The sequence below is a fragment of the Glycine soja genome, chromosome 14 (genome assembly GCF_004193775.1).
Source record: "Glycine soja cultivar W05 chromosome 14, ASM419377v2, whole genome shotgun sequence".
Lineage (NCBI taxonomy): Eukaryota > Viridiplantae > Streptophyta > Magnoliopsida > Fabales > Fabaceae > Glycine > Glycine soja.
The window spans coordinates 47,960,369-48,104,547 of NC_041015.1; the positions used below are offsets into that span (position 1 = coordinate 47,960,369).

General features: G+C 32.6%; 13 protein-coding genes and 1 long non-coding RNA gene across 30 annotated transcripts in view; 5 read left to right on the plus strand and 9 right to left on the minus strand.

The window, feature by feature from the left end:
- The first annotated feature begins 291 nt into the window (after nucleotides 1-291).
- Nucleotides 292-12,208, plus strand: LOC114383588 (GBF-interacting protein 1-like). Its single transcript, XM_028343283.1, has 11 exons — nucleotides 292-745; nucleotides 3,332-3,375; nucleotides 4,683-4,788; nucleotides 5,141-5,267; nucleotides 5,401-5,783; nucleotides 5,878-6,060; nucleotides 7,368-7,752; nucleotides 8,018-8,315; nucleotides 8,407-8,568; nucleotides 10,546-11,034; nucleotides 11,299-12,208. The coding sequence occupies exons 1-11, from the start codon at nucleotides 583-585 to the stop codon at nucleotides 11,593-11,595; spliced, it is 2,637 nt and encodes an 878-aa protein (XP_028199084.1). The 5' UTR covers nucleotides 292-582; the 3' UTR covers nucleotides 11,596-12,208.
- Nucleotides 12,209-21,382: 9,174 nt separating this feature from the next.
- On the plus strand, nucleotides 21,383-27,227 carry LOC114384898 (U-box domain-containing protein 15-like). Its single transcript, XM_028344727.1, has 2 exons — nucleotides 21,383-21,781; nucleotides 26,168-27,227. The coding sequence occupies exons 1-2, from the start codon at nucleotides 21,465-21,467 to the stop codon at nucleotides 26,988-26,990; spliced, it is 1,140 nt and encodes a 379-aa protein (XP_028200528.1). The 5' UTR covers nucleotides 21,383-21,464; the 3' UTR covers nucleotides 26,991-27,227.
- Nucleotides 27,228-31,081: 3,854 nt separating this feature from the next.
- LOC114384862 lies at nucleotides 31,082-33,427 on the plus strand. 2 transcript variants are annotated; one of them, XM_028344678.1, is made up of 2 exons: nucleotides 31,082-31,272; nucleotides 31,474-33,427. In XM_028344678.1, the coding sequence occupies exon 2, from the start codon at nucleotides 31,511-31,513 to the stop codon at nucleotides 33,218-33,220; it is 1,710 nt and encodes a 569-aa protein (XP_028200479.1). In that variant the 5' UTR covers nucleotides 31,082-31,272; nucleotides 31,474-31,510; the 3' UTR covers nucleotides 33,221-33,427. The 2 variants fall into 2 exon arrangements, with proteins under 2 accessions (XP_028200479.1, XP_028200480.1); XM_028344679.1 differs by lacking the exon at nucleotides 31,082-31,272 and adding an exon at nucleotides 31,300-31,318.
- A 1,911-nt stretch (nucleotides 33,428-35,338) lies between these two features.
- Nucleotides 35,339-54,206, minus strand: LOC114384737 (ribonuclease E/G-like protein, chloroplastic). Of its 6 annotated transcripts, XM_028344493.1 has the most exons (15): nucleotides 53,904-54,206; nucleotides 53,647-53,694; nucleotides 52,846-52,955; nucleotides 50,551-50,732; nucleotides 49,772-50,024; nucleotides 48,626-49,683; nucleotides 48,196-48,513; nucleotides 48,020-48,061; nucleotides 47,462-47,586; nucleotides 46,443-46,590; nucleotides 45,083-45,155; nucleotides 42,110-42,222; nucleotides 41,614-41,733; nucleotides 36,565-36,720; nucleotides 35,339-36,064 (listed from the first exon to the last, which is right to left on the minus strand). In XM_028344493.1, exons 1-15 carry the CDS (start codon nucleotides 53,975-53,977, stop codon nucleotides 35,885-35,887), a joined length of 3,000 nt encoding a protein of 999 aa, XP_028200294.1. In that variant the 5' UTR covers nucleotides 53,978-54,206; the 3' UTR covers nucleotides 35,339-35,884. The 6 variants fall into 6 exon arrangements, with proteins under 6 accessions (XP_028200294.1, XP_028200295.1, XP_028200297.1 ...); XM_028344494.1 differs by lacking the exon at nucleotides 53,647-53,694; XM_028344496.1 differs by lacking the exons at nucleotides 53,647-53,694; nucleotides 53,904-54,206 and having other exon boundaries at nucleotides 50,551-50,745; nucleotides 52,846-52,949.
- A 6,367-nt stretch (nucleotides 54,207-60,573) lies between these two features.
- On the minus strand, nucleotides 60,574-62,519 carry LOC114382943 (probable E3 ubiquitin-protein ligase XERICO). Of its 2 annotated transcripts, XM_028342490.1 has the most exons (3): nucleotides 62,398-62,412; nucleotides 61,933-61,970; nucleotides 60,574-61,697 (listed from the first exon to the last, which is right to left on the minus strand). In XM_028342490.1, exon 3 carries the CDS (start codon nucleotides 61,444-61,446, stop codon nucleotides 60,982-60,984), a length of 465 nt encoding a protein of 154 aa, XP_028198291.1. In that variant the 5' UTR covers nucleotides 61,447-61,697; nucleotides 61,933-61,970; nucleotides 62,398-62,412; the 3' UTR covers nucleotides 60,574-60,981. The 2 variants fall into 2 exon arrangements, with proteins under 2 accessions (XP_028198291.1, XP_028198290.1); XM_028342489.1 differs by lacking the exon at nucleotides 61,933-61,970 and having other exon boundaries at nucleotides 62,398-62,519.
- Nucleotides 62,520-65,259: 2,740 nt separating this feature from the next.
- LOC114384976 (zinc finger protein CONSTANS-LIKE 9-like) lies at nucleotides 65,260-72,694 on the minus strand. Of its 8 annotated transcripts, none has more exons than XM_028344856.1 (7): nucleotides 72,339-72,693; nucleotides 71,364-71,419; nucleotides 70,656-71,256; nucleotides 68,955-69,188; nucleotides 67,716-68,017; nucleotides 66,050-66,181; nucleotides 65,260-65,909 (listed from the first exon to the last, which is right to left on the minus strand). In XM_028344856.1, the coding sequence occupies exons 3-6, from the start codon at nucleotides 71,223-71,225 to the stop codon at nucleotides 66,052-66,054; spliced, it is 1,236 nt and encodes a 411-aa protein (XP_028200657.1). In that variant the 5' UTR covers nucleotides 71,226-71,256; nucleotides 71,364-71,419; nucleotides 72,339-72,693; the 3' UTR covers nucleotides 65,260-65,909; nucleotides 66,050-66,051. The 8 variants fall into 8 exon arrangements, with proteins under 8 accessions (XP_028200657.1, XP_028200655.1, XP_028200658.1 ...); XM_028344854.1 differs by having other exon boundaries at nucleotides 66,021-66,181; XM_028344857.1 differs by having other exon boundaries at nucleotides 65,260-66,181; nucleotides 70,656-71,250; nucleotides 71,364-71,416; nucleotides 72,339-72,694.
- Nucleotides 72,695-79,854: 7,160 nt separating this feature from the next.
- Nucleotides 79,855-84,988, minus strand: LOC114384264. 2 transcript variants are annotated; one of them, XR_003660642.1, is made up of 3 exons: nucleotides 82,449-84,988; nucleotides 81,156-81,387; nucleotides 79,855-80,142 (listed from the first exon to the last, which is right to left on the minus strand). It is a non-coding gene; the product is annotated as an uncharacterized LOC114384264 (long non-coding RNA). The 2 variants fall into 2 exon arrangements; XR_003660641.1 differs by lacking the exon at nucleotides 79,855-80,142 and having other exon boundaries at nucleotides 81,001-81,387; nucleotides 82,449-84,987.
- Nucleotides 84,989-86,278: 1,290 nt separating this feature from the next.
- LOC114384717 lies at nucleotides 86,279-88,012 on the plus strand. The gene has a single exon (XM_028344459.1). The coding sequence runs from the start codon at nucleotides 86,715-86,717 to the stop codon at nucleotides 87,630-87,632; it is 918 nt and encodes a 305-aa protein (XP_028200260.1). The 5' UTR covers nucleotides 86,279-86,714; the 3' UTR covers nucleotides 87,633-88,012.
- Nucleotides 88,013-89,180: 1,168 nt separating this feature from the next.
- LOC114383495 (calmodulin-binding receptor-like cytoplasmic kinase 2) lies at nucleotides 89,181-92,960 on the minus strand. The gene is made up of 6 exons (XM_028343174.1): nucleotides 92,533-92,960; nucleotides 92,065-92,309; nucleotides 91,690-91,855; nucleotides 91,025-91,114; nucleotides 90,592-90,887; nucleotides 89,181-89,666 (listed from the first exon to the last, which is right to left on the minus strand). Exons 1-6 carry the CDS (start codon nucleotides 92,780-92,782, stop codon nucleotides 89,337-89,339), a joined length of 1,377 nt encoding a protein of 458 aa, XP_028198975.1. The 5' UTR covers nucleotides 92,783-92,960; the 3' UTR covers nucleotides 89,181-89,336.
- A 3,118-nt stretch (nucleotides 92,961-96,078) lies between these two features.
- On the minus strand, nucleotides 96,079-96,778 carry LOC114383094 (histone H4). Its single transcript, XM_028342689.1, has one exon. It carries the CDS (start codon nucleotides 96,690-96,692, stop codon nucleotides 96,381-96,383), a length of 312 nt encoding a protein of 103 aa, XP_028198490.1. The 5' UTR covers nucleotides 96,693-96,778; the 3' UTR covers nucleotides 96,079-96,380.
- A 1,340-nt stretch (nucleotides 96,779-98,118) lies between these two features.
- Nucleotides 98,119-103,604, minus strand: LOC114385392 (probable anion transporter 4, chloroplastic). The gene is made up of 9 exons (XM_028345448.1): nucleotides 103,063-103,604; nucleotides 102,459-102,685; nucleotides 101,606-101,975; nucleotides 101,268-101,312; nucleotides 101,026-101,172; nucleotides 99,800-99,937; nucleotides 99,674-99,707; nucleotides 99,000-99,179; nucleotides 98,119-98,505 (listed from the first exon to the last, which is right to left on the minus strand). The coding sequence occupies exons 1-9, from the start codon at nucleotides 103,459-103,461 to the stop codon at nucleotides 98,498-98,500; spliced, it is 1,548 nt and encodes a 515-aa protein (XP_028201249.1). The 5' UTR covers nucleotides 103,462-103,604; the 3' UTR covers nucleotides 98,119-98,497.
- Nucleotides 103,605-126,087: 22,483 nt separating this feature from the next.
- On the plus strand, nucleotides 126,088-127,971 carry LOC114383018 (protein OCTOPUS-like). The gene has a single exon (XM_028342593.1). It carries the CDS (start codon nucleotides 126,226-126,228, stop codon nucleotides 127,744-127,746), a length of 1,521 nt encoding a protein of 506 aa, XP_028198394.1. The 5' UTR covers nucleotides 126,088-126,225; the 3' UTR covers nucleotides 127,747-127,971.
- Nucleotides 127,972-130,625: 2,654 nt separating this feature from the next.
- LOC114383439 lies at nucleotides 130,626-131,637 on the minus strand. Its single transcript, XM_028343117.1, has 2 exons — nucleotides 131,486-131,637; nucleotides 130,626-131,284 (listed from the first exon to the last, which is right to left on the minus strand). The coding sequence occupies exons 1-2, from the start codon at nucleotides 131,598-131,600 to the stop codon at nucleotides 130,845-130,847; spliced, it is 555 nt and encodes a 184-aa protein (XP_028198918.1). The 5' UTR covers nucleotides 131,601-131,637; the 3' UTR covers nucleotides 130,626-130,844.
- An 8,145-nt stretch (nucleotides 131,638-139,782) lies between these two features.
- LOC114385515 (protein NRT1/ PTR FAMILY 8.1-like) overlaps nucleotides 139,783-144,179 on the minus strand; it is a 5,053-nt gene continuing 656 nt past the window's right edge. Inside the window, exons 2-6 of one of the 2 annotated variants that reach the window (XM_028345631.1) lie at nucleotides 143,134-143,208; nucleotides 142,693-142,836; nucleotides 142,395-142,612; nucleotides 141,573-142,129; nucleotides 139,783-140,856 (exon numbers count right to left, since the gene is read on the minus strand). In XM_028345631.1, coding sequence (XP_028201432.1) covers nucleotides 140,022-140,856; nucleotides 141,573-142,129; nucleotides 142,395-142,612; nucleotides 142,693-142,798 — 1,716 coding nt within the window. In that variant the 5' untranslated portion in view covers nucleotides 142,799-142,836; nucleotides 143,134-143,208 and the 3' untranslated portion in view covers nucleotides 139,783-140,021. The remainder of the gene's footprint in view (nucleotides 140,857-141,572; nucleotides 142,130-142,394; nucleotides 142,613-142,692; nucleotides 142,837-143,133; nucleotides 143,209-144,179) is intronic. The other variant, XM_028345630.1, reaches the window with a different exon arrangement.

Sequence of the window (144,179 nt, forward strand, 5' to 3'; positions counted from 1 at the left end):
GCAATTGTGGTGTAGGGGACCAACATTGCAAGGATTTTACAAAATAGAAAGATCAAATTCATGAATTAAAAAATTGGAGGACCAAATCTAAAATTAAAGATAAAGTGGAGGACTAATTTTACAATTTTGGCTTCTAGTAATAATTAAGTAAAAGAGGAAAACTCATAGGAAAATAGTAGGAAAAGAGAAGGCAAGTAAGAAGGAAAAGAAAAGGCAAATAAGAAGGAAAAGATAGAGAAGCAGGGGAACCAAAAAGTCTTTCACTCTGTAAAAATAATTATAAGAAAAAAAATATATAAACAAAGACACATACACACTTGGTTTTGCTCCCTCTTTCCCCCATATTCCTAGTTCCAGAATTCAGATTGATCAATTCAAACCCCATAGATCATACATACCCTCTCCCAATCCTCATTGAACTCTCTCTCTCTCTCTCTCTCTCTCTCTCTCTCTCTCTCTATGTTTATTTAGTGCTCCTTTTTGTTCTGCATAACCCAATTAATCACTGACCCCTCTTTGCTCCCTTGTCTTCATTGCCCACATATATTTTTTTCGCAAAGTTTGTGACTTTGTGTTGCGAAGATGAGCGGTGCGGGGTTTAGGGCTTCAATTCCGAGCAGTGTCAGGAGGACGATCCAAAACATCAAGGAGATCACGGGCAATCACAGTGAAGAAGACATCTATGCAATGCTCAAGGAATGTTCCATGGATCCCAACGAGACCACTCAGAAGCTTCTCCTTCAGGGTATTCGATCTTGATCTTATTAATATCTCTGTTCTTGTTGTGATCCGTGTTTGGACTTTGTGTTTTCTCATCTGGGGTTCCTTTGTTTTGTTTTGATTTTGATTTTTTTACCCCCCCTTTTTTTTGTAGTGACCTTGAATGAATGATTGTGTGTTGCTATGATGGGGTTTCACTGTTGAGACACTTTTGTTAGGTTGAGAAGGGGATTTTTTTAGTTTTTTTTTTATTACCCCTTTTGGTTTCTGAGGGGCTTTGTGTAGCTTGACTTAGTAGTTGGTTAATTTGTTTAGATTATTATGGACTTTGCTCTTGGAGTCAGAAACTCAGAATAATTTATGGTATCATTTATTCGTGTTCAACCTCCACTGTCTATTTGTTTGTTTGTTGATGCGTTGAGCTGGTTTTGTGTTTAAGCTTGCACTGTCACTGAATCTGAGTTCAATTGATATTTTATTTTGTTTGACGATTGGTTTGGTGGAGTTTAGAATGCGAGATATTTAAGCAAGGAACTTGTGTTTGATGTGTTGAGAGTGGTTGCTTTGGCTTATTGGGTTTCTAATTCTAAATGAGTATTAATGATGCTGTTATGGGGTTTCATGTAATCTTTTCAATCTCTTCCTCAGTTTTTCATTTTCCAAATACATGCCTGGCACTTCATAACTATCTTTTTAGCTGCTAATAGTTTATTGAGTTGAATGTAGACCAGAACTGGATTCTTATGAAAGGATATTTATGCGTTGGTAAGGCATTGTCTTCTAACTTGATGAATATAGTACTTCCCCCCGAATTTTTTACTCCAAAATCTTTCCTTTATACTTTAATGTATGTCCTATTTCTAGTTTCTTACTCATTCTCATGATAAAGAGAGTTTCCTTCTTGGCTTGCTGATTTGGAAATCTAAACCCCTTTCGTTGGATGATTAATGCCATTGGCTTGTTGCAAATTCACAGCCTTTGCATTGCTTTTCCATGTTTTGTGCTGTGTGTAAGGCTAATTTGGAAAATAAGACTTCATTTATTTTACATTGTTGCTACATGTTTATGAGAAGATTTTCTTGCAGTTCTTGTAAAATTTTGGCTGCATTCTTCTACGTTGGAGCAGTTTCTCATGATATGTTTAGGATTTGGAACCAAATCCAAAGTTATAGCAGTATAGCAGATCACAGTGCGATGACATAACAAAAAAAGTTGACTGAATGGAAACACTTAAAAAAATTGTAAATAGCACTATTGATAATCATAGTTCTAAAACTTTAATAAATCATCTGGTACTGGAATAGGAAAAATAGTACAGGAGTAGACAAAAAATACTACAGGTATCAGTTTAAAAAAGGTCAAGATTAACTAATTTTTCATGATTCATGAGCATAGCAGTTAAAACTAAAATCATATTTAGCATAGTTATTACAACCACGGATGACTGCGAACAACCTACAAATAGGAAGAGAGATATAAGAGAACAAAAGAAGAGGAACAAATACTGAGACAACTGCATTACAAAGGTGCAGCTAGTCTTACATTCTATGTTGAAGGAGATGACTATGTGAAACAAGGGTACTGAGCTGGGTGCAATACCGAATGAAGCGTTGAAGGCCCGAGCAAGGTTGGAAGAGGGTGACAAATAGTTACTGGAGCCTCTCCTACATTTGGACTCAACAGAGCAAGATGCTATGTGTGACACTCTGTAAACATGATTTGTGATCCTTACATTTGTATGTTGGTGTCAGTGGATCTCGATTCCCTAATATGGTGTAGCCAGTAGCCCATTGGTGTAGATGGGTTACAATTAAGTTAGAGCAGCAAATTTGGCTCCTTGTAGAATAGCAACCACTACAGTCCATGTTGAACCACACTATAGGTCACTATTGTGGCGCTCCATGACACAAAAGTGAAGTGCATTGCAACAAGGATTCAGAATTGACCAAGAGCCATTCTGATATGCTATTGTATGTTGTAATGTCCATGGGATTGTCTGAACTTAAAGGCATGTCATTTCTGTGGAGTAATCTATTGACGTGTGAAGTTTGAAGTTCTTATTTGCTTGTTTTACTTGTCTACTTATTTATAAGACTTTGTTGTTGTTGTTGTAGTTGTCTACTTAATGGGTAAATCCTAAGCAATGAATCTTTGTTTCAGACTATTAATTATCAGTTTTAATTTTTATGCGCAGTTGATTTTTCATGTATTTGATTGGCTGTAGATGTGTGTTCAGTTGCCCTTTGGTAATACATTACTGTCTTCATAATAGTTTTCATGCTCTTTTAATTGTTTCCCCTTCTGGGTTCTTGGTTGGAGTGTGAAGTTTCATGTTGTCATCATTTTGCATATAATGTTCCAATTCCATTCAAGTATTGTTCTTTATAATGTCGTGCTGAAGTAGCTTGGGCAGGGCTTTTCCTTCTTTGGGGTTATTGATTCAATCTTTCATCCCTTTCTTTTTGAATGCCTTTCATTCATCCCTGATTTCTATGGGCTCATTGGTTCTTAACTTTTGATGTAAATTGTAAATGAGTTTATACATTAATTTGTGTTACATATTTATTGTTCTTGTGACGTCAATATCTTAACATAAATATATTTTTTGCAGACACATTTCATGAGGTCAAGAGAAAGAAGGATAGAAGAAAGGAGGTGAGATATTTAAGTCAGTAATGGCCTTCAATAATGTATTACTAACTGGCTCTCATGGTTGATTATCTATTGTTTCTTTTGTTCCTATTGTTGAATAGATTATAGTAATTGAAAACTGAGGCTTACTGGAAATTTGTGTCTAATCATACCACATTGGAATATTATAATTGTACAACTTTAATTATAGCATGGTAGTTAATCCTAAATAGTGGTGAGGGGCAGCTGACCCCAAAAATGCTATCGGTGGTAATGGGATGACCACTATTTTGAAGTTTTAAGATACACCTAAATTATAACTAGCAGTTGAAGCTGTCTTCTTTGGTCTTATTTGCCATATAGTGTATGTGAAAGACTCACTAGCCCTGGTTGCATCAGCAACGGCTCCCCAAGTCAAGGGATCATCATCGAAAACCAATTCATCTTCAGCAGCCTTGTCATCTAAACCCATTTCTCCTAAGAACTGCTTATTACGATCATCAATACTAATTAGGAGAATGAGATCCATCACATAACAACACTCAAAATGTTCTTCAAGAGCTTTCTCGTACTTAATCAAAACCAAGTCTTTCAACCTTCGATGCTCACGCCTCCTTCGATGCTCACGCCTTCTTCTTTGGTTTTGCTTTTTCCTCTAGCTTTTTTAGTTAACTTGGACTGATAGAGTATTCGTGTTAGTTGTGACAGTTGTCATAGACTCAGTCTGTTATGACAGCTGTAGGTTAGTTGAGTTAGTCCTGTTGGCTTCCTGGAGAAGTCTGACTGATGTATAAATAATCATCTCTATCAAAGAGAGTGTGGCTGCAATTTGTGGTGCCACAGGCGAGAGTTGTCTCACAACAGACTATGAGAAGAGTGGCAGGGTGCTGCAACATGCCATGACAGTGCTATAGCACTGCTATTGTGCACTATTTAAGACTATTAGCAATTAGTTTTCTTATTACTAGAGAAACCAACTCCTTAATTAGAGCACTAATTGACTTTACTCATTACTAATATCATAGATATTTTTGAAACACTCCTGCTCAAGCTAGAGTGTATATAGCATATGCACCAATCTAGTAGGACATTTTTCTTCTCAGCCAGTAGCCTAGTACTTCATTTCTGATTGGTAGATAGACTTCTATTCCTCATTTGCAGGAGAGAGATGATACTTTTAGGAGTTTTAGAAGTTGTGTCTCTTGTTTGCTTATGCGATGTGGCTCTTTTCATTTACTTATGCTCTAATTATTTTCAAATTTTATTGATCATTCAATGTAGTTTGCTAATTCTCTTCTTGTTTCTCCTTTCTTTTGTTTATGATTTTGCAGAATCTTAACAACAGAGAATCTGTGGAGCCACGCTGGAGGCATGGTACCCAAGGGCGGGGAGCTAGGGGTGGTCGGGGAAATTTTTCACCTCATAATGTATCTCATGGTGAATAACCATTCACAACTATTACATATTTGAGGGTTTATTCTTGTCAGTTGAAATAGTTTTTGGCTTTGACTACTTTAGGTTTTGTATGTCTAGCAGTATTAGAAATGGATAGATGAGTCTGAACATGGTGTAACATCATCTGACTGTTTTCTGTCACATTATTTCAAATCAATGGTCATGCTGCATATCTTGGAAGTTGTTACCTGGCCATTTATGTGTATACCTTGTAGCTTAGATGAAAAATACTGGCTAAATCTGATTCTAGTCTCAATTATTACACAAATTTAGATATTATGTTGGCCATTCAGTGCACCTAAATCAATGTTATGTTTTATGGATCTTCTCTCAGATGCTGCTGGTAGCAAGAATTCTGGTACAGGAAAAGATAGTGGAACTCATCAAGCCACTGAGAAAGTTGTGCCACCTTTGTCAGCTTCTCAAGAGACAATATCTAAAGAAAAAAGTTCTGGAACAAGGTGGCTATATCAAATAATTTGTTCCGTGTTGCTAACTGTTATTACTATCCTCTGTCAATTATTTTACTGCTATTTGAATTTAAATTCTGGTACATTTGGTTCAAACTACATATAACTATACATGTTTTTTCAGCTCTGTACCCATTAATGCCAATGGTCAGACAAGCGTAACTTCCGGAACTACTAGTGGTGCAAGTCCTTCCCCTTTATCTGCTGGAACTGGAGACAGATTGGGTTCATCTTCTTGTGATGTTAATAATTTGAATAGTGCTTTGCCTTCTGATAGTTCAAATAAAGTTGCAGCAGTTGCTTCAGGAAGTGGATCAATGCTTTCCTCCAGTAATCACCCAGCATCTTCATCAGCTGCCCATTTCTCTTCTTCAGACCCAGTACTTGTTCCATCTGATGATTTATGGTTTCCTGGTGCTGTTGGTGCAATTAGACGTGAAGTGGGAAACCTACACCCTCCTGGGGAATTAAGTGCTGTTAACTCGGCCGAGAACAAATTAACTGCTGGTTAGAATATTTGATATTTTCTTCCATAATTTGTTGGTTTTAAAGTTTTCCAGTGTAATTAACGAAGAATTTTCCTTCCATTAACTCATGCCAGCTTCTGAGATTGGTAGCTCTCCTGCGCAAGGAAAGATTCAAGGCAAATCCCAAGGAGCAGCAAAGAATCATGTTACTGAGATGTCATCCACTTCATCAGCAGTAACTCATAGTAGCCCTTCAACCAGTAGACCTTCCTCTATTTACACTAGTCGATCACAACAATTAATTGGCCCTCAAAAAGGTAAAGTTTATATCCCTGCTGTTCAAAAGGTACATTTTTGTATCCTGCATAGTCCCTAGATTTAGACGCATCATGCATGAATATGTTTTATGTGTGAGCTTTGTGTTCATTCTTCTGTTGCTATTGTGTCCCCTGGCCCCCACAACCCTCTCCAGCAAAATAGGCCATCTCTGGAGGCTGAATAATTTGGTTCTCTTTTTTAACCTCTCTGTTCCGAAGTCTCTGTTCTTTATTTCCATCTCTTTGATTATTCATCTTTGTTTCTTTCTTTGTTCTCTCTATTCCTCTATATTCTGATATTTGAGTCTCTCTTTCTGTGTTTTGAGCCTATTATTCCTGTTTTTTGAGTCTGTATGTTCTCCAAGTCTGTGTTTTTTTCTTTTACCTCTGTTAAGTGGTTCATTTATGTTCGTTCTGCAGTTTTCTTAGTATAGTTTTTGTATGTATTATTCTTTATTACAGTTTCCATTGTCATGTTTCTGCCATAGTCCTCAACACTATCTGCTATTTTGTTATGGCATAATTTTGGCTTTCTGCCATCCACCATTAATAACATTGATTAGAATATTATTATTTATGTTAGAATGTTTATAAACTATTGTAAGTCAAAGTCAATAAGTACCACAACATGTGTGTACAGTGTGTCCTAACACAATTTACCTATAATTCTCTTTAGTATTGAAATTTTGGAGGTTTATATTTTTGTCATTACCAAGTTATGTTTCCTTTTGTTGAGTTAGTAGTTTCATACTCATTAAAAATATCATTATCTGGTTCCCCCCCCCCCAAAAAAAAAGGGTTTATGATAGAGCAACGCTGTTTGATCCACACAGCTATCCTCATATTGTGGAATGAGGCTTTGTTGCTTCATATTGTAGAAATTTTATCATGATATTATCATAGCAGGATTACATTTATGTAGAAAAACCTCCCATGCCTTGTAGGTATTTGTGATGCATACTGTTTTGTGTATCTTGTTATGCAAGTTGTTATGTGATTGTAAAGATTCTGTCATTATTCATTACCCAGTTAATATCCATATTCTGGTGTCTTTAACTGTTGAATGTATGGTTTTAATTTTAAGATATTGGTAGATGCATATTTGTATAGATTTGCATGGATATGCTGGTAATGGTGTGTGCGCTTACGAATTTTTCCTAGGTGTAGCCATTTATGATGATTGACTTTTTCTTCCACTGCTGCCAATTACTCCTAGTAGTTGATCCCAGTTGGTGGGGATTTCTTATTTGTTAGATGCTGTTAGGATGACTTGCGCTAGATTTATAATTAATTTCTGTTTCCAACAGCTGGTTCTAATAAGGAGTGGAAACCAAAGCCAACAAATACGATTAATCAGGGTTCTGGACCAGCTAGTGCATCTGAGGCTCTTGTTTCAGTTGACCCAACTGGTCAGTTACAATCTGCATCTAGTGCGCTTAACTCTGAAGAAGCTACTTCAAAACTGCAGAGGAAGCTGGAGGATTTGCATCTTCCACAGCGTCAACATGTTATACTTCCAAACCATATCATTGTGCCTGATTCTGAAAAGAACAAGTTTAGCTTTGGAAGTTTGGGAGTTGCTTTGGGAGTTAATACAAGCTATGTAAGTGGCCCAGAGAGTGAAAAGAGTTCTACACCTGTTTCTGAAACATCTCAGACTATTGAAGAAACTGTGGAGGAGCAGGATTCAAGGTACCTACTAGTGACCTGCCTAAATAATTTTATTTTTCTTCCATCCACTTCTGGTATTATAATGCTATTTATAAGATCCTAGTATTACTTTAACCCTTTTTGCAGTTTTTTTTTTTTTGCTGGAACAAGTATCTTGAATTTCTATTGTCATTTCAACCACATATCCCTATTGTTTTCTATACCAATATTTTTGAGGAAAACATTTTAACTTAATTTTCAATAGTTTTCCATTTTGTTTTCTGACAACTTTTCTTTAAATCAACAGTCAAAATGCTGCAGTTACTTCTGAGGTTGGAGATTATCCTGACCATCCACAATCACCCACTAATGGAGCTGAGAATTTGTCATCCAGTGAGGTTGATGGCTCATCCAGTGCTATTCAAGAGTATAACGAGTCCAAGCAAGACACTGCTTTGCCATCTGGAGGTCATCAGTACTCAGGGGTACATACTTCTCCAAACTACAGTTTTGGATTCATGCCCCCAATGTTGGGTACTCAGCTTACACAGTTTGACAATTCTGAGTCTCAAACACGTGATGCTTCTCGGCTTCCAAGTTTTATTGTGAGCCTGCTACCTATATTTTTTTATATTTCATTGTTTAATTCATTATGTCTTTTTGTTGCTTAAAAGGCTGGTTGTTATCTTACTATAGGTTCATCAACAATTGGATCCGGCTAGTTACTATGCCCAGTTTTATCGCACAGGTGGTGATAGTGACGGTCGCCTTTCACCTTTTTCTTCTGCTGGGACTAACACCAAGTACAATGGCAATGTTACAGTGCTTCCTGCTCCAACTTCTCAATCTCCTCAAGAGGTTTGCACTGATTATATTGCTATTCAAATTCATTTCTGAACCATCCATATAATTTGTTTCTCAATCTCCTTCATACTGTTTTTCTGCATGCTTCTTGTATTGTAAAACTGGATTTCATTTCTAATTGCATATCTATTTTATGCATATTTGGCAGCATAGTTTTGATTACGTAGAATATCTACAAACAATGTTATTTCCTGAAAGGATATTATGTCTAGTATGAGCTTAATAGTTGATCCATTTCTGAAATGATATTTTAGTACATATTTGATCCATTTATTTAATGGTTTTTAGGTTTGGTGACAGTTAAACTTGAAAGTATATTTGTGCCTCTATATTTGTCACAGCTGAATTTTCTTGCATATACTTCTTAAGCTAAGCTTTTTATGTCCTGTTAATTTTCTAGCCTTTTTGAAGAAGGTTCTGTTACTAACATGTTTACTTCCATTGTTGGTAATGTGTTTGGGTTCAAGGCCCTGCACGCTCTACATCTTAAGGATTTGCAAATGAATCCCTACTGCTTATATTAAAACTTTCCAAGGTCCGCCTCATGGCATCCAAGTTGAGAGAGATAAATTGAACAAGTATGGTCGTCCGCTATTAGGATGTACTATTAAACCTAAATTGGGGTTATCCGCTAAGAATTATGGTAGAGCTGTTTATGAATGTCTTCATGGGGGACTTGATTTTACCAAAGATGATGAAAATGTGAATTCCCAACCATTTATGCGTTGGAGAGACCGTTTCTTATTTTGTGCCGAAACCATTTTTAAATCACGGGCTGATCATCAGCATAGGAGGGAAGTTGGGAAAATTGTGAATAGAGGAACAATAATTGGCGAAGTTGAACCTGTTTATTTCTAGAGTTTCTTTCAAATACTGTTAGGGATGCAAAGTCATTCACAAACCTCCACATGATAGCTTAAACTTTTGGGAAAATTGGTGCTAGACATGGTATTAGAGTGGTTCCATCTTATATAACCTCATCCTGGTACTATTCCACTGCTAAGTCCCCTTAAAATCTTGAACTCCTCTCACATTGTATCACAACCACAACCTATATAATCATGTGGTGTTTTGGAGTTTGATTATTGCCACCCACATTCTCCTAAATAAAGCTGAACTTCAGCACTAGACTGTCATCCATGCTTCAAGCCTAAATGACTCTTATGCGATGGTGAATCCCCACCTAACAACTTCAACTTTTGGAGAGTTAGTTCTTGACAAGATGCTTTACTAAATTAGAGAGATAATCAGTTATCGTGGGCTGCCAAAAAATTATGCTTCCATTTGTTAGATGATTTTATTAGAAGTGAATTGGACTTAACTAAACCCCAAAAACTAGCTTAAGGTAGAACGATTGCAAGTATTGTAAGCAGTATTTTCTCTATATTCTTAGTTGCTATGGACATCTTAACACCCCTCTCACACTTAGGACTGAACCTCTGTGGGTAACCTAACATCAATACTAGATAGGCTTTGATAGTTGATACCATGTTAGAAATGAATAAGGCCCAACACAACCCCAAAATCTAACTCAAGGAGGGCCCAACTACCCGAGTTGCCTTATGAGGAGCATTTTGGCCATAGCTGATGTAGAACATCTTAACCAATTTAATAGGCATACCAAATTATTGTGCTTTCATTCAACTCTGTACTTTTTATAAATGTAGTCTATCAGTGAACATGTGCTCTTCTTTCTGTGTTGGCCATGTAGTTTTTCTTCACACATTAAATTGGTTTGAGTTTTTTTCCCTGTTGTATTGATGCTGCTGGCTAGAACTGACTTCATAATCATAATAATACTATTAAAATAGTGTTTTCAACAATGATTTTCTTGAAATAGAATTTTATCGTTTTGGGAAATCATGGGAAGAGACCCAATCATTAAATTCTAAAGCATTTTATGTAATTTTGACCATTTGATTGGTGCACAAAGTTTTTGATGAATTTAAGCCATTTTATGTTTATTTGTAGGGAGGTGTCTTGTCCACCGCAGGTCCAACACCACTTGTGACTCAAGCTGCTGGGCTGATGCAAAGCTCAATAGCTGTTACTCAACAGCCTGTCCCTGTCTTCCGACCTAGTGGGGTGCATATATCCCATTACCCTCCTAACTACATTCCTTATAGTCCCTATTTTTCACCATTTTATGTCTCACCTCCAGCAATCCATCAATTTATGGGTAATGGTGCATTTCCTCAACAACCACAGGCCAGCACTGTATATCCCCCACCCCCAGCTGTTGCTCCCACCGGAATGAAATATCCTCTTCCACAATTCAAACCTGGTGCAAATGCAGCAAACCCAACTCACCTTGTAATGCCAAGTGCCTATGGTGTATATGGCTCCTCTGCAGCTGGTTACAATCATAATTCTGCAGCAGCTGCAGGGAATTCAACCTCCAATGAGGATCTTGGTTCCTCTCAGTTCAAGGAAAGCAATGTGTACATCGGTGGACAGCAGGTTAGTTCCTTTTCACTTTTGCATCTTCAAGTTTGTTAATTTGGTTAAGAACATTAATGGCCTCTTATTTGAATGGTCAGACAAATACTACATTTGCATATAGAAGTTCAATTAAGTTTAGTTTAGCAGGTTTAACCCCAGCTCCTACAAGACAGTTATGAAAAGCATATGCCATGAAATTTACTACTGTACTCGACATATTTTTATTTTTGGTACCAGAAGACCTACTTATGATGATAATTATGTTCTGAATTTCCACCGCAGAGCGAAGGTTCAGCAGTGTGGGTGGCTGCACCTGGCCGAGACATTACCAGTTTGCCCACTAGCACATTCTACAACCTCCCTCCTCAGGGTCAGCATGTGACTTTTGCCCCAACTCAGGCTGGCCATGGCAACTTTGCGGGCATGTATCACCCTGCACAAGCAGTGACGGCAGCAACGGTTCATCCACTGCTTCAACAATCCCAGACAATGGCTGGAGCAGTTGATATGGTAGGACCTGGAGGCAACGTTTATCAGCAGCCTCAGCATTCACAAATCAATTGGCCGAGCAACTACTGAGGCCAGGAGTCTTTCTGACAGCTAAAATTAGATAATTGAGTCCTATCTGGGGAAGTTTTTTGAGAAATGCCAAAATATGGTTGGATTTCTGAGGGCAAACAACATGGCAATTGGCTACCTTTGAGGGTAAGAAGCTGGAAAATTTGCCAATATGATCTTCAGATTGCTTGGATTTAGGACATATGAAGGGTAGGACACCTGTAACCGATATTGACCATTAATGTTAGATGAGGTAGAAACATATGCAGGCCTTCTCTTTTTTACTCCTGCTATTTTGTGTTACCATTAATACCTTTCCATAGCTCCAAGCTTTTCCTTCCCTATCTTTTGTTGGGTCCTTGAACTCTATTAAGAGAATTGTTGAGTGATGAGAAATGTCCATTCTTTGTTTTTAGTTTGGGTTTATAGGGTTTGGAAGGTTTAGGTTGGTGGGGAAAGCTTTTCCGGTGCCCCTTGTCTTACCTGTAAAGTGAATTTTGATAGCAAGAAAAATCATTTACTTAAGCTGTTGTATTGTTATGGGCAAAGTAAACTGTCAATTGTTTTCAGCTAACTAATATTGTTTGTCATGGTTTACAGAAGAAAAAAAAAGTTGGGATAAGACTTAGGAACACTTGTGCAATTTATTCTAACAGTAGTTACGTGGAATTTTCTTTATTTCTTGGTATTGTTTTGATTCCCTATTTCATTTTTTTTAACTTAGTACAAAATTGGATTGTATGTTGTACTCTAAATTTGAAGTTATATTTCGTCCCTTAATGTGTAGGATGGTGTGCACTGCGTAATTAATGTGCCCATAATGATGAATTCGGGGTGAGAGAAAACAATGTCACTTTTTATCATTGTATAAGAAAATGTTGACGTAAAAATATTTGATTTTTAATGGAGTATAATATGCTAAAATAGGAAAATAAGAAATATTGAGAAAAATTGAAGTTCCATATTGATTAAGGATAAAGTCAAGATAGAATATATAAGTGAGATGTAACTTTTATCTTTTGAGTTAATTTTTAAGGTTGAATTAGACTTAAACTCATATTTTAAGATGATATCGGAGTTTATTTTAAATTTATTTAAAAGATTGTATATCATGTAATTCATATACTAAATTTAAAAGTACTTAGGTCTCAACCCATATTTTAATGATATTTTTGTGAAGAGAAATTTACACCCTAAACACAGATAATACATTAGTTTCATAACTTTTTGTGAATTATCTAAAGTATTATGTACTTCATGATTTATGGATGTTTATTTATTTAGAAAGTGAATGCATGAATAAAATTTGAATATACTGTAGAAAATTTATATGATCATCAATTAACATATTACTGCGTTGGCTGTTAAAAAAAAAATGCTAGTGTTATTTATTGAATTTTCAACATCTTACATGCTTTCAAAGCTATTGAAATGGGTTTGATTTGAGGGGAATTAATAGGTAGGAAGGAAGGAGAGAAGGAAAGGAAAGAAGAAACTTTTTTTAGAATGGAAAATGGGGACGAGGTTAAATTCCTCTCCTTCCTTTTTGTTCTCCTTTTTAAAAATTGATTGATATGGAGAAGATAAATACTTGAAATTTTTAGAACGTATGGACTAAATTATCCATAATTTGTGCGCTTGAATTTAATAGAAAGGATATAATTATAAATTACAATGTGTTTTCTTCCATTACTTCTCTTCGCTTGATAAGGTGTTTCTTCTTTCTTCTCTTTCTTTCATTAAAATTCTTTCTCTTCCTCTTTTTTGAATCAAACACACCAGTACATACATTTCAATACATTAATGAATGATATTAATAGTATAAGTCCTTTTAACATGGTGTATGAAAATTAAACTCTTAATAAATTGGCTATGTATTTAATATATTTTTAGTGTTTTTTTAACAATATTTTCTCATTTTGTATTGATACATCATTTAAATAGTTGAAGTTAGAAAATAATGGTTAAATTTATATATCATTTATTCTAATTGTCACACATTTCAAATGATTTGATAAAGAATAATATTATCCACACGTATGTCATTTCATAATGATAGAGATTTTATCATTTGATTATGTTTTATTCTTTTTGTTGTATACACATTTAAAATAATTTAATACAGAATATTATTTTTATCATATAAGAGGTAATGTGTCTTCAAAATGTATCAAATATTATTTGATTAGTTAACCAAAATACATATCATGCCTAGGGTTTGAGCATTTATGAACTCACTTCTAAATTTCTTTTGTAACTTCACCTCCTAATTTGGTTGGCATTGAATTGTGACTTTTTTTTTTTTAAACAACTAGCTGATGACCCGTGCTTTGTATTAAAAGTGTTCTCTGTACTCAGCATCTACTTTAATGCTATGGAGTTTGTACTAATCCCGATCCTTAATAAGTTGCATTTTATGAACAAGCCTAAAACACGTAACAATAAGCTAAAAACCCCGATCCTTCACATGTCTCATAAAAGGGCAAAATGATCTGCAAGTAAGTCAACCATGCATCCTTAAAACTGTAACAATTTTGTTCAATAAAAGGTCTCCTCAATAGAACTGTTAAGGGAAAATAAGTGATGAAATCATAGCTAATAAGAAATGAGGAAGTAGTAAAATGTGATTTAAAATGATGAAATCATAGAAAATAAGAGAAAATCAAAGAAAATGTATTGAGGAAGTTGCAACATACCCAATTATAGTGACAGATTCCTGTAGCAGCAGTATGTTGGCCTCTAATGACTTTACAAAACCGGTCATTGGGGTTTAGCAAAGACAAGATCTGATATGCTTGAAGTGCTTATAGTTTGTAAAAAGATATAGCCACTGCAAATGTAATGTCACGGCAAAAAACATTGAACAAATAATAATTAAACAATTGAGAGAGGAAATAAAGAAAAAGTAAAATACCCAATTTTTGTTAGAAAAACAATTTTTAGAGAGAAAATAAAAAAGAAAAACCATTCTCACTGTGCCATGAGTATGAACTCCTTTACTTGTAGAATTCCTGAGGATGAATGTGGTGACTAACACACAAACTGAATGAAAATCATTTAATCCATAGGAATATGAATTATACGGGAACTTGTGGAAAAGTGGCTATCCCAAGGCAAACTCTTTTGAAAATCGTACTTGAGCAGTTGAGCTATGATTCTAAAGATTGCAGGTCCTTTTTCCCTATGTTTGCTTCCTTCATATCCTCAGTTTCCCCCATTGCTGAACATGATAAAACCATGAAGCTTCTTTCTCATATTTATTTGATTCTGCAGCCCATTCAAGTTTCAACATCCTTAGTTATGAGTTATGACAGCAAGAAATGCAAACACTATTTCAAGGCTTAATTCTACATTGACCGATTGCATGTAGCAGGGTATGTTAGCCACTCCTAATGACTTAGCCAAATTCCCTTTGGTGCTGGAAGTGGAGATGGACATGAGCAGAATTGGATCAATCTGAGTAATATACAGCAGAGAAACAGAAACTTTAATAAATCAAGCACCAAAAACCAAATATCATCATATCAGTCTTAGTTACCTGCCAAAGTAATGGTGGTACTAGCAAATGTCTAACAAGCACCCACATTGTTATTGATGTGATCCACATGGTAGGCTTCAATCTAGGAGAGACTTGAGTTGAACTTGAAACTGTTGAGCAATCAGCAGATCTGATAGCGAAGTGTGTAAGATGGATTGGATTAGATTGATTCCATTCTAATTCGTGAGCAATGAGTTTGTCACGCTGACTAATCTCAAATCACTTGCCCAATCTTCATATGGCTGAATTTCTGGACATCTCCTCAAGCTTGACATTGGCATGTTCAGATCCATTTTTTGTGGCCGCAATCAATACTCAACAATTTAAGCTTTGGGACAGTGGAAAGAATGTGAAAGTTTGGGAAACATCCAATGGCAAAACTTTGAGTGAGTCACAACCATTATTGTTTGGGGGTGTAAACTGTCCAATGTATATTTTCTCATGCTGAGAATTATCAGTATCACCATTTTCACCCCAATCCAAAATTAACTTCTCATGAAATTCCTTTTCCTCCAACTTGGCATTTTCAGAATCCCTTGGCTGACATGGCTTATGTGATGAACGAACAAGGATCCATGTAAATCAGATATTTCTCCCAGTTATCCAATTGAAGATCCACATTCTTTTTTTTTGTTTTTGAGAAAAAGTTGTAAAAATTATGATAGTAAAAGTTTTATAGATGAAATGCTACCAACTTCAGACAGGAATCAAAGAAGGCAATAATAGGCAGAGAAAATAATAAGCTTTATTCATAGCAGAAAGCTAAAAGCATAGAACGAAAGAGCGGCAAACTAAAACTTTGTATTTCTAATACATCAAAGCAGAACTAAGGAACAGCATGCTGGAAAAAAATAAAAAAAAAAAGAAGCTAAAAATCAAGGTTCCTAATATGCATTGTAGGCGTAGGTACTAATTCTTTAGACCAAAGCTCAAGTGCAAGTAGTACCTTGAGAGCATTGCTGAGGGCATGAGTGACAGTGAGCCATTGATCGGTTTGCTTCATGAACATTGTAATGTGATGGTGGCAGCCAGAAAGATCAGCAAGCTCAGTTCACTTCTGATTGATAAAGGAATTTTGGACTCAACAGAACAGCAATGTGCTCGCTCGGCTTTGGAATACCATCAATAGTACTAGCTAGCCATTGGATTTCAACTTCGTTAGCAACATTGAATTGATGGCATTTCAGAGGCTTGATTTTACAAGTAGTGACATTTTATCATGCATCAAGGAAACATACATGATTGGCATGGGAGCAACTGGGGTTGTTTACAATACAAGGCTGAGATACCACAATCAAGTACTGTTGTGGCAGTAAAAAAGTTGTGGAGATCAGGATCTGATATTGAAATAGGAAGCATTGATGACCATGTTGGAGAGGTGAATCTTTAAGGAAGGCTAAGTCATAGGAACATTGTTAGACTTTAGGATTTCTTTATAATGACTTTGATGTGATGATAGTTTATGAATTTGCTGCACAATAGAAACCTCCATGAGGCTTTTAGTCCTCAGAATAGCACTTCTTTGCACTGCCAAGCTCCCCAAAAACAGACCCCTCCATGAGGGATGTTATAATGATGCTTGGAGAGGCAAAGCCTTGGAGAAATAGTGGTACAAAACATTTGCAGCTAACAGTGAGAAGCCAGTTATTAGCACATCACTAGTTAATGGCCTTTTGTATGAATCAAAATTGAAATTTTCCCAGGCCAGCAACCAGATTTTTCATCGTACCTAGAGCTTTAATTTGGTTCACAATTGTTCTTAAAATATGCATATCAAGATGGATTAACTTTTGCGAGGGATTTTATTATGTAATATGTATTGTGGTTTTGGTGATAAAGCATGTATTCCAGTCAGAAATAGGGATATGTAACTGTATGATGAAAAAAAAATATAATTTTTTTATATTTTACAAGAAAAAAAACTCAAGAATTAAAATTTCATTCACTAAAAGGTAATTATATTTTCTAGAATTAAAATTTAAATTGAGTAAATTATAGTCACATTCCTAAATTTGTTCAAGATTATTTATGATTTCTATTTTTTTTTTTAGGAATGTTATTTGATTTGAATCAATCCAATGAATCCAACAATCTAAATCAAACCAATTTAATTGGTTCATTTTTTTATTTTAGGTCTAGCTCGAACCAAAGCGATTAGAATCCGATGACAATTGATTCAAGTAGCGTTGATCCTTTTTTTTTTTGTTATCCACAAGTTTTTTTTTTCCTTCGGAAACAATCCTAATCGAGACATGAGACATAATCGGATATTAATTGGCCGAGCAACTACTGAGGCCAGGAGTCTTCCTGACAGCTAAAATTAGATAATTGAATCCTATCTGGGGAATTTTTTTGAGAAATGCCAAAATATGGTTGGATTTCTGAGGACAAACAACATGGAAATTGGTTACATTTGAGTGTAAGAAGCTGGAAAATTTGCCATTATGATCTTCTCATTGCTTGGATTGAGGACATATGAAGGGTAGGACACCTGTAACCGATATTGACCATAAAAGTTGGACGAGATAGAAACATATGCAGGCCTTCTCTTTTTTACTCCTGCTATTTTGTGTTACCTTTAATACCTTTTCATAGCTCCAAGCTTTTCCTTCCCTATCTTTTGTTGAGGTCCTTGAACTTTAGTAAGAGTATTGTTGAGTGATGAGAAAATGTCCATTCTTTCTTTTTTAGTTTGGGTTTATAGGGTTTGGAAGGTTTGGGTTGGTGAGGAAAGCTTTTCTGGTGCTCCTTTGACTTACCTATAAAGTGAATTTTGATAGCAAGAAAAATCATTTACTTAAGCTGTTGTATTGCTATGGGCAAAGTAAACTGTCAATTCTTTTAAGCTAACCAATATTGTTTGTCATGGTTTACACTTTACAGAAAAAAAAAGTTAGGTTAAGACGAAATTAGCTTCTCTGCTGTCCTTTTTTCAACTGTCTCTGTGCTGTTTATGTAGTTGTGTTAATATTTAATTTTATGATTCAATTTGAAAACTGTGTGGTTTTCAAGGGACAACACAGAGACAGTTAAAAAAGAGACAACAGTTAAGATTTAAGAACCCTTGTTCAATTTATTCTAATAGTACTTCCGTGAAATTTTCTTTATTTCTTGGTCTTGTTTTGATTCCCAATCTCATTTTTTAACTTGTTATGAAATTGGATTGTATGTTATACTCTAAATCTGATGAATCCCTTTAGAAGGTACATTTCATCCCTTAATGTGTAGGATGTTGTGCATTGCGTCATTAATAACAAATGTGCCATTTTTTTTATCATAGTATAAGAAAATATTGGCGTAAAAATATTTGAATTTTGAATGGAGTAAAATATGCTAAAAAATGAATGAGAAAAATGATATTTACGTGAAAAGAATTTTACTCACTAAACACGTACCTATAAGATGATACACCAATCTCATTATGACTTTTTGAGAATTATCTACTACATCACATACCTCATGATTTAACAAGTTTATTTATTTTAAAAGTCTATGCATTAATATACTGTAAAAGGTTTTATTTGATCATCCATTAACATGTTACATTGTTATTAATTGAATTTTCAATATCTTACAAGTTTTCAAAGCTATTAACATAGTTTTGGGTTAAGGGGAATTGATGTTTGAGAAGGGGAGAGAATATACCTTTTAATTTTTTTAAATGTCTTGTTTGATGGATTTGGAGATGAGGTTAAATTCTTTTCCTCCATTTTTACTCTCCTTTTTAATATTGATGGATTTGAAGAATAGACATTTTATAACATATGAACTAAATAATCTAAAATTTGAACACTTGAATTTAATAGTAAAGATATACGGTAATATGTAATTTGTTTTTCTTCATTATTTCTTCTGTAAATCAAATCAAACAAAGTGTTTTTTGTGTTCTCCTTTTTGTCTTAAAAGTTTTTCTCTCTTTTAAATTAAATAAATCATACATAACATGTCAACACGTAAATGATACTAATAGTATAAAATCTTTTAATAATATCAAAATTAAACTCGTAAAAAATAAACTATGTATTTAATATATTATTAATATTTTTTCACTATATTTTCTCATTGTGTATTGATAGATCACTAAAGTTGTTAAATTTATATGAAATAATTGTCAAATTTATATATGAGTGGCAATGATCGTCAAACATTATAAATAATTTGACAAAGAATAATATTATTCATACATATATCACTTCATGATTTTATCATTTGATTATATTTTATTCTTATTTGTTTTCTTACATTTAAAATTTGACCTTGTTATTTTTTTTAACTTGAGAGAGGTGATGTGTCTTATAAGTATATCAAATATTATTTTATTAATTAGCTAAAATACACATATATCTAAATGAAAAGTATTTGTGCGGTTGAACATCTATTGTTCCAAGTCATCATGGGTATAGCATTTATGTAGTGCTGGTCTAAATTAAAGCTTTATAACTTGCAGATGGTCAACACAAAAGGGTGCATCTTGGGGCTTAAAGTTATGGTAGTAGGAATGTTTGTTGAGACAGTATGAGTGAGACTTGTTGAGTTTTATTACTCTATTTTAAAGAAGAGAAGGAAAAAGAGTGTTATATGTATGTAATTGATTTAGGGAAAAAGATTTATCTTTGGACCCTTGTTACATTCTTAATTTCTACGTAGATCACCTCTGACCATACAACCATTAGTTCCTGAACTCTATAAAATATTTTTTTAAAGGCCAAAGAAAAGAAAATATTATTAATGATGATGGGAATTGAAGCAGAAGATGTGCAAGCAAAAACTCTATAAAATAATAGATTTACATTTCTCCTAAAACTCCCCAAGAGGCATTTAACAATTGCAAAACCGAACTTATAGATGCAACAAATATTTATTACTTAAGCGAAAGCTAAATGAAAAATAATAAAATAGATTTGAATAGCGTAGTTAATTAAAATAGATATGAATAACATTCTTCAACTTAAAAAAGAATACTCGACATATACTTAAAATGTAGGAAATACTAATAATACATTTGACATATTATTTTTTGTAATAATTGTAGTTAATTTTGTAGAATATTGCGAGAGTGATCCGGGTAGCAATTTGTTTCATGCTACCACTTACCACTTACATTGGAGTAATTTTGTCATTAATTCTTTTTAGTTTTTACTAGAGATTAGTTACAAATTAATTATTAATTTTGTAATTAATTTCAAAAATTCTTGTAGTGCTAGCTAATTCTTGTATCATACAAGCACACACTCACCATCATCTTCAATGACCTCTTAGAATGACCATTGTCTAACTATCAAATCTCTGTAATCACACAATTATTGTTTTCAATCAGGTAATCTCTAAAGACATAGATCCTATATACGAAAGACAATTGTCATAGTGCAACAATTTTTTCAGATAAAATGTGACAAACTCATTATATAAAATCATGCAATACTACATTTACATTCTCAGTAAAAAAAAAAAGCCTCATAACAACCTCAAGCAAATACGTATTATTCATTCATATAATATTATAGTTATTCGATCTGTTGAATTCTAATTTGAATGTGAGAGTGTTTGTAGACAAAATTTTTTTAAAAAAATCTGAATATCCATTGGGACATACACAAAAATAAAGCACTTAAAGCTTGAATTTTAGGCTTATCATAAAAAAGACATTTGCTGTTAATTTTTTTAAAAGTAAAAAAAAAAATCTTGCATGTTGACTAAAAGGTCCCATCTCACTGTTTTTTCTAAAATAAAAATAAAATTCTCTTAATTTTGATTTTAGATCTTACTTTCTGCTAAATTGACCATAATTTCCGTAATACAACTTAAGTAATTTTTTAAAAAGTTTCACATTGTGTCACTTTAATATCTTTCATTTTGGTGGATTTTTGTACCTGCATAAGGATAAAATGAAATGCGTAAGAATAAAGTTTATGAGAGACCTATAGAATTTGGTGGCATATTGATGGTTAGATGAATCCCTTCATAAGCGACACACATCTACGATACAACAACAACCTTAATTATGCCATATTCCATGAAGTTAATTATTACTCTCTCTTTCTCAATTGTAAGAAGAAAAAGAAAGAGACATATTTCACATTATTAAGTAATTAGTTATTTTAATTAAAAGTATCAGAATCCCAGTTAAAAAATGAACATTTTTTAAAATTATTTTTTTTTTATTGATTAATCAGCTAGATTTTCTCCGGATCGTAAATTTGATACATTAGTTTACACAAAATAAAATTCATTTTTATTTATTTATAATAAAGTCTGTATTTTCTGAAAAGGGGTTAGGAATCGAGAAGGAGAAGAAGAAGAAAGGGTTGGCTTCGGCCCCAAAACACACACACCCACTGCGAGAGAGAGAGAAATGGGAGAGGGAGAGAACACAGAAATAGAAACAGAAACAGAATCAGAAGCAACATCGACATGGAGCCTCGGAAAACACACTCAGATAATCGAACTTTCGGAGACGCTGACGAACGGGAACCTCAGCGCCAAGATTGAGGCCGCGAGGGAGATAAGGAAGATGGTTCGGAAATCGTCGTCGTCGTCGTCGAAGACGCGCGCGAAGCTCGCCGCAGCGGGTGTGATTGAACCGCTCGTGCTGATGCTCTCTTCTTCCAACGTCGACGCTCGCCAATCCTCGCTCCTCGCCCTCCTCAACCTCGCTGTTCGCAACGAACGGTACCCCCCTTCTTCTCTCCCAAGATGCATGCTTTTTTGTGAATTGTGAAACGGGTCTGCGAATTTGGCTTCTGGGTCTTTGTGTAAACCTTGTTTGGTTCTTCTGAATCTGATTTTTATGTGCTGTGGTGTGGATATTGAGTGTTATTGTCATAGTGTGATGCTTAATTTTATCCCAATAGAAAGAAGAAAATAGAGTATAAAGGCACTGTTTTTTTATTTATTTTTGATAAATCGTTCTGCAATATCTAGTTGATGGATGATTGGAGATTCTATTCATTTTTCATGATAGTGTTCAAAGAAAACTGGTTCTTTTGAATCCTGTTCTTGTGCTGTACATTTCGTTCAAAATCGCTTCTCTAAATGGTGCATGTTTTGTTGATCTGTTTTTGCATTTGCTTATTATGGGCCAGTTTGTTTAAACTTATTTGTTAGAAAAAGTGCTTATTATTTTAAAATAAGCAGTTTTAAATAAACTGACCCTATTTGGTGTTCAAGATGCTGCAGAAATAACCTTAGGCTAAAAATCTGCTTTTTGGCATAAAAAATAAGCAAAATGGAAGATGGACTAACTTAGAGTCTTAAATTCATGCTAGAGTGATACATGTTTGATCTTCCTTTATAAAACTTAACATCACAACAGACTACCCTTTATCGAGGATATGGCTTGTTATATATATGTTTCAATTTCCAAATTTATTTTTTTGATTTTCATCTTTTGGTTAATTTGATAGTCTTAATATTATTAGATATAGTTTCTGTTTTATCCTGAACAGTTCTCACAACATAACATGACAGTTGTGACTGAATTTCTATGATTTTATTACTGTAGTTAGTAGTAAGCTTAGACAGAAAAAAAAATACACTACTTGTTCCAGCCTAAAGTTTGGGAAATGATCTAGGGTGGTGGGAATAATGCTGGAATGCCTCGAGGTTGCTCCAGAGGTGGGGTACCTGCAGTGACATTTCTAACTCTCAAGTTTGTGTTTGGATGAGGGGGGTGGGTTTATACTTTAGTGTATCTAGGCTAGGAATGAACACATTTGAGGTATTTTTAGTAACCCCCGATTTAATATGCCTTTAAGTGGCATTTTTACCAGGAGTGCATGCTGCTCCTGCTCATGATTATTGTGATAAATTTGGAAGTTCTGTTAATTGTCTGCCAACTCCTTTTTGACATGTGTTTTTTTTTGGTGGGGGAGTATTTATTAGAATCAGGTACAGGATGGTCAAATTGGATCTTAGGATATATCCTATGTTTAATGCATTGCTGTATCAGTATTGTACGATTCACAATATGATACATATGATTTGATTCAATTCAAGGAGCTGGTGATACAAATTGTGCTGTGAATCGTTTTGGTGCTTCAATTGGGTGATGAATAGCAGGAACCACATATGAATTGCTTGTTGTTCGTGAATTGTGTGATTCTGGCACAAACGGGTTGTGCCCCAAACCAGGTCGGGTCTTGCGCGACCCAGTCCTAGAAACCCTACAAAAATGCTCCCCTAAAAAATATTACTTGAAAAGAGGGAATAGGCTGAATATGAGGACAATGATTTGGGTCTATGTGGTAGATGGATATGTGAGTTCTATCTGATTAAGTGGGTAAGAATTGGCATTGATATGAGGTTTGGCTCGTTGCTTTGACATGGTCCACTACCCAGTACCCAAACAATGGATAACAAAAAATATACTTTCATGTAAAGAAACATTTAAAACATTACAGATATATCAGCATTTTAAAGTCCAATAACTCATTGCATAACCAATAAACTGAAAAATATAAAGTTCAAAATAAAACAAGATTCAACTCATAAATCAAAATTACAGAAAAGAACAATTGCACAAGTTAAAGTGGTTCAACCCCTCAAAAGAAAATATCAATAAAGATGACACCTGTTACAGTACATAAGCTAATCTAATGATTGTCTCATTCATCATTCCCAAGATCAATGTCACTTAATTCATCCTTGTCCTCTGGTATCAAAAGCATTACCATAGATGCATTTTTGTAAATGCCTTGAATCACCAACTCTATCTTTCAATGTTCATTCTTCTTTCATAGATGTTCCTTCTTCTTAGTAGCAAATGACTCAGAAGTTCCCTTTTATGTATTAGCATCTTGGGTACGTAGTTACCTATTACAAAACATTGTTGACTATTTGCGTCTTACCATCTTCAGCTTTTTCTTTATTTTCCAGCAATTTCAGAAAGATCTATTTCTAACTTCGTCAGGAACAGATGTAATAGCACTTACATTCTCTTTTGTTCCAGCAAGGTGATGCTTCATCCTTGTAACAACACCCCAACAATTACGCGAACAACCCTTGCATTTGTCTGAAAGCCTATGTGTAAGAACAGAACACTTTTAGAGTGGTTCCAAATGACCTCAATGTCCTTTTTCTTTGTTTTTTCCCATTTTACCCCACAGAAAAAAAATCACATGACAGAGAGAAGGAACCTATTAAAAAAAGGGCAGAAAGGGACAAGGTGGGACCAACAACCTGTGCAGCACTGTGGGAGGAAAAACAGCATAAAAAGCAAGGGTTGGGGACCATCTTTTGGAATCATTGGAGGGAAAGATTCTTTAGTTTCCCTCCAATCTTATAAAATAATTATAAAAAAAACCCTAAAAATCAATTCTTTAGAAACAGGTCACAGTGGCCCGACCCATTTTTACATGTGACCTGGGCATGCACACATTGCACAATTTGACTCAGAAATGTGATTCTTGTGATTCAGAAGCTGTTTCTAACAATTCTAGGTGTGATTCTGAGTTGATTTCAATTCACCTTGCAATCTGTGTCAACCACCAAGGACATCATATCGAAATCACAATTTGTGTGATTCTGATAACCGTATACTAGAAGTTAGAAAATGTTTAGACACTTTTCATAGTTGCACCACATCTTTCTGCTCAGAAGTAATGTCCTTACTGAACCAGCAGCTGTGATTGTGATGCTACTAACCAGAGGAAGAGAAATTTGCTGTGTACATAGATTACCTACTATAAGTATTAAACATGCTTCTCAATTTGATGCTAGTGAATTTTTAGAGGATGTGGCATTAGCATTACCTGTGTATCTTCCTATTATGTAGCTTCCACATTTGAAACAGTTCCATAGGAAATTTGATGTTCTAATAGAAAGGATTTTTGTTTTTTGTCAATGGTGTTAGCCCAGAATCCTTTTTTTTTACTCTCTAACAGCAATTCCACTATTATTATAGTCTTTTTAGTGAAAAATACTAAAGAAAATAACAGAAGAAGACAACTGATGAGGGATTGTCATAATAAGGTTTACAAATCATTTTCTGATATAATTGAGGGAAAAGAGGAAGATTTCATCTTCATGAGACTCTACTTGGGAAATTGGTTGATTATTCGGATCATTCTGTCATTGTGAAACAGAAATTTTGCAGATTTTTTCAATGTTGAGCAACTTGATGGAGTTCAAGGAAAATAACCCCAAGAATGTAATATTTGTACCTAATGTATCCTGCAGTTGGGTGTGATAAACTAGCCAAAAAGTTTCATGAAGCCTTAAACAAATATATGGTTGTAATCTGGAATCCTGGAACCCCAGAAGCTAAAAGTACTTTATCTGTATGCATAGGAATTAGGAAAGAACTATTTATGCAGTCAGTTTTCCTTCTTTTTTTTTTTCGGGTTTCTCCATTTTCTTTTTCTACAAACAGTTGGTGAATAAAAAAATTTGACAATAAGTGCAGGATCCCACCTGTTGATCCTTATGTTTTGCATTTTCTTTTGATCTTTGGTTGAATGGATTTTTAACTCCCATCCTTTGTTAGTAACCAAAATCAGATCCATGGTGAAATTTGTCAATGCCAAATGTTAGGTTAGTTAATTGGTTTTGTTTGCAAGTCTCATTCTTGTGTAAGACTACTTTCTATATTGGGTTGTTAAAACCTAGATGCTAGCGATGTTAATATTTTTTGTGAAGGTTTATACTCTTTCTTAATATAAAGTGAATATTGATTTCACGTGATATGGTACTGATAATTGAGAGAACCAATTGTTACTTAGTTATAGATCCTATGTGATCATTAGTACGATTGCTTCTGCATATGTTTGACTACTAATTTGCCTGATTTGGTGATGACTCGGACATTTTTGGGTGTGGTATATTTTTAAGTATTATTTTATTTCAACTCTAAAAAATTCATGTTTACTGGATACATTGTGCCTGACAAGGTCGAAGCATTCTGCATTATCTTCAATGTATATTCTTTTACTACTCTTTTTGTTGTTATTCCTCTCTGATTTTATGCTTTGGGTCCTGCTCTTCATTCTTTTCTTTTAAGTTATGTTTCTCTTAGAAATTAGTTTTTTTGTATAACATTTTGGACTTCATATTTGTTAGAAACAAGGTCAAAATAGTGACAGATGGTGCCATGCCTCCACTGGTGGAGCTCCTCAAGATGCAAAATAGCAGTATACGAGAATTAGCTACAGCTGCAATCTTGACACTCTCAGCTGCTGCATCCAACAAGCCAATTATTGCCGCATCTGGAGCTGCACCTCTCCTTGTTCAGATTCTCAAATCTGGAAGTGTTCAAGGCAAAGTTGATGCTGTTACAGCCCTCCATAATCTTTCTACTAGCATTGCGAATTCCATTGAACTCCTTGATGCAAGTGCTGTTTTCCCTCTGCTCAACCTCCTTAAGGAGTGCAAGAAGTATTCCAAGTTTGCAGAAAAAGCCACAGCACTGCTTGAAATCCTTTCCAACTCCGAAGAAGGACGAACGGCAATTTCAATTGCAGATGGTGGAATCTTAACACTAGTAGAGACAGTTGAAGATGGATCACTTGTCAGCACAGAACATGCTGTTGGAACCCTGCTATCATTATGTCGAAGCTGCCGAGATAAATACCGGGAACTGATTCTCAAAGAAGGAGCAATTCCGGGTCTGTTACGTCTGACAGTGGAGGGCACAGCTGAAGCTCAAGATAGAGCGCGTGTGCTTCTGGATTTGCTCAGAGATTCTCCCCCTGAAAAAAGACTAACCTCATCAGTTTTGGAGAAAATTGTTTATGACATTGCTGAACGGGTAGATGGAGCAGATAAAGCTGCTGAAACTGCCAAACGGTTATTGCAAGATATGGTTCAAAGGAGTATGGAACACAGCATGAAATGCATCCAGCATAGGGCTGCATCTTGTACTCCTTCTATTCCATCCACTTGATGTGTACCTTTTTTTCCTCATCAAGCAACTGCACAATTGAGTTTTAACTTGTATATATGTGTTTTTATTGTATTTTTTTTTTCTCTGGGGGGAAAGTTAGTATGTTAACTAGATCACCATGCAAAGTGAGTCTAAGCTGCTCTACATGACTAGTGTAATGATTTTTACCAGACTAACTTGGGATTGATATGTTGACCTCATTACTCAATTAATTACATTTACACCTAATTACTTCGACCTGGATGGTGTCTGTGCTTTGCACATACATAAAGGAGTCTGTACTTGCATGTATTTCTTTTTCACCGAGTCATGAACTTGTGAAAGATTGCTAATTATAAGCTCTCTAGATCAATCAATGGATGTAATATGGGACATTACTTATTTTATATTAAGGATATGATCGTAAAAGTAGTTAAAAAGGCAATTGGAAATATAAAAGCTATCTGAAAAATTATTTAGTAGCTAAAACTTGATAGTTGAAGTGAATAAGTAAAATGTCTCGTTTTAATAACTTAATGAATTGTTTGGCTAATCAAAACTTAAAGGGGCCTTAATCATCATTTGCCCTAACAAGACACATGTCCAACATTAGTGTAGAAATATAATTCAATTTAAATAATCCGAGTTTGGTTGTTTGTTGGCTAGAATTGGATGTTTCTAAGACTTAATAGTTAGGCAAAATCCTAAGAGCTTAGGGTTGTCTATTGATAAGGAAATTAATAAACAAATTTCTCTTGATTATCGACAAAGTAAGAACTAAGGAGAGATTAATTATTAAAGTTTATAAATATCTAGAATCAATTTTTTTAGGGAAAAGACGCATCTTTGAACCAATAATCGATCCTAGCAACTAAAGATGAGATTATAGCTTGGGCTAGAGTTTTCCCACTATATAGTTTTAATTATTTAATTTCCCCATTTTTTTGTTACAATTTGCCCCATTTATTGTTTTGTTTATTATTTAATTTTGGTAAAAATATGTTTTCAATCTTTAATAAATATTTAAATTTTGTGTTTGTTTATTAATAAAAAATTTCTTTGTTTTTATTCTATAATAAAACAAAAAAAAAACTGTCCTTTACAGTTTTATTTTATCCCTAATAAATAATTTTTTTTTCATTTATTATTGAAGACTAATAACAAATAAAAAAAAAGAGAACAAATACAAAATTCATTAATTAATTAGGGAAAAAATATCAAAAACCCAAAATAAAATTATTATTTTATTAAGAACTCAATATAAAAAAAATATTAAAAAACAAACACAAAATTTGAATATTCTCTCATTTTAATTTCCTACTCAAAACTCTCTTTCTCCTTTGTTCCGCTAATCATACAAAAGAAATGAAGTTGATATGGATTTGACCTTACTCACTACTTCACTCAAAATATTTTTTTTAAAAAAATACGAATAAAACATGTTAAGTTGATATCTATTATAGATTTTGTAATTATAATAGTCAAATCCTATCCTAAGAAAAATTTGGTATCAAATTTTGTTTAATTTTCATCCCTAATTATGTTCCTCCCCACCAACAAACCAAAATCACGTGGATTTACACCTCTACCACGTCACATCCTTCATTAAAAAAGGGTGCCTTTGCTAATATTATCAAAGGAAGATGAAAACAGTTTATTGATGGGATAAGTGCATTACATATTTTGTAGTATGTACTTGGTTACTTTTTATGTTTTTGCAAAAGGAAGAGGCTAAACTGTTCAAAGACGATTTGGAGGGAGTTGTAGAAGATATGAAATCGACTGCTTAACAATCTTCTCAAATCTATATGCTTTGAATTCGTTTACTATGTTTCAAGTCACTGTTGAGTTAGAATTTACGAATTTTACGAGGAAAAATATTTCAAGATCCATGTTAAATTTCTTTAGTCAAGATTAAAACTCCATATAAAAGAAAAAAGATTAGGAGAGTTCATTCATTGAGGATGAAGAAATCTTTGAAAAATATACACGAGTATATACTTACACATTTCTTTTTCAATGCTTGCCAATTGTTCCCACATACTTGGCTACAATCATTAGTCTCCTTCCTATATAGATATCCTTAACAATGGTCCCTCATCAGCTGGGAACATCACAGTGTAGTCACATGGCGTAGAGACCTTCATTAGGAATTTAGGGAAGATTGTGAAGAAAACATAGTTATTAACTAAAAAAAGTTTAAAGGTTATGTACTCATAGGATAAAATAGGTTTATATTATCATTTAATTATATATTTTTATTTAAATTATTTTAAGATAATTATCTTAAATATCAATAAATTTTTCATACATAATAATGTGGTAATTTGATCATTATCTAAAATTTTTTACACACATAATCCTTTTTTCTCAAATAAAAAATGTTTTAACAATAATGCCATCTTGGGCGCATACCATGCCAGTATTGATTGTGACAAAGTTTAGCAGATCCAATGGAAGTTGGACCGTGGAAAATTAGAATACAAAAATAAATAAATAAGTTAGAAAACCAATTTTGAAAAATTAAATATAACTAGAGTATTAAATAATTAATTTTGTCAAAACAGAGCATTCAATTTCGAGAGCGAGGATCTCTGATGTTATTATGCTTTTCCCCCTTAAAAGGTTAAAAACACTTGACTTCATCATTCTTTGATTTTTTTTTTATATTTTAAAAACTCAAATTATTAATTACTTTCATTTTTTTCTCCTTATATTTCTCAGATAATTAACTTTTTCAAAATAATAAATTTTAGTTTTTAAAAATCATTTCCTTATATCAAATTTTAGTTGTTTATACTTTTGAACTTTCCCCCCCTAAGTTACATATTATTCCCATAAACTTAAATTGATTGTATTAATTATTTATTTAAATTAATTATATATCTTCTTTGTAATGTTAAATGTTTTTAAATTTAATTTAAATTAAAAATTTCTATATAATAAAGTATTTTAAAAATAATAGAGATGAAAACATATAATTCTAAAAGTCAGATGTTAAAAAAATTAACCATTTTTAGAGGCTAAAACACCGTTAACTTTTTTATATATATAAATGTTTCAAAAGTTTTTTTTTTTATTAGAAAGTCTTTCAAAAATACTTCTTGATATAAAAAAATAAATTAAAATATATTTTTAATTCTTGAAAATATAATTAAATTTAATTTTATTCCTCAATTTTTTTAAAATTCTAATAAATTGAAAAACATATATCTAACCATGACATGCTAAACTAAAAACCATAATAAAGTGACATATATATATCACATTATTAATAAAAAATAATTAGAATACTTCAAAAATAAATTTATACAAATTAAAATTAAAAAACTAAAATTAATTTAATAATATTTACTGAAATTAAAAATTATTTCATTTTAACTGTTGAAATTTAAAACAATTTCATCTCAAATGAGTGAAATTAAAACCCTAATTTAACTGTAGAAAAACAAAAGGCATCGTACCATGTGGCAGCATCGGCAGTGTAGAGTAGCATGTCATAATTCTTCACTTTTCAATTTACCTTTTTACCATTGTCGGTGACCAAGTACTCTGTGCTAAGCTACCATGTTCTTATGTCACCAACAAGCCAATCATAAATTCATATAAAAAAAAAACGTGTTCATCGGACAATCGCATTATAATTTATTGAGAAAGAGAAAATATATAAATAAAAAATATCTTACTAGGGCTTATTTTACTTTTAAAAAATTATTTATATAGATTAATTTATCAACAAATTCACCCTTTTACTAAAGCTGTGAATTAATTAACAATTTCATTTTTATATAACCAAGAGTTGTAATCTTCCCCATTGAATCGTCCACTTTTGAGATATTTTCAGTTGTTACTCTTTGTCCAAAGTGAAGATTAAATCCTAAACTTTAGTTAAAAGATCTAAATTTTGAACTATTTACGTCAATATCTTTTATTAACAGAAATTGAGACGAAACAAAAATACATACATAGTTTACTCTGATAATCATAATATATACTATATCACGTGATGCATGGGTGCGCATTACGTCAAGCTCTTCAATTTTCTCACGTCATTTTCTGCCATATTCTGGGTGCGCATTCCACTCACTGTTTACTCTATCACAATCTTATACTATACTATCATCTTCTTTCCCTTTGTTTTTTTCCTCTTTAATTATCAAAATTCGTTTTTTGTGTTGACAACTTGCATTATTGCATATACATAGGCAGCACAAAAACCTTTTGAGTCAGTGAGAGAAAGAGAGAGAGGGTGTCAGTGATGCCCTTTTGCTTGATCCGTCATTTGTCAAGATAAGATTAAGAGGTTAGTTATCACTTTGGCATTCAGATCTTGTAATTTGGATAAATGGGTATTCTGCTTCCATTCATTTTCAGATCTTCAAATTCCAATACTTGTTCGTTTCATCTTTTTTTCTCTCTAATAAAAATGCTAACTTTAAACCCCTTTTGTTGTCTTAATCCATTATAGTTTACTGGGTATCATTGTTTTTTCATGTTCATGTAGGGTACATATCTTGGTGGTGATTTGATACACAAGAAGAATGTTGGGTCGGGCTGCATTTTCCCGAACTGGGAGTTTCAGGCCTGAGAATTTAGGTCAGAATGCCATGGCCATGATTGGGAACGTTTGCTTCTCATTTTTTGTTATTGGGGTTTTGGTTTTCACCATTATGGCTGCCACTTATGAACCTGAGGATCCCTTATTTCACCCTTCAACCAAGATCACCACATTCCTCACTTCCAAATCCAATGCAACTTTCAAGTCTGATAACAGTGTTGTGAGAACTGGGGAGGATTTCATGGCTGCTAATGAAACTGCGTTTGGCTCCATTATCAACTCAACTGATGTTGACAACTTGGCTAGTGCGGAAATTATTGATGCCGGCGATGCAGCTGCGGCTACTCAGTGTGATGTGAGTGGCCCTATTGATTGTAAGGACCCTGAGGTATTTCATTTGATGATGAGGGCAACAATTGACAAGTTTCAGGACATCCATTTTTACCGATTTGGGAAGCCGGCTCCCGGTTCCAATGACAGCACTTGTGATATGGCGTGGCGGTTTAGGCCGAAGGAAGGAAAGGCTGCTGCATTTTATAAGGATTATAGGAGGTTTGTGATTGATAGGTCTGAGAATTGTACACTTAGTGTTGTTAGCATTGGGGAGTACCATACTGGTGTAAATGCAAGGAAGAGGAAGAAGCATCAGAAAGCTGGGCTAGAGAAGACGCCACTGAATCTGGACCAGGTGAATGCATTACCTGTTGTTGGAGAGATTGTTAATGACAGCCTCCCTGTGGTCGAGTCTGAGAGTTCGTTTATTCATGGTAAATACTTGATTTATGAGGGTGGTGGAGACAGGTGTAAGAGCATGAACCATTACTTGTGGAGTTTCTTGTGTGCTCTTGGGGAAGCTCAGTACCTGAACCGAACATTGATTATGGATTTGAGCATATGTCTGTCTTCAATTTACACATCATCGAAGCAGGATGAGGAGGGCAAAGATTTCAGGTTCTACTTTGATTTTGAGCATTTAAAGGAGGCAGCTTCTGTGTTGGACAAGGAGCAGTTTTGGGCAGATTGGAACAAGTGGCAACAAAAAGATGGGATGAGTCTTCATCTTGTGGAGGATTTCAGGGTCACGCCCATGAAGCTTATGGATGTGAAGGATGCCTTGATCATGAGGAAGTTTGGATCTGTTGAGCCGGATAACTACTGGTATAGAGTCTGTGAAGGAGAGACAGAATCCGTCGTGCAAAGGCCGTGGCATTTGTTATGGAAATCAAGGCGGTTGATGGATATAGTGTCTGCAATATCTTCAAAGTTGAACTGGGACTATGATTCTGTTCATGTTGTGAGAGGGGAAAAGGCAAGGAACAGGGAGCTTTGGCCTAATCTTGATGCACATACCTCCCCTTATGCGCTTCTCTCAACCTTGCATGACAAGATTGATGAAGGAAGGAACCTCTACATAGCAACAAATGAACCTGATACATCTTTCTTTGACCCTCTGAAAGATAAGTATACCACTCACTTTCTTGACGAGTATAAGGAGCTTTGGGATGAAAATAGTGAGTGGTACTCTGAGACAACAAAACTCAATAATGGCAATCCAGTTGAATTCGATGGTTACATGAGAGTGTCCATTGATACAGAAGTGTTCTTGAGAGGTAAAAAGCAGCTTGAAACTTTCAATGATTTGACCAGTGATTGCAAGGATGGTATTAATACCTGTAATGTTGCAGCAAACTAATGTGAGATTTGAAACTGCATTGTTTGATATATTGAAATATACTCCTCATAGTCTGATGTACTTTTAGCTGTTATATGTGTTGCATTTGAGAATTTGTATCCTTTAGCCTTAAAAGTGAGGAGTAAAATCGTTATAGTTTTGTATTGTAAGAGTAGTGACTACTTGGAAGTTTTGATGTTCTTAATTTATATTTGTTTCGCTCTTAAATCACTTATCCCTTGTGGACGACTGAAACAAAACTGCTTATTCTGATTTTTTATTTTGTGCTTGCCCTTTTTGCGTTGAGCTTAATTACTATGCACTAGTGTAAAAACTTCATACTGTGGACCAATTAGAAAATTATGATTGGCATGACTTTTAAGGTGACGATGGTAAAAATTAATAAACTTATTATACATAGTCAATTATGATTTGAAGATAATGTGCACGTACTATTTTTTTTTTCTTTTTGTATTTCCACACTAGTTTACTAGAAATTCAGATATAATCATAGTTATTTCAATTGTCAGTTGTTAGGGGTGTTGGCCATGTTATTTTTTGTACTTGATTTTGTTTCCTATATTGACGCATGCCACTGATGTAAACGGAGGAGAAATTTATTTCCCTAAAGAAAAAGACAAGGTGACTATTTTCCATAGATTGAAATAGTTTTTTCATTGCCATAAAGACAATATGAAAGGGTGTTAGGGAAGCTTTCAATGTGCATCTGAAGTTGTTAGGTGCAGGCTAACATTAAGTAGAAAACATAAAAGTGTTAGTTAAGCTTTCACTATACTAGAAAACACATAAAAGGACACAAATCACTCATGAGTAGGTGAATTCAATACGCGATAAATAAAATGCTTCACCATACTCCTTTCTGAGTTTTTAATGTGAACGTCATTTTCATTTATCTTTGCTAGGCAACTGCATTGACACTTATGAATTGTTATGTTACAGATTCTTTCATTTTCCTTAAAATTCATTGTGATGTTACAGATTCCTTAAAATTGGACCGGCATGTTTAAAAACCACATGAAATAAGAACTGATCAACTGAAGGATGACCAGTCTAGACAACTTACAAAATTCGATAAAACAAAAAATGAAGGTTTTTTCAAAGAAACAGCCGAATATAGTCAAAACTAGGTAAAAACTGATGTTAAAAAATTGGTTTAAATCGATATTTTCAAAATAAAAAAAGTTTTTTTGTAAATATTTTTCTAAAATGTTTTTAAAACAAATACTTGTATATGTAAATATGTAATATGATCTTTCATACTAATTTAAAATTTTTTTAATATCATATTATTAAAAAGTTTCGAGTTTATTACTTTTTTTATACTGGATTTATTATTTAATGTATAATATTATATTGTTTTAAATACAGATTATCAGTTCGATTCAACTCCGACTAATCTGTGAATCCTGAACCAATGATTTTATAAGTTCAATGATTTATCTTAATTTTAAAAACATTGCATTTGGCAAAATAAGGACATTTTCATATACTGTCCTTTTTTCATGGTGGCTACGGTTCAAAATTTATTTCTTGACAACACTTTTTTGGATGCTTTCAAAAGGGTCAATCTAATTCGTGTACTGATTATTTCTGAGAAATAATGTTATTTTTTCCCAAAATATCTTATGAAAATGATAAAATAAATGATTATTTTATTAAAATAAAATGAACCAAACACATTTTGGAATGAAATAATCAGTACACAACTAATTTAGACATCAATTCCGTTGGCTATCAGTAATACAGTTGTAATCCGAGCAAGATGTCGCATATAATTTGTTAGAATTTGAATAATGCAATTAGAATGCTAATCATAAGGAGGGGTGGAGTATAACTGTATAAGTATCCATAGGAAGGAAAACTGCCTGCCCAAGCCTACTGTCTAACTTATATCAAGCCTTTTTACTAATTTATAATCAATGTACATTTTTTTAAAATTCAAAACCTGTATACTAATTAAGTCAGGTCACGGTTTTTAAAAAATTAGTTAAAGGCTAGCTTATCTAAATAAAGTTATAACAACCGTAAAATATTCAAATTTTGACAAAATTGCAATTTTGGTATAATGTTTTTCAAACAATTAAAGATATTAATGTAGAGGTAAGAGAAGAAAAAAAGTATCAAAAGAAATTTGACAAAATCTAAAGGAGTCTCAATGTAATTTACTTTAAGAATAATATAAAAAATGATGTACAAAAAAAAAATCATAGGGGTAGCTCTATTGAAACATTCATAACTCTGCTCATGCTATTGTTTTTGTGATGACACTAGCATTACTCTTGAACTATTTTCTCCCTCTCGGACAGGAAGTCAATTTTTCCATCAATGTAGATTATTTCTGTAGATCAGGTTAAATGTCTGCTAGAGTACCCCAGTTTCTCTTATTCCTCCATGACAGTTGTTTCAAATGATGAAAACTGCTACTCGTAATCAATTGGAAAAAAGTGCTCTTTACAAACAAAATTGCGCATTGTGATCAGTTTCGGGGTGGTATATACCCGCCTGAAAGCTGAACCTATAGCAGCTTGTTTCTAACTTGCTCTCAAAAAGTGAACTCGGATTATTTTTGCCCTTCCACCCTGTGACCCTGGTTTTTCTCCCTAAGTATGGCACAGAAAAAATTCATGTGGAGCTAGATCAAATGCTATTTCAAGTAAGAACTGTTTATTTTCCCCTAGCCTTTGATTTTTTTACTTGAACAAGAGTCACATTTTGACCAGGCGTTTTGGTTCTGGCCTCTGAGGATCTTAACATTGAAATGGCAACTTTATGCTGATTTTTTTCCACCTTGTCATCTGTAAATGGTTTGACCTCGAACGATCCTCTAATGAACCCTCTGGCAACCTTAAAGATTACAAACAGAAAATCAGTGCTAAGCAATGCAGGACTTAAAAATTATAAGCCTAAGAGAATTAATTGAGACACAATTATTTTCATAGCATTGCTTTATCAAACCCAAAATCACATTTAATATATATAGGCTTTGACACCAAAAATCTTCTATGACAAAAAAATTACACCATTAAATAAAATTCCAACCTAGCTTCTAAAGAGTTTGACTGCACTTGCATGTCATTCACCCGACAGAAATGTAATATGCACCGAAAGACAGCATCTAGGAAGCATTCCTAAAATAGAGGATCCAAATCCAATTTATTATTATTATTATGATCATCATCACGGCACTGAAGGTTTTGCCCCCACACTTTGCAAAGTAAAACCAACCCTTCCAATACTTCCCGTAAGCAATAGCAGGTATATTATACTAAAAGTAACTTGAATTGATAAATATAAAGCATGGTAAAAGTGTACAAGCATAGCATCTATCCATTGATCAGTTATACCTTCAAGAGAATCCAAACTTTGAGAGAACTGCTCAATGTTGCAAGTCTTGTCTTTTTCCCTGAAGTCAGGTACTCACACATACGATGGTCAACCCTCAGAATAAATTTTGGCCACAACTTGGGTTTTTCAGGGTCTGCCTTATGGTCCATTGTTGCCTGGGATGTGAATGACAGCAAACAAGAAATCACACTTACTAGTCATTCCAATGAGTAGCAATTAATAGAGTTTGATAGAATCTGATTTCTCATTGATCAGAAATTGATTAGACAGTTACAAAAGGATAGTGTTATCTCTATATATAGAGTGACTAACTGTTAATTAACCCTATCAGTTACTAACTAACTATAGTTAGAACTGTAACTAGTAGACAGCTCACTGACAACAGATAACAATAGACACCAAGTAAAAAGACTTAGTGGAGTAAGTATGCTCTAATACTCACCCGCAAGCTCATGGTGAGGGATTCTTAGCAAAAACAGAAGAATCACACACTGTGAGCTTGGTTCTGTACAATTCAAAGTTGATAGGAGAGAGGGCCTTGGTGAGAATATCAGCATATTGGTCAAGAGCTGGGACATAGACCACTTTCAGCAGCTTACTAAGAACTTTTCCCCGAACAAAGAATAGATCAAGTTCCATGTGTTTGATTCTTGCATGAAGAACAGGGTTGTGAACAAGAGGCACAGTGCCCATGTTGTCACAATGAATAACAGGAACAGCATGTTTGACTGCAAGCTCAGAAAGAAGAGATTGAAGCCAGGATACTTCAGCAGTAACCAAGGCAAGACTCCTGTATTCAGCTTCAGTACTTGAACAAGCTACCACTGACTGCTTCTTGGACCACCAGGAGATCAGATTTGGTCCAAAGAAGACACAAGCACCTCATGTGGATCTTCTATCATCTGGGTCAGAGGCTCAGTCAGCATCACAAAAGGCTGTGATGGAGAAAGGAGCAAAAGCTGGTCTTAGATGCAAGCCCCAACTTGAGATACCTCAATTTATCCTTTTGACTGCTACCCAATGAGCTTCAAGAGTATGATGACTCATAAACTGGCAGACTTTGTTAACAGAGAAGCTTATCTCTGGTCTGGTAATTGTGGCATACTGCAGAGCACCCACTACTGATCTGTACATAGAGGGATCAGTGAGAGGGTCAGAGCCTTCTTTGATCAGCTTGCAGCCACTCAGATTGGTGAGGAGATAAGCTTAGCTTCAGACATATTTGTTTTGGTCAGAAGATCCCTAATGTATTTGGCCTGTGTGAGAATAAGAGACCCATCAGGTTGAGTTTAAACTTCTATTCCAAGAAAATAGTCCAGACAGCCAAGATCCTTGAGGGAGAACACATTATTAAGCTTGGAAATGAGCTGCTGCAGCAAAGTTGGATTGCTGCCTGTGATAATTATGTCATCAACATAGATCAGCATGCAAACAGTTGATGATCCTTTGGAATAGACAAAAAGAGAGGGATCACACTTGCTAGATTGAAAATCAAGCTTGAGAATCAGTTCTTTTAGTCTGCCAAACCAAGCTCTAGGAGCTTGCTTAAGGCCATAGATAGCCTTGTAAAGCTTGCAGACCAGAGATTTGTTGGAGGAATCAAATCCTGGAGGCTGCTGCATGTAGACTTCTTCTTGTAGAATGCCATGGAAAAGACATTGTTCACATCCAGCTGCTGTATGGGCCAGTGATAGGTGACAGCCAAAGTGAGAAGAAGTCTAACAGTAATAGGCTTAATAACTGGTGAAAAAGTTTCTTGAAATCTGTGTCATATTGCTTGAGGGCAAGGTTGATAGAGGCTGTGATTTAGATGAAGAGGAAGAGGGAAAGAGGTCATAGGGAAATCTGGACTCATTGAACACCACATTCTTAGATATGTAGATTCTGCCTTCAGAAGAAAGACATTAGTAGCCTTTGTGCGTAGGAGAATATCCCAGAAAATGCATTCTTGAGACTGAATTGGAGTTTATTCTTCTTGTAGGAGAGGAAAACAACTAGGAAGTCTATTAATTAAATAGACACTGGTCAGAAATGAGGGAGTGAAGCTTTAGCCAAAAGAGTCAACCCCAGCTCCACTATGTGCCTATGTTTTCTCTCCACAACACCATTTTGGTGATGTGTGTGAGGACAAATGACCCTATGAAGAATACCTAGCTGCTGAAAAGGTCTGAATTCCCCCCCCCCCCCCCCCCCCAACCCAATCAGACTGAACAGATTTGACAGGAAAGCCAAATTGTTTTTCTGCCATGACTCTGAATTGTTTGAAGACATTTAGAGTTTCAGACTTGTGTCTGAGAAGAAAAATCCAAGTATACCTGGTAAAAGCATCTACAAAAGTAACATAGTAGCTGTAACCAGTAGAGGAAACAAAGGGGGCAGGACCCCACCAGTCACTGAAAATCAGTTCAACAGGTTGAGAATAGGTAGTAGAAGATAAGGAGCATGCAATCTATGTGCTTTACCAAGACAGCAAGAACAACAAAAGTCAAGCTCATTTTTATTCATTAATAGAATTTTACGGAGTTGCATTACAAGATTTTGAGTAGCAGCACTTGGGTGCCCTAATCTAGAGTGCCAAGTGCTTGTTGTAATGAAATTAAGAGAAGCAGTATTTACAAGAGAGGAATGTAAAGCAGAATTGAAAGACACATTCCTAAATGAGCTTGAAGTGGGAGCACTTGAGGAATACAGCATGTGAGGGAATTTGTACAATCCATCAGACCCTAGATGTCCTTTGAGCAGAATCTCATTGGAGCCCTGAGATTTCACCAAACAAGTATTAGGATGAAATTCAAAATAAATTGAATTATCCTTTGCAAACTGACTGACACTTAATAGATTTTTGGAAATAGTAGGAACATGCAAAAGCATATTGAGCATGAGATTAGTATTTTTATTAAAGGGAGAAAGAAAGGATGTAGAGCCAATAGAATGAATATGAAAACCTTGACCATTGCCTATAATGACTTGGTCAGGACCCTCAAAGGGAGCACATTGCTGGATGTTTTCAACATTGGAGGTCACATGATGTGAAGCCCCTGAATCAGGATACCAGTTGCTGGATGAACTAGCAGTGGAACCAATTGTTAGGGCTTGTGGATTATGAGAGGACATAGGGTTCGAGGTAGGCATTTGTGGAGGTATAGAAGTTGAGGAAGGCATTTGCTGAGACATTGCATTTTGAGGAAGAGTACCCCAAAAAATTTGAGGTTGCTGCTGCATAGGTTGCATTGGAAGTTGCTGCTGCATATATTGCATTGGCTAAGGCATGGATTGCTGCACAAAGGTAGCAGAAGGTTGCATTTGCTGAGGCATAGGTGCCTGCACAATCTGATAGGATGAGGGGAATTGCTGAAGTGTAGAAAAAACAGTAGAATATGGAAACAGTTTGCAGCATAAGGAGATGAAGGCTTGTGCCAACAGTTTGCAGCATCATGACCAAACTTTTGGCAGATGTAGCACTGAATGTTGCTACGACCTCTGCCACCATGGCCTCCTCTACCTCCAAAGTGGCCACCACGACCGCCATGACCACCATTAAAATTTTGATACTGAGTTTGATCAGGTTGCGTTATTTTGATTCTGAAACTGACTTTGATTACCAGATTGTTGCTAAGTGTTGCTTTCTTGCATGAAATTAGCTTGAGGTGAGACGGAGCTGGACACAGAGTATGCAGTAGAAGTAGAAGCAACATTGACAGAGACTACAGGTTTCTTCATAAATTTATCAATGCGAGCCTCAAGACCAAGGAGAATAGTTTCAATTTCATCAATAGTTAGGGGTTCAGACCGATTATTGATGTGTGAAACAGAAGACTCATAATTTTCTGGTAAACCTTCAATAATAATGTCAACATGTTCTCTAATAGTAATAGGATCACCAATAGCAGAATCAACAAGATTCTGAATCTCCATCAGAAAATCAGAAATAGTACAACCTTCAAGAGTAAGTTGACGCAGTTCAATGCGAAGTTGCCGAGCCTTCACATTCGTGTGAGCATGGAAATAGTTGTGATTCTTATCCCAGACTAGCCACGAACTGGTGCAACCGATGAACTTTCGAAGCATCGGAGCAGAAATAGTGGATTGAAACCACAAAAGCAACATTTGATCTTGTTGCTCCCAGGCTCAATACGCAGTAGTGACGCGACCAGCATCAGGATCCACAAGTGTCGCAAACCACTCTGGAATCTGCAGGTTCTCAGTGAAGTGATGAAGACAATGTCCTCGAATCACAGGCTCAACTTGCGAATTCCAGAAGAGATAGTTCACCGAATTAAGCTTTTCAGTGATGGAGTGATGGAAGTTCATGTGCGCTGGAGAAGGTTGAATTGGCAGCACAGGATCTCCGTTTGGCGGAGGATCACCACCACAATCATCGGCAGTAACAGGAGTAGCCATCACAACAAAGATCGGCGGAGATCGGTGGTGGAGGAGGGTAAAGAGATTGAAGATCAAAAGCTTAAGGAAAAAAATCGAAAGAAAAATTGAAACGAAACTTTGTTACAGATCGCAACCTAGCTCTTTGATACCATAATAGAGTTTGATAGAATCTGATTCCTCATTGATCAGAAATTGATTAGACAGCTACAAAAGGATAGTGTCATCTCTATATATAGAGTGACTAACTGTTAACTAACCCTATCAGTTACTAACTATAGTTAGAACTGTAACTAACTGAGCTCACTGACAGCTTACAAACAACAGATAACAGTAGACACTAAGTAAAAAGACTTAGTGGAGTAAGTATACGCTAATAGCAATACTATGACAAGTGAACAGAGTATTATTATGATCTAGTGATACAAATTACCAATAAACAAGAAGAGAAAAGAAGAAAAATACATTGCAGCAGGTAATATACACTAAGACAGGTCAACAAGTTGACCCTAAAATCCATCTTATATAATATATGCAACTTTCTTGGTTATAGGTGCTAAAGAAAATGTCAAATAGAACTTTTCAATTGTCCCACTTAGTTTCAAGGCTTCTTTGTCCCCATGATTTATGGCTGAAACAAAATTCTGAAATTGAAAATATCTACTTACAAGAAGCCGACAGATTTGCTGTTCAATCTTTGAGAAGGATGTCTCTAAAGCTTCCACCCTGCCTGTGGCATGGCAACAAGCACATGGTTCACTAATCATGAATGTCACGCTTGGTCGAACCTGTCAAACATTGGTAAAGCATCGGTAATTCATTTTAATAAATCTTACTAAACTTAACTGAGTGTTGTGCCAACAATTATCAGAGGGAAAGCAACTTGAAAAAGAAAAATGTAGTTCAAGCATTATTCTTTTCAATCTATAGCCATTTTAGCATGTCTGAGTTCAGTGAGTTGAATCAAGTTGAAAGATGGTGATCAGTAAATTTGGCATACTATTTGAGAAGTTATACTTGAATAAAACCAATGGAAAGTTATATACAAAAGAAAAAGGGGGAAGGTCGCTTGATGTTTCATATGAAACACATCTTTCTTTTCCACACTTGTCTCTGATAATGGGATAACAAATGGCTAATATTCACCATAGACAAGCAACATACCCTTTTTCGAGTTATTTCCATAAGTCCATGTCTAGACAATTCAGAGACCTTCACCATTGATCTATCTCTCTCAATGGCTTTCTTGACTTCTTCATAGACCAATCTTTTATTTGCTGATCAAGAAGAATCCAAATTTAATAAATAAATATATTGATAAGGACTTTGAGAATAATAACACTGAGGGAGATGTCATATCATAGTGGCATAAAAATTGAACTATTTCATACTCAAATATCATTCATCAACTTAAGAATATTAAAACATTCGTGAGATTGTTTACATTGAGCCATTGAGGCTAGATGCCTCAATCAGTTACATCTACCAGTTCTCACTCCATTTTTTTTTTGCTCGGCCAAAATATAATATATCATTAATGAGTACCAGAGGTACTGAATAATACAAGATTTAGAGATAGATGACAAGTAGATTAGTAATTAGCATATTTATACAAAGCTGAAATATGCTACTGTCCTAAGTTAAGAACAAAGTAGTGTAGTTTCCTATATCCCTGTCCTACTAAAAACAGATTTGATATTTGAGGACCAATGATTGAAATGAAGAGTGAAATTCTTTTCCAAGCATCTTAGCCATGTCCATAGAAGAAACACTGCATCATCCATTAATTTGTGAGCATTGAAGGTAGCATTTGAGAAAATGATGTTGTTCCTATGCTTCCAAATAGAATTCTACATTTCCAACATAATGAAAATCAGGAAAAACTAATATCTGATGTGGCATTAGGTGGCTTTAAAGCACAAAGTCCCAGGACAACCTGACGACTTGGTGTGAGGGCAACCACAAACTTGATTGCAAAAATTAGGTGATCCAATCACTGGCTGTCCATTTATTTCCTTTTTTTTAATTATTTTCTCTTGCATCTCTTATTCTTCTGCACTTAAGTTTGAGCTTTGAAGAATTAACTACAGCAGTCCAGACAGAAAAAAAAATTAATGCCAATAACAGAATCCAGAAACCAGGAATAAATGAATAAGGTTGAGAAAATAATTCAATTTTAAATAAATTGTTAATTGTGTACTACATTTGTCCCTATATATAAGACCCATTTAACTAATTTACATGAATTAAAAAAGTTGGTTAGTTTAGTTAGTAACATCAAATTTGTTAACAATTTGTATTATTTCATCATCTCACTATTTTCACCTAATTAATTAATATGCACTAGTCATCTTCCTCAATCCTTACAAGAGAAAGAATGAGTTAATCTTATTAATTTATAGCATTCATTGTTTACGATTACAAAATTGGGAAGTAATTAAGGGTATTTTAGTCAAAAAATAATTTATACAATAGACAATTTAAAAGGGGTCTTATAAAAAGGGATAAGCAAATTTCTCAAAAGAGTCTTTGTATACAGGGATGGAGTAGTACAACTTAAAACTTAAGAGGGACTAGGACCCCACTACTAGTTTTATGGAAGAGTTGGCTGCAGATGAGCTCCAAAATATTTTGCATCCCTATACAGATTGGTTAGGCCAATTACAGTTCCTCTGAAAACACTGATGCTATCACTTCTGTGTACAAAGTGATATTGAGACTCAAACAAAAGAGAACACAGTATACAAAAGTAGGTACAACATCTGATAGAAGGAGAACTAATACTATTTTTCCCTTTGAAGAGAGATGTCACAAATTTCAAAACCAGAATGGGTTTTGTTTAACAAGTAAAGCTTGTAGGGAAGAGATATTCTGACATGTTACTAAGGATCTAACAGACCAAGTGTCTACTTAACCCTGGCATTTTATCAAGAAATTTACGGTCTATTATATTTACACTAAAGACAGTTGCAAGCCTGTACTCTGTTCACATTTCAAACTCCGTAGATCTTCACTTCAAGGACTTTGTTAGAGATATAAAACTATTTTTGTACATTTCATTTGTCCAGAAATTTAGGGTAATATTATACTAAAGACAGTTGCAAACCTGTATGTTCATATTTCAAACTCAGAAGAGGAAGAGAGTACTCATTACCACTAGGTGGAAGTACAGGCTTACAAAGAAAAGGAAGAGAGTACTCATTACCACTTTCCAGCACAAAATTTTGAGTAAATTTTATAAATGTGTAATTGTAGTTCAGCCTTTATGGAAGCCCTTGCAGGTTTTAAGTAGAGATCAAATACATTTCAATCAGATGGAAAAAAGGAGAATAGTTAACAACAGGAAAAAAAACATTTCAATCCGTGAAAATACTGTTGAGAGGAAGAGTGCTAACAACACACTCAATTACACTACTTCTAACACTCTCAATTACACTCCTAACACACTCTTTATTATTGGTTAAAATTTATAGGAAACTACTAAATCACTAACGGATCTCATTAAATAAGAAGCAGGACCCACATTTTTTTGTAATTTCAAACATATTTCAGTCAATAACAAAGAGTGTGTTCAAAAGAGGATGTTAGAGAAAGTGTTGCTAGCATTTCTCTAGAGAGCAAATTTGATTGTATCAAATTCAAACCAAATAATCCATCAATAATTGAACTTTGTTGCCATTGATAACTTAATTTGCAAGCATATAAATAATACCATACATGCTTACAAGTTAGGTTGACAAATTTTTCATGGTGATAGTCATGACTCATGAATTGTGAGCTTATAAGGGGAATATTAAAAGCTATGCAGTTTTGCATGTTACTATTAAAAATAACAAGGAGTTATAAGGTTGGCCTAGTGGTTGGAGGGAGAAGGGGGGAGGGAGAGGTCATGGGTTTGAATCCCTCCTACTAACAAAAACTAACAAACTAACAATTAACATTGGCCGATAAAAAAAACTATTAAAAATAACAAAATAATGCCATGAAAACTACCGAGTAGGATTATTTAAAGCTTTAGTCAGTGATTTTAAAACTCCAAACAGTAATACTAAAATATTTTTAAAATAAATCTGAGAGATGCCTTCTCCCGTTACTCAATACTTAATATGCACAAACTCATGGGAGATTTCTACTTACCCTCATCTGTCATATCAATGAAATCTACCACAATGATGCCTCCAATATCCCGTAGTCGCAACTCCCTTGCAATCTGTAACACAATGTTTCTATTAAAAAATTGCACTGCTTCACATGAATTAATGCTGCAAAAGAAAACAAAGGCACAAGATTTTTTTTACTTAAAGAAAAAAAGAAAAATGAAATAGAATCAATATGAAATATATAACTCCATGAATCATCTTACAAGATTGTCAGGGTAAATATAGAATTCTCTAATTTGCATGTAATGCCACAAGTATAAATATCCATTCTATCCACTTATCTACTTAAGTTAAATTAATCAATAGGTCCCTGAGCTATTTGGGAATTTTTTAATTAGGTCCCTAAGACCTAAACTAAAAAAATTGTAATTGGGTCCTTGATCTTGTAAATTGTTTTATCACCAAATAAGAGGTTATAGGTGCTACATTTTTTTTTTCAGCAAAAATAGTAATTATATTAATTGAGTACCATTAGCAAGGAAGTTGTGAACCAGGAAACTTTGATTAATGGAATGGTATGTTAAGTTAAAATAGACTTTTAAAATGTCTTTCTTCTTAGAAGCTTCTACTAGTACAAACCCAATTTAATAGTCTTTTCCTTCATTAGCCCTTCATGCAAATACAGATCAGCATAATGATAAATTTACATTTCTTCCAAAAAATCATGATTCTATCTCCTTACTATCAAATGTGACAAATTAACTAAAGCCTAGCATGTAGTAAAGAACCTTTTTATAGTTATTGTTGGTACTCAATTTCAATTAACTGCTATAGAACACTAAATTGTTCAATTTCAATAAAACCACATTGTCGCATTAATCTAAACTGGAAATCTTTATCACTCTAAAGTCTTCTAAATCAACAGGATAAAGGATTTAAACTATATCCAGTGTCAATGTAAAACACTCAAGACTGCCATAGAACAATATTGCACCACAGATTAGTATTGGTAAAAGTAAATTATCTTATTTTCACAGTATATCTTTTTACTTGATAGTGTATAAAATTTATATTGGCAATAGACCAAAGGTTAACTCCAAATTAAAAATATTAAATTTATTGAAACATCCTTGAAATTCTTGTGAAGAGGAATTCATTGACTATTCAGAAATATATCAGGACTTAAGATGAAGCACTGCACTTTAAAGGATGTTCTGAATATATATTATAAAATTGAAAGAAAGTAATGAAGATTGAAGAATAAACAGTTCTGTAGTAAAATAAATAAATAACAGTACTTGTCAGCAGAACAAGAAAAATGCAAAGTTTATCTTACTAAAGTGTAAAGCCTATGTGATGGACAAATAAATGATAATAGAGTGTCACATCTGACATACTTGTTTTGCAGCGGCAAGATTGACATCTAGAATAGCTTGCTGTTGGGAATTTCCATGACCAAGCATCCCGTGCCCTCCATTTACATCAATAGAAACTAGTGCCTCAGTTTGTTCAATGATTAAAGAACCTCCATTAGCAAGTGGAACCCTATAAATTGATCAACATAAAGAAAGTTATCAAGTTAAGAATTTTAATACCAAGTGTCCAGGAAGGCCAGATCAATTGACATTTTATACAAAATATCGGGGAGGGGGGGACTGCTATTTAACGATAACAATATTCTTTTTGGCATTTTCTTTTATTCTTTTTAACAATAATAATATTATGGTTTTTAATCCCATTGGACATCTTATGAAAATTCAATTATTTGATATCAGGAAGATATGATTAAGAATTTGCTTTAAGAAAGCCTTTTATAATTGAAAAAAGTCAATTATGATTTATTTTATCCCAAATAACACCAAGAACTACATGATTAAAAACCAAATGTTTTTGGCATTAGCTTAAAAAAATTGACAAATAATCATCATCTCCTGCTACATTTTATATCACACTAAGTTGGTTTACACATAAGCAGTCTGTTGGAATTAGAGTTTAGGTAAGGAAGTAGTAAACCAGAGAAATAAGCCAATGAATAATCTGAGATTGATATTGATTTGTTGTGAGGCATCATGACACAAAATACTAATCCAATATTCCTCCTTATACTACTATTAATTGAAGTACTAGTGTAGTATACTAGTATTACTATTAAAATTACAAGCCTACGAATACAATAAGACTCCTAACCTAATTAAACAACAAAACATAATAAAAAGTGATGACTAAGATTTCCTCAATTAGATAACTAATTGATTTCACAATATATTCTAAAAAACTGTAAGATGAAATGGAGACGTTCTAAAGATATTCTGAGGATATTCTAACAAAATCTAACAAATTATCTATAAAGAAAAAGACAATACAGACAAGGATAATACACACTAAAAGTTTTACAAAAAAAGTCACCAAATTTCACCTTTTGCTGAGGATATTGTCTATCTCTCCTTCAATGTTGAATTCATCGAACAAGGGAACTTTTTTATCATATAGTTCAACTCGATCACAAAGATCAGGGGCAATTTCTTGAAGGTAATTGGTCACCTAAAGAATAAATAAAAAGGTTGAAATCACCAAAATGGAAGGGTCGGTTTGTATATTGAACCTTAAATTAGTCAGTGATACAAGTTTTTAAATTACAAAAAAAAAATTATACCATTCGCATTGCACTATTTGACTACAAACAACTGGATCAGCATGCTAACCTAGGATCATAAAGTCTTGTACACATGTAAGATGTAAGATTCAGTTCTTCACTTTTCCAGGCTTTGATTGGCTTTTGCAAATAGAAAATGGTAAACTGACATGTGACAGCCTATGGAACTGTTGGGTTCACAAAACAATTCTCGCAATGAATTACTCTCGTTGATTAACTCTATTAATGAGGGAAGAAAAACCAATATTGTTCACATAAAAAACAGACATGATCCTGTCCTAATATTGCAACTTAGCCTTCTGCAATTAGCTAATGCCATACCTCATGAAATGTCCTTGGGGAGTCGACCACCATTTTCTTAACCTGAAGTATCATGACAAAAAGTAATCAGGAGAAGCAGAATGTAAAATGGATTTTCTTTTTAATATAAATAGATACTGTTAAGTTAAACACTCTTCTAATCAATAGAGTGACTCTAAACTAGTAACAGAACTAACATTTTCATTGAAATAATCCTGGACCACTGAGAGAGTCTGACCCATTGCCCTGTGCAAAATTACAGGAACAGCTCCTTCCACCCCTTCATCAGCAGCAAGAGCAGCAGACTTTGCATGTTCCATTATATTTTTCCATGTTGAAAGCAAGCCTTCCAAGTCTTTCTGCAGTTCCTCAAAAGAATGACCAGCAGCAACAGTTCTTACAGTTAGGCCAAAACCCTCAGGCTGCAATGTCTTCGCTATAACTTTCAACCTCGTGCGCTCAACACCGGAAATCTTTTTAGAGACTCCAATTTTATCACAACATGCAATCAGAACCTGCAGGTCAGAGTCTGATTCAGACAAAACATGGTATAGATAATTTACATGAAAGACAAGAAAGATATACAATCAAACTTTTTTGAAGGTGCAATTATAAAAGAGCACATACCCAGAATCTACTCTTTAGTTTAGGATAAGCAGTCAGAGTGGGACCCTTTGTACCAAGGTCCTCTTTGACAACTTGGACAATTACTTTGGTTCCCTTGCGAACTTGGATCCATTTATTTTCTCCAGAAGTCACATGGGTTGCTTTCTTTGTATCTTTTGTTTGCAAAATATGAGAGGTGACAGACCCATTCATGCCAAGAAGAAGAGAACTGTTATTTGTTTCTCCTTCTATATGGACATCACTTCCCTCTATATCATCTTCAAAGTCAGCTTCCACTTCATCATCAACCATGCTACCATTCACATTCTCCTTAAGAACTTCTGAAATATAAAAATCATCATCTCCTTCATGCTCATCATAGTCATTGTGTACAGATTTTAAACAACCATCCTCAGAATTTATGTCTGATGTTCCATCAGATACATCAATAACATGAGACGTGTGATCATTTTTTCCCTCGAGATCGATTTCTTGTTTCTTTGTCCTTTGACGAAATGGAGGGAATATAAATGGCTCCTTATTTTGCTTAATATCCATAAAAGCAGATCTAGAATTCCCAATACTTACAAAAGCCCCACCCATATGAGGAACAAGCTTTGTGACCACCCCAACATATACACTATCACATTGCACATTACTCTTGACTGGTTCCAACAATAATTCAACCAATTTTTCATCCTCCAGTACTGCAATTCTTTGCATGGTACATATTGATGAGTTAATTAGAATAATGGTGGAAAAGGAGTCTTTTGACATTATATTACTACTTTCTTCAAGTAACAACTGTTCTCTATCTGCCAGCTTCACCTTCTCTTTTGCAGTGTCACCAGTTTCAGAAACATTTGATTCCATTTTATTGTTAGAGACAACGGAACAGAATGAATGTAGCCAGGGTTCCTCAACAGGCTGGTAATTCTCAGAAAGAACATTAGTAGACTGGAAATCCTTGTCATTCGCAATCACCATGTCATCATTGTTGTAGAGTAATTGATCTTCCAAGAGGAGTGTCTCGAACTTTAGGACGTCATTTTCAAGGGGACTCTCAATCCTTCCATCATCTGTCAAACCACTGAAAGTATTTGAGTGTTCAGAAACATATTAGGAAAAACAAATATTTCATACTAGTGTAAAAACACTATGTAATACCTTTGCTCAGGAAAGATATAGAGGGTTGCTCTAGAAGATATGTTTCCTCTGTGAAGGGGCTCCATGCATGAGCTGAAGACATCTGGGAATCAGACCTAATCCATGAATCCCTGACCACAATTTTATTGTCTTCAAGGACCGTAAGAGGTACTGACAGAGAAAAAGCTGGTCCAGGCCTCCAAAGAACATCACTTGAGGACCCAAACTTTCCCTTAATGAAATAATTATATTTAAAGTTCAAGCCAAAAGCAATCTGCAATCATAAAATTAGAACTGAGTCACTTAATTCATAAAAATGTGTATTTTGATGTTCATACAGTATTACAAGATATTGAAGCTTCGTATAATAATCTAAATTTTAATGGAAGGAAAATTTTTATCTGGATGGAGGATGCAAAATTTTGGTGCAATGGATCTCCTATAATTTATTATAGAATACAAACTATGGTTGTATTGACAGGAACTGCAGAATCTTCAACAGACAGGATTTGCTTTTCAAAGGTAGTAGTGTTAAGGATTTCCAGAGATAAAGGAAAGATTCAGAGATATAATTCTTCCCTATTGGAGGAGGTTTCTTTCTAATATTCCTGGTATACCGTGGATTTGCTTTATATGTTTCTTTCTATGTATAAGAAACCTACTTAACTGAGCTCAGATCTAATGCAAGATGATTAAAAAAGATAATCTGAATGAAGAAACATCTCATTTAAACTTTTTCTTGAGAATTATTTCTTTAAAACAAAATAAATAGATTACATTTGACAGCCCAGCCAAGTTACCTGAAATTCAGCTTTCCATATGTTTGCATGCTCTGTAGGAGACAATAGTACAGCCATGTTTGGTTTCCAGCAGCCTAATACAGCAGGATCACCAGTTATGAACAGTAGGTGACCATCTTCTAAATCTGCTTCCACAGTCCAAATGATCTTGCATAACTCATCAACACTAGTAGCTGACTTTCCTGAGAAAGCAAACTGCCCAGATCCGTTATTCATTCTAAACTAGAGTAAAATATATTAAGAAAACATGATTTTGAACATCAATATCAAAAGGTAGATTTTGTACCCATGCAGAATTTATATTACTGAGAGAGGGATTATTTGATAGTAAAATTGCAGAATGAAGTATCCTTAGATTACATAAAATGATGAAGAGAAACATGAACCGAGTTCCAAGTATTCTTTCTTAAAAACAAAAACTCATGACTAATGTAGCTAACATCAAGAACAGTGATCGTTATGGTTGTATGCAGCATTTACTTCTACAATCTTATCAACATGTTAATCCATCAAGCTAATTCTTTACTTTTCTTAATCAGCAAAGGGAAGGATACAAGAAAGGTAACTCTAACACAAGAATAAGATATTTTAACAGCGAAGTACATGATCTAACTCCAAAGTCGACTGTGAAGAAATGGCTTGATTCAAAAGGCTAGTACTAACATTGAAAATTTACAATATTAAATGGGGAGATAAAAAAAGAAAACAGAATCTATCCTAATAAAGGAAATAATTGTCTATTTTGCTCTAAAGAAATCCATTAATTTAAGGGATTGTAGATTGTTTATGTTTTGTTGGAAAACCACCTTAATTGCAGTCACTCCTAACCCGCCTTAGTTGCAGCTTCTTTGGTCTTCCTTAATTGCAACGTTGAAGGGGGTATGTTTAGTCCAACATCGATTAAATATATGGCTTAAACAGAGCTTATAAAGCTTAGGCAATTCTCACCTTACAAGTCAATTTTGGGGCGTTGAGTTAGGCCCTAAGCCCAAATTCTAAAATCGTATCAAAGCATATCCTAGATTTATTGTTGGGTATCCCTTGACATGAGGGGTGTTGGAAAGTCCTCTTAATTGTAGTCACCCTTGGCCCACCTTAGTTGCCGCTTCTTTGGGCTGCCTTAATTGCAGTGTTGAAAGGGGGTGTTTACTCCATCGACTAGATATATGACTTAAATAAAGCAAATAAAGTTTGAGCAATCCTCGCCTTAAATAGATTGATATCCTTTCTCTCATCTTTCAACACTTTCTCTCTCTCAGTTTCTCTTAATTCTATTAAAATCATTTTCAGCCACAATAGTTCATATAGTCCTTGGTCAACTGCTCTAAATTCAGATTCTGTTGATGATCTTACCACCACATTCTATTTGTTGCTCCTCCATGTTACTTCCAAGAAAGGTGCAATAACAAGATGTTGATCTTCTATCCACCAAGGATCCTGAATAGTTAGCATTGATGTTGACTTCTACAGAAGCCACAACATGTGAACTAATGTCACTTTGACAATTACTTCAACTGTTAAAGTTAGGGGATGTCAAGGAGAGGAAGTTGATTTGTGAACACCAAGCCACTCTCCACATTGCTTCTTATCTAGTTTTTTCATGAAAGGACCAAGCACATTGAGATAAACTGTCACTTTGTTTGAGAAAAAGTCCTTGCAGGGGAAATTACAACTGACTTTGTTGGTTCCAGTGAACAGCATGTTGCATGTTCACCAAACCTCTCAAAGGGTCCAGAGTTGAATATATTTATAACAAGCTTTTGTGCATATGATTTGTATGCTCCACCTAGAGGGGAGTGTCAGATATAGAAATGTTAATACATGTATCATATGTCTAATGTCTAATTAGATTTCACCACATGAACATATATAACGTATGTAACATATCATTAGGACTTTATTAGTATTTATTACTGTATCCCACTCATGTAAGTATAAATACAATAGTGTGTGGTCTGCATTAGACACACAATTTCCCAAAATCTTTAACAGCAAATATTTGTCTAATTATTATATCTATAGCCAATATTTACATGTTTACAGTTCAACGCTAACCTTGTGATCTTGCAACAAGCCAAGGTTGAATCATAATATCATATTCTACTAATATATTAAAAATAAATTATATGATTTGGATGTTAACACTTGAACAATACTGTTGTGATAAGGATCCAACAATTAAAAAGCAAATCAAAGCAAGAAACCAGTGGCCAAAAGAAAGGAGATAACCATATACTTAAAAAATGAAGTCATAAACAAATAAATTAAGAGCTTAAAAAAAGATGTTCGAATTACCTTTCTCTGTTGATAATGCAGCTAAACTTCTGACTGATTTATGGTTCTTCATACAGTACATCAATCGAAATACACTGTGCAGTGGTACATGATATTGATGGCATATGTGTCTGTTCCAACATTTTAATGCATAAGCGCAAGCAATTAACATTAAAGAATGTGTATCCATCAAGACATTAACATGACAATATATCACCATTCCTAGTTGTATCGGTCATCATTCTTGATCGGTCTATCATTATCTTATCTTTCAAATATAAAGGCATATATAATAATGCATTTGATATCTTTAACTTTAATCATCCTATCAATACATATTCAGTGCTTCATACAAGACACGTGTCTAGTAAATGGGTTAAATAACCACCAATCGGTATGAGAACCCATTACCATTTGCTAATGTTTAGTGGGAAATATGAGCGGTACAGTACAGGTAATGAAATTCTCAGTAAGCAAGAATACTACTTTGTTTCAACATATTAGCTCAAGAGTCAAGACTTTCTAATCAAACAAATGATGAGAAACCAACAATAATTGTGTAGAATACTAGAATCTAAAAGCTTCAGCCAGTCTAATTTTTGTTCAAAGTGATGGAATTAGCAAAGCTGATCCATGACAACTTTGTTTGAGTAGGTGGAAAGTGGCAATGCTGAACATCACTTAAATCTACAAAAATGTGGGAAGGTTGAAAAAAAAGTAGAAGTCATTAACACTCAACCCCACAACACAAATTTTGGCTACCACTGCAGCATGAAAATGAGTCCAACACCTCAAAGTGATTTAATGAGATAAAATCGAAACCTTTTTTCATCTAAACTCCATTTCCATCCGCTGCTTTCTGTTTCCCACCTACTCAAACCAAACAAACAGATTGAAATTGAAAAGGAATAATTTTTTTCCTCCCAAAAAGAGAGTTTTTCTCGTCTCTAACCACGTTGGCCAACATAAACAGCATACATGAATTGGGTACACACCAATTCATTCAATTAATCAATGACCCAATAGAGAATTAAGGGCAAATAAAGAACTAGAAATGTCCTGTGAAAAGATACACACACCTCTTGGGTGGGATAATGAAGGGAGCATTGGGGCGAAAAAGGTGATGGGGGTGCGAAAAACCAAGTTCGGCCATGAAGAAGAAGAAGAAGAAGAAGAAGACGCAGTTGGTGGTGTTGGGGGAAAGCGTTATGCTATGGTGGGTATCTGATAGTGTAACGGTTCAACGAGTTCATCTCTCGAAACAGAGTAAGAGGGGAAATGGTGATGGAATATGGATAATAGATAGATAGGTGGTGGTGGTGACTACTGACTGGGGAAAGGACAGGGTACTGCACGCACACAAGAAGATAATGGCTTCACTTGGCGCCTTCTGTAATTACATATTACCCATTTTCTTTATTGTTTATATACATACATCCATAAATTGTTTGTATAAATTTGAGATTAAGTGAAGTAGAAAGCCAATTAAAAAAGCAAAACTAATTTTCATGAAGCAGTTTTTTAATTTTATTAAATTTTACAGTAATTATTTTAAAAGTATAATTTCTAATTGGTTGAACGACTATAAACTCTTAAAATACATATTTAAATTAATTAGTCATCCATAATAGTCTTTTCTTTTTTTAAAATTTAAGTCCTTATACAATAAATTTATAACTTTTAGCCTATCCACATGCATAAAAATTAAGCTTTGTTCTTTGTCATTAACATTAGAAAAATCTCTCTAACATTATAAAACTACTAAAAAACTTTCTAGAAATCATAAATTGTTAGTTAAAAGTGGATCCATATTTCTTCATAAGTAGGGATATCAATTTAGATCCACAATTAGGAATTCCGACAAAAACAATAATGTATGGAACTTCGCATATAGAGATTTTTTATACGTGGAGATGGGGAGGACAGGGATAAATATTCTCCCGTAGGCATGTCAAGGACATGTATCACACACCCCGTCAGGAGGAAATTACATAATTACCCTTATATCATTCGTTATTATATATATTAAATATTAAAATATTAAAGATTGGTTTTATATTTTTAATACACTAAATCACTTAATGCATACACAATTACACACACTAATACAATACATTAAGTGACAAAACAACAACAATCTTTTTAAAATTTATTTGTATTAGAATTTAAAATTAATGTTTTTTTTTTAATTTTGAGGTCTCGCGTGGATTGCATGGACTCATGGGGACGTGAATAGGGGAAAAAAATCTCCCATGACAAGGATCAACAATGAGGACGGGGCTAGTTAGGGGATAGAGATGGAGAGCGAAAGAATACTCCACGCCTATGTCCTGTCCCGTTGACATCCCTAATCATGAGCAACAAATTATAACATTTATGTGTTTTTCAAAATTATGTTTACGCATTGAAAATGTGCAATCAAACATGCATTAAAACTTAAAATAGAAACAATTAGAGGAACCAAGTAACTAGTTTAACTTATTTGAATTTTTGTATTGATAAGAAAAATATAATTTACTAATAATTTTTATTTTTTATAATTTAAAACTAAAATTACGATAAATAAAAAAGTTACATGAAAATAAGAATAGGGAGATAGAACCTTTTCTTCTATGTAATTGTGAGCCAAAGTTACACTAAATGAGAGAAGATAATATAGATAATAAACTAATTGAAAAGGTGAGGAAAGTGAGAGTTTATTTAGTACACCTCCAAAAATTTTAATATGTCATTTCTATTCTTCTTCTTTCTCTCTCCCATCACCTCCTTCACTAAGCCACCATCACTCTTGCACCCACGCGACCAAACATGACACCATCCTCACCATATCCATGTGTCATGTGCGCGCGACTTCATTTTGTTACCTCCACGCAACCACATGTGAAACTCACTCTAGCTCCACCATCATGGGCGAGCACCCACCAAATTCATTATGGATTGCTCAATTCATAATGCATTTTTTTGTATTATGGATTGAGCAATCCATCATTAAAAAAATTACAAATTGAAAAATTCGTAATGCATTTGTACTAAGGATTGAACACTATAATGCATTGTTTATAATACAGATTGAGCAGTCCATAATACAAAAAAAAATACATTATTTAGATTGAGCAATCTACAATGCATTTGCACTATGGATTAAAATTTGTAATATATTTTTTTGTATTGTGAATTGAGAAGTCTGTAATACAAAAAATATATATTACGGATTAAGAAATCACAGATTGAACAATCCGTAATGGGATTAGAGGTACCAAAACTCAAGGCCTCACTTACCCTTTCTCCCCTAACCTTCATCTTCTAGACCAAAACTCAATGTTGCACTGATGCACACTTCACTTGCCTTGCTTTATTGACTCTCCTCACACTCACATTTTGTTAAGTCAAAAGACATTTTTGTCTTAAGACAAATTAAGACCCTTAATTATTTTTATTAGATGTAAAGAAATACAAAGGTTAAAAGTTGCATCTTATGTAAAATCTGTGTCTGATGTTTCATACCATATCCAATGCTTTATTAGAACACGCCTTGAGAAGTATGCGTTTGATATTTCAGACTATAGGCAGATAGAGTCATGATCTGATACGATATTTAAAATGACATTTAAGACTTTATTTAATACTTTGTGTTTGGGATCTCTTTTGCAGAAACATTCTCTTAAGATTTGTCGAATCCTATGAAGAATAAATGAAGTCAAGATCTGAAATTCCTCAATTGCCATAAAAAGAAGAGCTTTGGTGCACAAGATCTGCTCTAACATAAAAGGAAATGACTACCTAGTGCAATACTCAACACGCAAGCTTCGAAGAATGAACTCTCTGCATGAGAGAAGGACGTGCATTTAATGCAAGCATTAAATGCCCCTAACAACCACATTCATCAGACGAAGATCAAGTGTAGAATCTACCCACTGTGAGACAACGGACACTTGAAAAGGAGACTTATATAAATGAAAAGCTTTGAAGATTTGAAGTATCAATCTTGTGCAATAAACATTCATTATTCTTTCTGCACAATTTTTTTTGTATATTCTTATAAAGTTAGATAAAACTCTCAAAACATCTTGAACATATTAAGAGAAAAAAGACTAAGTATTGATTGTATATCTGTTTGTAAGAAGATTCTATATTTAGTCTCTATGTAAACTCAAACTAAAAATATCTTCTAATTTGTTTAGAGTCAATAGTGACTTGATAGAACAAATAATACTAGGTGTTAATCAAACTTGGGATAAAGCTTGATTTGTAGAGCCAGAAGTTTTCATGACTCAATACTTGTAATTTTATGAGAAGTTAGTGAAACTTGGTGATTTGCCAATAATTAGGCGTAGTCTAAATGGTAGAGATAAATCAGTATAACTCTTTGTGGTTGATATTTACTTGCTTTTCTTCTACTTTCAACTGATCTAAGGTATGGATTTGTTTTTAGACATTTGAAAACATCTAGTGCTCAATGTGTTTGTTTTCCATCATCTGGTTGTGTTTTTTAAAAGATTTGTTATCTATTTTTGCAAAGTTTTTTCCTCAGACGAAAACTTTGTTTGATTGCAAAAAAAGTTTTAAAAATCTCTAAAATCACAAATCAATCCCTCTTGTGATATTTATCTTTATACATTCACACACTTCACTTGAAGACTCTCTTTGGTGATGGCGCATGCGGAGGAAAGATGGGTGCACAAATCTGGGTGTGAGTGACATGCGTTTAGTTGGTGATAGGGTGGCAACGCGCAGAGGAAAAAAGGGGTGAGTAGTGGTGGTTCAGGGAGGAGGTGGTGGGAGAAAAAACAAAGGATAAAAGGGAATATTAGAAACTTAGAGGTGCACAAAGTAAAAAATGGAGTGCATTAAATAATTATCCTAAGTGTGATGAGAGCTTACCCATATAAATTGATGCCAATATGGGTTGGTCTGTTTAGCCCAGGGTTAAACATGTTTGCTTTGCACTAAACAAAAACATGTTTGCTTTGAAGGTTCGCATACAAACTCGTTTAACATGCATAACATATATTTAAAAAACATCTAGCTTTCTTCTCAAGAAAAAAAAATCTAGCTTACTATTTACTTGCCTAAAAAAAACTTACTATATAATTAATTGCACGATTTATATTTGACCTTTGGTGGTTATTTAATTTGGACTTGAGACATTTGATGCTTATTAATTGTTATTATTTGTATTATTTTTAATTTTTTCATGTTTTTCCATATGTTGGGATTATTCTTCCTACACCCAACAAATTTCTTCTACACCCAACATAATTTAAAAAATTAGACATTAGTTGGATGTTTACATATATAATTTTAAAATAAAAATCATAGGTTTCATAAAATTTTATATATGTAAATAAATTAATTATTAGATCATAATTAATTGTCACAAAATTTATTATCTAAATTTACATGTGCATTAAATATGCATTAAAAATTTTAGTATTATATATAGCGACATTAATTATTTTATAACATAATTGGCTTATTAACTCATATTGACCAATCTGTAAGCCTCATACATATTGCATTAATCCGTAAACCTCATACGAATTGACCCATCCGTATCAGCTTTATGGAAGGACAAAAATGAAATTACGCTGTCCTATTAGGTGTACCAGCAATTTTGCTAGGTGTACAAAGCAATGCCTTAGGCTCAACCGGGCCGATCTGCAAGCCCAACACAACATGGGTCACAAAGGTGGCCCAAGATGAGCCAATGCATACTTTGGGGAAATTTTTTTTCACACTCTTTCTTTTTCTTTACTTTCAGAAATTAAATAATTTTTTGTCAGTTTAATAATAATGAACAAAAGTATGCAGATTCCGTAACCGTGTGTCTTGATTAATAATAAAAAAGTTTAGTCAAGACAAGAGCCAAGTACTTTTCCTCCCATGTTCAACAGTGGCATACATATATTAACGTACCAGATAAGAAAAGATTTGAGTCAAAAAAGAAAAAGGAACATTAATAATGATAATAGTATTAGTGGGTAAATTAGATGCCCAATAAGCAGAAAACAAGTGGAGGCATTGCCGAATTAGGTTTCTAATCAGTGTCGGCGTCAGGCAGGTGGTTGAATTGTTAATTGTTGTGTGGCCACGATCACCACATATGAAGCATCTTTTCCACAAACAACATATACAATTATGGTCCAACTCAGTGCATCTTTCCTTCTTCTTTCCATTATTGATCCCCATTCTCTTGTGTTGCATTTTGACACGTACTCGGTTTTACCTTCAATTCAACTCATTCATCATTGATGTTTGTTCTTAGAAACCAAACCATCAAATTAGAAAATTCAAAATAAATCAATAAGATTCAATATAATCGATAGATAATGGAGTTCTTTGAATATGTTTATAGGGATTTGATTTCTTGACTTTATATGTGAATTTTTATTTTTATTTTGTGAGTGAGAAAACACACTTCAACAATCTTTATGTTTTTCGACAGGTATGAAGATTTTAAAAAGAAAAAATGAAATGCTATATGGATTAATTTTCTTTTTAAAAACGTTTTAATATTTTTTTTAAATTAAAAGTATTCCTCTAAAGGTAAACTGATACAAATAACAATTTTTTAACACAGCCTTTGGTTATTTATTATAATTACCAAATTCTAAAATATAACTTGTTAAATGAAAAGTAAGACTTGCAAAATTTTGTACTTTTTAATAAATTTTAGTTAATAATACATAATAAAATTTTTAATATATTTTATTCAATAACAATAAGAACATCTTGAAATTTGAAAAGAATATTCTATTAGGATTTCTCAACATGCAATAACACGCTATATTTGCATAAATTTCTCAATTGACATTCAGACAATTCCCTTTCATTCAAAGAACAATCTCTTTATTCTACTCAATTTGAACAGAATTAACTCTTTTTACTACTTTCATTTCAATGCATTTAAATAAACAATTTAGTTAAACATTTATTAATAAACTATAATGAAAAAAAAATGAACTTGTTTGAATAAATTTCTAGGTAAAGCTTATTAAAAAGAACTTACAAGCTTATAAAACTATTACAAATCACTTTTATAAGTTAAAGTAAACTCTACCAAGATTTTTATATATTTCAAGCCAAAAGAAAGTAATTTGCAGAAGTATTTTCCCTTGTTCAGGGGCCATGTTAAAGAGTCAATTTATATAATACTTGAAACATAGAAGCAGCACCACATAAACAAACCCTATAGGCCTATACAGTTTGCTTTCATAATTGTGCTAATCTGTCATGCGGCTGAGTGGTCGCCGCTAAGATTTTGATAGAATCAACATCAACCAAACCTATTAGGTTAGGGTTTGTTACATGGATCCAATACCATTTTATTTTATTCACTTGGATTCTATATAAAAAGACTATGTTAGGAAAGATAAAAAATTACTTTAATGATATTTTCGCTTTAAAAAATATATACATGCTTTTAAAAAAAATAAGTCTTTAAGTTAAAGAATATCCTTGGTGAAACCAAAAACATATACTTATATTCAAAACCAAATTTTCAAAAAGGCCATTTAGACATAAAAAGAAGAAAATAAAAACAAAAAAGCACCCCAATTTAACAAAAAATATCGTCATCCAATTACATTTAAAAAAAATATTTATGCTTTCAAAAAATTAAATCTTTAAGTTTGTTTGACTTTTATGATAGATACTTTAAAAACGATGAAATATAATTGAATAATAGTCTAAAATTATTTCATTCTTTCAATACATACTCATTATACTCTTTTTTAATGGTGTAAAAAATAAATTAAACAAAATATACTCTATTATGTGGCAACCAAAGCTATTTACACACTATATATACATGGTGAGGAGAGTTTGAAAGGCAAAACAAATGGATTCTACAATCCATGCTTCCAAATTAGGATCAAAATGCCCAAATATAGAATTAAGGCTCTGAGGTCCAAACAAGGTGGGCATTGTGAACAAACATAACATGCAAGCAAAAAGTATACTCCTCATTTGTGCTAAAGAGCACAGACAGAAGAAGGGAAAGCAAAACCCTCCACAAACTCTAGACCATAAAAGGCAAAAAGGTTAAAACTTAAAAAGGTGGCAGAACTCAGATGCATGAACATCAAAAACCCTCAAGAATATGTACACTACACTGTACATGAAACTCTCTCTTATTGGCATGCTCACTTGTTTTGCTTACTGAAAGCAAGGTGTGTCATCTTCGGGCATCAAGGGAGTCCGGCAAAGTGGGCATGTAATGTTCCAGTAGTCCAGCCACTTCTCCAAGCACACTTTGTGGAAGAGATGACCGCACGATAAGCGGTTTATCTCTGATTCGGGTTCAAACTGAGTGAGGCATACAGAGCAGTCATGTTCAAGTCGTTTAGAGCAGCACACACTGTCAAACCGAAGTGTCGGTGTCCGGCTTCTGAACTCTTCAATGTAACTCTCCGAGGGACTAAGATGCAATTCAAATGACTCAGGTGCGGCTTGGGAGGGATCTGGTGAAGAGGGTGAAGTGGAGGATGATGGAAGATGGATGCCAACAATGTGCAGGATTGTCCTTACAATGCCTTTGAATATGGAAATTGACAATACAGTGTTCACCAGAAGGACACATAATACTCCTTCAGATGGTGCTGGGAGACTAGAGAGGCCCATTTTGATCAATGCTGAGAGTCCTTTAGAGATACCAAGTTATAGATAAAGTTTGTGTTGCAAGTTGCAACTGATGAGGCTCAAAAACTGAGCTATGAAGACACAATAGATTGCCTTTGAATCAGGAAGAATCCACAAACATGGAAATGGGGAACCAAAAGGCAGGATTGCAATGTCAAGATGTCAACCTGATCAGTCAGTCAGAGAAGAAATACTAAGTATGGAAACTGTTGGTTTCTTCTTTAGTATCTGACCTGTAAAGAAATTAAAAGGAAAGATTAGAACATTAAATACTCAAATAAAATTAAGAGAATGATTCATGAATAAGATGGTGAACAATCAATACTAGATTAGAAGAACAAACATACTAGGCTTAAATCCTGACTATACAGCTGTTACAATATTTGATTTCACAAGTTATCCATACCAAAAAACAAATATCCATATGAAAGTGAATGACATAACAAGTTGCAAGAAACACACACTTACATATATATAATTGTCTCTTTTCTCAAGGGAAAGACCAGCTACCCAGAAAAAATTCGGATAAATCCAGCAACCCCATAATCATGAATTAGAAGAAAAATCAAATCAATATGCGAACAAACAAGTTAAAATCTAAGGTAGCATCTAGCATGTAATTTGCAGCAAAAAATTCTAGATTGAAAGTTGAGGAAACAAAATTAAATAACGAGCATTTGAGTGGCATATTCATCATCAACGAGATCTAATACATACCAAATCTTCACAGAGAATTTTTTTGATCTAATAACAAAAAAAAAAAAGGAAGAGGAAGAAGAAAATTCAGAACTTTACATGTCCACAGAACACTACCCCAACCCCAACCCCAACCCACGATTTAGCAATTTTGAACATAAACACAGAATTCCTAGATGACCCAGAGAAGAAAACTGAAAACCCAGATGAAAAGGAATGCATTTTGATGAGACTTACGAAGTGGGGTTTGGAGATTACGGTTCTGGAATGATGGAAAATCCGTAATTTCTTCTCTCTTTGCTTTATAGATAGAAGAAGAACCCCACCATCTCAGGGATTCATTATTGGCAACAATCCCCAGTGCCTTAACCATGGTTACACCTTACCCTTTCCTCACAATGCATTCTTTAACCATGGTTAACATTTTTTTTTCTTTTATCAAAAGAAACTAATAATATAATGGAAAAATAGTTGGGAAATAAATAATAAAAAATGAGAAAGGGACAAATAAGTCACAAGATCCGATTGATGCACTCATAATTTATGTTGGACTAATTAATCATCTTACCGGACTTGAGGATAAAGTTCCATGATTTTAATTTTAAACCCGAAAGAATTGATAGTGTTCCATGGCATGTTTCCAATTTTGGATTTTTATACTTTATTCTTATTTACAGCCTGAATTTATGCTTATAGCACCAGAATTTTTTTTATTGGTTGACATATTGTAAGTTATATTGTCACACAAAAAATAATAGATAAATAGTTATTTTTGTTTTTGAATATGTCAAGTGTAGACAAATTCGTCTCCAAAAAATGAAAATTCAAATTTTAGTCCCAAAAAATGAAAAAAAAAATACGACAAATTCATTCATTCGTTGGTAACCGTTAATGAAAAAGCTTATGTGACACAAAAAGACGAAAATGTCACAAAGATATTGTCAATGTGACTGATGAATAGATTAAACCAAAATGTCAATAAATTTTCATTGGACTAATTTGTTAGATCATGGTGATCTGTGGCGGGCACTGCCCACTTTGCCCTATTCTCCCTCCAGCGCTCGCTTTGCCGTCGTCTGGTGCCTCTCCGACAGCACCAGGGACTCAACATACTCACCCTTAAGTACGACAAGATGCAGGTTGGTTCTTACAAAACTTTTATCAGACACTTGGTGAGCATTGGAATAACGACTAATGCTGCTTCGGGGACGAACCTGGCCAAGTGTGGAGCAAATAACTGCTGAAAACATCTAAGTAGGAAACCCACCCCAAGATGAGTGCTCTCCTATTCCAACTTCCCCATAGCCTTCAATAACATAACCGAGACAACAATGAGTTCTCTGCCCCAGCGCGAATGGAGCGAAAGAAGTTTTGAGAATTCAAGATAATGTGACATTTTTGGGACCCGGAACAAAAATTAAAAAAAGGACCCCTAATCAACGAAAACGTATTTCATAAATAATTAATCGACACAAAATTTCACAAATTTATAAATTCAATCATAAAAAACTAATACACAAAACTCTTATATATTAAAAAATTTATCAAAATAAAATTAATAATTTTTTAAAAAAGTTATAGAACTCGTCGATCTGAACCGTCGATCACCTTGCGCATATATTCGAGACTGTTCCAACAGTGCTAAAGACCATTAAATTTGATTGCAATTTGTAATTCGTGTTCTTGTAATGAGATGCCGATTGGTTAAGAAAGGATTAATAACTAAAGTGTATGTTGCTATATGGTTGAAAAAGGGGTTATTTATTTGGTTATCAGATCTGCTACATAGTGTGATCGACATAGCAGCTTTAACAAGTCTTATAGAAAGGATGATCCGAGATGGGTAGAACTGAGCTTGCAAGGAGCTTTTAATGTAAATGACTGCTACATCTGTCGAAGGGCGTTGAAGTTTATTGAGATTTATTTACTTTTAACGTTGAGAATTGGTTCCTTTTTTAAATTTTCACTCTGTTTTACGTGTTTTAATTATAATTTATTTTGGTGCTTCTGGGTTGCGCTTGAAGATGATGGTGGCTGTTGCTATGGTGTTTGGTGATGGAAATTGATTTTAAACCACCGATCTGGGTTTGGTAGAAAAGGATTTCTTGTAATTTTTTTCTTAGCCTGTGTAGCGATTTTAACGGTCACAAATTATTGTAATTTGATTTTTTCTCTCTCTAATTTGTGATAAATTTTAACTCCTAAAACTATATTTTATAATTTAAAATAAAAAATGTCATTTAGGTTTAAATTCATCTAAATATAAGATATTTTACGGGAGAAAAAATGTATTTTAACCAAAAAAATAAACATGTTTTTTTCTTATAATTTTTTTAAAAAAATTGCAAGATAATTTTAATTATTTTTAAATTATATTAAAATTAACTATGTTTATGGATGTTATAATTTAAGTATTTTTGACTTGTGTTTTGAAATTTAAATTAAAAAATATTTGTAAATAGAAACTTAAAACTAAAATGTATAAAGTACAGAATACTTGCTAGTAATGCCAATGAATGTAAGCCATAAAATAACATATAATTTGGTTAACTTTGAACCAAACACCAGAAAAGATAAAATAGGATCTACTTAATTAAAGATTTTTTTTATTTTCACAAATAATTATAAAGACTCTTATTTTAATATCCTTTCCTATTTTAAATACGTGTACAAAAATAATATCAGGTTGTCAAACAAAGTGAAAAAATAAAGTAACATTTTTATAATATTTATAAATACAGAATAAAAATTGGAAATGTTTTCTCAAATTAATCTGGCCCTTTGTACCAAAAACAAGTTAATCGGGTCCTTATAACTTGCATAACTGTAGTTTTAATAAAGAAGTTACCAAAATAAATTCATATATAGTTTGTGTATCTATTTTGATAAAAACAAAACAAAAAGTGGAAAAACATTTATCTCGGAATACGTTAGAGAAATAATACAGATTATAAAAATGATAACAAAAATTGAATGAAGTTGAAAAAAAAAACTCGAGAAATTTACACATCTTTTACTCATCGATTTCTTCTACACAATGCACAAGGTTCTTCAGTAATAGGGTTTCTTTTTTTTTTTAGAAGTGACTTACAATTACAATTCAAGTAAATTCGCCATGTAATTGAACTCAAATAAAATACAAACAAAATTTTTATGGATACATGACACATGTCCAAAATATAGAATGTTTCGTGTCATCAAAATAAATAGCAGCATCCTATTCTATACATAAATAACCTTCGAATTTACAATTTGTCATACCTAAGAAACTGTTGGGCCATTACGCCTCTAACTGCATTTATGTATATTCTGCACTATACATGGCAAGGAGAGAGGGACAAAATATTACAGCCTACAACAGTGTAGAAGATTGTCTAGAACTTATCAAATTGAGCCACTTATCATGCCATCATAGGCACTTGTATATGTGACTTAGGATCAGTGAGGAGTTGACATAAAATATGACAAACTATGAGCAAAATCAAGGCCAAAGGGCTTAAAAAGAATTTTGCATTAGATTAGAATTAAGAAGCAGGATTTGCCAAGTTAAACAGAAAGGCAACCAAAATTCATGACACATTGCATGAAGGGGGCAGTTTGTGATGCTGCTGTCATGTCAGCTGAAATTGCAACTGGGATTGCCCATTGCAGTGAAGGACACACAATCTGCTCCTGAGCTTTTACACTGTCAATTTCATTGGACAAGGGCCTGCTTACAACCTTCTTCCCCTTGAAGAAAATTTATGCCCCTGTCATAAAATCAGACACCTTGTCATTGCATGGAGAAAGAATGCATCAAATTTCATCCATTTTTTCAGGTAAGAGTTACTTTTCTTTTGCAACTATAGAGTGATTCTTTCCTTTTATAGAACATGGTTAAAAGTTGTACACTCAGCAGCTTCTGGTTTGGTTCAAAGGGTCATAGTCATAGACATCACCGGCTTTGACAAATCGACCCTTCACACGCTTTCTGACATCAGCCCTAGCCTTGCGAGAGGCATACCTTACTTTCTTCTCGAACCTAATAAGATAACCACAATTGATGTTAAATCACCAGCAAAGCAAATAAGTTATAAAATTTAGAAACAAATCATATCCAATAATTAGCAAGTAGTTATATTGCTCAGCAACAAAGATAGCAACCCAAACTAACGAACTTATGACAGGATATCCTTAATTGGAAGATCATATGGTGTTCAATGATAGCATGTTATGCATTCATTCCATTCATTGATCTAACACCACATCACGTGTGGTACATACATACACAAATGCACTACAGTTGGAGCTTGGAAACAACAACCATTTGCATAACTAGTGGGATTTTATTGGTTGAAATCTGTTGGAAAGCCACCTTAATTACGGTCAACCCTAGCCTGCCTTAGTTGCAGCCTGTTTGGGAGCTTCCTTAATTGCAGCCTCAAGTGTGGTGGTTTAGTTCCACATCAACTATAGATATGGCTTAAATAGTCAATCTTACAAGCTGGTTTTGTGGGATTGAGTTAGGCCTCAAACCAAAATTTTATGATGGCATCAAAACTAATCCTAGATCCATTGTTGGGCCACCTACATTTGCATTGCTGCAGGTCAGTAGCACTGGGTGTGAGGAGTGTTGGAAAGCTGCCTTAATTGCAGTCACCCTTAGCCCGCCTTAGTTGCAACCTCTTAAAGAGCTGCCTTAATTGAAAATTTGCAACCTCGAGGGTGGTGGTTTAGTTCCACATTGACTAGAAATGTGACCTAATTAGAGCTCATAGCTTGGACCGTCCTCACCTGTCATCACCTTACAAGCCAATTTTGTGGGGTTGAGTTAGGCTCCAAACCCAAATTCTAAGAAAATCTTGATACCTATTTTGTTCATCACTACCTTATCATTTCAGTGAACTGGAAACTGTAAGAGTGAAGAGAAAGGTATAACTTGGTTTATCAAGTTGGTCAATGAGATGATAAAATCAATGCTCTATGGCAATGAGTGTTAGGTATGAGGTGCCAACAAGAGCCAAAAAAATAATGTGTCCTGGACATGAGGATGTTCAGTTGGATGAGTGGAAATACAATAAAGATTTAGGAACAAATGAAACTGAGAAAGTCGGACCATCACCTATTGAGGACAAGATGATAAAACTTGGCTAAGGTAGTTTGGTCACCTGAGAGATGATCAATAGAGACAAGGACAGGTTCAGAAAACATCTAGGAGGGCAAAAATGGACAAAACTTTCTGCATAATTGTATTAGTGGCAGTGAGACACTGGGATACAAGGCCATAGATTTTTTATAATCTATATAAAAAGCTACAATCTACATATACAACTTAAAAAAAAAGAAAGAAAAATTGAGGATTCCCCCTCCCTCTTCCAAGCTGTTTCTGTATAGAGGCTTCACCTAATAGGATAAGGCTCAGTTGCTATTGTTGTTGTAAGATTAATAGTCCCATCTTGAGACCAGAACAAAGACATTGGATTGTGGCCTCCCACTACTTTCATGTCAACAAAGAAACAACAGTAATATGGAATCAACACCAATAACTATAAATAAAATCATTACAACTAACGTACTTCCGGGTCTTCTTCTTTTCCTTATAGCGCATGACAGCATTGCTGCGGTTAGCAGAATGCAGAGAACTCTCAGGGCAAGGAGGACACCAGGGAGGCTCTCCCATGAGAAGCATTGAAGAAGCACCACAATCTTGATAGTCACCAACACTATCTTTGGTAACACCAGAGAAAGAAATGTTTGATAGAGATTGCCTTGCCGTAAAACAAACAATTGGTTCAGTTTTTGTACTCATCATTGAGTCTGCAGATGCTGCATTGCTGCATGCTGGTTGGATAGCATTGACCAACTCAGCAGACGATCCCTAGAAAATAGAAAGAAAAGTTTAGATATGATGCAAAAACATTTAACTCAGATCCCACAAAAAAAAAAAAAAAATCCCATCACTCAAACTTAAATGTATGCCCCATAAGTGGGAGAACAAAATATAAGTAAAGCTTCAAATAAATAAAAGAGATTTAAGGAATTGAAATACACAGATATATTCTACCTAAAAAAAAACACACATTTATATTTTTTATTATTGCTGGTGTTACAATTTTGCAAAATGGAGTCCAGGCAATCAGGACTAAACATCAGCACTTTGGATGTTATCAATTTGTACATATTACAGATGAACTATATAGTTTACAATATGATGATAACAATTTTTTGATGATAAAGGTCACTGGAAGCACCGATGAGGAGAGCAGATTTCATTGTTTTTTAGTCCTATGAAGGAGGTGGGGAGGAGAGACCAAGAAGGACTTTGGAGAAAGCTGTTAATAGGAATCTCATGATAAATAATATCTCTGAAAATTTTATCTCTAACCGGGTCGAATGACGTCATGTTATTCATGTAGCCAACCTCACCATCTTCCTTCCCCTTCAAATCATTAAGATAATAAAGCTTGGGCTTACTCAATTAGGAAGGTACTTGATATAGCATTTAAAAGAAATTTAGGTAGTGGGAAAATCCTGTTGAGATTGAGGTGTAAGCCCTATATATAAATCATTTCGTTCTATCATACAAATTAAGATATTCATTATCACCAGATCATCAGGGAGATAACAAGGGACACAAGTGAACAGGCTAAAAGATCATTGTAAAGTGTAAAATTTAATCACATTAAAATTCATAGATGCACATCTCAACAACAAAAAACATGGCTCAGTTATATGGAATAGATGATGCTCCAATAATAATAATAATAATAGAAAAATCAATCTTATCACAGGAAAGGATGGTGAGATTTGAGTACCTCAGCAGCAACAGCACCCTGACAATGGGAATCACCAGCACTAGCAGACATGTCCTTTGTCTCAAATAAGCTATTAATTCCACCATTTTCAAAAAGCTCTTCAGAGTGACTGAGAGCCATCCCAAAAAGTTCCTCGTAGTTCTCAAGTTGTAGATCCACTTCATCCATGATGAAATCATCATATAGATCATCATCTTCATATATTCCAGAAACTTTCTTCCCAGGACAGTACAACTGCAGATTCATCATGAGAGATTAACTAAGTAATTAGATGAAACAATAATATAGAAAACTAATGGTAGAGTAACTTATTTCAGTAAGAAGATAAAAGTTGGCAGAATCATAGATAATGGCCTTGTAGTTAACATGTAAGCTATAAGGTCATTGTGTTTTTGCAAGCACATCATTATGTCATTGCCATATACTGTCATCAAGTTGCATAGGTCAAAATGTTAAACTGATTAAGAGTAGTGAAGAGAGAAAATATACAGATGCCCAACCCTTGTAGATAAGGTGCAATTATCCATGTAAATAAGCTACAAGGACAATATTCATATCCTTTGCAAACCACTCACCATTTCTTTTCACTTATTTTCAATTATCATCAGCCCTAAACTTGTTCCCCCCCCCAAAGGCCAAATAAAATCTTTTCAAATTAAATTGGCTACTGTCACATGCATTGAAGGTATCTAAAAGATAGAAAGTATCAAGCAAGGTCAGTTGTTCCTGCTTTGAGTTCAAGGTACCAATAAATCAGGAAAGCTGAAAGTTCTATGAAACTAAATTATAATTTTGACCAAGAAATAACATACAGGCAAAATCAAAGCAAATCTGTTTTGAATGCTGTAATAGTCATTTAGAAAATGAATTATAAATCAATCACACTATATAAAAATGATTTAGCCAAAAAAATGGCAGTTGATGAGAAACTACTTACGAATGATTACCAGATAGTTTTGCTATTAATGTCATGGCTTCTACAAATAAAACATCTATATCAAAACCATATAATAATTGACAAAAAGAACTCATTCCTTGCAAGCATACAATTTCATACACTGTTTCATTATTAGAATGTTCATCTCCATCACACCTAGTACGGTTATGATTTTCCAATAGTTTTGCCTATTATAAATAGATACATTACATATATCACATACATATCTAGTAGATATGTATAAAAATTCATAAAACATAATAAATATATAATTGCAATTCTGGAAATTCAAATTAAGAACATAATTCTTGCACGTTACAAAAACAAAATAAAAATTATAAATCATTGTTATCATAATAGGAATAGTATCAATCTCATTACTTTCTTGAAATTATCCATAAAGAGGACAATTTCTATTTTGTGTTCATCAAGGGACAATGCTTCTATGTTTCATATGTAGCTGTATAGGATTTTCATAACTTTTTTAAAGGTTTGATACTTCACAATACCAAGATATGTATTGGTAAGTATCAGAGAGCATCAGATACAAATATTTGAAGCAAATTGAAGTACTGGTGCTTCATAGGTTTTTACTATAATTTTGTTGCTTCTATAAGGGGGAAAAAACAAACCATCAAATAAATTTACACAAAGAATTCATTTCTTGCAACCTAGCAATTTTGTTCGGCCTGCAGTTGCTAGAATGCCCAACAAATCCAGTACAGTTATACATTTGGGACAAAAATGAAAACATGAGGCTATACCTTGGGCATACATTCATTGGCAGGTCCAGGCGGCTGGTCTAGAATACGAGGTTCTGAGCTTGACTCAGGTACTGAAGATGTGCCAGCCCAAGATTTACCCTTGCTGGGTAGATCAGTCACTTCAGCTGAACCAGACACATTCTGCCCTTCTGGAGAAGCCCAAGCATTCTTATTGCTGTTCTCATTAATGCTCATCAAACCTAGTTCCTGCTCACATGCTTCACCCATAGAAGGGATGTCTAAGAAAAAGGACCATATTGAAGAAAATTCTGCAGCTGAAGGGCAGCCAGAGTAGCAATTGATTGATTGCCTCTTGTGTGTCGAAGAAGATGGTGAGGTACCATGACCCAACCAATCACAGTTCTGACAAAGTGAAATCTTCTCATCAACACACCTCACAAATGCAGGTTGCGAATTGCATCTCTCGCATACAAGGGTTCTCGAATGACGCCTAGAAAGGGCATTAGCAGAATGAACATTTCGATCACACGACAAACATAAGCACGCAGCATCAGAGCGGCAGTACACCAGGGACCTCTGGTCTCCACAAAAATCACATAAGTAACCCATCTTTAAACTGCCTCTACTTTTGCTCCTGAATCTAAATGAACAATTCCCTGTTATTAATTATATCTATACAAACTACAACAGAAGTTCCTTCTTATCTTAAGTTATTGAAACTGAACTGAGCTCGGTTGTAGAACTTACAAGCTGTTGGACAATATGATGAAGGAAGCTTTAGTTCAGTTCTGCAAATTCAGCTGCTGCAAAGAGATAATAAGTAAGCATTTTGACAAGAATTTATACCTACTTAGTAATATGAAGACTAGAGAAAAGAAAAATGAAAAGGGAATTCTAATGCAAACTATGAACAATGTATAGATGTCATGCCATGACTAGTAATTTATCGAACTGGGATGAAACAGTATGAATTGAAAACATGCAGCCAAGATCAAACAGTGTAGATTAGAGAGCCAACTAAAAGAAGAAAAAAAAATAAACAAATTGTTCGACAACCAAACTCACAAAACTATGTCACAGCAACAAGAAAATACACAAAACAGCACACAATTCTATCTAAAGAAGAATGATAAAAGATAAATTTAAATTAAATTATAAATAATTATGACTACATTAGCTCATGATAATACTTTGAGAAGAATTTCCAAAGGGAAATACGAGTTTAGATTTGGAAAATAAGAGTAAAAAAAAATAATTTTATACAACTGAATTATCATTTTTCAGACAAAGGAACCAACCAGACTTCTATTTTCAGTTAATAAAAAATGCATTTCCATCATAAGAGAACCGTAGTAGAAAATTCACTAAAAAAAATTTAACTCGAATTTAATGCGAATTAATTACGAATAACAGATCAATTCTCAACAAACAAAATGTCAGAAACATCTGCAAACACATCATCAAATAAACCCAAAGAAGAGAACAAAAGATGAAGCAGAAACAACAACAAATCTAATCACATCCAATTACCCCTAAATCAAAATTCTCAACTTTTCCTTATCTGAATCTCCCAGAAAAGTCTTCACCCCCAGAAAAACATGAACTTTGTAAAAGAAAAAAAAACACTTTTTTAATATTAAAAAAACAAAAAAGAAGGCATGTATTTGTACGAAAGATGCAACAGGGAGGAAGGAGAGAGAGATCAGAAGGCAAGAAAATTACCATACGGCAAGAAATACAGAGAGAGGACAAGATCGGTAAGGAAAAGGGGTCTGTTGCTTTTTTCAGAAAAACTATAAAAATAATATTTTTAAGCAAAAATTGAAAGCAAAGGAACCCTAGAGAGGTGGTGGAGAAAGCTGGACTTTTCAGAAGAACAAACACAGACCCTTTGTGTTTTGTGTTGTGTGTGTGACTGTGTATCTCTCTCTCTCTCCTCTGCTCTGTTCAGATAGATAGGAATAGGTAGAATTTAGATTAGATATGATGGGAGGGTTGGTGTAGGTGTAGGTGTAAGTGTGAGAAGAGAATAATGCAATGTTGTAGGTAATGTGACATGAGCAATGGAAAGAAGAGAAAAAGTGTTAGATTTTAGATTGATAATAGAAAGTGCATAACAAAAGAGTAAAAAAACTTGGTATGCAATGGCAAGTGGGGCCATGTCTTTTTCCCTAGTGAATGCAAAAGCTTATTAGACCACATCACCTTTTTTTTCTTTATTGGTCCACCCCATAAAAATAACTATTTTTTTTATCAAAATATTAATACAATTAATTCCAATAAGAAGGGTGATTAATATTTGTAGAAAATTGTTAGATAAATATTTTTTAAAATATAATTTATTTTATATTCAAAATTAAGATTCAAATTCTAAGACTATTATTTTGATGAAAAAAGTAAAACATAAAAGAAATAGAAAGTAATATAAGATGAGATTCACAATTTTATTTTCTAATTTAATTCAAAAAAATATCTTATTTTACTCTCTTTTTTTCCATTTTTTTCACTCTACTAAACAATATCCAAATTACTTAGTTAAACAAGAGACATTCTTATCACATGTTAACTATTGATTTTACCACCATAGTAGAAGAACCGAAGAAGTGGTACCCATTTTGCTGATTTGTTTGTTTGCCTAACAACATGGATTTTTCTCTCTCCTACGCTTTAGGGTATGGTGGCATATTTTATTGTGTTAAATGCTAAAAAAGCATTATTAGTTGTCGTACCGAGAATGAACTTTTTGCTAAAAAGTGCGTCACATGTTGGATGAGGTGGACAGATAGAAGGTTATTTTGTGACCCCTTTTTTCACAATCTGGTTCGCTTTTTCTGTTGCCTTTTCACACTCAGCTTTTATGAGTTTCTGTGGAATTGTTTTCTAGATGCCCCTTCACTGCACTGTTTATTTCGTATTCTCACACCAATCACTTGTTAATTACTAATTTCTCCAGCCCTGCTTATAATACATTTTTAATTAATTCAAGTCTCTAAAAAAATAATTATTTTTTCTTAAATCTCTCAATTATTTATACCATCATTTTAAAATCATTTTTTTCTTATCTATATCCACTTAATTCATTCTCATTAAAGTTTGAAGAGATAATAATTAAATCAAAATATATAAAGAAAAAAATAATTAATGTATCTAAAAATTAAAAAAAAATCTAATAAAAAGAAACAAATAAATTTTAAGAAAAGATCTTGTAATCATCGACGAAATAAATACTAATTTTAAAACTTATGCACATCATTAATTAATTATAATTTATATTTTTTTCTGTCGAAGAGTTTATCTCATTATATCGATATAAATTGTTATAAATTCACTAATACATGTTTCTTATTCTTATGAATAAAAATAATTATTTTCTCAATTTCTTAAGTGTCAATATTAGAAGAAAAAAAATTTAATTTTAAATTTTAATATAATATTAATTATTTTTATTTTTTATGTCCTCGATAACATAGTAGCTTCTTCTTTTTTAGACAAAATAACATAGTTTTTAGACTGTTGTTGTATTGTTATATTGTTTCCTATGAAAAACATCAATTCTATAAAATTGTCTTACTCTTTCTTGATTTGTATAAATAAACTTAGAAAGACACTTATCATAGAACAGATGTAATATGTTTAGGATAAATTTTAAGAATTTAATTAAGATGGATTATTAGTGTAATCTTTTTTTATAATTTTCAGTTAATTAACTATAAGTAAAAGATTCTATTTAAACCATATTTTAATTATTTTATTATGAAGTATATAATATATTTCAAATAAAATTTTTAATAGTTTTAAAATAAATATTAAATGACTTTATGCAATAATCTTTTCATCAAAAATTAATATTTTTATTTTTAATTAGTATCTTCAAAATAATTATTAACATATTATTTTATTGAAAATATGTACATAAAATTGTGGATAATATACTGATTTTCATATTCAACTGTGTAATTAAGTAAATTAATTCATAATTGTTTTTAGATAAAACTGAACATGGAATGGAGTGGACGATGGAAGTATAAGTATAATGCAACTTTAATATTACTTCCAAATTATATTAAAGAAAATAATGGAGAAAAACACATTCTTTTTGTTGTATTTACATTATTATTTTAAATTAAAATTATTTGGTATAAATCAATACAAATTAGAAAGAGTAACCCAACTGGTTTTTGATGAATTCTAAATAATGTGTGTACTTTTTTTTTATCAGCCAAAAAGATATCATCATAAGGAAATGGTACAAGAAATACCACTCCAAAATACAAGCATGAATAAAAATCCCAAGCCTATATGGCTACATAATATTTAGATGATGCTCCCCCACTTAAATATACTATAACCAGAAAGTAGGAATCCCACGATTACCCCCATCAAAATTAATGTGTATGATTATGAAACTATCAATCAAATATATCACCATTAGGAAACTCTCTCGACATTTGCCTTGTTTCTTATAAATAAAAAATGCCTTGTTTAATATTTGCATGAAAAATTCAAACTAGCATCCAGCTAAAGGGACCAGTTTGTCGGTTCAGAAAAATATTAATCAAACAAAAGCTAAATTATTTTTTCTTTTTGTGAAAGAAAATTTAGGATAAAGAAATATCACCAAAAGGTTGATCATGGTATATCAACGGACCAACCCAACTTGAGTTGACCAAAAAAAAACAATGGGGTTTGGTTGAGTTTGCAGATTTTTCAGGTTAAATTTTTGTTAACTCAATTGAATTGAGTCAAGTATTGGGTTCAATAATCCCATGTCCTGATTCGGCCTAGCAAAAAATAAAGAATTTTTAAAAATTAATATAATATTCAATATATATATATATATATATATATATATATATATATATATATATATATATAAGAAATACTTTATAGATTTTTTGCTTTTTCTTGTCTTCTTTAATTTCCTAATTATTTTAATAATAAACCTTATAATTACCCAACCTAATACAATATAAATTCGATTAGGTTAGATTGGGTCCCATCGCCAACTAAAATTATTCCAAAATTAATCAAATTCAACTATTTTGATCATATAAGATAATTTAGATCTAAAAATTACTTATGCTCGCCTCAGCCTGATCAATGATCACTTTAATATCACCTCAATTTAAAGGCTTTGAATTTAAAGATGGTCTAAAACTTACATTTACTTTGTATTAAAGAGGGGTATTTGAATTGGCAAGATGTGGGATTTATCATTCTCTACTCAATCAACCCCTTAAAATTAGCTAAATTAATTTAAAATAGGCTGACATATTGGTTTAATAATAAATATATCAAGTTTTTTTGTTCTAATTAATTTAAAATTTACTTATCTTCTTAAACTTTATCCAAATCAAAATATCTCAGCTGAGATTAATAAAAGAAAATTTTTAAACATGTTCAACTAGTTGACAAAAAAAAAATTAGGTTACCGAATTTTTAATCCAACCGAAAGTTGGCTATTGCTTGGCGAGCAAACTCTATACGTAGCTCAAGAAGTCGAATTTTACTTAAAAAAATACCTAATACTTAACGTCGAGAAACTAGACATTCAAATAAAAATTAGTTTCACGTTTAAGAAATGAAAAAAAAAACTTTATAGCCCGTAAAGAAAAATGAAAAAAATACTTTATAAAAATATGAAATAAAAAAGTCAATCCTAATATTTTTTTGGCGAACTAAAAACATTTTTCAGTGATACTGAAAATTAATTTCTTTAAAAAATTAAAAGTAAGTAACGGAGTTTTTTTTAATTATATTATATATTTTCCATATAAATCCTAATTTCAACTCTGATTTTAAGAGATTAACTTTTTTAAAAAATGGAAACATACTTAATAGCCCGTAAAAAGAAAAGAAAAAAAAAGAAAAAAGGTACTTTATAAGAGCATGAAAATAAAAAATCAAAATAATATTAATTTTTTTATGTTGTCTTAATCTTCTGGTGGCACTGAGAGATAAATCTATTCCAAAATGTAAAAAATTAATGTAGTTTCTATACACGTATAAATCCTAATTTTCAAACTATATAAAGTCAACATCGTTTTTTTTTTGCCAAAAAGTTGTAGTTTAACCTTTAAGAAGGGTACTACGAGCTGAACAGTAACTGAGGGTAAAGTCAACAGTGAACGTGTTCTGTTTGAAGCCGAAATCACGTTTCTGCTCCAAATAAATGAATGATCGGTTTCAATAGTATTTATGATGTTTGACTACTTTCTAATCAAATTAATGTTATGTTTGGCTGTTTTTTATTTTAAAAGATGCTTTCAAATTAAGTGTTATCATGTTCCGTTCATAAGAGAGCTCTAATACCATATCAAAAATATGTGAAAAGATGTAAGTGATCCCTAAGTTGATGAGGCCAAAGTTCATAGAGCTCAAAGAATGAAAGAAGACTTTGTATAGACATTTCATTGTATTGATTGATTGATAAAAGACTATCAAAATGAATTACAAATGCTTATATTTATAAATCCTAATGGACTAACCACATTTAATTAACTTCTTAACAAATCATATACTCTAACAACCACTAAAAAGATGGGAGGGAGAGAAAGAGAGGAGTTTGACAAGAGAGAAGGTGAGCAGGAAATAGACTAAAAGAAAAAAAAATGTAATATTTAGATTGATAAAATTAAAAGATAAAAACTATGAAAATTTTCTTTAAAAATAATGGGAAAAAATAAACAGTATAATACTTTTTATAAATATCCATAATTACATTTTAAAATACATATGTATAATTTTATATAAAACTTGAAATTTTGAAATAAATATTATAATTACATTTTAACGTAATGTTAATTTTTTTTATGAGGTCACATATTTATGAAAGACATTTTTGTTCAAATAACATATTATCAATATTTGAGACAAAAAAATTCTTCAAATGTTTAATGTAAGTATATATTTAAGACTCAAATTTAAAATCATTAATTAAATTAAAACAACTCATACCATTTGTTCCCGACGTTTGATGGTAAAAAAATGTAATTTAAAATATAAAACAAACAATGTTTGATGGTAAAAAAATGTAATTTAAAATATAAAACAAACAATGTTGGAAATAGTAAAATTGTTAAATAAAGATACTGTAAAGCTAAATAAATGAAAGAGAAATTGTATAACCACGTTATCTATTCCCCTTCATAAATATTTCAACTTTAAGAAGAAAAAAAGAAAATATTTATTTTAATATTTTCTAGGTATAACAAGGTCATGAGTTGAGTGAATATTTGTAAACGATTAATTATAATTTTCTATTTTATGAGTTGAGTAAGTACATGCAAACACTTGTTTAGAATGTTTTCTTTACAATATGTGATAGAGTCTCGAGACGTCAACTTAATTGATCAAACTTCGAGATGAATTAGGTGTATTCAAATATTCTGCATATATTTTGTTTCTTATAAATCTGATTATAGAAAATTTTGCATAATTTTCAACAAACCATTGTATTAAAATATAAAGATCAAATTGTAATTTTGTTCTTCCTTTAATTTTTTATATGCGATTTTAGTTTTCCTTCTAGGAAAAGAATTTTGATTCTTTTATTTAAAAAATTCATAATTTTAGTTCATCCTCAATTTTATTTCTTTTATTTTAGTCCAATTAAATTTTTGACCTAATATATTCACTCAAAGTGTCATAAAAAAATAATTCAATTGTCTGAAATGTAAAAAATAAAAAAATAAACATATGCAAAATTGATAATTGAATCAAAATTGCAAAATTTTAAAAATTTTAAAAATTAAAAAAAAATTAAAATCACATATTAAGAATTAAAGAATGAACAAAACTATAATTTAGTCCAATATAAATCAATCCTAATCCAAGTAAATGACCATTAGTCTACCATGGAAAAACTATCCTACAAATCAAGAGAACAGAAAAGAGAGGCAATCATAAAACTCAAAATAGCATTAGCATGCATACGTGAAACAGTGAAAGTGTGTTGTAAAAAACATGCTGACTAAAGTGCACTGAAGATTTTGCACATGATTAGACGACATACTAATAATCTAAAAGAATCTTTTTTGAAAAAAGAATAAAAAAAAATGGGCTAAACTAAACTACAAGAGGGCCCAAACTGCTTTTCAAAATTTGACAAACATCACCTAACAGTCACCTGTAGCTAACTAGCAATAGTACCATGCTTCAGCCTTCAGCAACATGCGTGAAAATTACACTTAAACTGCCAGTTCTAGAAAATAATCATAGTCAACAATCAATATCATCAATATTATGTACAAGGATAGATCTATTCTATGGTAAATTAATGCACCAAAAGAGATATATTATATAATAGCACAGATTAAAAAATGTTGATAATTTAGTCTGCTTGGATTGCAAGGCTGGGAAATAAACCTACACAACAGAAAAACCTAATTATAATTGTTGAATTCAACTTGAATACATTACCCAGTTGAGTTTTCTCAGTCAGTGACACTACTATACTCTGTGCTCCCCATTAATATGTCTGATATGGAAGGGTATCTACAGGACATGCCCCACCTTACAGACACCATTTGTCACATCACTCACTGTCCTTCACAAACAAAGCTTATCTCATTGCATTATCGCCACACAAAAGTAACCACAAATTAATATACCAACTAATTTAATTTCATCATATATATATATATATATATATATATATATATATATGGATCTTTGTATTCTCCCGCAAGTTCTCTCTTTAGTCTTTAGTAACTAAAACATAACTAAATTCAAATCTTTTAAATAAAGTCTCTGTTTTAATAACGGTGAACAGAAAAAATATAAGTAAACAAAGATATTTCAATAAAAATATCAATCATTTTGATATATAAAAAATAATCAATTTGAAAATATCATAAATAATGAAATTTCAGAAGAAAAAAATCATACATGTCAAAGTGATGGAAGAAAAAGAATATCTTTTACGTATCCATTAAATTTATCAACTTTTCACCCGTACTAGGTTGCTTGTTGAATAGTTTAATTTCACGCTGTTTCATATCCTAAAGTGTATACTGGACCTTTTAGAAATAGAAAAGTATTTTGCATAAGTTTGAAATCCATTAGCATAGAATTTTTTCAGATTGGGTTTTTTCTAGAAGAGACGGTAGTTGCTATAGACATTTTTTTACTAAAATTAATCGTTAATAAAATTGATAAATATTTTATATCAATGATATACTGAAAAAGAAAATGGGACGGCTGACAAGAATGATATAGATAGCAAAATGGATTGGGATAGCTGAGATTGCTTGAATCTGTGTAATAAAATGTAGAGTTTGAACTTAAGTTTCAAGTTAAAATTAAATGACTCCTTTTAGTTCAATTTGATAATGGCTCAATGCAACATTGGTTGCAAAAATGCGACAAAAGTCCTAAAAAAAGATTTTTATAGGATTTAAGTTTTATTTTAGAGGTCGAAATTAAATTCAAACTTTTTGACCCAACATTCCATAGTCAGTGACCTGCATCGAAATGGCATGCATTGAATCGAGTAGTGGATTTTGTCACCTCTATTGTAAGGGCCCTAATCACCAAAAATAAATGTTAGTAACAGATGAGGAAATTTTTAAAATACCAAACAAATGCAAGAGGCTTATCGTCTAAAAAATTTGTATGAATTGCAACTTTCACTTTCTAGTCTGTACTGAAGTCGATGAAAAATAGCTTAAAAAATGATGAAAGATAGTTGCAAATCAAGCTGCCCAACTGCAAAACCAGGGTACAGTAGAGTGAAACTCCACTTCTGTCCTTATCAATATCAGACAAAAATGAAAAAAAAATATATCAAAAAATCTTAAAAATCAATAAAACTACGCTACACAGATATGTCAATGTCATCTTATATTTGCTTAGTTTCATTATATAACTACTAGTAATGGTACGTTTTTATTTATACATTGATCCATTTTTATTTGAGATTTATTTAAAACTAAATAAATAATTTAAAAGCTTCTTAAAAATTAGAAAAAAGTGATATTTGTAATTTTTTGTCTGTTATCTTATTATAAACTAAACCAAGCATACTTATATGAGTACGTGCTGTTTTCAAAAGGCTAAACTATACTTTTTTGTCTGTTATCTTATTTTTAATATTTATTGTAGTTTTTTTTCTTTTAAATTTAGGTCAAGTTTATTATTTGAAAACAATGTTCCTTTTCAATTTTGGGACAAAATTTTGAAACTTTTTTTTTTTACTGATTCAAGATGAAATTTTAATATAGCATTTTAAAGAAATTTAGATAGTGAGAAAATCCTATTGGGATTGAGGTATAGGCCTTATATATAAATTGTTCTAAACATACAAATTAAGATGTTCATTATCACCAGATCATCAGGGTGATAACAAGAAATAATATTCACTTAACAGGCTAAAGGATCATCGTAAAATGAAAAAGTTTAATCACATAAAAATTCATAGATGCACACCTCAACAACAAAAAACATGGCTCAGTTATATGGAATATAACAGATGATGCTCCAATAACAATAATAGAAAAAACAATCTAATCACGGGAAAGGATGGTGAGATTTGAGTACCTCAGCAGCAGCAACACCCTGACATTGGGAATCACCAGCACTAGCATCCTCTGTCTCAAATAAGCAATCAATTCCACCATTGTCAAAAAGCTCTTCAGAGTGGCTGAGAGCCATCCCAAAAAGTTCCTTTTAGTTCTCAAGTTCTAGATCCACTTCATCCATGATTAAGTCATCATATAGATTATCATCTTCGCATATTCCATAAACTTTCTTTTCCAGGACAGTACAACTGCTGACTCATCATGAGAGACTACGTAATTAGATGAGAAAATAATAAGGAAAGCTAAGGATTGTGGAACATATTTCAGTAAAAAGATAAAAGTTGGCAGAATCATATATATAATTGCCCTGTAGTTAACATGTAACCATCAATGTATGTAAGTTGCAAGGCTATTGTGCTTTTGCAAGCACATCGTTATGTCATTATCCATGTAAATAAGCAAGGGCAATATTCATATCCTTTGCAAAACACTCATCATTTCATTTCACTTATCATCAAAGCCTATGGACCAAAATTTGAGATAACAGTCAACACTCATGAAAGAAGAAGCATCTTGGTACTTTGAAATGTGGAACTGAGTATAACTGTAGTTAAAATTACAACAGTAACCCAACCAAAAATATGTAAAATACAGACTGGGACATTTTGCTTTATTTTCATTTATCATCAGCCCTAGAAAATATCAAGCAAGGTCAGCTGTTCCTGCTTTGAGTTCAAGCTACCAATAAATCAGGAAAGCTGAAAGCTCTGTGAAACCAAAATACAGTTTAGACCAAGAGACAACATACAGGCAGAATGAAACCAAATCAGTTTCAAATGCGTAATACAGTAATAGTCATTTAGAAGATGAATTATAAATCTATCACAAAATTTAAAAGTGATTTAGCCAAAAAAAGCAGTTGAAGAGAAACATCTTAGGAATAGTCATGGCATGGCTTCTACAAATAAAACATCTATATCAAAACTATATAATAATTGACAAAAAGAACTCATTCCTTGGAAGATGCAAATTCATTGACTGTTCCATTGTTAGAATGTCCATCACACCTAGTATGGTCACAATTTCCCAACAGTTATGGCCTATGATGCACAAGTACATTACATGTATGAGATATGATACGTATCCAATACAGTCATTCGATTATTCAAAGAATTTATATGATATAGTGCAAGATACATATCTAGATATGAATAAAAATTCATAAAACATAATAAATATATAACTGCAATGCTGCAAATTCAAATAAGCTGGTCTAGTCTTATTTTCAAAACATAGATGCCGTCCAACTTACAATTAATCTTTGCAAGAACAACATGACCTAGCTGAGGCAGTGAAATCTGGTGTTATCCTTGACAATTATCTTTCTTCCTTGTAACTTAGATATCACCTTGATGCTTTTATGGTGGTCTGGACACATCCTTAAATTTTCCCATTCTTTTATTACTGACCTTGTATCACTGACTAGAAGCAGAACAGGTAGCCAACTTTGGACTGTAAACACCCAATCCTTTTCTTGTTATTCAACATCCTCAATAACCAGATTTTATCAATTACATATCCTGCCCTCCTCAATTTAACCTTGAGATGTGCTAGTAAATTATAGATATCTGATTGTTCATGTGGTCAGTTTTCCACAATGAACTTATGAGTTATGCTCTACCCAGCTCATGGCAGTCATTTTTTTCACTCCCTGTTTTCTCATTTTATCCCTAACTTTGTCAACATCTTTCCACCTGCCAGCCAAAGCATATATGTTAGAAAGCAACATGTAATTGCCAGAATTATGTGGTTCAACCTTGAACAGTTTAGCTGCAGCAAGTTCCCCAAGTTCAACTCGTTTATGGATGTTGGTAGCATTTAAAAGAGATCCATAAATTCCAGCATGGGGCTCCATTGGCATGCTCTGAATCAATTTCACAGCTTCTTCAAATTTACCAACTTGACCTAGCATGTCAATCATAATGCATAGTGGTCTACATCAGGAACTTTGATTGATTTAAAAACTTTCCAACCCTCTTCCAATAATCCTGCATGACTGCATGCAGTCAACACACTGATATATGTTATGCGGTTTGGTTCCATGCCCATGGGCTGCTAGCCCGGAAATCAAATGTGTTATAGGAAACTAAATCTCTTGTTGCCATTTCTGGAAATATTATTCTAGCATCTTCCATACTCCCACATCTTAAGTACATGAAAATCAAAGAACTGTATCCTGAGATGCTAAGCTTGATGTGATTTTCATTGAGGATACTGACAGCCCAATTGCCTAAACCTAGTCTTCCAAGGTGCCCACAAGCAGAAAAAACACTCACCATAGTCACCTCATCTGGTTTTGAACCTTTACTAGAGATCATTTCCTTGAACAGCTTGATTGCCTTTAGTGACTCGCCATTTTAAGCATAGCCAGCAATCATTGAATTCCAGGAGACAGTATTCCTTTCTGGTATCTTATTAAAAAGGTCTCTTGCCAAAGATAAATCAACTACTCTTGCATAAGCAGAAATCATGGCATTCCATGTGACAGAATTCTTATACACACCCAATTGCTCAAAAATCTTTTGAGCCACCTCAAGGTTCCCACACTTTGTATGCATATTAAGCAGAGCTGTCTTGAAAAAATAGTTTGAACGAAAGTTCAATTTGTCCAGCTTTCTAACAATTGACTTGGCAAGGCAAGGCTCACCAAGAGACGAGCAAGATGACAGGACAGTTACCCATGTTGTTTGATCTGGTTCGTTTCCAGAGCTTAGCATGTCATTGAACAATCTTAGAGTCTCTTGTGCCGCTCCACTTAGAGAATATCCTGATAGCATTGCATTCCAAGATACCACACTTCTTTCTGGCATCTTATCAAAATACATCCTTGCAGTCTCCGAATTCCTCATCTTTGCATGTCCAGTAACCATGGTGGTTCAAGTAATAAGATTCCTTTCTGACTTGCCCATCATGCAAAATAGTCTACTTGCTTCCTCTTCATCCCCGCACTTCCAGCATCCAGAGATTATGACATTCCAATCTGCAGTGGTTCTATCAGGCATTTCATCAAATAGTTTCCTGGCAAGCTCGATACATCCATACTTGGCATAGATACCCATAATTGCATTTCGAACGCGATGATCGTGACAATGTCCCAATTTCAGTAGATGGGCATGAAGTAGCCTGCTGGCCTTTCCAGCAGATTTTTTCAAGACCGGATAAAACGATGTATCGGGCTTAATGTCATTATAGTATTGCATATGTATAAAGAGAGAAACTACTTGTGTGGTTGCCCCCGATTTGGGAGTAATATTTGAGCATGGAGGTGAAGGCATGTACATTAGGAAATGTCGCAGCACGAAAAAAGTGGCAGGCATAGTTTGAGGGTGCAAGGAGGCACGTGCATCGGGTAAGGAGAAGCGCCACCCAGTGGTTGTGGCGGTGCTGGGAATGGAGGAAGAGCTGTGCATGGAGCTGCCTAAGATGATGGAGATTGGTTATTTTGCTAGCTATACTTTTCTTGTTCAAAGGTGACATGTTACACTATGCAATTGCAGAGTTAAATTGGTGTATCTTTTGCCTTTATAAACCCTGCTAAATTGACAAGCCATTGTGTTGAAGTGGTGATATTGCAAACATGTTGCTAAAATTCTGTTTTTGTCATTTTATCAAGCACCAGGTGTGCAAGGGACATGGGTCGTTTGAAATAACAGTACACAAATTCAATCACAATTCATTGCTAAAGGAGTGGAGATTAAACAAACCCGTGAGCAGAGTGACGCAAAAAAATAGAAAAAAGAGTAATAAGTCTAGACCATTGATTTAAAATTTATGATATCTGAACGGTTGAAATTTTGTTAGGCACTATGCAACACCTTACCTATCAAGGTCTTGCACCCCAGCCTCCATCTCATCTCAAGATCCTTACTGTTTGGTTTTTGGTTGTTTTTTGAGTTTTTGTTTTTTTAGGGGTAGGGGACTTGATTCCCTTACTAGTGTCTAGAGTTTGAACTTTATTAATAATGAAAAAAGATTAATTGAAAGGAAAAATTTAATAAAGGTAGAATAATTAGGTTCTATAGCATAAATTAATTAATTGGAAAGTTGATGAATAGGACAAAAAAAGAAAGAAGATATTAAAAAATATAAATAATTATATTTTTTTACTATGTTGGAAAGAAAAGAAAAAGTAACTTGTAAAAATAAAATTTCAAAATTTCTTCTATTTCTTTTAAAAGTCTCGTCTTAAATGTGAAAAATTACTTTTTGGAAATGTGAAATCAAACACACCTTTTATTATTACCTCATGTTTCAATCTCAAACTTTATAATTATAAGTTTAAAAAAATTATAAGTATTAGAAAAATATAATTATCATTAAATATTTTTAGGAATCACTATAATTATAATTTTTGGTTCTTCAATAGAACATTAACATATATAAACATCAATTTTTTGGATTAATTATGAGTCTAATATTTAACAGGATAAAATTTATTTTAGGTCCATGTAAAATTTAAAAAATATTAATTTCGTCTTCATAAAGTTTTTTTACATTAATTTAGTTCATATAAAAATAAAATATATTTTTGTTGGTCATTGTTGGTAACTTCATTAGACGCTAATTTGATGTGACTAACAAACTTAAACTTATAGTTTGATTATAAATAAATTAAATAATTTCTTGCAGTTAAAAATTCCTACAAATTATAATTTTTCATCACTTCATGAATAATTTTTTCGTATTTTCTGATAAAAATAAGGAAAAAGATGAAACAATACTGAGTTTCTGGTATCTTGAGTATGCTTGAAAAGGAAGATAGATAAATTAATTAACTAATTAAGTCTAATAATCACATTCACATTAAGGAATCGGTTAATGAAATTATCACCAAGAACCAACAAAAATATTTTATATTTGCAAGATCAAATTGATACAAAAAATTTTATGAGAACAAATTAATATTTTTCAAATTTTACCTTCACTAAGACATATTTTACCCTATTTAATATTATATTTAGTGATAATTAAAGCTAGAAAATAAATCTTGACAAAAGTATTAGGAAAGATAAAAGTTGAACGAGCCGTATGACCAAGTATTACGATTAACTAACCTTCCATTTTTCTCTCCACCTGAAACTTTTGTGAAAACCATGGTTCAATAGAAAGGACATTCCTTCTGTTCCTTGATTTTCGGGCACATCTTGTTTCTAGCCTCTGGATGGAGACTTTTTCTCCAAAGGAACAAAACACAAACATTCTCCCCAACCCTCTCTTCCCTTTTCTCTTTTTCAACCCAAAAACTTTTCCTTGAAATAACAACACCATCACCATTTCAGGTTCACATTGCTGTCAAACCTCATTATCATCATCAGTCATAGCACCTACTCTCTCTTCCTCTTTTAATGTTGATATATAGCCTTGAATCCTTCAACTGATATGCCATTGCTTCTCCAAAGGGTCATCTATAGTTCCATTCCTTCCCCACATACCAACATGGAAATTTTGCTTTCTTTCATTTGATGCCACAAAAGGGGGGATTAAAATTTGATTCCTTTTCAAAATTTGAGAGAACATAATGCAATTCCATCGTTCCCTAAGAGCACAATCAGTCTCAACACCTATACCTGAGAAGATCACAGAGGAGCCTTTGCCTAGCAAAGTTGCACAAAGCACCGTGACATGTTTTTACCAAGCCAATGTTGTGGGCTTTTGGCGGAATGTATCGGTTTTGTGGTGCAAAAATCTCATGAACCACTCCTTGCACATCACGGTTGATAGTGTAGGAGGTGAGGTGCAATATAGCTGCAAGATTGACGTGAAGCCTTGGCACTTTTGGAGCAAAAAAGGGTACAAAACCTTTGAGGTTGATGGCAACCAGGTTGAACTCTATTGGGATCTCCGGTCAGCTAAATTCACCGGCTCCCCCGAGCCGAGCAGCGATTACTACGTGGCCCTAGTGTCTGATGAAGAGGTTGTGTTGTTGTTGGGAGACTACAAGAAGAAGGCTTACAAGAGAACAAAATCTAGACCTGCCCTTGTTGATGCCATGATGTTGCTCAAGAAAGAAAACGTGTTAGCCAAGAAAAGTTTCTCTACGAAGGCCCGGTTCAATGAGAAGAGAAAAGATAGTGAGATTGTTGTGGACAGCTCAACTGGGGGTCCTAGTGACCCTGAGATGTGGATTAGCATAGATGGGATTGTGCTGATCCATGTCAAGAACTTGCAGTGGAAGTTCAGGGGGAACCAAACTGTGATGGTTAACAAGCAACCTGTGCAAGTGTTTTGGGATGTGCATGATTGGTTGTTTAGTGGATCAGGCTCAGGGCATGGCCTTTTCATCTTCAAGCCAGGGCCTCCAGAAGCTGAGAGTGAGAAAGAAGGCAGTGCTGTGGAGGGTTGTGAGAGTGATGATGGCAGTGTTGGGTATTTTTCAACTATGAATATCGCTACCTTTGAGTTCTGCCTCGTTCTCTATGCCTACAAAATTGAGTAAAGAGAAGAGAGAGCAAGTTTATGATAGTTGAGGGCAAAAAGTAGCAAGATTGTAAAGTTAGTTGTGTTTTTTTATTCTGGTGGATGTATTTCTTCTATTGTGAAGCCAATATTGCTTATGCAAAGTAATTGGTAGTCCTGGTTATTTGAAATCAGGATACAATGATTCGTATTTGCAGGGAGATTTTTTTTTGAAAGAAAAAAAAAACTATTTTAATGCTATGGTTCATGAACTTTTTTCATTTTTATGAGCCACTGCCATATGAGTAGATAGCAATGAACATCACAATTTTCGGCCAACCCAAGTGTGTGTTAATGAAAAGGGTTTCTAATGTTCTATTGTTCTCTGTCAGGAAGGATGTATGCAACAAGTTTAGTCGATTGGTGGCAATATCATATATTCATATATGTCTTGCATTGCAAACATTAAACCAGCTGAACTCTACTTGCTCTCCAATTACTTTCTCTGCTATTTCATCACATACCTGATTTCATATGTGCATCATGCGGTTAAATTTGTTGAAATGAAGATAGGTTTCATTCATTTGATGAAATGATCATAGTCAAATTACAATACCAGCATCAGGTTAGAAGGAAGAACAAATTATTTTCTAAAAATTTGAAATTGATGTAGTTTATGTGATAATTTATTTTATACACCCTTTCTTTATGTTGAATGGTAGATATTATCTTATGAATCACAACAGGTACCTTGACATCATATACTATCCAACATTAAAAATATGCCCTATAGCACTCAACCCCAACACTCTCTCTCACACACATAATTACCTACTAATCAAAGCCACACAGTTGTTCACAACAATAAACTTGTTGCTGTCATTCAAAATTATCATAAACAGAAAGCATTAATTGGAGATTATTACCACTTATAATTTTAAGCAGTGCCATTATTAAGCTCAAAAATTGAAGAAATAGGCAAGACAGAAAACAGAGAAATAACCAGACAGAAAATTGGGTTTTGATTGTTCAAACAAGTTAAAAGAGGAAAGAATATATTTCACTATTTCTAGCTATGCTGGGCCACAAAGGGAGAATGTAAGACAAGAGTGGAGACCGAAGTGACAAAAACACTAAAGAGGAGAGAGAGAGAGAGAGAGAGAGAAGCAAGCAAAAATCATGTGAGGAAAGGGACAGATAGTTTTGGTTTGAAAACTTCAATTGAAAGCAACAAAAATGGACAAAGGTTGTGTTTGGCACTTCGGTAAAAGCAGTGTTACATAACAGCAAGTGGGGACAAAGCAGGTATTTGTGACAAAAACTTAGCCTACTAATAAGTATGAGTAATATGTCCTTTACTTCTTTGATCAATGTTTGAGTTTTATTTACAAATAAAATTTATAAGATTGTCTTTACATAACCTCCATCCATATCTTTCTTAAATATGGTAGACTGGAGAACAGGATCTTATGCCACAACCAGAACTTGCAGACTGTCAATAGGATTAAGAAAGTTTTCTTTTGTTTTTTTTTTTTTTAATTCAATTTAGCCTGTAATGTTCTTCTGAGTTTCAGCTACCTTTCCTCCCTTGTAGTCAGACTTCTTCATATAATATAAATTTCATTATACAATTTAAAACTTTTTTCATCAATCAGAGACCTAATACAAATCAATGGAATCTATATCACAAGGGCACCAAAAACTGATAAGGTGTTGACAATCTGAACAAACAACGAACAAAAATTTATGAACGAATATGATTAGGTACAGAGACAAATTTATAGCTGTCATCATCTTCAATACCAAACTTATTCTTTTCTCTTTGAGGAAAGTTTGCAGAATGGTGAGAAGGAAGGGGAGGATGATCAGAATTGGCTTCATCTCTAAAACTTTTGCGGATGTCCCACAGAACCTCTGCACAATTCTTCATAGGCGGCCGTGATTGTTTTGAAGGCGCAACACATTGGAGAGCTAGCTTGAGAACCTGCTTTACTGCCTTGATGGAGGCTGGATTTCTTCTCAGCCTAGGGTCCATGGCAAATACAGCATCCCCTTGTTTCAGCATCTTCATTGCCTGCATACATGCAAATTATGTTTGTTTAATGTTTAATCTATTCAACCATTCTGTGGATGTATCCTTTACCAGTTTCATTGTCATATCATTATCATTTTAAGATACAAGGGAAAAAGCATGATATGCATTGGATTACATTATCATCTGCATAAGGAACTTATTCTCACAAAATTAACCAAAGCACTATGGAAACATGATCATAGCCAACTCGATATAGCAAGGAAGACTGTATGGATCTAATTTTGACACTTGATTCAGCAACAATGCTTATATATCATATCTTCCATTCAAATTTTCTTTGGACAGAGAGAAACTGAATTTGACTTCTCTTGCAAGTAGATTTATTTTTCTATATCTAGGAATTTATTCGCTGAACACATAAAATATAAGTTAAAAATGTTAATGGATCAAAATGTACATTGACTAGGTCAGTTATACAGTTGTACTACTACAACATCTTACAAGGAACTAAATATAAATCAGCCAGTGGACACCGCACCAAATTGACGAAGAGTTGGATCAATAGGAACAAAAAGATGAAGTATTATTCAGGAAATCCTAATCCCCAATCTTGTATCAAGATGGTGACAGATTGGGCTCTATTCCAACCCCTTTGCTTACCAATGAGATGTCTTTCCTTCTATACATATTGACTATTCAATTCTCAACACTACTGAATTAGCTAACAATAATCAGTTAGTTAGAATTCTGTTACAAACAGTTACAACTAAGTCAGGTGTTGTAATTCCCTACATCTACTATTTTTCCTCATACACCCTTTTAATTGGATATCAAAAATTCACTTCATGCTTTCAGAATTTTGATTGAAATTTAGTTGACTTTCACAAACAGTTGAAACAATTACAGCTTACTCTAAAGTGATGTGCTCATTTCCTGAGTTGAAATTTGGGAATAATATACTTACCCATCTGATTGTAACTCTCTCATCAACTGGTCTCTTTGGTTCTATTGGATGCCGTCCTGTCACCATTTCAACAAGCAATACACCAAAGGAATAAACATCACTCTTTTCAGTTAGTTGGTATGTTCTAAGATACTCAGGATCCATGTATCCAGCTGTTCCTTTAACTTGAGTTGAAATATGAGTTGCATTAGGATCATCAGACAACCGTGCAAATCCAAAATCTGCCACTTTGGCCTTTAGGTTCTCAGTGATTAAGATGTTCGATGCTTTGATGTCTCTATGGATAATTGGATTATCTGTCAATACAATACATAGTAAGGTTACTATTGCAAATACCCTTCCCTTAGAGTTCAATTAGATACATCACAATTATACAGAATTCAAATATGTTGTAGCAGATATGTTCCTTTCTAATTTAGTTCTATGGACATACCTGTGTACATATGCAGGTAAGTTACTGCATGAGCTACATCAATTGCTATGTCTAGACGCTCCCCAATTTCTAGTCCTTCTCCCCGAATACCTGCATTAATAATCCACTATTTTTAGGTCACCACTGTAATATATTGTGAAGCAACTGCATCTGGGTATTGCATTGTTGGCTAATATATAAACTGCATGAGTCTATTTTGGCACATGAAGAACCTACACCCCACCCAACCACTTGAGCCAAGACCCGGCTATACACATGACTAACATATATATACATACAACATAATGTGAAGCTAAACATTCAGAAAAGTTTCAGATGAAAAGGCTTGGAAGTCTTATCAATGTAAGAATACTAGAGAAAAGTTAGACCTTATGTTGCTTTAATCTTCAGAGGGTGTAATTTCTAGTCTGGGAACATATGAATGAAAGATTATATATGATTGATGCAAAGAGGTATTCCTAATTGTGTTGTGGATCCACACTGCATTTCCTTTCCAGTTTAGTTGATCCAAGTGTTTCAGCTTCTTGAAATTGGTTATGTAAAATTAGCTCTTGTTCCTAAACTTGGAAGATACCACATTATGATCATACATTTTATTCAGCTGTGTATAAAATGAAAATAATTCACTTTTTCACATGATAGATGACTGACTGACCAGGACTTACCATTTAGATGTTCTCGAAGGTTACCATTACCAACGTATTCAACAACAATAATCTTCTCATCTCCATGCTCCAAATATCCATACAACCTCACAAGATTCCGATGCTCAATTTGTGACAAGGTGTATATTTCATTCTTGAACTCATGTAAGTGATTGTGTATTACATCCTGCAAGAAAATTCACTGCATTAGGCTTCATCACACATAAATCCCCAATGCACAAAAGAAAAGACAGTAAAAAAAGATGGAGATCTAGCAACCTATGCTTGCAAAAATTACAGTAACTGATGAATATGCTTCACTTTTACATCATCTTGAACACAATTGAACAAGTTCTAGAGATGGGAAACAGTCAAAAGATGAACATTATACCATACCTTCTTGGCACGCTTCACGGCAACAATAGATCCATCATTAAGCTTTCCCTTGTAGACAGTTCCAAAGCCACCTTGCCCAATTTCATTAGCTGGAGAGAATTTTGCAGTTGACTTGTAAATTTCTTCAAAGGAAAAGTTGCCAATTCCAAGTTGTCCACTTGCAGTAATGGATGATGCGTAAGAATAAGAAAACTTCCATTTTGATGAATTCTTGGTGGTACTCTCAGATGACAAATCAGTTGATGCTGCAAAGTATAGCACATCTTACTCAATTTTAGAAAATCTCATTACAAGAACACCACAAAAGCATTCATCACGTCATGCTGAAGTTACTTTGCATTTGCTATAAAAGTTTCCCATGATCTAAACCCCCCCACTTTGCATAAAGGGTTGACCATGTGCAAGCACAACAAAATCATTTCAAATCACCCAAAAAGCAAAAGAATTTTTTTTTTTCAACATACTTACATGATACCACCCCTCTAACTTTGGATGTATTCTTTCTGCCATCATTCCCAACAACATATGAGGCTGATTTTCTTTTGCCATAGAGAAACAATGAAAAAACAGCTGCACATTTCTTGGCAGCATACTTCAAAGATCTCAGTGTCTTAGAACTGTGCCTCTTTGCATCATTGTTTGTTCCAACAAATTGGAGATTAGCATTCTGTCTACTTTGGCTAGATTGATGCAAATTGGGGGGTGGTGTTTTCTTCATTTGGAGATGAGATGGCAAAGCTAATCAAAGACAAGATCATTTCTTGTGTCTAAAATATAAAGGGGAAGGTCTCATGATTTCTGCTCATGTGTTGTTTTCTTGCCTTATAATTTATTTGTCTCAGACCATTTCTTCATTCACGTTTTGTATCAGTCCAACAAACTTGAGTTGCCAGCAGTAGTAGTTTTGCCTTTTCAAGTTAACATTTGAAAAGTCAAAGCCATACCAATATTGTAGCAATCATCCAACCCCGTCAAAGAATGAGCTCAAAAAAAAAAAAAAAAAAACTAGGTCAATGAGTTTTTTTTTTTTTTTTTCACTTTTGTTTCATGTGATACCAGGTCAATACCTCACTTGAATTAGGTTTTTATTATTATTTTTGAAGATTTTCACTTGAATTAGATAATATAGCATCATGGCCGGCCGGCCTTAGTCCCTACTGGGATTTTTGGCCAATGGCAATGATTTTATTTTAAAAATAAAGTTATAATTTACATTTTTAATAAGGATAAGCTAATAGAAAATTGGGCGTCTTGGTCTTTTAGAAATAGCTATTCCTAATCCCGATCTTTTTATTTACCAAAAGAAATTTATATTTCTTTTAACTTCCACATCAATGTTTTATAAAGAATGATGATGTGTTTGTTTTTCCCCTGTCAATTAGACACCCTAAGTTGTTTTATTTTATTTTTTCTATTTTCCCTCAATAGAATGAAATACATTTTCATTTGAGTTTATTTAACCGTAGTATAAAATTATAAATAATAATAAAATCATTGGTATAAGTAATATTAGGTTTGATTTCTTTAAGTAAAATTTCAAATTTTAATTTTATAAATAAAAAAATATTATTGAGAGGACTTTACACTAAACCTAACCAACTAGATTTTTATGAAAATTAGTCATCACATTAATGTCATAATGATAAAAAAATATAATATATATTTTTGATATTATTAATACTTTTTTTCATCAAAAATATCTTTTAACTAATTGGAGACTAATTTCTTTCAAAACCTATTTTTACCTATTTTGAAGTGGGCTTTACCTTTTTTTTATAAGAGGGTTTTGCCTATTTTTATTAACTCCTATTTTGAAACAATTACTATGATGTCTTTTTATTAATTAAAACAAAAGCAATATTTGTTGATGTGTCCAATTAATCAATTATTATCAAACAATAATTTCAGCTCTTCACGTTCCTGTCTTCTTATGGAAGAAAGACACGTTTGAGTATTACATCGAATATGTAAAATCTTAAACCATCCTGTTTCTATGCAATCCAGGTAGAGATGAAAATGGATTAAATCAAACTAAATTTTACCTGAATAGGCTTAGGCTTCTTCTGAGCATCAAATATTAATTTAATATTTGTGGAAACTTAAAAATTGAATATTTGAAGGCTATTTACATACTCATATTACTTGCATGTGTGTGTATATCAAATTTCTTACTATGTATATGAAATTCCACATAAATTAGGCATTTGTTGGTTGGTTATCTAGCAACAGACATTTATTTATATTTTAAATAGTATATTATCCCTCACAATAAATTAATATGATGAGACATCAATTAATTTTTTTATTTGCATAAAGTTTTATAAACTTAATATATGTTATAAGAACTTTTAATTCAAAGGTTGGATTAATTAATTTCACATTCTATGTAAAATTATTAAGAGATGTAAAGAGTTTAATTTAAATACATTAAGTTATATTTTCATTCAATCACAAGTTATTAAATACAATAAATTTATTAATTTTTACATTATTTATCAGCAGCCATACCTAATATGACTTTAAAGTGGTTGACACTGTAAAAAAAAACACCAAACAAAACATAAAAACTAAACTCAATCAATATTCTTTTCCTCTCTGTTTAAATATATTTTCCAAATTATTTATTGTTTTGGATCACTAAAAATGTCTTAATTATCTTTATTAATCAATATCTCACTTAAATACTTAGTAACTAATGCTTGAAATTGATCAAAAAATTAAAAGTGAATTTTTTAAAGAAATATTAATACATCATCCAAAACTTTTCAATACATTCTTAAAATAATTTTTAATAAAAAAAGTTATTATTATTTTATTAATTAGAGTCCTTAAAACATAGTTAATAAGATTCTATTTACACCAAATCGTTCGTCCGAGTAACACTAGTCCCTTAAGTGAAAATTAAGGTCAACAAATACTTGACACCAATATACAATAATAAAAATAAGACTCCATTTATAATAACATTCTATCTCTTTCAATAAAATTAGTTTTATAAAGAAAAGCCATATCATAAATTTATATACTCATAATATTTTTTTTTATAGGTGAAGATATAGTGTAATATTTTTAATATATAATAATAACTTAAAAGAGATATAAATGCAATATTTTATAGGAGAATGCGAACTTTCCAATTGAAGACTCCCAAGAGGCTAACTATAAAAGTGTGGGTCAGTATCAGTTATTGTGTGTGGTAATGAAGTCAAACTTGAATATGAAGAGTTGGACCACAATTCATTACACGTACGTGTCAAATATTGTGTATCCCATCCAATAATCTTTTGGAAAAATTTGTAATATTCATTTTTATTATTAGAAATTACTCTTCCTGTGAATTAGATTTTATTTTTTCACTCTTAATTAGAAGAAATTCTCAGCATTCTCTCTTCTCTTTGTAATTGGTACAGGAAAAAAAAATTCCCGAAACATTCATGATTAATGAGTCCATCGGCAAGTCTCACTCATTCTAGATAAATAAGAGAAACAATTAACCAAAAAAACGTAAAAAGAGAGAAAAGTTGAATGTGAAAAGCTATCCTAAGACGAAAAGTAATTAAACTAGGTTCCTAATATGCTTCAAAACTCATCATCAAATGCCCATGGTTGAGAATGAGAAACCCAGTATCCAGTTTCCTAATGAGATATAAACCAATTTCAAAACGACCACTACATATGCTTAAAGCAGATGCAAAAGCGTTTATTTCCAACAAAAACTGCCCAAACCTCAAATGAAAACACAGATGGCAATAGATTGAACTTCAAGTTAATTCCCATGGGAAAAAAACATTACTTTTCAACTAACACGACTGCACTTAAGCCAGGCCTCATTCTCGTCATTGAACAACAACAAAGTGCGTTTGAATAAGTTAAATTCAGCAAAAAGTTCAAATTCTCAACACACCCACTTCTGAACTAAACTATCAATTCTTCGCTGATAAAGAACACAAAACAATGTTTCAAAATAACACCACAAGAATCAACTATCAAACTTCTCCACATCAATCCCAGTTGTAAGAAAGCAAAAAAGGAACAAATTAATATTAGCATTAACAACCCACTTAAAAGTTATCTCTCCCACACCACTACTAACAATACTAAATGTGAGAAATAGAACATCCAACATTCATCATTCACTAAATTTACTTCAATTCAAAACAATTAGGATGCAATTACTAGTAGAATTAAAAAAAAAAAAAACAGAAGAACCTTGAGCATGTACCGAGCAGAAGATAATCCAAGTACATATATAATCACTACAAAACACAAATTCCTTCCATTTACACAAACCAAAGCCACCAAAGAAGGCCAAACCCTCAGCCTCCGAAACCATAGAGAGTCCTTCCCTGCCTCTTGAGAGCGTAAACGACATCCATGGCCGTCACTGTCTTCCTCCTAGCGTGCTCCGTGTACGTCACGGCATCGCGAATCACGTTCTCGAGAAAGATCTTGAGCACGCCCCTGGTCTCTTCGTAGATCAAACCACTGATTCTCTTCACGCCACCTCTTCTCGCCAGTCTCCGAATCGCGGGCTTCGTGATTCCCTGGATATTGTCGCGGAGCACCTTGCGATGCCTCTTTGCTCCTCCCTTTCCTAAACCCTTCCCACCCTTTCCGCGACCCGACATTGTTGCTGCTTTTCTTGGTTGAAACTTGAAAAATGAGAGAATTTGGGAATTAGGGTTTTTGATTTGATGATGGGAAAGGGTGGGAGGGAATGTGGTATTTATTTGGAGCGGGAAGAGTGCGGGTATTATGAATCGAGATTCGAGAGTGGGTTTCTTTCATCGTGGCCGTCCGGGGGTTTCTTAATCGACGGCTTGTGAGCGCGATCCGTGGTGAGGAGTGTAGGACGTTGTGGAGCGTTGATGGAAATGTTTCGACGGTTTAGATTGGTTTGTCGAAAAGAAGCCACGGATCGGGATTTTCTATCGCCTAGGGACCCGTACTTCGTAACAGCCAGCTGCTTAAAAAAAAAAGGATATAATTTTAATGATACATTATTGGTATGTTTGAATACAAGAAAAACATAAATATAGTAAAAACAAAATTCTATTTTGGTGAAGAAATAGAGGAAAGAAAAGGAAGAGAAAATTTGATTTATGGAAAGGAAATTTAAAATTTTTTTCCTCTTATTTTCTTCTCAATTCAATTTTCTTTTTCTTTCTTCTTTCATTTTCTTTCCTTCAATCCAACCGAAGGGTACCTAAATGAATTATCAATCAAGAAAATAAAGTAATTACATGAACTTTTTTATTTGAAAATTCGGAAGTTGTTTTTTAGAGATTTTTGTTTCAATATTTCTTGAAAAAGATAAATAAGAAATTTTTTATGATATGATTACATGGTTTTTTAATATGAAAATGTGTATTATTGTAAATGTGGATTTTTAAAAAAATCACAACATTATTTTTAAATGTTTTAAATTTAAAATCTTATGAGATTATGTTTTTTATCCCCACAAGGCAAGTTTAGGGCATGGAGTTACATCCCCTAAGCCAAAACCTATTTTTTTTAGTCAGGAAAACCTAAACTTAAACCTAATCAAATTAGTTTTTCTCGTTAAAAATTGGTTGAGGTTATGAGCTCATATTTGATTAGCATGCTTAATTAGGGATGAAACACGAATTCATGAACTATTCTTTAATTTTGTCAAATTCAAGGACAAATACAGATTTTGTTACAACATTTCACATCTAGCCTTATTAAACTCTTAAAAAATAATCACTACACATGTGAACTGTGGGACGTGATATATAAGATGTTCCATTAAATTTAACAAAGAAGACTTGGTAAAGGGACTAACACAAATGACAAATAATTTTTTAATAACAAAATAGAAAGAAAAAAAATCACGTTAAGAATTCAGTTTTGTTGGGAAAACTGAATTCTCAACAGTTTTTAAGAAACGGCGAAAGAAAACACGGTGTGAATTCGGTGGGAGGGGACCCGAATTCACACTTGAAAAAAAAGGGATATGTTGGTTAATAATTTCAAAAGGGAAGTATATGGGAATATAATCTCTGCAATGGAGGGCACAGAGATAAAATGATCTACGCCAAAATGCCTGTGTTTAGTTCTGCATTTGAACAGCAGGTCATGCATATATTACGTGAAAATGCCATATCATACACACTATCCATTATCAGAAAAGAAACCTTATTACTGTATAGTTTTCTCTCTCTCTCTTTTAAATACATTCTCGGAACCCAAGAAAACCTAAAAACTCCAAATGCATTCTCTTCTCTCAATGCATAAGGGAAAGCAAAAAACTATACATAAATGATTTTACACTAGGTAGATGGTTAGTTTCTGTTTTACACTTCGCAAGCATGACAGTTAGAATACGTAACCATCTCTGGGATTCTTCAGCTATCTCCTTTCATATACAAGCAATTGAACTGTACAGTACAGTATGAAGTTTCCAGCACTCTCAGACAACTGTTAAGAGAGTTTGAAATACATCTCATCAGCAATTTACAAATTAATAGGAGTCCAACATTTACTATAACAAAATTAGAAACACAAAAAGTAATTTTAACATGCGAAAGAATATTCTGTAAAACAAACATACATACCGAAATTACAGAAGATATCCACAGAGAGAGGATTTGTTTATTTTAAGTGAGCAAAACAAATCTTAGCCATATATGTTTACATAGATGATAAGAATTAAAAGTAACCTAAAAGGCCACATTTGTTTATATTTTAATCTTGATGATTTATGGTAGATCATATATTTGTTTCTCTAACAATATAACACGATTTACTTGATATGCTCCATACATTTGGTTAGTGGTTAGTGGTGTTTGCAAGACCACACACAAAACACCAAGGATACCAGTATCCACACAAAAGCAAGACTAGTATGCCAGGACAAAGTTCTAAAATATATTTGCAAGTTGAAAGGCAAATATACATATATTTAAGCTCACCAGGATCGTCAAAATTTACTCTTTCTCCAGTAGCGAATAGGCAATAGAAAATAGCAGCAAGAAAATAAAGGAGCGATGTAAGCAACAGAAATCCTGGGAAGGAACCAACTAGCTCAACAAAAAACCCAGCTCCTACTGTTCCAATTATAGCAGCCAATGTTCCAGCCGTATTTGATATTCCTAGAACAAGAAATCAAGAGGTCTTCATTATAAGAGATCTTATTGTAAAGTACATAGACAAGTATTTTCTCAGCTCCTAGCAGATTTTGCTTATATTTCACCCTATTTTCCCCATATATGTTAAAAGTCCACTACCTAGCATTAAAAGTCCATTAAATGTAAATAGTTCAATCGGTATATCTTGCATTCATGAAGGGCACTACAAAGTGCTTTATACATCCACGGCATAGTTTGGTCAATTATATTTCAATAGGTTAGATAGCACAAGAGAACTTCTTTGATTAACTCCTACACTAGTTAAAGGAATTACCCAATTCTAGATGGAAAAATAATAGCTACCAATTTACCTTTTACCACACATCGCATATAAAGATAACATAATACAGGCTCCAATTGATTTCAAATGTATTTACAGATGACAATGTGCTACTAATCTTATTAAATGCGCTGTGGAACAACAAAACATGTACAATCCCCACAAGATAAAAGCATACCATGTAAAACACCAGAATACCGTGGTGCAATCTCCTGTGATAACAAAGAATATGAACATTATATTAGAGGCAGAAGACTTCTAACCAAAAAAAATAAATTGTTTTTACATGACTGAAAATAGAAACCTGAAGGTTCACAAGAAAACCAGAGTGACTGAAGGATTTCAGGCCAAAAGCTAAAGTAAGCCAAGCAGAACCAATCGCAGGGTTTTTAGCTGTTGCTAAGCCAATGAGGCAGAGTCCAGGACCAACAAAACCAATGCACTGCAGTGAAAGTGAAGAATACGTATTATACATTTAAGGCTTAAATATGTTTTTGATCCTTAATAAATATCCAATTTTTGCGTTTGCTCTCTAATAAATTTTTGTTTTGCGTTGAGTCTCTAATAAAATAATAATTTTTTTTTTAATCCTTGGTACTTATATTTTAGTCCTTGATAAATTAGTGAATTTTGTGTTTGCTCCCGAATAAATTTTTTTCATTTGTTACCAATCGGGACTAAAACAAAATTCGCTAATTTATTGGGGAGCAAACACAAAATTCGTTAATTTATCAAGGACTAAAACAAAATATCAAGGACCAAAAATAAAAGTGTTGTTTTATTAGGGACTCAACGCAAAACAAAAAATTATTAGGGAGCAAACACAAAAATCGGATATTTATTAAGGATCAAAAACATATTTAAGCCTACATTCAAACCTATATATTGTGAGAACAACCAAATCCAAACTGGGATGAGTGGAGAAAATAAAGATAACTACAAGAAGAAGACAATCAAAGCCTTTTCCCACCAAATGGGGTCAACTACATGAATCAAATGACACCATTGAGCACTATCCAAAACCAAAGACTTTTATTATACATCAACAAGTGCTTTGATAGGACCCACCAATAGGATAGAATAGAAAACTATGAAATTCTGCTGAAAATTGAAACAACAGAGGATAGTTCCCCTTTTCTGTCTATTCTATTGAGGAAAACAACAAGATAACTGCAGAAAAGAATCCCAGGGTAATGCCCCCCCCCCCTCCCCCCCAAGTATGTAGAATTGTTTCCATCTCTCCACTCATCTCAATTGCCACTTGTCCTTTCTGTGAATTTATTCCATTCCTAATCCATAAATAGCTGTGGTTGGCCTCTATCTAAAATTCTCCCAAATATCCAGGAGCAATTTGTCATGACATTAATACAATAAGGAAATCTAGTTTTTAATTAAATTAGAAATAAAAGTTTGTTACTGATGATTTTACAATTCATCTGCAATCTACATCAAGGGATAAATTTAAAGTCAACCCTTGTAGAAATCTTACATGTCTCTCCGCTCTTTTCTAATATATGCAATGCAACATACCTGCATAATCTTACGCGTCAAAGTGACACTAGTACCACTTTGTATCATCATATCCGACCACAAGCCAGCAAAGTAACCCATGACAGCCATCAAAGCCCATGGAACTGCACTAAACCATGCTGCATGCCTGAGATCCACACGGTACACCTATAATGGAAAACCATTTATATGTGGTTCTAATTGTTGATTTCTAAATATTTTTATAATTTGACAATCACAATACTAAATATGATAAGCCTTACTGAGCTGAAGTATATGGGCATCCAAGAAAGAACAATAAAAAAACCCTGCAAAATAAGAAAAAAAAAATTTAAAAGGGCAACAAATAAGAATTTGCATGAATGATAGTAACAACACTGCATGATGCGGGCTCCTGCACCACATTTAAGGAACCTCCGTTATATTTTTCTTTTGATGGCTTGGATGAGAACCAAAGGTGAGGATTACCTCTTGCAAAAAGATAAGTGAATCCAATCGGGGCATAATAAATGACAATTTGCTATCAAATATGACAATTATCAGCTCCAATTAAGAAAACCAGCAACATAGATTAAACAAATGCTGGAGTGTGAAGCATTACCCAACTGTGCATGGCATTTGCAATGATTAGAGACCATGTTGGCAGCTTTGAAAGCAAGCGCCTAAAAGGAGGGATAACTTTAACTTTCTTGGGCTTAGCTGTCTCCACTGAAAAAGACTTTTGCCTTCTATTCAATATATACTCCAGCTCATATTTTGATATCTGAGGACTCTGGTCAGGAGTGCTTGATGTTGCAGACAACCACACCAACACCCAAAGAAACCCAGACAATCCAAAAATCACAAAGGGACCAAATATACCACCTTGTGACATGAGAATGGGAGAAAGTGTGAGCCCTATTGCACATCCAAGCATAAATCCAGCCATTGAGATTCCTACAGCTCTTGATCGTTCAGTTTGTGGAAACCATCTAAAGCAAAGAACCAAAACCAGTCATTATAAATATCAAGCCTATTTCGCTTGAGCAATTCCATAAAATCATAACAAAGTGATAATCAAAGCCCATCTCAAAAAATAAAAACTCATAAGCCAAAACATAATCATATTATTGTAACATAATAACATCTTAAAATGACTATTGTGCAGAGCATGAAACATTGAGCCTGTATTTGGTTTCACAGAGGCATATTCAAACTCATGCTTGCAAGGGTTAATCATGATTTTCAGCAATCTTAATAATATTTCAGCATTGGTTTTTTTGTTTCATGGTGGCGTATTCAAACTCAAGTTTGCAAGGGTTAAGCTCATGTTTGGTTCAATGTATTGTTTATGTAAAGCAATTTATACTAACTTCACTACGAACATGTTTTTTCAGATATAAAAGTTTCCAAACATAAATCACTTCACTTCAAACAGTCTTATCCAAAATCAAGTTTGCAAAGAGTCACCTTACCTGACGACCATGTTATTCATGGAAGGAAGAGCAACTCCTTCAGCAACACCAAGCAAAGCACGGACGGTAAGTAGAGCTAAGAGAGAGGTCTGAGAAGCCCAAGGGGTAAGAAAAGTAGCAAGTGACCACAAGGCCACTCCCCAAGCCATGACCACTTTGCCACCATAGTGATCCACCAACACCCCTCCAGCTATAGGGGAAACCAGATACCCCCACAGAAACGATGACTGCAATACCACAAACCATCCAACGCTAAACTCAAATAAATAATACATGCACTTGCACTGTAAAGGTTTTAAGCTGTGATCCAATTGTAAACTCTCATATGGTAAGTTTGTTATCTTCTATTATAACTATTAAAAATTTAATGGTCATGCACTGAAATTGTAAAGTGAGTGCATAACTTATTTTATAATGGGTGCATAACTTATATAGTGGGTGCATAACTTATTTTCTCTTAAAAATTACACCATAAATGATTTCTGATTAGTTGAGAGTGTACTAACTTTTACAGTAAATCTGCATGCCTATTAAACTCACAAATCAGCAGCTAAAAACAGAAATTCAGCAGAGTCAATTCATCAAACAGTCGGTGTGCGAGAACCTGGACGATTCCGGCGAAGGCTCGGCTCCACCCGTTGGCGAGGGACAGCGGCACGATGGCCACCGACATGACGACGCGATCGGCGTTGCAGAGAGCGAGAGCGAGAGCCAGCATGGCCACCACTTTGACTCTCTCGGAAGTGATGAACTCTGCAAAACTCGACGACTGTTGTTGCTGGCTCTCCTCGGGACCGGAATTGAAGCGGGCGTCGTTGGAGGAAACGTAGAGGCGGGGAAGGGAGCGGAGAGAGGCAGATGAGCCATTGGCGAAGAACTTGAATTCCGTTCTCTTGAGGTGGCGCTTGGGAGAGTGCAACGCCGCCGCTACTCTGGCGCGGTGATTTTGGGGTAGTGAGAGCGGTTTGGCGGCAAGAGTGACGGCGGAGGACAGCGCTGCCATGGCCGCCGACGGTGGAAGTTTTTTTTTTTTTTCAGTGACTAAACAGAACGACGGCTTGGTTGGTGAGGTGGTGGACAATTACGCAAATCGCCTTGTCTTTTGCACATTTTTTTAGTGTAATTTTAAAGGAATCATATAGTACGTAGTTTTGATATTTGTAATAATACTACAGGCTAGATTAAAATATAAATAGAAAAAGACTACTCCAGTATTTTTTTTTATATGAAGTATGTATTTAGTTCATGTAAGATTAAGATTTAAGATGTAAATTAATACTCTAAAACGTTTAAATTGATAAAAATGGATAGAATAAAGGAAGTGAGATGAAATAATAATATTTAAAGTATCATATTGATTATATGACTAATGTTATATTCAATAATAGATTTCAGTAAATTTTTTAATTTTTGTTACTAGTCAAAAACATTTCTTTAACTATTCGGTATTAGTAATTTTTTTAATAATTTTTAATATTTTTTAAAAATGTTAATTTTTAGCTTCTTTCTTTTATGTATTTTTTTTTCTTTTTAAATAAATCATATTTTAATTTTTTTTTCATTTTTAATTATTTTAGTCATTAATTTTACCAAACACTTATAATTAATAAGTTATTTTTTTAATTTCTAAGTATCAGATTCTAATTCCCAACTAACAATCAACTTTTCAGTTAATTTTACTTAAAATCTAAATTAATAATATGAAATAGAGTAATGGTTTCTAGATGGATAACTCAACCCTCTATATTAAAGATACTGCAACATTAATATAGAGTTTAATTGTTACAGTAGTACATTATTGTGTAAAAAACTTTAAACTGTTAGACTAATTATAATTTATAATATGTGCGATTTTTAAAGTAATTAGGATTGCACTTAAATTTTTTTAAGATATCACATCTTATAATTGGTTTATGGTGTAAAAAAAATTATGATGTTAGTGTATACCAATTAAAAACATGTTTATATTTCACTTTTTTTTTTCCATTAAATAGATGAGGTTTGGTACGAATGATATTTTTAGTTTTCCAATAACATAAAATTAACGATGTATATTTCTCATGTTTGATTTATGTTTAAAAAATAACATCATCAAAAAGTCATGAATGTTTTTTTAGCTATGTTTTTCACAAAAATATTTCTATAAAAAGGTGAGAATTTAACTATTCCAAGTTCATAAAAAGAATACTAGTATTACTGTAAAAATGCAAGGTTATTCTTATTGGATCATTTAATATGATAAATAATTAAAATTATGGTAAAAAAATTATTTTATTCTTTTTTATTCCTAAAATTTAGGATTAATTAAGTTTTTAGTTCATAAATTTGATTTTTAGTTTCTCAACAAAAAATTTAAAATTAATTCATTTTTAAAATTCAGTTCATAAATTATTTAAAGAAGTGTATTGCTAGTATAATTATGTATTATATAACTGGACAAAATGATTTGAATCGGTTAGTGAGAAAATAAATTAGTTATAAAAAGAAATCAATATTATGATGACGGATACTATAATTTTGACTTAATATATTTATTTAATTTTTAATTGCAGTCGCTGATAAATGTTAGTGATTTTTTTTATATACAGCAAAATGTTAGTGATGTTAAACTTTAATAATATGGCATTTGAGTTAGTTTCATATTTTGAGTTATGATTATAAGTGAGATTTAATTTTTTATATTACAAAATTATAAATATTATGTTTTTTATTCAACACGGTTTCGTATATTATATTCAAAATTGAAATAATATAATTTAACTATTACTTATTCAACAACCATCAAACTTTGAACTACTATCTTTAATTAAATGACCGATTTAATTTTAAAAACCTTGCTATAATTATTATTGATCCAAGCCAATCTTATTATGAACCAACTAGTTCAAACAACGATCCAATTTTAAAAATTATGAACACAGATATAAGGTAAACACCAAATAGTTGGTGTGATGCTATTCTCACTTTTTTGGGTATATCCTCATCATTGCAGTTGTACCAAGGAAACAAAAAATGTTGGAACTTGATGTCTCAGTTAGCAATAAAGACATATATACAAGAAGAAACGGAATAATGGCCACACAAACTGAATAAACCAAGCAGGATTTTCTTAATATATTTTTCACTTTCCAACGCACATGCTTCAAATAATGCTCTCAATAAGAACTTCATCTAGTTAATGACTAATGACACATACCGAAGTCAGTTTCCCAAAAAAACCTTCATTTTCATTTATTTACATATATTTCATACACATCTATCTACCATATTGAATTACATTTTGCTGTTGTGTCTACCAAATAGTGAATGACGACCTTCAGCTATCAATTCTCCAGTTGCTTTGTTTTTAAGGAGGACAATGGTCCCAGAATAACCTCTTTTACTTCCTAACAACCTAGAAGTAATTTCTAGTTCATCCTGCAACATAATATCAATATGTGCATAAGGTATAACACACATATACATTAAAAATATGCAAGTAGAGTAGGGAAGTTGTTTGTAGTGCAAAGAACCCAGTAGTTAATGAAATCTGAAGCAAAACTCTTGTAATAAGTAGTAGTTGGAATCATGGAATGGCAAGTGGACGGATACATACAGTAAACATGTTGCTAGCATTACTAAGTCTGAACCTTAACAAAAGGACAATTCTTTTTTTTTCTTTTTTTAAATCCTCAGCATAATATAAGTAGAGTCAGGTGAACCCATTTAAGAGGACAAAGCTCTTCAAGCACCTACATTTTCCGTTCATAAGAGTCAAACCAAGACATAATTTAAGGCGAACCATGCTTCTTGCCACTTAGACCAACAAGTGATGATCAAAAGCACACTTTTCAAGAGTTTGATAGCATCTAAGAAGCCTGAACACCGGACATGACACGGATACACCGACACAATTAATGTCTAAAATATAAGACATGAGAATACTGCATACACATGCAAATAAAGAGATTCTAATTAAATAAAATATGAGTAATATATACCAAAATATCTAAATTACCTATTCATCTTTTTAAACCAACCTTCTATGTTTTTTCAAATTTATTAGTTGTGTAAAGATAATGGTTTAAGTGTTCAAGCCAACAAAAAAGTAATTTTTGAATCAAACACCTAATAAAAAGTGTCAAACAAGTGTCTAGGTGTGTTGGTATCGAAAATGTGTCTGACACAATGACACTTCAAATAAGAGAGGTGTCCGTGCTTCATAGGTTAACATTCTTCTTTCAGATAAGGGACATTCTAAGAACAGAACAGGATCCATCTTATGTCTCTCATTTTCCTTTTTTCTATTGTTAGTACACATGTTTTGAATAGTTGAGATGGTGTGTGCAGTTCATTTTGAACAGTAAAGCATCCAAATCCAGATACGAACAGTTTGACAGAATTAATTGGACTGTTGGATAGCATATTTATCTATTTTTTTATCCGTAAAAAATCAAAGACATGCATCACGAGATCTATAACAACTCAGGTACCATTCATGTTTAACCAACCAAGCTAGACCTCTTTAGTATAATATATATATCTATACAATAAGTTTACGAATTCCAAAACTTCCCCAATGTTATTCTTATAGTAACTAACTAGCTTACGAATGTTGGACTTGGTAGATATGAGGCCATTATCAATTGCCACACTATATACACAAAGGACAAAAATTAATGATGTGAAAGTAGGGTTAGATACACATCGATCATTAAATTGAAATGTAACTTCTTAACAAAATAGTAGGCATGAATTAAGATGAAATGAAATGAAGGGGGTGCTATTGTGAGAATAACTTACGCCGACGAGAGTAGATGAGAGAAAAGAAATAGACATGTCAACAGGAACATTCATGGGTAGACCCTCTTCATGGATGACAACACCTCCAACTTCGTCCACCAGATTCACAATTGCTCCATTCGCCAACTTCCCACTCATGTCCTGTAATAACAACACAAAGAACATTCAATTTCACTTCAATATCAAGATTAATACATGTTTGATTCACAATTGAAAATGTTATTGCACTCGTTTTACTCTCAGCATGTCCCTCGACTTCTCCATCCTTTGCCTTGGCTTTCTCAACTCACGGAGCAATATGTATCTATGGGGGTTGTTCTTGGTTTCGTTAATTCACTTGGGCCTAATGAGCTTGTAGATCATGAGCTACCACCAAATTTACATAAAGGTGATTGATATTTACACGTCTCAATTTGTATATGTAGGAGTTGTTCTTAAAGGTGATTGATATTACCATAAACTATTTTTTAAAATGTTAAAATTTTAAAATTAATTTTCAAGAATATTAAAAATTTAACACATTACATAAAGTATTTTTTCAAATTCATTTTTCATAAATAAAATTAAAAAAATGGGGGCACTAATTGTCTTTTTTTTAAAGTTTTTTCTTGTATTTGTTGTGCATTGGTCAAGAAAAAGTCATAGGAATGCAGATCACGTGTATGCATTAACACTCCAATCACAATGATAACAAATCTTTCAAGTGAAGTAATCACTAAAATCATGTATCATCTACTTATGAAGTTGTTTCTCCATTTGAGAAGTAAAATTTTCACGACCAAATCAAGCACCCAACATGATGCCTTGTTATGAACTATCATACCTTGTACAAAGATTTTAACCCTTAAAGGCAATTTGATGTCCTATTTTTTCTCCCTAAAAATTGACTTTCATAAATACTTGTCAGAAATGTATTGAAATTCAAGTGCCTAACTTCTTTGCACGATGCCTTGTCATTGAACTATTTTTTTCTCTAATTGAATCATTGAATTAGTTCCTGAACTAGTTCCTGAATTAACCACTTGGATTGAATTAGTTCCTGAACTAGTATTGTTATCTCTACGAGATGATTACACTAAGTATTTTCACTTTAAGTCAGTATTATTACATTTCTTGACCAATATTCTCACCTTTGCATGTCTTAAACCCAGTAACAGATAGATAAAATGATTCAATTAAAAAATAAATACAAATTCAAGACCTAATTAAAAATTACCAATTAGTTTAGGGACCAATAAAATAATTTAACCTTTTTCAACTCTTAGTTAAGAAAAAGAATAATACATGGGTATTTCAAATAAAATAACAAAGGATACTAATAAAAGGTATTTAGCATTTTTTTTTTAAATATTTTAACTAATGTATTTAGTTCAAATTCAAGGCTTGATCACCGTACATGTGGTTGCTACAACCCCATCAATCTAGGAACCAATACTTTTTGCTCTTTTGATTCTATGTATTTCTACAAAAGTCGGAATAAATTTTAGGACATGGGGTCCATGGGGACAAATCATTTTTAAAAAAAATTAATAATATTTATTATCATATAGATGAAAATAAAATATAAAACTTCACCCAAAAAAAATATAAAATAGGATAAAATATATTTTGTCCTCTAAAATTTTTAAGTTCAATTTTAGTTTTTCTAAAAAACAATTATCCATATTTTGTCCCTCAATTTTGAAATGCACCATTTTGGTCCTTAAAATGTTATTATAAACCACTTTTTTTCATCCCTTTATAAAGGGTTATCTAAACTATTTTGAGGAGTAGAAGTGATGCATTATAAAATTAGGAGTCAAAAAAATTTAGAGGGACTAAAACCAAACTAACACACGAGCTTATTTTAGTAGCTTCTAATTTATTTTGGTAAGTTAATTCAAGTTGCTTACAAAATAAGCTAGCTTATAAGATATATTTTTTTCATTTTTATCCTTATTAATTTATTGGAGATATATTTCTTTTACCTTTTTTAATCAAATAATTAATTATATCCTTTTATATCAAACACTTTCAATTTGACCAATTAGCTTATAAGTTTCCAAATTTTTAACTAACTTGTCAGTTTCAACTAACTTATAACTTATAAGCTACTTTTATCAATTAGTTTCATGGTGAGAAACAATCAATTATGGGATTTCAATATGATTTTATGAGATATATTTCATTCTTGTTTGTTACTCTAACTCACTATCTTAAAATTTGATTTAAAATTAAAGGCATCAAATTGTATTTGTTTTGATACTTTTGACATCTAGTGGAGAGTCTAAAAGCAAAGATCAAATAAAATTGGATAGGTAAATTTAATTGAGAAACAACTTTAATTAAGTTATCTAGTTTTATATAGTGTAATACTCCCTCTAGTCTTTATTATAAGGCTACATTTAGAAGGTTTTGATGGTCCTTTTAATAAGGGCATTTATAATTTTTATGGAACATTTTTTTCCAGTTTTGCCCTTATTTATTGTTGGTCTTTAGTTGTTTGTTTTCGAGGAAAAATAAGATGATTGAAACCTTTATTAAAGAACTAATTTAATTATCTTGAATGTTCTTTCTCAATGTTTCAACTCCCACCTTTATTCAAGAATTGCTTTAATTGGTGTGAATGTTCTCTCTCAACTTTTCAACTCCTAACCTTTATTTACAAGCCTTTTTAGGAAGCCTTGTTTCATTATAGTTTTGCAACATACTAATAGATAACCTTACAACATACTGATAGAGTAATCATCAATGGAGAGTGTTGAGTTGTTGAAGATTCATATGAATGAGTTGAAAATATGAAGATGTTGCAGATTCATATGAGGGAGTTGAAAAATATGAAGATGTTGCTAATTCATTTGAAGTTGTTGAAAATTCTTATGATGGTGTTGACAAATATGAAGGTGTAGAAGATTCATTTGAAGGTATCAAAGACATCCTATCATTTGATTTAAACTAAGTTCATGAGGATGAAGAAGTGCAATCCGAAGAACATAAAGACCCAAATATTGTATTAGATAATCAAATTGAAAAGTTTGATCTCAACAAGTTTCCCTTTAAAGACGACAATGATGATAATAAGGAAAAGAAAGAAGTTGTTTGGAGTATGCTAAAAAAATTTCTTCCTAGATTTTATTAAGAGCATAGTCTATGCTTTGTTGCTTTGAAAGTTTAATTATATTTGTTTTTGGATATGATTGTGCAAGTGCAAGCATTATGAATTGTTTCTAATTTAGGAGAATTATTTCGATTGTTTTTGGAATATAATTTTTTAGAAGCAAATAACACAGGTCAATGTTGCACAAGATATTTATGATATGTATAGAACAATTTGCAACTATAGTATGAGTATATTACAGCAAAGTTGGAGTGGCACAACATTTGCAAAATTTTGTATATAAAACATATACAAAAGAACAATATTTCTCAAAGAATTGAGGTTTATTACTTGGAGTGGTAAAGATAAAAGCAAATCTTTAGTTTTGCTCAAAAAAATTTCTCCATAACATGTTAAATCAATATAAGAGTCTTAATACCTTTAGTTTATATCTACATCTACATAAGAATAATTAGGTGCTTTTTAATATATGTGTGGTAGTTTAGGTATTTTTTAAAGGCATTATTAACTATGAATTCTTACTCTAATGTTGAGTTCTTGTGCAGCATCTAGATTGATCAATCCAACATGCAAATGCCTTTTGATCCACATAACTCCAACATAAACAAAAAGTAAATTGAACCCTTATAAATTGTGATTAGAGAAAGTGTGAAATAAAGCCAACACTTGTGCTACAAGAACCCCAAAGTGTTGACACCTCATAATTTGTTTGGCGGTGCATGTAGGAGTATTGCAAGAATCCCAATGATTAACACATCAATGCTAATTTGGGTGCAATAGTAGTGTTGTGCTTATAATTAACAATTAAAAATTTAAAACTCTGTCCCAAAAATTCTAATTGCAGCTTACTCATCAACCAAAAAAAAAAAAAAGATCCAATGTCATACGCTATAGAACATGATCCAAATAGAGGGATAAAGAGAGGATTAAAGTAAACTTGAAATCAAATAAAGTTGATAGAGTAAATTTAATGAATATAATTAGAAAATAATCAAATAATTATTTTGCTGCTAAATAATAAAATCATTGAATATCAAAATGTCCTCCCTCCATGGTTTCCACCATGCATGATTGTAGTGTTAAAAAAATCTTGTTACATTCAAAAGATAAAAAATCTTCAAATGCTTAACCTAGAACACCAAAAAGGTCATCAACCATCTTAAGAGCTTCTTTGTGTTGTAATGATTGAATGCATTGAAAAAACCAAGCTCTAACACATTTAAATTTGGAGAATTAGTAGGCTAACACATCAAATGAATGTTAAAGCCATCTTCTTTAGCCACTCGACAAAATTCAGCATCATTAGGATCAATGTGAGTTCTTGCATTATGCTATTGAATGTAAATTATATTCCTTAACTCTTATCTTGGCCACTTTGCTTTGATAGTTGGGAAAACTTTTTCAATGAGAAATTTTATACTCAAATCCTTGTTAACTGCAGCTATAGGTATTATTTCTAATGTCCTTGCAACTCGGTTAATGCTATTTCTTTTTGCTGCCTCCATAGTCACAAAAGGGAATACACTGATTTTTCTAGAAAAAATTTCATTACCTTGTGCATGAAATCTTGGATGAGCGATAACAACTAAAAATACAATCATTTAAATAAAATTATTGCTCTTATAAGTGCACAATGACTCCGCCTGTCCTGGTAGGATGTAATAGTTGACAAACTTCTTTGTCATGTAGGACCACTTTTCATCAATATGAACAATGTTATCCATTGTTTTGAAAGTTGGATCATGTGGAGTGCTACCTCTTTCAAGCATTGACAAACAAAACTTCAATTAAGCTACTTCATTTTCTTCTTTCAAAAATAGCTTAATAGCATTTGAGTGGTGTCATATGGCTCCATCCTTTTTAAGTTTGATGAGTGACGTCTTGTTTATGTTCATTGCACATGCTAAAGATAAAAAAATAGTTTGCTTCGATAATGGAACTTCACGAAAGCGAACATGATCGAACTCAACACTCTTGCATCCATAATTCTCTTTTTATGAGAAGCATTTCCTTCTTGTCTTGTTTGTAGCTAGATGCCTCTAACTACCATACTTGACACTCAGTACGACGAAACCACCATTTTTGTTATGCCCTTTTTTTCAATCTTCTATTATATGTTGATTGTAATAGAAGATGAGATATTGATTCTCGCTGCTCATTGTTGAGGAACTTATGGTGGTTGCATTTTTATTGAGTTGGTGCTTCACTTGTTTGTTCTATTAATCATATTATTGATACAAAAATAATTAAAAAAAACTGAAGAACAAAGTAAAATAGAGTAAAAGAGAATGAACAAGGTGTAGAAATGGAGTACCTACAATATTAGTAATTTCTTCTGTTTCTACTTCGACGTCATTTTTTGAATCCAATACATCAAAAATGCAAATCTAATTCTATGCCATCCATTTCCTTGTTACTCCCATCCTCTATTTTGTTAATGTTAACACTATTTGATTTTGATTCTTTGGTCAAGTCAAATGACAATGGGTTGTTTTCATCCCTATTTGGTGGATGGGGTGGAATGATGTTTAAATCCATCTCAATTGGCATTTGCGTCCAACAATATGCAAACTTGCAGTAGTTATGCAGAGTGTAGTTTAAATCCATTTTAGTATTTTGTTTTATGGTTTTATTTTTCCGCCACTTTTGTCTCTCAAATTTTAATATGGTGGGAACTTAATTTTTTCATTGAAATTTTGAATTTTTCATATTAAGAAATTTATGATTGAAAAATCAGTTTAGTTTTAATTTATGAATAGCATTGGAATTCAATTATGGGTGTGCAACGGGCAATTTTAGGCCAAATTTTTTTGAACCGAATAAGTGAAAAAAGAGATCGAATCCTCCCGTTTGAGGTATTAGTTATGTCGGGTGATGGGTCGATTAGATCGATGTCATAGTGACTGGGTATTTGCGGATTTGTTTTAGAAGTCCTTGTTGACATTGAGTTTGGGGCTTCTTGAAGTATTTGTCAGCACTTTCTTAAAGGAGCTATTTGATTCAATTTCGTGAGACACACTTTCTTCTTCAATCATCTTGTCTCTCTCGCATGGAAGCCTCAGACGAGTGTTGTTGGAGAAGGCTTCTTGTGGGAATGACAAAAAAGATCACTTTGGGTTGAAGGATGAAGAGTTGCTTCTTATTCATGGAAGTGAAATGTGTTTAAGTGTTTTATTTCAAAATGAAAAGTATCCATGCACACCTTTGTAAATTGTAATAATAAATATAACTTGCTTTTGTAAATTTAAATTTTTAACCAAATCACTTGTCTTCCAACTATAACCACAATGAATGGTTTAGATTACATCTACTAAAAAATCAAGAGTCCAATTTATGTGTTATATCCCTTTGAATTCCAATTTCCAAGATGTACTCAGACCACACGAAAATGACTATTATCGAGTAGCTCATCTTGTTAGTTTTAATGAATATGCACTATCAATGTAAAGTTTTTTATATCATTAGTTAATAAAAAATCATTGTTGTTTTTATTGTTAAGGTAGTCATTATAAAAATCATCAAACTTATAATTATGATTTGTGATTGAGTGACACTAAGTAACCTATTTTCTCTTATTAAATTCATAATTAATGATATACGCAAAACTCAAATAACATTTTTGACAAATTATAAATTCACAATTAAACATATATAATCTCCACAATCCATTTGAAGCATATATAACTCCATAAGCCATGAAATCCATTAATACGAACCTTTCCAAATACAACCTAAAATTGCATCTTTGTGGATTAATCTCACTCCCTCTGCACTGCAAATAACCTAACCCATCACACCAGAAAACTCCATTAGAGGAACATACACAAACTCCATTCCCACAATGTTCACTTCCCAACAATTTTTTTCCAGATAATCATATTTTTTTATCAAAATAATTAAGTAATGTTCAATTCAATTGGACACCTAAAGCAAATAATTATAGATTATAAAATCCTCATATTCATCATTTTTAGAGTGTATTTCATGCCATAAGTGAAGCCCAATCGCTAAACAATAAAACAATAATTAATTGGAACTAATAATAGAAGATATATTACTACTTTAGAGTGAGATTTATGCAAGAAACGGGGAATACAAACCTGGATTATCGTCCTTCTCTATTTTTCTTCATAATAGTTCCACTTGATTAATTATGGATGAAGCTCATGTAAAGAGCCATAATAAGATGAGCACTGTGTTCCTTGATTTTTAAATGCTGAAGGAATGCCAAACAATAAATAGGTTAAATTAGTCAATTATTTGAGAATTTTTAATTAAAACCCTAAATCTAAAAAAAATATACACTTAAATAGTAATTTTTTATATGCCAATTATTAAAAGAAAAATAATAGTTTTAATTAAAAAATAACATTGAAATATCTAGAATAATTTATCTCTATTTTGTTAATAAAAAAAGGTATATGAAATTTCGTGCGATGATTGTTTATTTGTGTAGTGAAGCAGAGTGTTGGATAATTTGTGCCCGTTTTACTAAAGAAATGGGTTCAACTTTTAATGATATTTTCTTAATTACATTAATTTCTTAAAATAAGTTTGTTTAATTCCATTTTTGCTTAGAGTCAGTTGTACCAACCCAAATTATGATATCAATTAATAAAAGGTTCTAACGTTCAACTCTGATTTTATGATGAATTTTATTTTTAGTAATTTTATTTTTCTAATTTTCTCAAACCCAATTATGTTTGCTTGCTTTATAAATCCATTAGTGAAAAAAAAGAAAGAAATATATTTTAGATTTATAATAAATAATTTATATTATGATACAATAGTATTTTTAACTATTCATATTTTTTTAAAAAAATATTAAGAGAGTTTATTGATCATGTAGTATAAAATAGTTTTACATTGTTATTCAATTATGAATAATTATTAGTATTTAAAAAAATTATAATAAAAATAAACAAATTTATCTCACATGATATATTATGATTGAATAATAGTGTAAAATCTTATTTTCTTGTATTAAAAATAAAAATCAAACAACATAATAATATTAAAATGATAGGGAACTTTTAAAGTGAGCTTATTTTGAAACCAATTTTTCACTTAAAAAACAAAAACTAATTTTTAAAAACTAAAAACTTGTTATAGTTTTTGAAAATTTTGTAACTTACCACTAAAGCCACCTCAAATGGTTTCTTAATGCCCCATTAGGGTGGTTTTTAGTTGTAAGTTTATGAGTTCTTGATTTTTAATTTTCAAATGCAACTAAGAAACCAAATGCAGTTAACAAAAAATGGAGCTAAAGTAATTTTTAATCATTTTAAAAATATTTTTACATTTATTTTCAAAACTACGAAATCAAGTTTTGTGAATAGTTTTTAGTTTTAAAAAATAACACACTCCCTAGATTTGATATGGTCTTTTCGTTGCTACAACTGGTACCACCATCAACATTGTCACTTCTACTATCATTGTCATCGCCATCGATATCTCTACCTCCACCACCAATGCAACTTCCACGATCGTCATTGCCACAATCACTATTGACACTGTTACCACCACCACTATCAATATCACTTCTCTCATCACCACTATCATTGATGTCGTCACTAACATTAATACAACCACCGTTAGTGTTGTCGTTGTTACTATTATTGTTGTCATTGTTAATATTGCTACCATTATCACCATCCCCACCATAATGCCTCCGCTATGACTGTCATCATCATTGACACCATTACTATTTATCACGGGAGTCAACACCACCACAATGACCATCATTGACATCACCACCAGACAAAAATCTTCTTAAACTAATTTTAGGATAAAAAAAATTCAAAATGAGTTTATTTTAAACTAAAAAATGAAGAAAAAAACTAAAACTAAATTTTAAAAACTAAAATCTGGTTGTTGTTGTTTTTTAAAATTTCAAAATCTCACAATTAAAAATCACCCCTAACAAGAAACGAAAGCCAATTTTTAGTTTATAAAATTAGTTTTTGCTTTTGTTTTTTTTTTTTAAATTTTGTTTCAAAATAAACTTATTTTAAAATTACTTTAAAGATGTGTTTGTGTAACAATGATAACAACGGTAATAATATTAGTAGAAGTGGTGATGTTAATATCGGTGATTCTAGTCATAGTTGTGATAATTGTGATGATATCAACGATGATGATGATAATGGTTATGCTAGTGGTGTTAATAGTGATAGTAGTGTTGGTGATTATGATGGTGGTGTCCGCAAAGACATTGACCATAAGAATAGTTGTCAAATATAAGAAAAACATAAATTTTTTATTTAAAACAAAAATAAAATTTACAATTTTTTTTTATTTTGAAAATGATTGCAAATGTGTTTTGAAACTAAGTTAAAGCATTTTTTTGTTTTTTACATTTGAAAATAAAAATAAAAAACTCACATCACTCTAAATGAGTCCTTGGTTTTTAGTTGCAAAAGTAAGTCATTCAACTCCCTAATGTTTTTTTAAGAACGCATAACTACCACCTTGCCGCTATTCGGGAGGTTAAAAAACGAAACTAAATTGAATTGTGCTACAAAAAAAAAGGTTAAGCTGAACTATTCTTTAGTTCAATTTTTAAAAATCGAACCGCATCTAAATCAAATTGAACGTAACTTATGAGATTGAAAAACATGGAAAATATGTTTCAAAATAATGTCTATTAAGAATAGGGCGTTTAAATAGTTCGGTTAGTTCAAAAGTAGTTTGGAATAGTTCACCCCAACGTGATCTGTGTATACCCTTAATTCAAACTCTTCTTTTCTTGCATCTTCTCCTAGTGTCATTCTACCAAACTTAAAAAACAGAAAGTGATTAGTATGGTTTAGTTTTAAAATTCGAAAATTGTAAGTAAAATATTTGAAACTAAAGATTATAAACCGAGATTTAGTACTAGTACATGCGTAGCTTAACTTTGCAATGAAGTTATCATTACCACAAGCAATCATAGAAGGCACTGATTGTCTTTTTTTAAAAAAGTTTTTTCTTGTATTTGTTGTGCGTTGATATACTCGTTTTCTTTATTAAAAAAACTATCAAAAAATGAAATTAAAATATTCAAGAAGAAATCATAGGAATATGGATCACATGGATGCATTGACACTCCAATCAAATGATGACAAATCTTTCAAGTGAAGTAATCCCTAAAATCATGTATGGTATGCCTATGAAGTTGTTTCTCCATTTGAGAAGTAAAATTTTCACGACCAAATCAAGCACCCAACATGATGCCTTGTTATGAACTATCATACCTTGTACAAAGATTTTAACCCTTAAAGGTAATTTGATGTCCTATTTTTTCTCCCTGAAAATTGACTTTCATAAATACTTGTCAGAGATGTATTGAAATCCAAGTGCCTAACTTCTTTGCACGATGCCTTGTCATTGAACTATTTTTTTTCCTAATTGAATCATTGAACTTGTGTTTATTTTTTAATTGAGTATTTTTGTCTAATTGTTGTTATAGAAAATTAACCACTTGGATTGAATCAGTTCCTGAACTAGTATTGTTATCTCTACAAGATGGTTACACTAAGTATTTTCACTTTAAGTCAGTATTATTACATTTCTTGACCAATATTCTTACCTTTGCATGTCTTAAACCCCGTAATAGTTAGATAAAATGATTCAATTAAAAAATAAATACAAATTCAAGACCTAATTAAAAATTACCAATTAATTTAGGGACCAGTAAACTAATTTAACCTTTTTCAACTCTTAGTTAAGAAAAAGAGTAATACATGGGTATTTCAAATAAAACAACAAAGGATACTAATAAAGGGTATTTAGCATTTTTTAAAATATTTTAACTAATGTATTTAGTTCAAATTCAAGGCTTGATCACTCTACATGTGGTTGCTACAACCCCATCAATCTAGAAAACAATACTTTTTTCTCTTTTGGCTCCATGCATTTCTACAAAAGTCAGAATAAATTTTAGGACATGAGGTCCATGGGGACAAATCATTTTTAAAAAAAATTAATAATATTTATTATCATATAGATGAAAATAAAATATAAAACTTCACCCAAAAAATATAAAATAGGATAAAATATATTTTGTCCTCTAAAATTTTTAAGTTCAATTTTAGTTTTTCTAAAAAACAATTATCCATATTTTGTCCCTCAATTTTGAAATGCACCATTTTGGTCCTTAAAATGTTATTATAAATCACTTTTTTTTATCCCTTTATAAAGTGTTATCTAAACTATTTTGAGGAGTAGAAGTGATGCATTATAAAATTAGGAGATGAAAAATGTAAAAAAAAATTAGAGGGACTAAAACCAAACTAACACACGAGCTTATTTTAGTAGCTTCTAATTTATTTTCGTAAGTTAATTCAAGTTGCTTATAAAATAAGCTAGCTTATAAGATATTAATTTTTTTCATTTTTATCCTCATTAATTTATTGGAGATATTTTATTTACCTTTTTTAATCAAATAATTAATTATATCCTTTTATATCAAACACTTTCAATTTGACCAACTAGCTTATAAGTTTCCAAATTTTCAACTAACTTTTCAGTTTCAACTAACTTATAAGCTACATTTATCAATTAGCTTCATGGTGAGAAACAATCAATTAAGGGATTTCAGCATGATTTTATGAGATATAGTTCATTTTTGTTTGTTACTCCAACACACTATCTTAAAACTTGATTTAAAATTAAAGGTATCAAATTGTATTTGTTTTGATACTTTTGACATCTAGTGGAGAGTCTAAAAGCAAAAGATCAAATAAAATTGGATAGGTAAATTTAATTGAGAAACAACTTTAATTAAGAAACAACTTTAATTAAGTTATATAGTTTTATATAGTATAATACTCTCTCTAGTCTTTATTATAAGGCTACATTTAAAAAGTTTTGATGGTCCTTTTAATAAGGGCATTTATAATTTCTAAGAAACATTTTTTTTCCAGTTTTATCCTTATTTATTGTTGGTCCTTAGTTGTTTGTTTACGAGGAAAAATAAGATGATTTAAAAGTTGTTTGTTTGTTGGGGTTCTTACTCTAATGTTGAGTTCTTGTGTAGCATCTAGATTGATCAATCCAACATCCAAATGCCTTTTGATCCACATAACTCCAACATAAACAAAAAGTAAATTGAACCCTTATAAATTGTGATTATAGTGTGAAATAAAGTCAACACTTGTGCTACAAGAACCCCAAAGTGTTGACACCTCATAATTTGTTTGGCGGTGCATGTAGGAGTATTGCAAGAACCCCAAATGATTAACACCTCAATGCTAATTCGGGTGTAATAGTAGTGTTGTGCTTATAATTAACAATTAAAAATTTAAAACTCAGTCCAAAAAATACTAATTGCAGCTTACTCATCAACCAAAAAAAAAAAAGACCCAATGTCATACGCTATAGAACACGATCCAAATAGAGGGATAAAAAGATTAAAGTAAACTTGAAATCAAATAAAGTTGATAGAGTAAATTTAATGAACATAATTAGAAAATAATCAAATAATTATTTTGCTGCTAAACAATAAAATCACTGAATATCAAAATGTCCTCCCTCCATGGTTTCCACCATGCATGATTGTAGTGTTAAAAAAATCTTGTTACATTCAGAAGATAAAAAATCTTCAAATGCTTAAGCCACAACACCAACAAGGACATCAACCATCTTAAGATTCTTTGTGTTGTAATGATTGAATGACATTGAAAAAACCAAGGTCCAACACATTTAAATTTGGAGAATTAGTATGCTGACACATCAAATGAATGTTAAAGTCATCTTCTTTAGCCACTCGACAAAATTCAGCATCATTATGATCAATGTGAGTTCTTGCATTATGCTATTGAATGTAAATTATATTCCTTAACTCTTATCTTGGCCACTTTGCTTTGATAGTTGGGAAAACTTTTTCAATGAGAAATTTTCTACTCAAATCCTTGTTAACTGAAGCTATAGGTATTATTTCTAATGTCCTTGCAACTCGGTTAATGCTATTTCTTTTTGCTGCCTCCATAGTCACAAAAGGGAATACACGAATTTTTCTAGAAAATATTTCATTACCTTGTGCATCAAATCTTGGATGAGCGATAACAACTAAAAACACAACCTTTTGGATACAATTATTGCTCTTATAAGTGTACAATGACTCCACCTGACCTGGTAGGATGTAATAGTTGACAAACTTCTTTGTCATGTAGAACCACTTTTCATCAATATGAACAATGTTATCCATTGTTTTGAAAGTTGGATCATGTGGAATGCTACCTCTTTCAAGCATTGACAAACAAAACTTCAATTAAGCTACTTCGTTTTCTTCTTTCAAAAATAGCTTAATAGCATTTGAGTGGTGTCATATGGCTCCATCCTTTTTAAGTTTGATGAGTGACGTCTTGTTTATGTTCATTGCACATGCTAAAGATAAAAAATAGTTTGCTTCGATAATGGAACTTCACGAAAGCGAACATGATCGAATTCAACACTCTTGCATCCATAATTCTGTCTTTTTATGAGAAGCATTTCCTTCTTGTCTTGTTTGTAGCTAGATGCATCTAACTACCCTACTTGACACTCAGTACGACGAAGCCACCATTTTTGTTGTGCCATTTTTTCAATCTTCTATTATATGTTGATTGCAATAGAAGATGAGATATTGATTCTCCCTACTCATTGTTGAGGAACTTATGGTGGTTGCATTTTTGTTGAGTTGGTGCTTCACTTGTTTGTTCTATTAATCATTTTATTGATACAAAAATAATTAAAAAAAACTGAAGAACAAAGTAAAATAAAGTAAAAGAGAATGAACAAGGTGTAGAAATGGAGTACCTACAATATTAGTAATTTCTTCTGTTTCTACTTCGACGTCATTTTTTGAATCCAATTCATCAAAATGCAAATCTAATTCTATGTCATCCATTTCCCTGTTACTCTCATCCTCTATTTTGTTAATGTTAACACTATTTGATTTTGATTCTTTGGTCAAGTCAAATGACAATGGGTTGTTTTCATCCCCATTTGGTGAATGAGGTGGAATGATGTTTAAATCCATCTCAATTGGCATTTGCGTCCAACAATATGCAGACTTGCAGTAGTTATGCAGAGTGCAGTTTAAATCCATTTTGGTATTTTGTTTTATGGTTTTATTTTTCCGCCACTTTTTTCTCTCAAATTTTAATGTGGTGGGAACTTAATTTTTTCATTGAAATTTTGAATTTTTCATATTAAGAAATTTATGATTAAAAAGTCAGTTTAGTTTTAATTTATGAATAGCATTGGAATTCAATTATGGGTGTGCAACGGGCAATTTCAGGCCAAAATTTTTGGAACCGAATAAGTGAAAAAAGAGATCGAACCCTCCCGTTTGAGGTATTAGATCGAGGTCATAGTGGCTGGGTATTTGCGGATTTGTTTTAGAAGTCCTTGTTGACATTGAGTTTGGGACTTCTTGAAGTATTTGTCAGCACTTTCTTAAAGGAGCTATTTGATTCAATTTCGTGAGACACACTTTCTTCTTCAATCATCTTGTCTCTCTCGAATGGAAGCCTCATACGAGTGTAGTTGGAGAAGGCTTCGTGTGGGAATGACAAAAAAGATCACTTTGGATTGAAGGATGAATGAAGACTTGCTTCTTATTCATGGAAGTGAAATGTGTTTAAGTGTTTTATTTCAAAATGAAAAGTATTCAGGCATACCTTTGTAAATTGTAATAATAAATATAACTTACTTTGTAAATTTAAATTTTTAACCAAATGGCTTGTCTTCCAATTGTAACCACAATGAATGGCTTAGATTTCATCTACTAAAAAAATCAAGGGTCGAGTTTATGTGTTATATCCCTTTGAATTCCAACTTCCAAGATGTACTCAGACCACAAGAAAATGACTATTATCAAGTAGCTCATTTTATTTGCTTTAATGACTATGCACTGTGAATGTAAATTTTTTTATATCATTAGTTAATAAAAAATCATTGTTGTTTTGATTGTTGAGGTAGTCATTATAAAAATCATCAAACTTATAATTATGGTTTGAGATTGAGTGACACTAAGTAACCTATTTTCTCTTATTAAATTAATAATTAATGATATACGCAAAACTCAAAAAACATTTTTGATAAATTATAAATTCACAATTAAACATATATAATCTCCACAATCCGTTTGAAGCATATATAACTCCATAAGCAATGAAATCCATCAATACGAACCTTTCCAAATACAACCTAAAATTGCATCTTCGTGGATTGATCTCACTCCCTCTGAACTGCACTGCACATAACCTAACCCATCACACCAGAAAACTCCATTTGGGAAACATACACGAAATCCATTCCCACAATGTTCACTTCCCAACAATTTTTTTTTCCAGATAATCATATTTTTTTTTATCAAAATAATTAAGTAATGTTCAATTCAATTTGACACCTAAAGCAAATAATTATAGATTATAAAATCCTCTTATTCATCATTTCCATAGTGTATTTCATGCCATAAGTGAAGCCCAATTGCTAAACAATAAAACAAGAATTAATTGGAACTAATAATAGAAGATATATTACTACTTTAGAGTGAGAATTTTTTTTATATGCCAATTATTAAAAGAAAAATAATAATTTTAATTAAAAAATAACATTGAAATATCTATAATAATTTATCTCTATTTTGTTAATAAAAAAAGGTATATGAAATTTCGTGCAATGATTGTTTATTGTGTAGTGAAGCAGAGTGTTGGATAATTGGTGCCCGTTTTACTAAAGAAATGGGTTCAACTTTTAATACTGTTATCTTAATTACATTAATTTCTTAAAATAAGTTTGTTTAATTCCATTTTTGCTTTGAGTCAATTGTACCAACCCAAATTATGATATCAATTAATAAAAGGTTCTAACGTTCAACTCTGATTTTATGATGAATTTTATTTTCAGTAATCTTATTTTTCTAATTTTCTCAAACCCAATTATGTTTGCTTGCTTTATAAATCCATTAGTGAAAAAAAGAAAGAAATATATTTTAGATTTATAATAAATAATTTACATTGCGAAACAATATTATTTTTAACTATTCATATTTTTTTAAAAAAATATTAAGAGAATTTAATGATCATGTAGTATAAAATAGTTTTACATTGTTATCCAATTATGAATAATCATTAGTATTTAAAATAATTATGATAAAAATTTACAAATTTATTTCACATGATATATTATGATTAAATAATAGTGTAAAATTTTATTTTCTTGTATTAAAAATAAAAATCGAACAACATTATAATATTAAAATGATAGAAAACTTTTAAAGTGAACTTATTTTGAAACCAATTTTTCACTTAAAAAAACTTGTTATAGTTTTTGAAAATTTTGTAACTTACCACTAAAGCCACCTCAAATGGTTTCTTAATGCCCGATTAGGGTGATTTTTAGTTGTAAGTTTATGAGTTCTTGATTTTTAATTTTCAAATGCAACTAAGAAACTAAATGCAGTTAACAAAAAATGGAGCTAAAGTAATTTTTAACTCATTTTAAAAATATTTTTACATTTATTTTCAAAACTACGAAATAAATTTTTGTGAATAGTTTTTAGTTTTAAAAAAACAACACACTCCCTAAATTTGATATGGTCTTTTCATGGCTAACACCTATACCACCATCAACATTGTCACCTTCATTGTTATTGTCATCGCCATCAATATCTCTACCTCCACCACCAATACAACTTTCATAGCTGTCATTGCAACAATCACTTTTAACACTACTACTATCAATATCACTTCTCTCATCACCACTATCATTGATGTTGTCACTAACATTAATACAATCATCATTAGTGTCGTCGTCGTTACTATTATTATTGTCATTATTAATATTGCTACCATTACCACCATCCCCACCAATGCCTCTGCTATGACGGTCATTATCATTGACACCATTATTGTTACCACGGGAGTTAACATTATTACACCGATCATCATTGGCGTCACTACCACAAAAAAACCTTCTTAAACTAATTTTAATTGGATAAAAAAATTCAAAATGAGTTTATTTTAAACTAAAAAATGAAGAAAAAAACTAAAACTAAATTTGAAGAACGCATAACTACAACCTTGCCGCTATCAGGGAGGTTTAAAAAGTAAGTCATTCAATTCCGTAATGTTTTTTTAAGAATGCATAACTACCACCTTGCCGCTATTAGGGAGGTTAAAAAACGAAACTAAATTGAATTGTGCTACAAAAAAAAGGTTAAGCTGAACTATTCTTTAGTTCAATTTTTAAAAATCGAACCGCATCTAAATCAAATTGAAGGTAACTTATGAGATTGAAAAACATGGAAAATATGTTTCAAAATAATGTCTATTAAGAATAGGGCGTTTAAATAGTTTGGTTAGTTCAAAAGTAGTTTGGAATAGTTCATCCCAACGTGATCTGTGTATACCCTTAATTCAAACTCTTCTTTTCTTGCATCTTCTCCTAGTGTCATTCTACCAAACTTAAAAAACAGAAAGTGATTAGTATGGTTTAGTTTTAAAATTCGAAAATTGTAAGTAAAATATTTGAAACTAAAGATTATAAACTGAGATTTAGTAGTAGTACATGCATAGCTTAACTTTGCAATGAAGTTATCATTACCACAAGCAATCATAGAAGGTTTAAAATTTTGAATGAAAGGCCGAATTATGAAGATTCAAATATGAGGAAGTTTTTAATGTCACTTGAATGTGTAATTAAGTTTTAGTTGTGTAATTAATAAGATTAATTTCTTGACGTGTTACTTTATGTAACTTGAATGTGTGGCCTTTATTGATGCTCATAAAGTTGCAACAGCGGTTACCAGCTCAGTTGATAGGACTTGGAAATGAATAATGAGAGTAATAATTTTAATTTCTATAAATGTTCTTTGTTCCTTTTCTTGTTTTAATTTCTTATTCTTTTCCTTAAGTTGCATTAAGGGCCACCTAAGGTCCTATCAAAAGGACCCTGCCTAATTTATATCACGATATTCTTTTTTGAGAAGTATATCACGAGATTTTAGTGATGGTTTGTTTTAAAACCGGATAAATTAAGTTTAATAAACTTAATATTAAATAAGAAAAAAAAGACTATATAATGAAGATGATGTAAATTAATTTTACATTTTCATTCATACATATAAAGTGGTGATAAATTAACTTTTTTTTTATTAATTTTACACAAGGTTTATGTCGATGTATTATGAATTTAAATTTATTATAGATACTCTTAAAGAAAAAATATATTAATTGATTAAATAATACATATCATAAAATTTTGGAAAATTTTCTTTAAAATAATATCAATCATCATTTGTAATTCAACATACTATTAAATAAGTTTACCCTATTAGTACATCATCCTTAGACTCACTTTAAATTACTAATCACAGTTAAGACATGTATTTAAGTTAATTTTAGTCATCAAACTTATGTAAGATGTGGAGAATTATTTTTTAATATCAAACACACATTCAAACAAACCCTCGAAAATATATTAAGTACTCATAATATTCTTAAATTATTGAATAATTAGACACTTAATCTTAAGTAATACTATTATTTAACTGATGTTTTTAAACACTCATTAACAAAATACAAAAAATGAAACTAAAAGAAAATATAATAATTGAGAGGGAAGTATAGAATAGGCTATTAACAATAAATAAGAAAATTGAAAGTTTAAGGTTTAAGGTTTAAAAAAAATTTAGTTGTATTATGATTATTATTATAGATGGGCATGGCAGGGTAGGAGGTAGTATTGAAGCAAAGAAGCAGTTGATTGATGGTAAATAAATGATTATGATTATGATGCTTCCTCACTTGATTCCGTACTCCCTTTCTCTCTCTTTCTCCACTTTTAACATCATCGATGCCATTGCCCACACGCATACACATGCCACTGTCACTGCCACTGCCACCACACTCATGAGTCATGTCTTCCAATTCCAAACCCCACCGCCTCTCCGCCTGCCACCGCCACCCCTCCGTCCCCGTCACCGGCTTCTGCGCCCTCTGCCTCCGTGAACGCCTCGCCGGCATCCCCTCCGACCACTCCCCTCCCCTGCCCGACCTCCGCCGCTCCAAGTCTTGCTCCCGCCCCACCGACCCCGCCTCCTCCCCCCGCCGCCGCTCCTGCGCCGACCGCCCCCGCAGCACCCTCTCCGATCTCTTCACCCGCGACGACACCAGAAAAACAAACCGTTCCCACAAACCCAACTCCGAGGTTAGGGTTTGCAACGACGACCACCACGACGACGAGGAAACGAAGACGGTCAAGGAGTTCATAGATCTCGAGATACTGCAGCGCCGCAATAGGAACGCAGCCAGAGATTCTAGAACCTTCTGGAACGCCGCAACTGAGAAGTTCAAGAAGTGGAAATGGAAACACAGGTCGAAGAAAAACGGTGACGGTGATAGCAGTGACAATAATAGTATTCATACGAACAGAAATGCAGAGAAGCGAAGAGCGAGGACATTGAGAGACACTCAATCGGAGATTGGAGAATGCAATTTGGGGAGAAGATCCTGCGACACCGATCCGAGGTTTTCGATTGACGTGGGAAGAATCTCGTTCGATTGCCCTAGAGCTTCCTGGGATGGATGCTTGATTGGAAAATCGTGTTCCAGGCTTTCTCCAATGGTTTCACTCGACGAAGATTCCAATTCCAATTCTAATTCCAATACCAGTGACAACAATAACAGTGTTGGTTTGGATTTGGAAAGTTCTGGAGATGGTAGAAGGAATTTTGGGTTTGATAGATCAAACCCTCGTAGGAGACGGTCCATTGCGGAGCTTGATGAGTTAAAATCGATGTCAAATGTAAATGCAAATGTGAAGGTGTCTCCGGCCACCTTCTATGGTGCCAAGTTGCTGATTACTGAGAAGGAGTTGATGGATAGTTATGTAAGATCTTCGAGTGGTGATGTTGTTCAATCTGATTGTGTGGTGGAATCTGATTCCAAGGATGTTGCTGATGTGGCCACTAGGCAAAAGGGTTCGAAGAAGTTGCAGAAATGGCGTGGCGTGTGGAACAAGTTGGGATTAGTACAGGGAACTGAGAGAAAGGAGGATAGGGTGAGGGAAGAGGAGGGTGATTCTGGGGTTGAGGTTGACAAGCCTCTTGCAGAGTCTTTGGAGAGGCTGAGGAGGGTGGTTAATGTGCAAGCAAGTGAGCCTGTTGGGCAGAAGCTTATGCGTAGCTATAGCGTTAGCTGTAGAAGCCCGTGTGGAACGGATGGTTTTGCCACGGAGGAGTCTGAGAACAAAGGGAGTGCTTTGAATGGGAGACAAGAGCTTATGTTTCAGAGGAACCGGAGCGTTAGGTATTCACCTAATAATCCCGACACTGGCTTGTTGAGGTTCTATTTGACTCCCACAAAGAGCTACAAGAGAAGCAAGGTCGGAAGGAGTAGTGTTAAGGATTTGCATTCAGCAGCCAGAAGTGGCTTGTAAAACTGTGTTAGCTGTTGAAACTCCAAAGTATGTCTGGCTGTAAAAACATAAAAAATGTAATTTTTGTTGTTCATGATATGAAGTACATCACACTGATATTAGATTATGGTTGCAATTTGTCTAATGATGCTGGTAGCAAAAATAAAGTATTCTTTCCTTGATGCTGTTGAGATGGTAATTTTCTAATTGCAGTGGCTCTAGGAGCCTGGGAGCAACCCTTGATTTTGCTAGAATTTACTGCAAGGATATGTCATGTTATTTAATGATTTATATTTTGTCGATGAAATGTTTATGAACTGTTAATTTGCTGCCTCAAGTGCTGCAATGGCATTTCATGGTGTATCTCTCCAAATGCAGCATGAAAGGTTCATTGAAATTCTCATGCTTTATTCACATTTTACATAGTAAGCTTCAGTTTCCAAATTCTGGTTCAGCTATGCTGTTGGTTTTACAGATGTATGAACTACAAATTATGAAGTGTATACTTTCCTCAATTATTCAGAACCTGAACCTACGTCTCTTTTTTAAGTATCTACATATACTTAAAGGCATTTATGCTGTTATTTCTGTTATAATTTTCTTGGCTGTAAAAAAAAGTTAAGGTTCCTGATGTAACTGAGATATGGTATGAGAATTTCTGGGTATGTAATTGGTACAGGAACAACATTGAAGGACAGGGTGTTATAACTGAAATTGCTGTAATTGAAAACAGAATTTTGAATATCCTTTTTCCCACCTTATGACAGACCTAAAACTTTTGGGCAGTGGGGCAAGTTTAGTAAAAGTAAAGATAAGTGGATCTTAAATTCTCTTTAGAATTTTCTCACTCATCCAGATGAGAGGGGAAAAGTTTGAAACATAATGGGGGCAAAAATGACCTCCCTGCTATGGTAATGGGATTTTTTTTTTTATTTAAAAAAATGGAATGGGGACATGAACTCCCATTGTCAACCACTTAGAATCTAGGATTTGTCCCAGCCAATGAGTCAACTTGCTTTTTATTTTTTCCTTGCCAAGGACCACAAGTATATATATTCCATAAGAGATAATTCTGTTAGTGGAAACATCTACTGCATAGTGGGGGATAACTTGGCTAACTTTCCAAAAGAGCACAGCAAATCCTTCCTTTTATAATACTTTATGATTAGTTGTTGAGATTTCACAGGTTCTCTATAAGCAAAATATTCTGTTTCTGGGTTAAAGCCTTTCAAAGTCAAGAATCACTGACATCAAGATTCATGGCATCTGCTTCATTGGCATTTACCATTGCACTTGCTTTGTATTTTGGCAGTTATATGGGGGCTTTCAGGAACAGGCATTAACAATAACAGGCAAGGGAAGAATGACTTTAAGTTCTAAGTTCGTCAATAGTCATTCATTACTCATTTATGGTTAATTGCCTGTTTAGCAAGAGCTTGAGAAAAATTCAATTTCCGTGTTTCATTGTCTGTAACAGAGAAAAACATATTGCTAATCTATTGATACTGTTTTATCATCCTTTGTGTGTGTGTGTTTTCAAACCTAAATTTTTTTATGGTCCTGCTTTCTGTTGGTACCTTGATTACTTTTTCTTTTGTATTCATCCCTCGGTTCCAATGTTGAAAGTTTGGTTAGCAAATGCTGTCTGTTTACTCTATTTTTGTGCTTTATTTCTTTGGTTGAGCATCTTTTTGCCATTCAATTTATCTACTGCTAGGGTTTTGGAAATATGACAAGGTCAGCTAGCTCACTACTCATTCTGAATTTTCTTGTATCTAACTATGCGAACCAAGTCCATAATCCATGTAGTTGCCGTTAAGAGTTATATTATTGCTGTAAAAAAAAGAGTTATATTATTGACCTAAGTATTTTTTATAATACTATTTTTAATTTTTTTTAATCAGATCACTCCTTTCTATTATACATTCTTTTTATTATCTTTTTCATAGTTGTTAAAAGATTTGTACAATCAGCAGTAAAAAAAAAAAGATTTGTACAATCTTGCTATATCAAAAATAATTTGTTTAAAGTTGACTCAGGATATTTGTAATTGACCTTTGATTTTGAAATAGTTTCTTTTTTACTTTTCCTCTGTATTTTAGTCTGATGATGGCCGTAGATTTTGCTGATGAATGGAATCAATAATGCATCAGATGTTGACCATGAAGAGAAAATACTTCTAACTGTTATTATCGTTGGTAAATTGAAATTCTGACTGCTTTCCATAAAGCGCTTAACTTTTCGCTAGTCTTGCAATGATGTTGTCATGTTGTGGCCTTACCATTGTGAATTAGACAAGAAATCTAACTTAAGATGAAAGTGCTTCGGTACAAAAAGCACAACCTTTGACTTGCAAGATGTAAATCTCATTTCCATGATGCTTTTAGCTGAAGTACGTGTAAGTTTATATTTTTTGGGACAAATTTACACAATATTATTAGATTAATACTGTAGATGTTAGGATGATGGAAGATTCACTTAGTACTTGTTTAGAAAAGATATATATTTTGTTTTGGATAAATAATTTTCTCTATAAATAAAAAGAAGTAATCCATATTTATAGTCATCATCGCAAGTATATAGGTTAGCTAATACTACTATGCTCTTTTTTTGTAATAAATACTACTATGCTCTTAAGCTAAACTAATTTTAAACTTCTTGATAACTTCTTATAAGATAAAAAAAATAAAAATAATCAAACTTTGCTCATAAATTCAAATTAATTTATATACATATATCAATTATTTTAAAAAGTTCTCACTTTTTTTTTTCAAAAACGGAATTTCGTAATTGAATTTTATTTATAGAAATTTGATTTTTTTTTTCCTTCCACAAAAGGATAAATTTATCTAAACTAGTCCAATAGCTTGTTGCACTCCAAGTGCAGGATTTTGGAAAGATGAAAATAAGAAAGCACAGACTAGCCCAAAGCACCAAGTGAAATTGCTGGGGCAAATACTCAAAGTCACATATACATACCCATCAACAAAGAGTAACAGACTGATGAGTCTTTTCCCTCTCCCATGATTTATTGAAATTAGAATATCCAAACACAGAAAAAAAAAATTCAAACTCAATATTTACTACCACCAATAGTTTTGAGCACTCATTGCACTCATTCATTCCACATCAAAGCCCTTCTCCTGAAGCTCAGCAATGACCTCACTCCTCATCCTCATCCACAGTTTCTGAGCCTCTTGCCCAAACTTCTTGTCCTTCAGCTCCTTCTTGTAGTCACTCTCATCCTTATCACCCTCAACCATCCCTTTGGGACCAATGGTTGTTCCAATCATTCCACCTCTGGCAATGAACTCTTGCATTGCCTCTTCATCGCCCGGGTAAGGAAACTGCCGCCGCTCGTACAAATGAGCCAGCTCAAGCTCTTCCTTTGGCTTTGGCTTCAGTGTCCACCAACCCAGTGGTGAGGTCTCGTTGTACACCCACACTGCCCCGATCACTGCATAGGTGCAAAGCAAAGCCTTTCCAATCTGCTTCCAGAAGTAGTAGTTCTCCTTCCCCAACCCTATTTTCCTCAGGAAATCCTGGGTATGTTGTAGACCTGCAATGTAACACAAATGGGAGCACAAAATTCTATCTAAGGTACAAGATTCTTGTAAGATACATTTCACCAAACACCTTGTGTGCAAGGTTGGATTCTACGAAAGTTGACCCATATGGTATTGAAATGGTTTAATATGGAAGTTGTGAAGATATATATATGTATATATTTCAATTTTTGGGTTGGTAGAAAAAATGGTACCTGTTTTGGGTTGCGGCTCCTGAAAGCGCTTACGAGGCATTGCGAAACTGAGGCTTCGATCATACGATGAACATAGAAATATTGAATGATAGTGGCGATGACGTGGTTTAGTCATTAGTGGGTCAAGCCTGGAAAGTTCTTGGGCATTAATGAGCCCATTATAGGACCAAAACTTACATGTTGCTAATAGGAAAAAAGAAAGAAGAGAGCTGCTGTTGATTTTTATATGGGTTTAGCTAACATGTGTCTTTAAAACATTAGTTAAAAAACTAAAAAAATAATATTTATTATGAAAATCATAAGATATTATAAAAAAATTATAAATAACATAATTTTTTATATTTTAATAATTTTTTTTTCTTTTAGTTGTTTAACCATTACTCTAAAAACACTACTATATATATATATAAAAGAAATTAGGTCGACCATGTGTGTTTCCCCGTTGTATTTCCTTCAATTTATATTAGATTTCATAGTATAACTAATGTTTTTTTTTTAATTTAAAGAAATTTTAAAAAGTATGTTATTTTTATGAAATTTAAAAATATAGATTGAACATGAAAAGATAGTTGAATAATCATATTTAATTGAGAGAGAACAAAATTAGATTTTTTTTATAAAAAAATAAGCATCACACACATTTCTTTCTCTTTTTTTTTTTATTTTTTTTAAAAATTGATCTAATCGATAAGAATCAAACTCATATCCCAACAAAATGAATTCAAATCTTATTATTGATATAAAACTTTATCATTGGATAACCTATAAATACTTTTATAAGTGTTATTAAATTTTAAGATCTGTATTGATCCTAATAAACATTGAGATTCAATCCATGTAAACTTTATACATAAAAAAATTGTTTCTTTTTACAATAATATAATAAAATTTGAATTTAAAACCTTATCTAAACTCTTCCACCATTTGGCCAATCCTGTTTAGTAGAATGATGCAAAACAGTAAAAAAGATACTACTGCAAAAAGCATATGATTATGAATTTAAATTGTCAATCTTTTCCTATAAGCAATAACTGTAAACATATTTTGAAAGTAATCCAAATTGTTTGCCTATTCTATGAACTTCCTGGAGTCAACCTTCCCTAAGCAAATAAGTTATTTGTTTGTATAAATCAGAACTAATTCTTTTGACAATATAGTTTTTGAGATGAAACCGTGTCACTCGATTATTCCAACAAATCGTGCAGGCAATGATTGATTCTAATTCTTGCATTGTATCGTGAGCTCTCTGACACCTTCTATTCTGACACACATATAAATAAGAAAAATATATAAAAATGTGAAATTTAATTAAATCAATTTTTATCAAAATAACACACAAATTCATGTGGCAAAGGGTTACATTCGCTTCACTATTGTCAAATAAAACTTATTAAAAACATATCTGGCTCAAAACAAGACCGTCAAAGTTTATAAAAGAAATCTTATTAAACAGTGGAATAAAATAAAGTAAAATAATATCATGAAATTGAAATAAAAACTCATGCCCCAATGTCATATCCTATCAGAGCATTGTGTCCCAATGTCTTCTAGCACGAAGTTCTTCTTTAAAGTCATCTACCTAGTCATCTGCTTTCATGAATACAAGATTCGAGATCATCACAGGATCCAAACACAAACAACACATAGGGAATGAGTTATCACATTTCTAAATAAAATACAGATAAATGAAGACATAATCAAAATAAATTATAGAAGTATTTATAACATAGTTCAACTTAATACAATCCATGTTACTTCACCACTTTATCATTTAAAATTCATTTTTCAATCATCAATCACATTACACATGAATGACACACTTGAGTCAAGACGTAACAACACTCATTAGGAGTATATAATAAGACATACCACACAATGAGTATGTCAAGTCATTCTCAGTAAGTAAAATCATAAGATGATCAGTCAGGGTCACTTTGTTTTGCAAGAATGCTTCAACCACATGGAATCAACATAGGCTTAAAAGAACACTTAAACCAAGTGTCTTTACCCCAAGACCTAGACTTCAAAGAATATGTTAGGGCCCCACCTTCCTGATTCAGGTCCAACCCCTAAAACAATTTTTGCACGCAGACACTGCTTGTGAATTATACAATACCCATGACTTTACACTTGTGTTTCAAACACGTTTAACACATTGCCCTACAATTTAACACTTTAGGTTCCTAACTAGAAATCTTACACTTTCCCTTTAACACTTTGCGCATAAACACTTTTCTCAAGGTAAACACCAGTCGGGTTATTGTATAATTCACAGCTCACAACATAATTATTGTCACATCAAGTGTTAACCACACACTTATTCACAATCAAATTTCATGTCCACAATTTTAACATATCGCAACGTCACAATCCACCATCACATGTTTACGTGTATCTCACAAATCAACACATATTCAATTTATACATTACACAATTTCAATCATAATTTCATGATCCCAATATAATAATTTATCACGCTAATCTAATAAATATTATCCAAAACACAAACAAATTATACAAAAATGTTTGTCACAACATGACAAGTAAAACCCCTCAAACAATTTCACATAATCATACAAGAAGAATTACAATACGATAAACATACCAAAATAAACCCTAATTTGATCCTTTAAGGATCTTTACACATGTTTTTTCTAACCTCAATTGCGATAAACTCATCCCTTACCTCTAAGCGGGCTCATGTGTGTAGTCCGGCAATGATAACAGCGTCTCTAGTAGTTTCCTAAGATTCTTCAAGCTTTTCCTCTGGTTGTTCTGTTAGGGTTTACAAGCGTTAGAAAGAAGGAGAAGGGATCGGAGCCTCCATTTCATTGTTTGCGTGCGATGAGAATTTATCCCTCCATAGACATTATTATGCAAACCACAATGGTGGAGATGTGCAAAATGAATTTTGAAGCTGGTGTAAAAATTTCCCGAGATCATAGTTTTACTGGGACAAGTTTGAATGTATGCAGGAAAATTAGAGCTATGTGCGAGGGACATTTCTCTCACCATAGACAATATTTCGCAAATCCCAACGATGGGGATGTGCAAAAATGAGTTCCAAACTTGATGTTCAAATTTTATGATGATCCAATAGTTAACGAGTTTGAGATTGTAGTTTTACTAGCACAAGTTCGGATGTATGCGGGAAAAAGAGAAAGTTTTGGAAGAGAGAGGAGGAAAAACAAATTTGAGAGTAAAGACAATATAGAGATGTATCGTAAATGTAAAAAATGAACTAATATGTTTATTTATAGCTACGGTACTCTCAACTTATTATTTAGGCTATTTTTTATTTTATAAACAAGAACTTTATTTTACTCCTTATAAAATGAATAAATAAAACATCCTTTTTACCTTCCTTCAAACCATTATTTTAATTAATAAAATGATTTCTCCTCATTTATTTAATTTTAAAAACCTCATTATTTTTCTCAAACTCTATTTATTTTTAAATAAAATCCTTTTTAATATATTTTACAAAAAATGAGGTGTTACATATTGTGTTTGTTCATAATTTCTTTCAATGTCAAAGAATTTATTGAAATTACAATCTAATATATATGTAATTTAATACTCATGCATCAATTGTGTTTGTTCATAATTTCTTTCAATGTCAAAGAATGTAATGAAATTACAATAATCTACTATATATGTAATCTAATACTCTTGTTTTCTAACATTATGTTGGACATAATTTTTTAATCTAAAAGTTATTTTAAAATTAGAATTCATAAGAGTTTTAAAAATAAAATAGAAATTTTTATGATTTTTATTTTTTTTAAATAAAAGAGATTATTAGAAAGATAACAAAGAGAAAATGATAGGAACTATTAAAAAGATTTAAGGGGAGAGACAAGAGAACAACACGAGATAGTGAAAACATGAAAAGAAAGAGAAAGAGAAAAAGGAAGAAGGTAATGGGGGAAAGAGAAAGGAAGAAGATAATGGGGGATAGAGTGTGGAGAGAAAGAAGAGAAACTAGATTTTTAAAAGTTATTTTTACCTAATTTTATTAAAAAAAATTTCATAAAAAAATAAGCTACTTAGTATTTAAAACCTTTTAGAACTTGTTTGATTCATTTATTCTTTTTAAAAAGAAAAAAATTGAAAATAAACGGAGCCAAATTATCTTTGTTGATGTTATGTTCTCATTTTAATTCTTCTAATACTTTATAATAATATTAAATAAAAACATTTTTGCTAACATCAGTTTTGACAATAATTTTAAACAATTAAAAGTGTACTTTATTACATATATTTATGTAGTTTTAATATAATAAATCTTCTTTCTTTATAATGTTTTTCCTTAGTTGCTTAAAACTAACTCTAAAGATTCAAGTTAACAAACTATAAATATAAATATAAATAAATAATATCTTAACACACAAAAAAATAATATTATATTCTTTTAATCACTCTTTTAATTCTCGATGTTCTCACTTGGAAATTATTTTGGTTGTGAATGTAGAGGCTATACAAATTTACTCCGAAGGTTTAGTTTTGGCACTTCATGAACGCATTGATGGAGTACGTACACATTCTTTAATTTAGTTCTTCAAAATTGGATTAACCAAATATACAAGCATTCATTGATAAATGATACAATGCACTTTTGATCTTAGGAAAATATATAATACCAAGTGTCCTAAAATAAAAAGATTTTTTTAAAAAAAGAGAGAGGGTGAGTAACATTTAATATTTTTCATGGATTCATGTACTTCTACTTATAATTTTTAATTTTTTTTTAAATTATTTGCTAACTTTTTTAACTAGTATCCTTAAAAGATTTCTTAACAATACCATTATTTTAAATATCACGTAAAATGAACTTTTTGATATAAGACTTTTTTTTTTAGGATAGAAATGTGACTTGTGAGACTATGTTTGGAATGACTATATATGTTGCAGTGTATTAAAACTTGAATGAATCTCCTTTGTCATCCCTTGAATAGCCACCATTAATAGAGAAATTATTTGACTATATGCCGTTTATTTTTCAAGCTTATAAGTTAGTTGTATCATTTTTCTAAATATGCAAAAGAAGTGTGGAAAAGTAAGGTTGGTCTACCTTTAATTTTCAAGTCTTCGATTGCAACCAATCAATCCTACATCGAATTTGTGATTTAATGTGGTGTAATCGATCGTACATCGAACTTGTAGTTTAATGTGATTAGTTTGGTTGTGATGTGATGGGAATAAAAGTCTATGCCACATTCAAATTGGTAAAATATGGATACTACAAAAAAGGAAAAAAAATTAATTGGAGATTAGTTTAACTGATGACACATGAAACTCACATGCTTTAGGCACTTTCTTTTTTATTTGCAGTGGCTTCTCATACACATCTTAGTTTCATGTTCAAGTATGTATCATATTTTTTCTTTAATCTATTATTTTATAACTTGCTTGAATTATCTATCATTTTCATTTATAAGAAAAACTTAATAGATAAACTTACATAATACTAATTAACAAAATCATGATAAATTGTATTAACTAATATAATATCATGCATCTAATAAGAGTATAATACGGGTCAATTAAATTTTATCAGTTTATTGTCATAACTCTTTTGCTAATAATTTTCTTCCGTTTTACTATAAAAAAAAAGGCTTTCATGTTAATTTATTATCCTTCTCATATGACTATTTCTAATTTAATAAACAAGTCCAATTCTAATTTAATAAACAAGTCCAATTACTTAAAGTATTTCCAGTAAGGTATTACACAACACTGCTGGCAAAATATTTACTCTTCAATCTAACATCACAAATATATATATATATATATATATATAGTTGCTCACCAAAAGAAAAAAAGATATAAACAGTCCGTTTAATTATTTTTTACAGCAATAATATTTTTTTAACAACTATAGTTACCTAGATTTTAAGAAAATCTATCATTAATTCATTATTTCTGATTTTTTTTGGTGCAGATTTTTTTGGGTGCAGGTATCATGATTTCTGATTGGTTGTATATTAACAACATATAGAATTAATTGAACTTGAAAAGAGAAAATCAACAAGTTGAATTCACCAAACTAATTTGTAAGCAGTTTTACAAAACGGGCTTCAACTAATTATTAATTTCCTGTACGTTCTAAATCATTGACCAATGATCATTTCTTTAATTAAATCATTAATTAACATAGTTTGTTTTCTAATGGCTTTAACACAAATTAAGTCAAACTCCTTTTTTTCTTGTAGATTGTTATCATTTGAATTTAAAAAAATAACAAAAATAAGAACCTGTCATGACTGCTTTTCTCTCCCAAGGAATTTAGCTACGAAAATATATCACCTCTTTCTTTTTCAAATACAACCTATTCAATCAAAAGCTCTGCGCTTCATCGTTAATACAAGGTAACATGCATTCCAACTATATGTTTTTTTTTTCTTCCTTTCATTCCCTTGTATTATAGGCTGCTGAAGATTTCGTTTTACATTTTAAAAAGGGTACAATAAACCTTGGAGTTGCAAATATATGTATTCTGATTATTCAGTTTTCCATAACTCTTTGAAGGTTCTATCAGAAAAGGTATCTCTCTAGTCTCTTCCCCTCTCCATTTATGTATCATAATATAATTGTTGTTCATGCGTATACAAGTTTTAGTTTATTTTATTTTGATACACAGAACAAAGAGGGAAAAAAAATCAACCAAATAATTATGTTTAAAAATGCAAAATGAAAAACTCAATAAGTTAGATATTGTATTTTTTAACATTTGCTTTTTTAATTCCCCAGTTTTTTGCTTTAATTGATTTCATTAACATGTTGTTTTAACATCTTTCTTAAATTTACTATGAATATATATAATTATCCCGCACATATGCCTGATAAGAAGTTTAAAAGATGCAACGAATAAAGAGATACAGTTATTATGGTACCAGAAAAAATCTAAAGGTTTCGGAATTGAGTTAATAGTTAAATATTCTTGAAATTATATATAAATGACAAAACCTAGTCTATGAATGAATTCTAAATATATGTTATATGTAGAAAATAATTAACTTTCATTAAATAAGATGACATCATAAAATAATTAAATTTCATTAAATATCGATGTATAAGTAATTTTCATTCTACCACATATAAACTAACTCATGTTATATTTAATAGCATTTGGAAAATATATATTTTAGTCAAACATTGAATAACCATAACCTAAAAAAAGAATTGAAATAACAAATAGAACAAACATGGTTGTTAATGAAGAATATCAATGGTATATAGAACATTTTTTTCTTTGTTTCGCACATTAAGCACACTAGTTTGTTAGAAATTTGAATCCAAAAGGATCACGTGATGTCTTAAATGAAACTCGTAACTATTTTTAAAAATGAACACGGATTATATAAAAATGACAAAACACAAGTAGTCTATGAAATTCTAAATATATGTTATGCATAGAAAATAATTAAATTTCATTAAATAAGATGACATGATAAAATAATTAAATTTCATTAAATATCGGTGTACAAGTATTTTTCATTCCGGGATATATAAATTAACTCATGTTATATTTAATAGCATTTGAAAAACATATATTCTAGTCAAACATTGAATAACCATAACCTAAAAAAAGAATTGAAATAACAAATAGAACAAACATGATTGTTAATGAAGAATATCAACAATATATAGAATATTTTTTTTTGTTCGGCATATGAAGCACATTAGTTTGTCAGAAATTTGGATCTAAAAGAACCACAGGATATCTTAGACGAAAATCGTAAATATTCTTAAAAATAAATACGGATTATATAAAAATGGCAAAATACTAGTGTATAATTCTAGATATATGTTATATGTAGAAAATGATTTTTTTGCTTAATTTGAACCCAACCTATATATGACTCATCGAATTAATCTAGCTTGCATATTTGTGTATGTTGACCTACTCACGTACTTGTACAAAATCCACTTAAAAGAAGTTACTTAGAAGAAGTTACAGGACATAATCTTTTGAGTCCAAAGAATATTCAGTGTTGGTAAATTTCAATTTCAAAGCACAAAATGAATAACACCCTTAATTCAATAATGGGGGCTGTGTGCCCAACATTTTTGTTGCATATACACATCCTTATTCCTTCTACATATATTTATGTGTCTTGTGGTAAGAGATAATTTATAGAGCTAGTTCAGTACCTTATTAATTTTCTTTATTTATTTCTTTTCCTTAAAGGGGGACAAAGAGTGACACAAGTAGAACAATGGAGGAAAAGAGCAAGAAAGGTTTGAAGGAATGAATGCTGAATGATGATTAGAAAGATCTGACACATTGTGAATGTAGGCACAAATAACAAGGGCTTTATACATTGATTTTGACCATAGTTGATGGTATAAAGTGTAATACAAGGTGGAAAACAAAGCATAGAGAAATAAGACTTTCTAATGTGCAACTTGCTGTACATATGTTGCGACCTTGTTGCATGCACCAGAACATAAACTTACATAACAAGACACTAAAAAAGGGCACATAGAAACTGCATAATTTGAACATCCTTTGTCCAACTTAACCCACTTTTCAGTGAAGAGTTCCAACCGAATTTTTATATGAATACAACTTTGACACCTGAAGGAACGCAACAAAATTCAGCACACTTAACACTGTCAACAGCAAGAAAAAATAATCAAGGTGACCATAGTTTAGTTTGTCAGGTAGCCATCCAGGGCCACCATTCCTAGTAGTGACCTTAGTCACAATTGTTATAAGCAAAGAACTCAAGTAGGATCCAAATGAAACAGTGAGGAGTTGGAGAGCAGAACATGTGCTTCTCATGGCATCAGGTGCTTGCTCATAGAAGAACTCCAACTGACCAATGAAAGTGAACACTTCAGCACAACCTATGATAAAATATGGTGGAATCTGCAAATAAAGTGACATGGGGACCTGCTCACGGTCATAGTAATTGTGTCTTCTAACCATTTTAAGTCTCATGCTCTCCAAGATTACTGAATACACCATAGCAAATATGGATATGAAAAGGCCAATGCCCATTCTTTGGAGCTGAGTTATGCCATTTTTGCGGCCGGTGAATTTTCTTGCTACTGGCACAATGATCCTGTCATACACTGGCACCCAAAAGATGACACTGATGGTATCAAAGACAGAAAGAGTGGCAGGTGAGATGTGTAACTTTATGTTGCCCACACGGTTGTTCATGGTGTCACCTTGCAGTATAAAGTAGCTTCCCATTTGACTATAAACAGTAGAAAATATGATGCCAGTGGCCCAAATAGGAAGCAATCTTATAATGGCTTTCAGCTCTTCCACTTGAGTCACAGTGCAAAGTCTCCATGGGTTTACCGGGTCCTTCACATTGTCTGAATCTCCTAGAACTGCTGCTTTGTCTAAGAATCTGTTACACACAAGTGACAAGAGGTAAATGTGAATAAAAACTGGATAAAGCAACAGGGCAATGTCTTTTTATTTGTGTTTTGTGCCTCAAAAAATAGGTTGTGGTCTATAGGTTAAAAGAAAAGCTAGACAATGAACGTGGTGTGGTATGATTGGTAGATGGTTATGTTATTGAAGCATGAGGGCAGAAATTCGATCCTCGGGTTTGTGTGTATGGAATTATGTTGGGAGAGATTAACCCCTTAAATGGATATTAGTACTTTAAGGAATCAGTTTTTGACTCTTGGCTAAAAGATATCCAAAAAGAAAGAAAACTAGACAAACATTTTATGATTTGCAATAGTTATAGCCCCACCAAAACATTTGGAAGACTAATGATTATAAACTTATAAAATTGTCATAATTTGATAGGATAGCAAGTTATAAGGCATGAGTGTTGGCTTAAATTACTACCTTTCTAGCTTAAAAATCTACGGTACCATCAAAATTTGCTTCTAGTTATGAACAAGAGAAATCCAAGCAATGCATTCTTTTATACACTTTTCAATTGTTATTGGATAGAATTTTACGATGGATGTTACTAAATCACTTGGATTCACTCTCTATCAGTGGAACCGACATGAGACTTAAACTTAATATTGTCAAAGGTTATGATGGTACTTGTAGTATTTTTCAATTAGAGGAGTAAACATAAAGAAATTTGTTGCTATGGTTTACCTTAATCCATTTGTGTGATCAAGCTTCCGGCTTCCTTCAATAGCTGACTCTGAATCTTCTTCTATCTCATATAAGCCAGACTTATCATTAGGAACTTGAACATCACTCTTTCTTATGGATGCCACTATGACCTGACACATGCGAGTGAGGGGGCTACCTCCTGGCTTCTGATTCCGATACAACCTCGTACCCGAGAAGAAACTCACCACAGCAATTGCCATGGCCACTGCTGGAATTCCAAATCCCCATCCCCAACTGACATTGGTTTGTACCCACACCAACACAGAAGCAGCAATAAGAGCACCAATATTTATTGACAAGTAGAACCAATTGAAAAAAGAGCTCTTGTGCTCCTTCTCAGCTTCATCAGCATCATCAAATTGATCTGCACCAAATGATGATACACAAGGCTTGATCCCACCAGTGCCAAGAGCTATAAGGTATAGAGCCACAAAGCACACTGCACTCTGTGCCTGAGTAGCATGGCAATTACCTTGATCATCACAACTAGGTTTTATGCCTGGAACTGAAGCAGACAGTGTCAAGAGTGTCATTCCCTATGCAGGAAGAGAAAAAAAAAATTGAGATATTGCTTATCAATCAGGTAGATATAATACAGATTGTGCACATGAATTGTGACCATTAATCTCTTATATTCAAGTTGGTTACTTCTCACATTTTATATAAGCCAAGTAGATAGTTTGATGTAATTATCTAATTTTCATTTGATTTCATTTTATTGATTTTCTCACCCTCTCCTCACTTGGACTCTACCATGTTTCCTAACAGTAATCAAGTAAAAATTGAAGAGACTATACTCACAATAACATAAACTATGGAAAAACAAAGGATGGTAAGATATCTTCCAAGATAGGCATCAGCCACAAATGCTCCAATCAACGGAGTGATGTAGCATGTTCCACCCCAATTTGCATTATTCTTGGAAGCAGTAGGACCAGACTGATTTAGTTTAGTATTGAAATAAGTCACAAGATTTGTGCTCATCCCATAGTAAGCCAATCTCTCACAACATTCATTTCCTGCAAGTTGGTCTAATTAGTTTCTTATCCCACAAAGAATTAATTGTTGAGAATAGAGAAACATACACAAATATAGTTACCTAAAATAAAGGGGCAGGCTCTCCAAGTTCCAGTTTCCTTTTTGTTAGCACGATTTCCACGGTAATCTACTGTTCCATCTTTTGTGTAAACATCTTCCTCAGCCATTGTAATTCAGTTCAGGGATTCACTTGCAACCAATCAAGCTAGGAATTGAAAAATAAAAGAATCAATGAAATAAAGCTTGGCCATTATTTTAAGGACAAAAACAAAACTTAGATACGGTTTCATGGTGTTGTTGGTAACATCAGAATTGAAGTTTCACCTTAATAATACACGTTGACATTTAATGAAATCCTTTATCAGGTAGATTACGAAAAGGGGAAACTCTAAATCTAATTGGAAGCAACACCTATAGTACTGTATCTAAATTTTGTCCTTGTTTTAACTCTCTCCTCTTGTGATGTATACATAGCCACTTAATTAGAACATAAAACTCTTACCTTGGGTAAAATTGGATAGTTTGTATGGTTAATTCACCACAGCTTGAGATGGAGGTGTCACCTAAAGGCAATGCACTGTGTATGGCAGATTTAAGATGAAAACTAAGAGTGAGAGAAAAAGTTTTATAGTGTTTTAGTGTGAGACTAGGATGACGTTTTGTTCAAGACATTGCCTCTGGTGCAAGTTGTATAAACCTACACAAACTAGAGGTCAAATCCAACCATTACAAAGCTGCTTCTGCTTACCTTTTCAAGTAGTTTGTTCTAGTTTAATAAATAATTTAGAATTTTATCTGTTTATCTTAATTATTGTAATAAAATATTTCCACATAGTTAAAAATCTTTTAAAAATTAAAACATTTTTTTCTTTGTCCCGCACATGGAACATATTAGTTTGTCAAAAATTTGGATCCAAAAGGATTACAGATATCTTAAACGAAAATTGTAAATATTCTTGAAAATAAACACCGATTATATAAAAATAGCAAAACACAAGTAGCCTATGAATTCTAATTATATGTTATGCATAGAAAATGATTTTTTTGCTTAATTTGAACCCAACCTATATAGTGAACCAAGGCATTGCCTCTGGTGCAAGTTGTATAAACCTACACAAACTAGAGGTCAAATCCAACCATTACAAAGCCGCTTCTACTTATCATATTTAATATATATATTATATAGTGAACCAAAGTTTGCGCCCAAAACTAAATTGCACAATAGTGCCGTAAAATAGTATTTGATCATTTGTAAATTGTAATGTGTTTATTTACGTGACGTTGGGTTTATCATTGCCGGAAAAGTGACATGTATAAATAGCTAAGGACAATAAGAAGCAAACATTTTCTGGTTTTGTAACCAATGTAAACATTCAAGTGACAACTAATGATGAAATACTTGTTTCGCGACACATCAAAATTAATTTCTCCGTGCACGATCCAATCAAAGGCCTATAGTTAGCATTAATTTAAACATATATTTAACTGCTTAAAATTAATATTACCTAACTTTATAAGCAAGTTTTAAAGGGGTAGTCTTCTGCAAGA

Bases quoted from the DNA above. Each gene is read 5' to 3' on its own strand.
- LOC114385392 (XM_028345448.1), bottom strand. From the start codon at position 103,461: ATGGCAGCGCTGTCCTCCGCCGTCACTCTTGCCGCCAAACCGCTCTCA. The intron at 101,976-102,458 runs GTAAGGTGACTC...TCTTTGCTTTAG, and splicing joins ATGAATAACATGGTCGTCAG to ATGGTTTCCACAAACTGAAC. The intron at 99,708-99,799 runs GTTTCTATTTTC...TTGTTATCACAG, and splicing joins GTTTTCTTGTGAACCTTCAG to GAGATTGCACCACGGTATTC.
- LOC114383018 (XM_028342593.1), top strand. From the start codon at position 126,226: ATGTCTTCCAATTCCAAACCCCACCGCCTCTCCGCCTGCCACCGCCAC.
- LOC114384898 (XM_028344727.1), top strand. From the start codon at position 21,465: ATGGGAGAGGGAGAGAACACAGAAATAGAAACAGAAACAGAATCAGAA. The intron at 21,782-26,167 runs GTACCCCCCTTC...CATATTTGTTAG, and splicing joins CTCGCTGTTCGCAACGAACG to AAACAAGGTCAAAATAGTGA.
- LOC114384976 (XM_028344857.1), bottom strand. From the start codon at position 71,225: ATGGGTTACTTATGTGATTTTTGTGGAGACCAGAGGTCCCTGGTGTAC. The intron at 69,189-70,655 runs GTATAGCCTCAT...ATGAATCTGCAG, and splicing joins CCAATGAATGTATGCCCAAG to TTGTACTGTCCTGGGAAGAA. The intron at 68,018-68,954 runs GTACTCAAATCT...TCTATTTTCTAG, and splicing joins AGGGTGCTGTTGCTGCTGAG to GGATCGTCTGCTGAGTTGGT.
- LOC114383439 (XM_028343117.1), bottom strand. From the start codon at position 131,600: ATGACTAAACCACGTCATCGCCACTATCATTCAATATTTCTATGTTCA. The intron at 131,285-131,485 runs GTACCATTTTTT...GTTACATTGCAG, and splicing joins GGAGCCGCAACCCAAAACAG to GTCTACAACATACCCAGGAT.
- LOC114384717 (XM_028344459.1), top strand. From the start codon at position 86,715: ATGCAATTCCATCGTTCCCTAAGAGCACAATCAGTCTCAACACCTATA.
- LOC114384862 (XM_028344678.1), top strand. From the start codon at position 31,511: ATGTTGGGTCGGGCTGCATTTTCCCGAACTGGGAGTTTCAGGCCTGAG.
- LOC114383588 (XM_028343283.1), top strand. From the start codon at position 583: ATGAGCGGTGCGGGGTTTAGGGCTTCAATTCCGAGCAGTGTCAGGAGG. The intron at 5,268-5,400 runs GTGGCTATATCA...ATGTTTTTTCAG, and splicing joins GAAAAAAGTTCTGGAACAAG to CTCTGTACCCATTAATGCCA. The intron at 8,316-8,406 runs GTGAGCCTGCTA...ATCTTACTATAG, and splicing joins CTCGGCTTCCAAGTTTTATT to GTTCATCAACAATTGGATCC.
- LOC114384737 (XM_028344493.1), bottom strand. From the start codon at position 53,977: ATGGCCGAACTTGGTTTTTCGCACCCCCATCACCTTTTTCGCCCCAAT. The intron at 48,062-48,195 runs GTTAGTTCTGTT...ATGATACTTCAG, and splicing joins AGGATTATTTCAATGAAAAT to GTTAAGAAAATGGTGGTCGA. The intron at 41,734-42,109 runs GTATGTTGCTTG...AATGTTTGACAG, and splicing joins TGGAAATAACTCGAAAAAGG to GTTCGACCAAGCGTGACATT.
- LOC114383094 (XM_028342689.1), bottom strand. From the start codon at position 96,692: ATGTCGGGTCGCGGAAAGGGTGGGAAGGGTTTAGGAAAGGGAGGAGCA.
- LOC114383495 (XM_028343174.1), bottom strand. From the start codon at position 92,782: ATGAAGAAAACACCACCCCCCAATTTGCATCAATCTAGCCAAAGTAGA. The intron at 92,310-92,532 runs GTAAGTATGTTG...TATACTTTGCAG, and splicing joins AGTTAGAGGGGTGGTATCAT to CATCAACTGATTTGTCATCT. The intron at 91,856-92,064 runs GTATGGTATAAT...ATTTTCTTGCAG, and splicing joins CCGTGAAGCGTGCCAAGAAG to GATGTAATACACAATCACTT.
- LOC114382943 (XM_028342489.1), bottom strand. From the start codon at position 61,446: ATGGGCCTCTCTAGTCTCCCAGCACCATCTGAAGGAGTATTATGTGTC.